General features: G+C 35.6%; 9 protein-coding genes, 2 long non-coding RNA genes and 5 other non-coding genes across 18 annotated transcripts; 5 read left to right on the top strand and 11 right to left on the bottom strand.

The window, feature by feature from the left end:
- The first annotated feature begins 4,904 nt into the window (after positions 1–4,904).
- Positions 4,905–8,562, top strand: LOC111024326 (Core-2/I-branching beta-1,6-N-acetylglucosaminyltransferase family protein). The gene is made up of 4 exons (XM_022301978.2): positions 4,905–5,855; positions 5,961–6,036; positions 6,133–6,248; positions 7,560–8,562. The coding sequence occupies exons 1-4, from the start codon at positions 5,276–5,278 to the stop codon at positions 8,072–8,074; spliced, it is 1,287 nt and encodes a 428-aa protein (XP_022157670.1). The 5' UTR covers positions 4,905–5,275; the 3' UTR covers positions 8,075–8,562.
- A 22,025-nt stretch (positions 8,563–30,587) lies between these two features.
- Positions 30,588–32,434, top strand: LOC111024320 (AAA-ATPase At3g28580). Its single transcript, XM_022301970.2, has one exon. The coding sequence runs from the start codon at positions 30,664–30,666 to the stop codon at positions 32,329–32,331; it is 1,668 nt and encodes a 555-aa protein (XP_022157662.2). The 5' UTR covers positions 30,588–30,663; the 3' UTR covers positions 32,332–32,434.
- Positions 32,435–43,669: 11,235 nt separating this feature from the next.
- LOC148209551 (uncharacterized) lies at positions 43,670–45,223 on the bottom strand. Its single transcript, XR_015792693.1, has 2 exons — positions 44,515–45,223; positions 43,670–44,443 (listed from the first exon to the last, which is right to left on the bottom strand). It is a non-coding gene; the product is annotated as an uncharacterized LOC148209551 (long non-coding RNA).
- LOC148209554 (small nucleolar RNA R64/Z200 family) lies at positions 44,508–44,616 on the bottom strand. Its single transcript, XR_015793347.1, has one exon. It is a non-coding gene; the product is annotated as a small nucleolar RNA R64/Z200 family (small nucleolar RNA).
- Positions 44,716–44,803, bottom strand: LOC148209553 (small nucleolar RNA U54). Its single transcript, XR_015793337.1, has one exon. It is a non-coding gene; the product is annotated as a small nucleolar RNA U54 (small nucleolar RNA).
- Positions 44,995–45,087, bottom strand: LOC148209552 (small nucleolar RNA Z199). Its single transcript, XR_015793340.1, has one exon. It is a non-coding gene; the product is annotated as a small nucleolar RNA Z199 (small nucleolar RNA).
- A 24,657-nt stretch (positions 45,224–69,880) lies between the features above and the next one.
- On the bottom strand, positions 69,881–71,653 carry LOC111024324 (Pathogenesis-related thaumatin superfamily protein). The gene is made up of 2 exons (XM_022301976.2): positions 71,519–71,653; positions 69,881–70,754 (listed from the first exon to the last, which is right to left on the bottom strand). The coding sequence occupies exons 1-2, from the start codon at positions 71,577–71,579 to the stop codon at positions 70,030–70,032; spliced, it is 786 nt and encodes a 261-aa protein (XP_022157668.1). The 5' UTR covers positions 71,580–71,653; the 3' UTR covers positions 69,881–70,029.
- Positions 71,654–73,609: 1,956 nt separating this feature from the next.
- LOC148209550 (small nucleolar RNA snoR114) lies at positions 73,610–73,697 on the bottom strand. The gene has a single exon (XR_015793344.1). It is a non-coding gene; the product is annotated as a small nucleolar RNA snoR114 (small nucleolar RNA).
- A 9-nt stretch (positions 73,698–73,706) lies between these two features.
- TRNAG-GCC (transfer RNA glycine (anticodon GCC)) lies at positions 73,707–73,777 on the bottom strand. Its single transcript has one exon. It is a non-coding gene; the product is annotated as a tRNA-Gly (tRNA).
- A 15,284-nt stretch (positions 73,778–89,061) lies between these two features.
- On the bottom strand, positions 89,062–89,496 carry LOC148209549 (uncharacterized). The gene has a single exon (XM_088126908.1). It carries the CDS (start codon positions 89,494–89,496, stop codon positions 89,062–89,064), a length of 435 nt encoding a protein of 144 aa, XP_087983034.1.
- LOC148209548 (uncharacterized) lies at positions 89,497–90,343 on the bottom strand. Its single transcript, XM_088126907.1, has 2 exons — positions 90,179–90,343; positions 89,497–90,069 (listed from the first exon to the last, which is right to left on the bottom strand). Exons 1-2 carry the CDS (start codon positions 90,341–90,343, stop codon positions 89,497–89,499), a joined length of 738 nt encoding a protein of 245 aa, XP_087983033.1.
- A 6,747-nt stretch (positions 90,344–97,090) lies between these two features.
- On the bottom strand, positions 97,091–98,928 carry LOC148209547 (uncharacterized). Its single transcript, XM_088126906.1, has 3 exons — positions 98,454–98,928; positions 98,140–98,364; positions 97,091–97,755 (listed from the first exon to the last, which is right to left on the bottom strand). Exons 1-3 carry the CDS (start codon positions 98,926–98,928, stop codon positions 97,091–97,093), a joined length of 1,365 nt encoding a protein of 454 aa, XP_087983032.1.
- A 13,193-nt stretch (positions 98,929–112,121) lies between these two features.
- On the top strand, positions 112,122–114,525 carry LOC111024331 (glycerol-3-phosphate acyltransferase RAM2). The gene is made up of 3 exons (XM_088128068.1): positions 112,122–112,466; positions 112,984–113,572; positions 113,764–114,525. Exons 1-3 carry the CDS (start codon positions 112,176–112,178, stop codon positions 114,417–114,419), a joined length of 1,536 nt encoding a protein of 511 aa, XP_087984194.1. The 5' UTR covers positions 112,122–112,175; the 3' UTR covers positions 114,420–114,525.
- A 134-nt stretch (positions 114,526–114,659) lies between these two features.
- On the bottom strand, positions 114,660–124,354 carry LOC111024323 (uncharacterized). Of its 2 annotated transcripts, XR_015793041.1 has the most exons (4): positions 122,966–124,354; positions 122,797–122,882; positions 119,049–119,156; positions 114,660–115,217 (listed from the first exon to the last, which is right to left on the bottom strand). It is a non-coding gene; the product is annotated as an uncharacterized LOC111024323 (long non-coding RNA). The 2 variants fall into 2 exon arrangements; XR_002603310.2 differs by lacking the exon at positions 114,660–115,217 and having other exon boundaries at positions 118,205–119,156.
- A 227-nt stretch (positions 124,355–124,581) lies between these two features.
- Positions 124,582–127,949, top strand: LOC111024321 (putative prolyl 4-hydroxylase 7). 2 transcript variants are annotated; one of them, XM_022301973.2, is made up of 9 exons: positions 124,582–124,718; positions 124,832–124,956; positions 125,041–125,130; positions 125,238–125,295; positions 125,394–125,498; positions 126,525–126,582; positions 126,672–126,847; positions 126,974–127,034; positions 127,525–127,949. In XM_022301973.2, the coding sequence occupies exons 2-9, from the start codon at positions 124,847–124,849 to the stop codon at positions 127,827–127,829; spliced, it is 963 nt and encodes a 320-aa protein (XP_022157665.1). In that variant the 5' UTR covers positions 124,582–124,718; positions 124,832–124,846; the 3' UTR covers positions 127,830–127,949. The 2 variants fall into 2 exon arrangements, with proteins under 2 accessions (XP_022157665.1, XP_022157664.1); XM_022301972.2 differs by having other exon boundaries at positions 124,590–124,746.
- Positions 127,950–128,786: 837 nt separating this feature from the next.
- TDF1 (Duplicated homeodomain-like superfamily protein) lies at positions 128,787–130,611 on the top strand. The gene is given in 4 exon segments (XM_022301975.2): positions 128,787–129,111; positions 129,283–129,412; positions 129,902–130,059; positions 130,062–130,611. Coding segments are annotated over 4 exon segments (738 nt in total). The 5' UTR covers positions 128,787–128,978; the 3' UTR covers positions 130,379–130,611.
- The last annotated feature ends 10,434 nt before the right edge of the window (positions 130,612–141,045 follow it).

Raw genomic sequence — 141,045 nt, 5'->3', positions numbered from 1 at the left:
TCGAGCTCCTCAGTGGGTGCGGCAAACTTCTTCCTCGGCAGGTCGGCCTCGAACTCGAGCGTCCCGTCCCTACCGGCGAGAGTTTCGAGGGCGCAGACCGATGAGCCTTTGAGTGCGGAGGCATAACACTCCCTCGAAGCGGTCTGTTCTCCTCGGACCGTGCCCACGCCATTGGGGGTGGGATACTTCAAAACTTGATGAAGTGTTGAGGGAATGGCCCGAAGTGAGTGGATGATGGGTCTCCCAAAGATGGCGTTATAGGCCGATCTACCGTCAATTACCACGAACTCGGCCATTTGGGTGACCTGAGTTTGATCCTGCCCCAGCGTGACCGGCAAGTCGATGCAACCCTCTGGAATGATTGATTCTCCAGAGAACCCAACCAGCGGCGTCGGGCTTTTCTTCAATTGCGACCTCGTCCATCCCAGGGCGAGGTAGGTCGGTAAGGACAGGATGTTAGCAGATGCGCCTCCGTCTACCAGCACCCTCCTGACCACCACATGATCAATCAAGGGAGCGATTACAAGTGCATCATTGTGGGGCAGGTGGACTTCCTCCAAGTCTGCACCGTCGAAGGTGATTGGGCAGGTCGGCCCCTGCTCCCTGATGATGCACACCTCGCGCCTGGCTGCACGGGCTAACTCCTTTCTTTTATGTCCGGACTGACCCCCGCTTGGCCCTCCAAAAATGGTATTGATGACCGCAGGTCGGTCAGTGCGCCGGGGTGGCGTCCTTGAACGCTTTCGCTCTTCCTTTTTCTCTGCCGAGCTGGTCCTAGGCTTTCCCACAAATTTCTTGAAGTAGCCATCTTGAATTAGATCCTCAATTTGGCGCTTCAACTCCCAGCAGTCTGACGTGTTGTGGCCGTGCTCCCGATGGAAGCGGCAATACTTGTCCTTGCTGCGCCTCTCCGGGGCTCCCCGAAGCTTCTCAGGACGCTTGAGTAGTTTTTCCATTCCAGATTCCTGGATGTTTGTTAGGATCTCGGAAATTGGAATCGTGGTCGAGGTGAAGCGTTCGTAAGGTCGGCTCCTGGTAGGTTCGCTCTCCGCCCTTCGATACTCAGCTCGGCCGCTGGAAAAGGATCCCTTGTCCTTGGACTTGGGATCTGCCCTTTCTACATCTTTTCCACTTCTGCCCCGGCCGATCTTTCGTTCCGGTCGGCCGGTTTTGGTTCGGAGGAGCTCCTGTCCATCGATAACTTTCTTCGCGTTCTGAAGCACCTCGGCGAAGGTGGCCGGGGCCTCCTCTCCAAGTTTCACCGTGAAGGCTTCGTCGGCTAGACCGGTGAGAAAATAGCACATGGCCGAGTCATCGGAGCAGTGTGCGACCTTCAACTGCTCCTCCTGGAACCTGGTGACATATTCCCGCAGCGTCTCACCCTCCTTCTGCCTGATGGTGGCGAGATGGGTCGTTGTCTTTTTGTCATAGTGCCGAGAAGAGAACTGGGCGAGGAACTCCCTTCTCAACTGAGAGTAGGTCGAGATCGACCTGGCTGGCAGTCTCCGATACCACAATCGCGCGCTGCCAGTAAGCGCGATCTGAAAGGCGCGGCATTTGATTGCGTCTGATGCCGCTTGGAAGTCCATGAGGCCTTCAAAGACCTCAACATAGTCCTTGGGTCCTTCGTCCCATCATAAGGCTTCACGGTAGGAGCCTTGAACTTCGGAGGGATTGGTGCTTCCAAAACGTCCGAGGTGAAGGGCGATTCTCCCAAGTCGCCATCGTTCAGTGAATCTTCTTTCTGCTCACATTTGGCCTTTAAGGCCTCCACCTGAGCATCGAGCTTGCCCCTCAACTGGTCGAACTCCTCCCTTGTGATCACCCCTGCGGGATTGTGAGAGGATTCAGCCTGCTGGTTGGAGCTCTTGTGTGAGCGGGATGGTGACTGCCCTTTTCGGAGAGACGAGTTTTTCTTTCTGTTGAAATGCTCACGGAGGTCTCCCCTCTGGCAAGTGTACCCCTCGCTCTCTCGGCTGGGCCGAGGTGGGAACCCCTTTGCTCGCGTACGTCCACACGAGTCACTCGATTTTCAGATCGGGACCCTGCGCCTGCAGCTAGCATCATTTCGTTATACATTTCCTCCATGGATCGCATTTGTGTGCGCATTGCCTCCATTTCTCTCTGGAGTGCGTCAAAGTTCTCACTTGTTGGAGCCGGGGCTGGGCCCCGGGTGCTCTTCTTAGAGGTCCCACCTCGGCCACGGGTGGCCTTGGATGTCCTCGGGTGCGCAGGCGGTAGAACAGGCGCGGTGATTCGTGCCGACCTGCGGAGGGGTTCTGTTGCTAGGCCGTCGTGACCTTGCCCCTCTACCGCTGCTACTCCGACCTCCCTCTGATGGGCATCGCTGGCAGCTAGGGTCCTTCGATCTGCCGTATTGGTCGAGTTTGCGGGTTGAACCATTTTCACTCGCGTATTGGTTTAAAAGGATTGGGATGACTTAGATTGTCGTTCCCACAGACGGTGCCAAATGTTTATGCAAGGATATGCACAACAGTGTATTTCTGATTGCAACTCGAACTCGGCCTCCGGACCGATCTGAATACTTGGGCGGACCTGCACAAAAAGGTGAGCACTCCGACGATCAAGTCAGTATAGGTCGGATTCCCAGTTTAGTTCGAGGTCAGAAATCATCGTACCTGATCGTGGAGTGAGTTCCTCTACTTATGGGTGGTAGTCCCGCTAATCTCGCGACGGTTACACTCGGTAATCTCGGGACCATCGGTTACACCCGGTAATCTCGGGACTGACGGTTACACCAGATAATCACGCCGCTGACAGTAGCTCACCTCGGCCCCTACCGAGCTTCCCGGTAGGTCGGACCTCGGCCAGGTTCACCTCGGCCCTCACACTTAGCATTTGTCGACGCTAGTGGTGGTGATCTGGGCAGTCCGAGCTGGGCATGACTCATGAGTCATCTTGGAGCACCAATAGGGGTCCTCCAGGTATCCAGGATATTCTCTTCCCCAAACATTAATCACTATATTTTGCATTAAAATTTGTTCTGATAATTTCCATTAATTTCTCATTAAACATCAAACAAAAATTCAAATATCTTTTGAAACACTTACTTATAATACTGATTTCAAATACTTATTCTTAGTCAAAATTTATTGGTCAAGTAAATAAACATAAAAGAAGTATGGTATTAAGTTTATACAAATAAATTAGATAATTTTTCATACGAAACTTAAGAACTAAAACAAAATTTTATAAAAATTCGTAGACCAAAGTAAATAAATGTAGAAATTTAGAAGTAGAAGATGTATAATAAATATACTTAATTATTCATGTAAGTTCATGTCTCATTAAACATCGGCATTAATTACAGAAACAAATTGATTCATATTTGAAATTTCCTTTATTAATAACAGTGGGTACGTAATAAAAGATTAGGTAAGTTTCTTTTGGAAATTACTTTGAATTTGTATTAATAAAAAGAAAATTTTTAACTTGTATTAATTAAATAGTTTTAATTTGAAGCATATGAAGAAGATTTAAGAAAGATGTGACCTGTAATTTTCATTACTTTTTTCTTCAGTTTAGTTTCCAATTATAATGTTATTTGAAACTTCCCTCTTTAAGTTATTGGTTGACTTCAAACAAAAGCTAACTCATTAATCACTCCAACTACTCACAATCTTTCATACATAGATTTTTTTTTTCTTTTAAAAGAAATAGTTTCCAAAATTAATTTTCAACCCAACAATGTGAAATTTAAATTTAGGGCCAATTCCAAGAAATAATCTAAATCAAAATTAATTGAAAAAATGAAGTAAAGATTGTTAAAATTGTATCATCTCAAAAAAAAAAAACTTTAAAAGTGATTTAGTTTCACGATTTTAATGAATTTGAAATTGTTAAATTTAGGATTGAAAGGTTAGATTTCATGTAGCATAAATAAAATTTTCGTAAAACTTAACATCTAATATAAAATGGGACTTTCATATACATTAATTTAGTTCGTAAATCGGATACACATTTACCTGTACATTAATTTTTTAAAAAATAATTTCTCATACATTAATTAATTAATAAGTATTAGACATATTTTGTTAGTTTTGTACCAACAAAAATTATATATAAAAAAAGAAAGATACATTTTTTGAATCTTTTACAAATTCCTTCCTTCTATAGAGCATTTTCTTTTCTCAACAAGAGAAAAAGGAAGGATTTTTCTTCAAGAATGAAGGCAAAAAGTAAATATATAATTTTCATATTAGGAGGGATAAAATAAATGGTTTAAATATTTTAAAAATTTTAAATTCTATTCTAAATCTCCCAACTTTTTTATTTAAAAAAAGGCACCTTTTTTTCTATGGTCGTGGTATTTAAACTTAAAAAAAAAATATATATATATATATATATATATTTATTTATTTATTTATTTATTAACACTTATGTTTTAATCCACACATATTTTACTTAATTTACTTATTATCTTTTTTCTCGAATTATTTCACAATAAAGAATTGAATGAATTTCAAAATTTATACTCAGGCAAGTGACTCCATTTTATTTTAGCTCACCGATGAGATTCCAATCTATAACTTTTTATTTTTTCTTAAATACAACAACATGTGAGAATATGAATTCAAAGAATTCACGACTTTTTCATTGAAAATAATTACTCAATTAAGATAAACTTAGATTGGCTTGAAATTTTTTAGTATGTCTTTATAGAAAAATTGAATAATAATAATTAAAATATTTGTATACAAGAAGAAATACTACTTAAAAATTTGGAGATAGAAATAAGTTAGAAAACAAAAATGTGAGATAAAAATAGATTTGAAACGTAAATTTGAAAGATGATGTAACATAAAAAGAGAGTGAGCGGTGGGTGTAAAGAAGTAATTACGTACGTGTATAAATCTAATCTATTCTCCCCTCTCCTCCCATATTTAATACATAGAAAACTGTGCAACACCAAATCTGTGCCTCCATTCCTTTGAATTTCAATTCAAGGTGAGAAACAGGAGTGAGAGAGCCATGGGAGCCTGAACAGAGAGAGAGAGAGAAAAAAAGTGTGTTTCTCGTATATTAATGGGTTCTCATAGTTCGTTTCTCAACTGAACACTCTTAAATCCCTCCATTTTTGCACCAAACCCAAACCCAAATCCATTTTTTCCCAATCCAGTTACTGAAATTCCCAACTCTTGGCATTTCAATTTGCTTGCTCTGGTCTCGACAGACCCAGAAAACCCCATGTTTACAGAAATTTCTTCCTGGGTAATTTGATTTCAGGAACGAGAGGGAGAATCGGAGTGGGAAAATGAAGAAATTGAGGACTTATTATATGCATTTGAGACACCCACCGAATATGGAGCGGCGATGGATCTTCCCCTTGGCGATTGGCTCCATGGTTTCTCTGTTCCTTCTTTTTCTTTCTATGGTGACCGCTCCTGGAGGAACCCCCCTGTTTCCGTTCTACCGCTCGGTGGGTGCTTCCAGTTCGTTCTTCGTCGAATCGAAGCTCCACCCGATTCCAATTTCTTCGCTCCCTCCGCCGCCGCGCTTCGCTTACCTAATCTCCGGCTCGATCGGAGAAGGGAATATGTTGAAACGGACGCTTGAAGCTCTGTACCATCCGATTAATCGCTACGTCTTGCATTTGGACCTCGAATCGCCGCCGGACGAGCGGCTGGATCTGCAAAAATACGTGCGGAATCACCCGATTTTCAACAAGTTTGGAAATGTCAAGGTCATCGAGAAGGCCAATCTTGTTACCTACAGAGGCCCGACTATGGTGGCCAACACATTGCACGCTGCGTCCATTTTGTTGAGGGAAGGCGGCGATTGGGATTGGTTCATCAACCTCAGTGCTTCCGATTACCCGCTTGTTACTCAAGATGGTGGGTAGTTTTTTTCCCCCTTTATTTTTCATTTCTTCAATTCAGTTGGGTTTTGCAAATGATTTCGCAAAAATGGTTGATGGGTTCTGGGTTTTATTTTACTAGATCTGCTGCACACTTTCTCTTACTTGCCTCGTGATCTCAATTTCATTGATCATACCAGTAACATTGGATGGAAAGAGTAAGCAACATGTTCTTCTTTGACTTCGTGTTTCTGTTCACTCTTTGGCCTGTTTTTTTGAGGAATTCATATGAAATTGAGTGTTGATTTTTGTAGGAGCCAAAGGGCTAAACCAGTGATTATTGATCCGGGGTTGTATATGTCAAAGAAAGCTGATGTGTTTTGGATTACACAGCGAAGAAGTGTGCCAACAGCCTTCAAACTCTTCACAGGTAAGTCTTCAAGTCTTGTCCAGGACTTGTTTTTCATATCAATTTTCTGTTTCTGTTTGAATAGATATTGTCTGTAATTTCTTGTTATCTGTTTTTTCTTATAGTCTGTTCTTATAGGTTACAAATGGAGCTGTTTTTCTTTTGATATGTGTATAGTATAACAGTTCTTGGAGACAGTCTTATGAAGATCTAATATTGCCTTCTAAATTTCTTTTGATATCGTCACATGGTCTTTGTAATTTTCCTCTTCCCTGCTTTCCTCCATTCGTCAGCTAGATAACAGAGCAGGTCGAAAAGAGAATGATTACCCCACTCGGTTTCTCTTGTATTAAAAAAAAATTGTATACTTAGTGAAAAGATTTTAAAGTTTTTCCTTCTTATTTACCCCCAGAATTTAAATTTTTGATCGTTATGAAAATTTCTTGCTTTGGAGGCTTCGACTGAGCAGTGACAGGCAGTCAAAAAGATGTTGCTTTCCGAGTTCTTAGATTATATATATAACTGGTGGTATTGAAACCAGTAGTTCAACTAACTTCGTCTGTATTTCGGGAGGAGAAGAAATTGAGAAACCTTTTAGTTGCCGAGTGATATTCGTTGATATTCTGTTTTCTTTCAGACTGTTAGGTACCAAGTGTTACTTATATAAATGTAGTTGATTCATGTTTTATTATGTTCCTTCACATTGTGTGTGTGGTTACCTGAATGTCTTGGTGGAACCATTTTCTTATGTTTTCTGGTAGTTACAAGTTAGGGTGAAAAATCTCTTTCTTAGAAGATGATTTGGTGATAGAGAAGTTCAATGTAGGTCATCTTTATGGAAAATTCATTTCTTCCTTGTTGGAAGGCTAATTTAGAAAGATAAAGTAATATTGGCCTTCGGGTGGGCGAATCCTCCCGCTATTTGTGGTGGGTCATGAGAATAATGAAAGGAGTGGGATGCCTGAATCGAATTTTTTAAGAGAGCGAAACAACTCGCAGGATGTGAACGAACCTTTTTCTTTTGGCTAGGATGATTAGATTGTTGTGTTGATTTATTATTTAAGCTTAGATACATTGTTCAAAGGTGCAAATACTGTATTGTGTTCTGCGTTAACTCGTGATTTGCGGGTTGTCAATTTTAGTGTTGGAATATCAATAAATGTTCATTTTGTGCACTTTCTTTTTGGATTGGTTTGCGTTTAGATCTTCAGCAATGATATTGGAAAATTGAAGGAGATGTTAACAAACTGGATCTTTCCTTTGAATTATGTTTTGTTAAGCATATGAACGTTTCGATGGGTGTTATTTTATCGAATTCTTGCCTTCTCGCAGGTTCTGCTTGGATGGCGCTTTCTCGGCCTTTTATTGACTATTGCATATGGGGGTGGGAAAACCTACCTCGGATCGTCCTCATGTATTATGCCAACTTCATATCTTCTCCAGAAGGGTACTTCCACACCGTTATCTGCAATGCTCAACAGTTCAAAAATACAACCGTGAACAGCGATCTCCATTTCATATCATGGGACAATCCTCCCAAACAACATCCTCACCATCTCAATCTCGATGACATGCAAAGGATGATAGATAGTAACGCTCCATTCGCACGGAAGTTCGTCGGAGAAGACCCCGTGCTCGACCAAATCGACCAGCAACTCCTACACAAAGCCCCCGACATGCTCGTTCCCGGTGGCTGGTGCATTGGAAGCCACGAAAATGGGACCGATCCATGCTCGATCACCGGCAGTCCCAACGTATTGAGACCTGGTCCGGGAGCAAAACGGCTCGAAACCCTCATAAGCTCTCTACTATCGGACGAGAATTTCCGACCTAGGCAATGCAAATAAAGGAGATACATCATCATCATCCACAACATACTAAAGTCCCAAATGGTAAAATTCACATCAATGGAGAGTTTGGGAAGGAAATGGCTGAAAGTGTACACAAATTCCTTCTTCTTAGGTAAACTAGAAATGGTTCAGCCATATCCATTTCTCTTAGTTTTCCTTACAGCTTCATGACAGGTTATAATTTTCCACAATCCCTCTGCTTCTGCTGCTGCTGCTTATTACACTGATGCCTTTGAAATATCAAATGGGTGGAAGAATTTGGCTGTGACTGATAAAATTTCTCAACACTTTTGGTACAAAATTCTGTCTGAATCTTTGTAAGGCCTAAAATATAGTTTTGGTTCTTAAAGTTTACTCTTTTTTTTTTAATTTCCTTCGTTTGAGTTTGAAAGTTTTTGTATTAGTCTTGGATGGTTGAATAGGCTTTAGAGCTTACTGTTGAAATTTGGGTCAAAAGTTAATGGAAAAGTCAAATTTATTTTTTATTAGCATTTATCTATAATTTTCGAGGAGAAAAGATAAGGTTAAAGTGTGTGAATTTCCAGAAAATAATTTGATGTAATAAGAAAACATTAAAGTGTGATAATTTTCGAGAACAATTTGAAGTGATAAGAAAACAATTTTGTATTTTTTTTAAATTTATTAAAGTTTTTGAGATTAAAATATAAATCTTTGAGGATCAAACTAAAATAGGATAAATTTGAGGAATCCAAACTAAACTTCAACCAGAAGAGGGGGAAAAAAAAGATTTAAACTTATCTAACTAATTTTAGAAAATATTTACCTAAAAGTCGGAATCAAAATATTTAAAAAAAACTAGTCTAAATTAAATTGTACAATATATCTACATTTTTTTTCTTATCCTATTATTTTTTTTTCAGTTTTGAATTTATATTAATAACGACAAAACACATATATTTTATTTTATTTAAAAATAAGCATGAACTGATTTTTTTTTTTATAGAAAATTTGAAAGAGAACATAAAACGTAGTGACTAAAAAGGATTGGATTGGTTTTTTTTTTTTTTTTTTTTTCCAATTATAACAAATCTGAACTTTTTTTCCCTGTTGATTAGCCATTTACAACCCGGAGTGTTTTTTCTAATGCTGTTTTTAAAACTTATTTGACACTTTCAAATTATTTTAAAAAATAATACTGGTAAAATAGCAGGCCACCTATGAAGTGGTACTAAGAGGTCAGTCTTTTTTTTTTTTTTTTAAATAAAAGTTGGTCGTCTCTAGTTAATTTTTTAAACGCGTGGTTCACCAAATTTTTTTTATTTTTTATTTATTATTATTAGTTTTAAGAAATACGTAGCATGTGTCTCTTAACTAGATACTACGCAGGTCTTTTCAAAAGCCCCTTCCAATTTACGTTTTTTTTAACACCTATTAGTTCGTCTCTTCAACAACAACCTGTTAGGTTTATTGATTTTTTTTCTTCTTTCTTTGGTTATTTTGCAATATTTATTTTTTAATTTATTTTAAATATATTTAAGGTTTAAGGTTTAATTTTGTTAATAACCCTACTTTAATTAGAAAATAATATTTTTAATTCATCAATACAATTAGGGAATAAATAGTTAGTTTATCAATACTAAATTAGAGAATAATATTCAACATGTAAATAAAATATCAATTAATATCTAAAATGTACAGTTAAATAATCAAAATTAGGCATTAAAGTCTATCAATCTATCTATCTAATGTGTCCCACATCGGGGAGGTTGTCGATGACGATGTGGTTGTCGACGATGAGCTCTCGGTGCCTCTGGTGTCTGTTGATCCTCGATAGGGTTGAGGTATTGTCCACATACTCTCCACGCCCACGTCCATGACCATCATAACCATATACACATGTGAACCTGGGTCGAACCAGGAGTCGATATCATAACCATAGGCGTGGATGGGCCGACATTATCCTGTGTCTGTGTAAAAGGTGGAACATCATCAACATTATGATATATAACTTCAGGTTCGGGAATTTCAGGCTCGTTTGGAGCATCCTGCTCTAATTGACGACGTCCTCTACGCATGGGGCTGTGAGTAGGTGTAGGTACTCTATACAACTTATGAAGCCTTTGAAGATGTCTCCCACTAGTGATACACAAGCTATTATATCTTTTGACGATGAGAGGATACTAATTTGTTCGAAACACAAAACTTACATAGAAAAAAATTAAAATTAATATATATTTAAATTCAAATATATAGTTTGTAAAGCCAAATTAAAAAACATATCATAGCACCAAACAATCCTCTTTCTTGAGTGATATAACATCTAGTAATTGACAAATATCAACTCATGTATCTAGGATCGAAATCACCATCATCGTCCACCGGAGGATGAATAGTAATATAATCTCTACGCAGGCGCCACCTAGCCACATAAGGTGCCAAAGGTCTATGTCATGTATCTTCGGGTCCCAACTAAGAACATCTGAACTTGATTGTTTCAAACCAAAGTGTCTTGCAACTCTATGTGGCTGATGCCACTCAACTACATGAAAACAAATGAGTGGACTTATTGTGCACCGTATCTCATGTCCATTGCTGCAGTAATCTGGTAGGGATGCAAATTCCTTATTGATGGCTCCCAAATCATCTGAAATGTTAATGTAAAAATATCATATCAAAAGTCAATCAACTTATATTTATAATTTTAGACATTTAAACACATACCGATCTTGGTGTCAGGAGATCCAACATGTATTTGTACTGAACCAATACATGTGTCGATAATTCTGTGACACAAAATTGATCTCTCCACCTACAATAATACTCTAAGTTTGTAAAGTTGTGACTATATTAGAATTAATGCTATGACACAATGAAATAGTTAGATCGACATATCGTGCAGCTAATGGTCGTCCCACTGGCTCATGTTCCACGATGTGGCAACGAGATGGAGCCATGCTTGGGAACCAATCCCAAGCCCATACTTAAAGAAGTATGATCGGATTAATGTCTTGCGAATCAGATTGACATGTCTTGCATAAATGTCGATACAACCATGCCAAGCATGCTCCTCCCCAACTGAATTGTCCAGCAATCTCAAAATCAGCCAACAATGGAAGGAACATAAAATGGATCAAGTTATTAGACTTATCGGCGAATAGGCTACCACCAATAAGTTGCAAAATGTAAGTACGAACATATCAAGCAATGGTTTCCTCGTCAAAATTGTCATTTAAGTTGCTGAACCGATAAGCTAACCATGGTAAACTAAGTCTAGATTCTCTATGTGTGAGTCATTTAGAGTCACACTAAGTAATAATTGGCTGGTGACTTTCCAATCATAATGTACGAGCCCTGTAACTGGCTCACCATCTACTAGTAATCCAAGCTGCACTGCTACGTCCTGGAGAGTTATAATGCATTCACCATCACGCATGTAAAAAGTATGAGTCTTCGGCCTCCACCGTTCCTATGAGTAAAGACATAATTTAATTTTTTACGAAATTGAATGACATTTCTTTGCACAACAAGTACTATCTTTGATTCCTAGATTTCTTATTTTTAGATACCTTTTCTAGGTATATGCTATCCACGAGTATCTGTTGATTTAAACTAGCCAATCCTAAAACAATTTACAAAGAGAAAAAAAAAGATGAGAAATATGGAAAAATAAAAAGGAAAAAAGGAAAAGTAAGATAGAGTATGATAAAATCAAATAAGAGATGTTGATTCAATTAAAACCTTGTTAAAAAAAAAAAACTTTCTCTGCCATATGTTTAATCACCCATTTGAACATAGTCTAATGTATAAGACACTTATTACTATTCAAAAAGTTGATGGTTCTATTTTCACTCTACAATTTTCGAACTAAAATATGAAAAAGAGGAATGTATGGTACCTAAAGTTATATTTAGGAGGGATATGGATTCTTTTTTTTTTTTTTATTTCGTCTCTTTCATGAATATATAGTTGGTCATAAATGCGACATTTTCCTTCTTGCTTCAATCAATTTATAACCTTCAACTTACCCCTTGAACGAATTAAACAATTAATAATTTTTTTAAAAAAAATAAATAATTAATAATAGGTTTAAAACCGTTAGTATTAACATTATGTGTATGAGTGATATTATGCTTTATACATGCTTTTTTGTGTATTTTATCAACTTTTTCTATGATACCATGAAAATATTAATTCACCCTTCATATCAATGTCGAACTCATGTATATATAAAAATGCGGAAATTAAATACCCTAGATTCAAAAGACTCAATATCTTATGTCCTAATAGATATAACATTGCAACAAGTTATCAAATTAAAAAGACATGCACCATGAATGGACCAACCCAACGTTTTACTCATTAAAGCTTGAAATCATTGCAAATCTTTTTTTGCTACAAGTGCAAAGAATCAGTTACAAGTGCAACCGCAAAGGACATTATTCTAGCAAGTGCCCTTTGAAGGATAAGATCAATTCTCTGACCATAGATGAAGAAACACGGCAATCTCTTCTCTATGCCATCAGAAGTGAAGAAGAAAACTCCTCGAGTTCCGAATCTTCTACTGACAATGATGAGATCAATCTCATAAATGAAGAAGATTCTGACGAAGAGACCTTTTTCTCTCAAAGTGATTCCTCCGAAGAAGATGGAATTGTTCCCTGCACTGGCCATTGCGCTGGAAAATGCCACGGCCATATCAATGTCATCAGTAAAGATCAAGAGGCTCTCTTTGATCTAATTGATCAACTACCCGATGAAGGCTCCAAAAGAATGTGTCTTCTTAAACTCTGGGAAAGCCTTGAAGCAGAAGCTCTTCAAAGGAAACCAGAATATAACCTAATAGAATATTCTTTTCACGATATTCTAAAAAGGGTCAAAGGAGAAGTTAAGAAGCCAATCCAAATTGAAAATCTCCACACTGAAGTGAAGAATCTCAAAAGAGAAGTTGCTAGTAATAAGCAACGACTTTCTACTCTTGAATTCACCTTCAGAAAATCCCAAGAGTCAGAAACCACGGAAGGAGAAACTTCCTCAAAATCTGAACAAGCTTTACGGATTGGTTCACCAAGCGGAATCAATTACATAAGCAAGGTTCAAAATCAAAAATGGATGTCAAAGATTGTTTTCAAGATCAGCGTCTTCCAACTGGAAACCTTCGCTCTCATCGACTCTGGAGCCTATCAGAACGTCATCCAAGAAGGATTAGTTCCTTCTAAATATTTTGAAAAAACAAAAGAAGTTCTTAGCGGAGCCGGTGGGAATCCGTTGAACATCAAATACAAATTATCAAAGGTCCACATCTGCAAGGACGACGTGTGCCTTATCAACACCTTCATCCTGGTCAAAAACCTTAATGAATGAGTCATACTAGGTACCCTCTTCTTAACTCAATTATATCCTTTTTCAATCTCTGATAAAGGAATAGTGTCAAAGAAGTTCAACAAAGAAATTATCTTCGAATTCAGTCAGCCGATAATTCCAAGATACATTTCATCAATTGAAGAAGACATCAGTCTTTATATCAATAATATCGCAAAGAAGGAAAAACAGATTGAATTCGTTCAGGACGATATAAAGACTTGCAAGGTGGCTATTCAGATCAACACGCCATCTGTCCAGCAAAGAATTCAAAACATCTTAAAAAAGCTTGAAAAAGAAGTTTGTTCAAATATCCCGAATGCCTTCTGGGATAGGAAAAAGCATATGGTGAATCTACCGTATGTAGATGGTTTCAAAGAGGCCGAAATCCCTACCAAAGCTCGGCCTATTCAAATGAGCAAAGATTTGGTCAAGACATGTACTGACGAGATATCAGATATTCTCAAAAAAGGATTAATCAATCCATCTAAAAGCCCATGGTCTTGTTCGGCGTTTTACGTAAACAATCAGGCTGAAAAAGAACGTGGAATTCCCAGGCTCGTAATAAACTACAAGGCCCTCAACAAAGTTCTCAAATGGATTAGGTATCCTATACCTAACCGACAGGACCTATTGAAGAGGATTACCTCTGCAAAGGTATTCTCAAAGTTTGATTTAAAATCTGGGTTTTGGCAAATTCAGATTCATCCAAGCGACCGTTACAAGACAACCTTCAATGTTCCATTCGGACAATATCAGTGGCACGTCATGCCATTCGGATTGAAGAATGCTCCTTCCGAATTTCAAAAGATAATGAACGATATCTTCAACAAATACCAAGAATTCACAATTGTCTACATTGACGACATTCTGGTATTCTCAAATACTGTAGATCAGCATTTCAAGCATCTCCAGTTATTCCTCAATATTATCAGAACAAATGGTCTTGTGGTTTCCCAACCAAAGATTAAGTTGTTCCAGACGAAGGTTATATTCCTCGGTTATGATATTAATCAAGGGATTATCAAACCGATCCAACGGTCTCTGGAATTCGTTGATAAATTTCCAGATGTCCTACAAGACAAAACACAACTACAACGATTTTTGGGTTGTGTGAATTATATTGGAGACTTTATTAAAGATCTCCGTACAATCTGTCGGCCACTATATGACAGATTGAAGAAGAATCCAAAGCCCTGGACTGTAGAGCATACACGCGCAGTCCAATCTATCAAATCACTGGCGAAAAGCATTCCATGCTTATCCCTAGTGGATGAACAGGCACGCCTCATAATTGATACTGACGCATCAGAAATCGGTTACGGCGGTGTTCTAAAACAGGAAGTTAACGGAAAAGTCACAGTAATCCGTTATCATTGAGGAACTTGGAATAGTGCCCAGAAAAACTATTCCACGGTGAAGAAAGAAGTATTAGCAATAGTACTTTGCATCCAGAAGTTCCAAGGAGATCTTATCAACAAAGATTTCACTATACGGATGGATTCAAAAGCAAGTAAATACATCTTTGAAAAGGATGTAAAGAATCTTGTCTCAAAGCAAATCTTTGCAAGGTGGCAGGCCATTCTGTCTTGCTTTGATTTCAAAATCGAGCCTATAAAAGGAAGTGAGAACTCCCTTGCTGATTACCTCTCAAGAGAACATCTCTTAAAAAACACAAAATCAGCTCTGACCTCCCTTCATCCAGATGGAACCTCCTCCCGGCCGGAGACGGCCAAACACTCAGCGGCCCCCGCCGCAAAACAATCAGCGACCTCCGTCGCCGAGAAATGAGTCAACCATTTCTCCTCAAACAGTAGCATCCTCCTCGAGAGCTGCTATCTCAAAGGGCAAAAGGCCCATTACTCAATCATCTGTACCATCTCCGATGAGTGTAGAAAATTATGCTATTGGATATCCAGTTTGAAACGGTATCCAGACGCCAACAAGGTTCTGCCCAAAGAACCTTGACTATTCAAACAGGCCCTCCTAGCCTTCCCACTCCCTCAAGCACGTTGTTACGCCCCTTCGGTAATACAACGAGAAACAGGCGCCCTGCTACGGCAGCCGCCACTTCAAGACCAACGGTTCCGAGGAATCCTTCCTCGTTCTCTCAAATCGTCAGGCCAAAGGTTTTCCAGCCAAGGCCTCCAATCAATGGTTATTTCACCAAAACAAACCTGGTGGATTCAATCATTGAACCAGAGTTCGATGGACCTTCGGTCCAAGAAGTCTGCAAACAAATATTTCCTCATGGCTTTAACTTCTGCCAGAGGATCTTCAAAAAACTCGGACCTTCTATGAGTTTATCCTGGTGGATTCTAAATCTGCGGAAATAACTCATATTCCAGATAGAAATGATCCCTCCAGGACCATTTACTCAAAACTCAGGATCTTCCGCATCCTTACCCCTTCTTTCTGGAAACAGGGTATGTTTGTAGGAAAGAGACTGACGGCAACCTTTCAGCCTCAAACATACAACTACCGAGATTACATGAAAGCTTGGTACGTTGTCTTCTGGTTGCAAGGCTACAACCATTCTTGGTTTGTGACATTCTGTAAGCAAGCTTACAAATCTCACTTTCCGAATTGGTTTCAAAGTTGGTGGACGTATTTCGGACTCTCTGAAGAAATTTTTCCAGTAGAAGTTCAAAGATCGTTCCATCTTTTTCAACAGAGTATCTATTCGTCTCCTCTCTCTAAGACGTTTAGATTTGCTTTGTATTTTCAAATACCAGGGATCTTTTGCTGGAATTTCCAGCTAGGACCCAATGACAACTTCAAAGCGTTGAGCAAAGCTTTACACATCAAATGGTGGAAAAAATTTGATTATTCCTACCTAGAATCCGAGAAGATGAAGGACTGATTAAAAACTAATGTTCATTTTCAAGATGTGACAAGGCAAGAAGACGAGAGTTTCCTTCTCGCCAAGAACGCTGTCATGATCTCGCTAGCTGGAGCCGGATCTCAAACCGACTTCAACTCAGTTCTCAACACAGTTGCGGTTCAGATCTCTGATCCAGACGACGCCCAGACGGATGCTGACTCCTCCGCCTCTGTCAACAATAATGTCGAAGACGACGAAGAAGACTTCGATCTCTTCGAAGGATACGACATCAACGACCCATATCTAGATTCACAGCCTAGCTGAGACTAGATATTTCAAGAGTTTATTTTAAATTTTCCTATTGTAAATTATGTAAATTAATTTGCTTAAATTTCGTTTTAAATTTTGGATAAGATCATTGTATTCCGATCTTATTATCACTATCCTAGTCTGTTTTTGTGAAGGACTTGCAGAAGAAATCTCGATGCAGTAGATGACAAGTTTCTGATGTGGAATAACCAACCACAAGGCAGCGCAGGTAGCGTATAGGATTGACTCAGTTGAGAGGATTCCATATCTCATAAGGCAACCCTGGTCGAAGATCGATGGTGTTCCTTGGGCAGTGAAAGGCGAGAAGCCGAGAGTAAGACCCTGGATGGAACGACCTAGTTGAAAGTCAGAGAAGCCTTTACGATTGATATACAGAATCCGCAATCCTCGCTAAATCAGAAGAAGCCGGGTGACTTCATCATATTTCTAAAACAAGCATCCAGTCCAAAAACAGTCATATCAGCATTTACTTTCAGTCTTTTCTTTATTTTGTCAGTTTGTAATTATTTTCCGCTTTAACTTTATTTCTTTTCTTACTTTTTTAAAGATAAGATGCCTCTTGTCGGCCACGCTTATTTTGTCAGTATAAGCGTGGCCGACAAGAGGCATCTTATCTTTACTTTTTTAAAAGTAGATTCCAAAGAGATAAGATGCCAGTCAAGGACCTGTCTTGTCGACCTTTTATCTCTTTTGTTGTATCTAAGAATGTTGAGACAAGTTAGTAAGAAAACCAATAATTATACCAAGTTGCAATTATCGGTTCTCTTCTATAAAGAGCACTTGGCCTCGACCCTCAATGGTATTGTTATAAATTTTGTATAATTATTATTTTACAATTTTTTATATTTTTTAAATAAAAATATTGTTTTCGAAATTTCCGCGGCAGAATTCTAAAATAAATTTCAAAAATAAATCTATTATATATGGATTACCTACCAAATAAGTACCGAGTTTTTTTTATTTTAAAAAGTACACAGGAGGAAAAATTGACATAATCCTTTCTTAATGGTTTTTTTTTACCTCATGAATAAATTTCTATATAAAATAGTGATAATTTAATGGGTCATGTTGAATTCAGACTTAAATTTAGTGATTACAGAAAAATTAACAATAACATAACTAAAACAGTTTTTTTTAATACAAAAATTACAATCTACATCATTCGTATTGAATACATCATATAATATTTTACTGTTTTTTTTTTCTTTAGGTCAAATGGGGCCATAAATTTAATTTGATAAATTTTAAGTGTGTGTATATATAAATATTTTTTTGAACTATATTTTTTTAAAAGTATATTTGAAAAGAGGCAATAAAGGAAAAAGGGTCAGTCTGTTCAATGCAGTGAAGAACCATGCCTCTTTTAGTCCTTTTCTTGTCATTGTCATTTTCTTTCCCTTTCATATTGAAAGCAAGTTGAACTATCATATTTAAAATAATTCAAAAATTGAAAAATGATATTTTGAAATTACGTGCTAAATCTGCTCACTTTTTAACGTTGTAAATTCATATCTCCACCTCCAAATTTGTTGTACTAAAATTTGTTGTATATTTTTTTTTCCAAAATAAGTTTGAAAATTTGTTACAATCGTTAATATCATTTTTGAGACGAAGTAAAACTCTAAAGTAATGATAAGAATTAATAAACGGAATGTGATTATCCCGAAATGATCTACGTTCAATATTTATTAGTAAAAGCAGACCTATAATGCTAAATTATCACTTGTCTCTAGAAGAGGTGGGTTATTAATTTGAATCCCTTATTGTACTAAAAAAAATTATAATCTCATTATTAAAAAGAGATTCATGTGACAAAGCAAAAGTTAAATTTAAAATCAATTTAAAATCAAGAACTTTTATTCATATATCATGTTAAAAGGCATTATATTATGAAAGTAATTGAAAGATAAAAATAAATAAAAGCCCTAAGATATTTTTTCAAATAGATTTTTAAGCTTAAAAAAACAGTAGAAAATAACAAATTTAACAGGTTCTTGTGTGTGGCCATAATGAGAAAGTATTAAGTTTAAACCCTATTTGTAAGGCTTAAACTTTTAGAATATCTATTAGTACTTAAAATTTAAGATTTATCTAATAAAAATGTTTAATTTAGTCATTAAAAAAATTATTTTAGTTTTGTTGTTATGTTATTGTCAATTAATTATTTTAATAAATGGATGACGTAGCTTCAAATATGTATATTAACGTGTTGATCTAGATACGTATTGGAATCATATAGATAGGGTCAGGGGCATTAGATAATGGATATGCCACACACTAGATGACATAATATAAACGAGTAACCTAAATATAGTTTTTTTTTTTTTTTTTTTTGAGTTAAAAGACTAGAATAGTTATTAGAAACACACAATGTAGCTACATCATAAAAGACATATAAGTTTTGGAACCAACTATATATGTTTTTTAAAACGAAATATTATACTCAATTGTTCCCTATACATATTTTAGAAATTGCTTGTAGCTTTTAAATTTCTTAAGCTTTGATCGTTGAAGAGATTGGCACATAATTCTTTTTTTTAGTTCTTTTTAATTTGGGATAGAGCCACTTACTTAGAAGTTATGCTATATGTTTAGGCAAGAATTGAGTGAGATATGACATGGTCCAGGTATGATCGTTGAGAGAGCTTGAGTGTCATTGGGGAAGGAATGACCAACTTTAAGAGTTCAAGGTAGGTTTACTGGAATGAGCTGAAATGTCAAGAATGAGCTAAAAGACCTGCACAAAGGAACAAACATTCGACACTCAAGTTAGTTTTGAGTCCAACCTTAGTATAAAGACCGAGCTAGAATACGATATCTGACTGAAGAGTGAAGTGTCCTATTTATAGGTTCGAGTATCCGATAAGGAATTCGACCAGTGGTTGAGCGAGTAGCTATATTCCAGTTCATATACGCTTGTTGTCTGGAATTTGACTAAGTATGGAAGGTCATCCCTCCTTTGAATGATCTCTAGGGAATACCTCAGGTCGGCCACTAGGGAAGGCCTTAGTAAGGTCGGTCTTTGGGTAAGACTTGGAAGTCGGCCTTAAGGCAAGACCTTATGAGGTCGGCGTTTAGGCAAGTCCTTGATGATATCTGCTTTTAGGGAAGGTCTTGATGAGGTCGGCCTTTAGGGAAGACTTTCAGGTCGACCATCAGAGAAGATCTTCAAGTCAGCCACTAGGGAAGATCTTTAGGTCGACCTTTAGAGAAAACCTTCAGGTTGGCCCTCTGGGAAGATCTTCAGGTCGGCCACTAGAGAAGATGGTTTCTCTTGTTTACAAGGGTAAAAAAGAACTAGTTGAGTGTTGTTTTCAATCGTTTTACACTTAGAAGTCGTGTTTCAGCACGATGAAATAGGTAGGCGAGGACCGACCGACCCGGGTTTGAATGAGCGTTGGCGGGTCCTGGTAGGCTCCGGCCCGACTTCTTCCTCTAGCCGAGCCACTACTTGTGCCACCAACGACTTTTCGCTTGGGAAATACACAACCACCTTTTCTGGAGCAGGAACCTGAACGAGCGCAACAACTGGCGCCTTTCATTTTCGGAATTATCTTAGGTTATACATGCATATAGGACATTTTTACATCATTTAGAGTTGATTTCTAACAAAAATTACGATTTTGTTCAAGAAAATTCTAAGGTAGGCGCCTGATACCTTGCCGAATTCCGAAAGTGCCATTAATGTGAAACGCGAGTTTTGGTGTGTTTAGAAGTCTCTCACAGCCCCTCCACGTGTCTTCCATGCAACGATGAAGACTAATTCAACAACCAACCAACTCAAAGAGGCTTTAGAATGATGGTTCGCACGAAAGTCTCAACTTCCTAACCAATTTGGAATTCCATATAAATTCATCATTCTCCCTCACTTCATTCATCATCCAAGTGATCAATTCAAGCATTTTACATTTGTTCTAATCTTCTTTTATTTCCTTAGTTCTTTAGCTTGTCATTTTATCTTTAAAATTTAGTATTTTTCAAGTCATTGTTTAGTTCAACATTGTTTTTCCAGCTTGTTACTTCTAAATTGTAAGTTTTGAATTGATTTCAAAGTAATTCCAGCGAGTTCATTGATATTCATGTCTCTCTCTTTCTACTAAATTTGTAATCAGAGAAATTTGAGGAATTGATTGAGTATTGCTCCCCGAATCTCGAAAGAGAAAGAATTAGGGTCATTCGGGTTACATACTTCTTATTTGCAACTTTTTCTTATTTTATTCTTTTTATATTATGTCTTCCATTTATAATATTGTTCAATTCTATTTTTTATTTAAAGTTATGAGTTAAATTTATTTTCCTAATCGGTTATGTCGATTCTCCGATTTGGGTTGGCTCTTTCGCTCGGTTTTGTCGATTCTCCGATATGATCAACTCGAAAATTCGAGCTGATCCAAAAAAAACTCCCTAACCCGATCCAACCCAACCTGTGAACACTCCTACATATTTCTATTTACATTCTCATAAAATTGAGGCCTCGAAATTTGCACCAACGGTCAGTATTTAAAACTTTAATTACACTCAATTCGGTGAAGCATGATCAATTTATATAGCTTTTGTTTATATAATTAATGGGATTAACAAATTTATAAGCTAAAGTAAATAAAGTTTTCCAATAGCTTTCAAATTGAACAACTTTATCTCTCGAGACGTCATGAGACATGCGTGTTTTCAACTTAATTTAAGGCAAATTTCTTGTGTTCACACTATAATGTATATAAAATTTCCACCACACTAGAGCCACTCTTTTTGAACCAAGGAATCAAAATAAACTTGGCCTACACACACGCATATATCAATTATTTGTTAAATTAAAATATTATTTTTATTTATGTACTATCAGCTGCTTAATTTTAATTATTGTTGCATCTTAGGTGTGCTTGGGTTTTAATATATATGACCAAGTTCATTGTATGCTTCGGAATAAAATTATTATATTTTGTAGGTACTCAACAAAAAAAACTTTGATTATTGTTTTTTTTTTTAATATTTATTTTGGTACTTTTACTCTCAACTTGGATTCATTTTAATCTATCTACTTTTAAAATATTTGTTTGGTCCTTATACTTTTCAAAAAGGACTATATTGTTCCCTTCATTTTATTTTTAATCTCCTTTTTTTCTATCACAATTTTAACTTTACAATATAGTTAATATTTTTCTTAAAATTTAAACATGACTTCAAATTAAATGGTTTCCATTATATATAGAATTTGTATAAAATTTTATAAATAGTGATCAAAACGGTCACTTTTTTAGAGTACAAGGACCAAAACGACAATACTTTAAAGTACAAGGACTAAAATGAACAAGAATTGAAAGCATGAACACCAAAACCAACATTTGAGTATAATGACTAAAATGAACCAAAGATAAAGCTAAATGGACTAAAATAGTATTTTAACCTATTTATTATTAAATCTTGGAGAATTCTAGGCTGGTTAGAAAATGATTTCCTTTCTAATTTTCTATATTTATAAATTATATTTATTTTCTCACAATTTTTTTTATATGTTTTTCATTTTTCTTAAATATATTTAAATTTTTAGCCAAATTTTAAAATAAAAAATATGTTTTTAAAAAGCTTTTTTTTTCTTTTTATTTTTAAAATTTGGCTTAGAATTTGAAAGCATTTATTAAAGTAGATACCAGAAAGATGAACACACTAGTAAAGATAGTATTTAACAGCACAATTCATTCCATCTCAAAATCAATTGAGAATAAGAGAAATATCACAGGTATGTTATAAACTTGGTTAGGTTCTCTTATCTTTATACGTATGATTCTTGATATACCCCTCAAAATGGTGATTATTTTCATCTCACCAATCTTGATCGAATTCAATTGTGGATCGGATGTTTGTTTGAGTTTTTTTGAGTTTTGATACCATATCAACATTCATGACATTTAATCTTAAAATCAATGGACAATAACACAAGTAATCATGTATATATATAAACCTTACATATTTAATGTGGAATCTTAACTCTTTGAATGCATAATTTAAAAAAAAAAGCTCAAATTCATAAATGCATGAGAAAAAAGAATTAATCCATAAACTTTCGTGTTTTTTTTAATCAACCATAAACTTGTTTATTTCATTTAGGACCCGTTTGATAACCATTTCACTTTTTATGTCTGGTTTTTTATTTTTAGCTTTTCAAAAATGGGATTGTTTGATAACCAATTCAATTTTCTGTTTTTTGTTTTTCAAAAAACGATTGTGAAATTATATGTAAATTTCAAAAAAAAACAAAAAGAAGTTTTCAAAACCAGGTTAACAAAACCTGATTTTTTCTTTTAATACTCAATTTTTTTTTCTTTCTCATATTTATCTCTAAAAAATTTATTTCTCACTCTAAAATTTTTTTATTTCTAAATTTCTCTTCTAAAAGTTCCATATTTTGAATATTTATTATTATTTGTCTCTCTCCAAATTTTTCTGTATTTTTGTCTTTGTAATATATTTTTTCCTCTGAAAATTATATTTATTTTCTTATTCAATATTCATTCACTATAACTTTTATTTATCTTTGTATTTATTTATTTTCCTTAAAAATTATATTTTGAATCTTGTTATTATCTGTAAATTTGTTTCCACCATAATTTTTCACTTTCTTTGTAATTTTTTTCGTTTAACGTATCTTTTCCTCTCGACTTTATTTTTTTTCTCTATAATTTTTCTCTTTTTGTCTTTAACTTTTCTTTCACTCTTTTTTTTAATATGTTTATTTATCTCTCTAAAATTTATCTTCCAAAAGTTTATTTACATCTCTCTAAACTTGTGTTTTCATGTCTCTACATTAGGAGAAGACAAAAATTTATGCAAGGTCAAGTCCAAAAAATGGGAAATGCATTTCCCGACCCCATCCCCGTCCCCAATTCCACATTTTAAATAATTAATATATTTATTACATTTTTTTATACTTAAATTCTAAAAATAATTAAAAACAAATATGAAACCGATAATTTTTCTCGAGAACATCTCTCGGACCCAAGAACGAGGTGGAGACGGAGACTCAAAATTTTAACGAGCACGAGAATGGTGGAGACCATCCTCACTCGCACAACACCATTGTAATCTCTACTCTATATAAAATTTTCTCTCTCTAATATGTATTTTTCAATTTTCTAACTTTTTAAAAACAAAAAAAACTAAAAATGGTTACCAAACATGTTTTGGTTTTCTGTTTTTCAAAAACAACAAACAAAAATTGGTTATCAAACATATATGGTTTTTGTTTTTTAAAAACAGAAAACCAAAATCCAAAACTAAAATGGTTATGAAAGAGACCCTTAACTATTAGGGGTCGTTTGGTTGGGGGTTTCTGGGTGAGAATGGACATGGGCAAGTAAAGTCATTGTTTGTTATAGAGATTTGAAATCTTTTCCTGAGACGAGTTTTGTGCATTCTGATCTCTCCTTTAAATAATTTTTATAATTTAATTATTTTCTTTATTTTATTCAAATTAATTAATTATAAATAGTTAAAATATTTAAATTGAATTTATAATTAATAAAACCACATTAAAATTACACCAATAATGTATTAAATTAATTATTCAATTCTAATAAATTAATTTATTAAAGTGTATACTTTGTTGTTTATAAAAAATGTAATTAATTGATGCAATTAATAAGATGAAAATGATTAATTTTGTTAAACACAATAATTATTAAGATTGATGGCCAAATAAAATCAACAGATTTAGATATATTTATTTATAATATATTTATTAAATAGTTAAACTTAAATTAAAACATAATTGCTTAAAATAATAGTTATTTTAACTTAATAAAGATAAATTAGTTAATGTAAATTAATTATTGGGAGTTAATTTTGATTGATTTTAAAGCTTTATACAAATATATCATTTTGATAAATATGTATATATTGATTTTTAGTTAAATAACATTTAATATTAATTATTCAATTGACTATTGTGCTAAATTGTCAATATAGCTAAACTGTTAATTTAAAATTTAGAATGCTAATATAAAATAATTTAATTTATATTTTTTATTTTTTATTTAAATTTGATTGGTTATTAATCAAGGTTTACAATGATATAAAATGCATATTTCTAGAGTTATATTTGTTTCTCAGGCATCTTATTCTCAGGTATCTTAATCCCAGGTATTTGGCATACTTGAACCAAATGGCCCCTTAAGGTCAACTAAGACATATGAAGTCAAAAAAAAAAAAAAACAAAAAACAAAAGGCACATACATTTTCCAAGGTCGAACGTTGGTCCACGCACTTCATATTTGTTGAATTAAAAAAATATTTAAATTATTAATATATATATATATATATATATATATATATATATATATTTTGGTACAACATGTTGGGGAAGTGATTCGAACTCACAACCTCATGGTTGGAGGTATATGCCAATTACCTTTGAGCTATGCTCACTTTGGTATTAAAAAATATTTTAATCCTTGAATTTTTACATAAAATATCTTCATATAAATATTTTAATAAAAGTAGGACATAAGCACACGTGCATCTGTGATTTATTTAAGAATTCTAGGTTAAAAAATTATTTTAGAGATCACGAGTTAGAATTCTTTGCTTCTATTTATTGTACTAATAAAAAAAATAAAACAGTGGATATTGAGTTTTTTTCAATGGATCCAAACTTTTTGTTAAATGATTAATGTTGATGAAGAAATTTGGTCTCTTGAAATCTCGCCAAATTTGCACTAATGTTCTAAGTATGATCGAGATCGACTTGACCTACAAAATACAATAGCACTAGGATCGATGTCTGGCTTTGGCCACACGAATGTGAGGAGAGTAGGGGGTTTAGGCGTACCTTTAGGGTGTGGCTTACTTCCTTATTTATAGAGGTCAAATCCTAATCTCTCTAGGGTTTACAAAAGTTAAACCCTAGCATCTTTAGGAGATCTGGATTTCTAGACCCATGTGTTCCATTATGGGTCTAACGTTGGATCAAGGGTCGAGTTCGAACGGGGCTACACATAAACCAAAGAGAACCAAATGAGTGTTCTCGGCCATTTGGCTGAGAACACCTCGACGTCGAGCAATGCTTGGCGCCAACCATGGGTCGGCCTATGTTGGCCAAGGCTGACGGTCATCGGTGCTTATCTGCGCATTTCTCTCCCATCCTCTATTCCCTTTCCATCGTTGCCTCCGTTTTATGTATTTCTTCCCATAACAGTAGCCCACACTCTCAAAATAGAAGCCAATAAGCATAAGTAAAATATTAAGACTTTTATATTGAGAGTACTTGTCGCTCAGTCATTTCATGGGTGATTGTTTCTATGGAACAGTCTTCATACCCTTTCGTCGTGGTCGGCTGTTGTTTCACGGATTGGCCTTCTTAGCCCCCATACCTTTTTGTCGTAGTTGCCTGTGGTAAAGTCTCTTGGGCTTTGCCATACAGGTAATTTTAACTGTTTAGGTTTTTTTTTTTGTTGGCTTTGGGATATAACTTTTAGTTGGGCCAGCGATACCACCATTGGGTTTTTAACTTATTTGGCTTTTGCCCATGGTTTTATACCTCAAAGTTTACTCTTGGGTTTCTAACCTAATCGACTTTTGTCAATGGTTTTATACCCTGAGTTAAGTCGACACCCTTGGGTTTCTAACTTATTTGACTTTTGCCCATGGTTTTATACTCTTGGTTTTATTGATTTGGTTTGGCTTGCCTGCTTTCTGTTTTTAATCTTGTTGGGCCTGTACGCATGCCTTTTTCAACACCTTTGGGATTCTCTTCCCTGGTTTCAGTGAATGGCTTCTAGCTTATCAGCCTACTTCTAGGTTTGTCCCAGTTCGAGTTCTTTGACCAGCTGATAACTCTCCAAATGAGAGTTATTTGTGCAAGAATTTCATATAAATTAGCTAAGGATAGCATCACTAACACTCATTCTACACTGATTTTGTGCAAATAATGCTTTACATTCATTAACATCTTTACCTTAGTAGACAATGCTGAGAGTTATGAAGAATGATCTAATTTTGAATGTTTTGCTACAGCATTGTTGATGTTGCAGCATCGGAGTCAAAAAGGCAGAAAAATACAGAGTTGACATTTACAGCTTTTACCCGAGAAATTACTGTAGTAAAACGAAAAAATACCTAATATTTTGAGCTGGGCCCACTTTATCATTTGTGTTGCCCTAAAATCAAGAGGGGTATAAAAGCTTGCAATTAAGGTTACCTCCAACATTCCCCATCTCATCACTTCACTCTCACTTGCTCCCAAGAAACCGTTGAAGAAGACAACAAAGAGAGAAGGACTGCTGCTATTCTTCATATTCTTCTTCTTTTGTACTCTTTAGTATACGGGTTTTGTATTTTCTTCTTCTCTTTTCTTGTATGACATTGAGTAGCTAAGTTTATTTGTAAGGGGGAGGATGTTGTGAACTTATTCTTGAGCTATAAACTTTGCTTTGGCTTTAATGATTATATATACTGAGTTGAAGTTGTTTTTAACATTTTATTTGCTAACATATTGGAATATCTTCTTATTAACTCTTGAAAACTTATAATAGGAAGTGTTTGGCTTCAACTCGTGCTAGATCTACTTGAGTTTAGAGTATGGGTACTTAAGAATAAGGCTCACCTAGCAAGACTGAGTGTATATGCTGTCAAGTTTGTTTAAAAACATGAATAACAGAAAATCTGGAAATCTGGGAAGATTTCGTGTGTATTTGATCAATATATCAACATCGTTAATGCTGCAGCATCATTAGAGTAGTCCAGAAAAAGTCACATAAACTCTTCCCCTGACTCTTTTAAATATCAGTAGTTAACCTTTTCTTTGAATATTTTTCTTTAATCGATCTGGTTTTGTTTGTTTCTGCCTTGTTTTTAATAAGCAAATCATGTATGCACTATTTTGTTTGAGTTACTTTAGTTTTTCTTATCCAAAACTATTTTGTTAATTTGCTTATTTTCTTAAGTAATTGTTGAAATGTTTAGTTATCAATCCATGTGGATACGATCTTTTTATCACTTGCTACAACGATTGTGTACACTTGCACAAAGGGTTCCAAACCGTACCAACACCAGCTGTTGATTAACTTATCCATACCCCCATTTGAGGAGTTTTTTGTTTAGAACAAATGCTCAAGTAGTAAAAGCTAATTAAACCTCAGATGCAAGAACTAATCAGAAACAAGTAATCGTTCTTGGAAACATAAAATAATACGTAATCTGAAACAAATATATACTACTTAATATGTAAGCAATAAAAATCTATTCAATCATTAAAAAAAAGACATTATCCTGTGGTTTCTCAAGATGACGTAGTAGTATCCCCGCGATACTTATTGCTTTCCCCTGACTCTTGTTCGAGCATAACTGTTGTTGGGATATATTGATTTGATTGGTCTTGAGTTTTGTCGAGATCCCATTTTGAATGGAGTAGCTCTTTTGTGCTCATATACTTTTGGGCTCAAGTCAATACTTCTGAGAAAATTGTTGGGCCCTTTTTCGTTATGGGCCTAACGTCGGATCGATGGTTGAGTTCGGGCGGGGTTTGGATCAGACTGCACATGAACCAAGGAGAACCAAATGGTGTTTTCGGCCATTTGGCCAAAGCCTGGTCGACCTGGGTTGGCCCGAGCCGACGGTCCTCGGTGCTTACCCGCGCGCTTCTCTTCTATCCTCTATTCCTTTTCTGTCGTTTCCTCCGTTCTATGTATTTCTTACCATAACAGTAACTCTCACCCTCAAAATAGAAGCTAATAAGCATAAGTAAAATGTTAAGACAAATCTTTATAGCACAAATCTTTCAAGGGACCAAAATCTTATTTGTAAAATTTTTAACACAAATCTTATACACAATGAAAACTCTTTAACGCAAATTTTTAGGTACATCTCAAGAAATTTAGTAATTGAATTATCATGAAATTATGATCCAAAGAAATAAGATAAAAATAAAAATGAAGGAACAAAAATAGTTACTTTTTAAAAACATAAAGACTAAACTATACGCTTCCAAAATAAGATGAAATGAATAATAGTTGAAACTACACTATCCAAAATGAATAAAAGTGGAAAGTAAATCCCACGAAATATTAATCCTAATGTGCCAAAAAGAAAAGTACGTGACATCATCCACATGACATACATGCATGATACATCATAATTTGTTCTATATCTTTCTGTTTAAAGTTAAAAATAATAAATTAATAATAATAACATGAGGCCATGCATTTAACTAGTATGATTTTGCCACGTGGCTGTCCTTTTTACTATTATATTAATTTTTTAACTGATAATGTCTAAAGGCAATAGAATTTAGCTATTTATTATACAGTAGATTTAAAAAAAGAATTAAAAAAAAGACCTTTACAAAAATATAAATTTTTTAAAAAGACCAAAAAGTGGTCAAGCCCTGTTCCATGCAATGACAAACATGGCTGTTTCCTCCTTCCTTCTCATGGTGACTTTTATAAAACAAAAGAAAAAACCAATTTCAAAAGTTATTGGTTGACGAAGTCAAAAAGTATCTAATAATGTATATAAAAAAAAGCTATTTTGCAATTTTGAGATTACATTTTTATAATCTTTGGATTTCATCGAATTAATCTTTAAACATTGATAAATATTACAATTTTTACCTTTCATTCTAACTTTCGAGAGTCATCCATTAATTTTAATAAAAAATCATGCAAAATCTTCCTAAAACTCATAATTTTAGGGAAAGTCGAAACTCGCACAAAATTATGTTCGATCCAAACATAAAATCGATCATTTAATAGATCTCTCAAAACCCATAAATTTCAAAGACAAGAAATCCAACTTAAAAGGATTATTTTTCCATAAATATATGTTTTATAATTTGTTAAACACGAGGATATTTGAAAGTCTGTCCTAAGGTAAAAATTGCAACGATTATTTAAATTTGAGATAAAGATGGTTAATGATCTCACATTGAAAAAGAAAGAGCTCTTACAATAGTTTATAATAGTCATAGGCTACTCCTCTCATTGTCAATTGTTTTTGAAATGGAACTCATAGTATTAATATGGTATAAGAGACATCTCCATGAAAATATTAAGAATCCCACTGTTTTCATAAAATATCGATGTTGATAGATATTCGTAGAAAATTACAAAACAAAATCATAGTTAATATTTAAAAAAAAAAATCAACCTTTCTTTCATTGATTTTAAATAAGTTAGAATTTATTAATATTAATATTATATCCATATTATAATATATTGTTGATAACTTTTCATATATTCTATGAAATACTACGAAACTATCTATTCATTTTCATGTGGAGATGGGTATGGAAATGTGGAATATGAAACAGGAAACACGTGTAGAATAGAAATTGCCCTCTGTGATTTTCCAAAATAAACTTTTGATTAAAAATAATTAAACGCCCAAAAATTTCCCCACTTATTTTGACTGCATTCTTTGTCTATGGCCTTCCAGCTTTCAATTTCAATTTCTTTAATGGAGGTTGACCATTATGAATTATTAAAAAAGAAAAAGAAAAACTCATAAGAAAGCGACCTTAAAGTTAAAAGTTAAAGAATAACATTGAATCGTTGAAAATTGACCGCCGTGTTTAAATTTAGTCTCCAAACCTTCAATTTTGTATTTAATAATTTTTGATGAGGTTCAATATATAAAAATTCAAATTTATTAAACATAAAATTGTATTTTGAATTTTACAAGACTGCACCCTTTCACTAAAATTTATGGGATACAAAATGGAAATACTTTAGAGATCTATTAGATAAAAAAATAAAATTATAATTTATTAACAATACTCAGTGCCAGCCCGTGAACACCTGTATCTTAACTACCATGACCCCTCTTTTTTTTTTTTTTTTTTGGAAAGAAGATAAAATTAAAAATAAATCTCCCGACCCTCTCTTTAGAGAAAGAAAAAAAGGTCGAATTCAGGAGCCATTGATGTTTCGAGTTCATCGCGGCACTATATTCGAGCACTAAGTCACAAGGGTTTTGAATTTTAACCCCTCTTTTTAAATTTAAAAAGTTTCTATCATTTTCATCTCTCTCTCTCCAAGAAACCTCCTCTATAAAACCCCCCTCTGTTTTCCCCCAAATCCCAATCCCCACGTCACCATTCTTCCAAAATCCCCACTCGCCGGAAACCATGTCGCCGACCATGATGGGCGAGCTGTGGACTCAAATTGGCTCAATAATGGCGACGGCGATGTTCGTTTGGGCCATAATTCGGCAATATTTCCCCTACCAAATCAGCGGCCACATCGAGCGCTACGTCCACAAAACCGTCGGCTTTCTCTACCCCTACATCACAATCACCTTCCCGGAATACACCGGCGAGCGCCTCCGCCGCAGCGACGCCTTCACCGCCATCCAAAACTACCTCGCCGCCCGGAGCTCCACCGGCGCCAAGCGCCTCAAGGCCGAGGCCGTCAAGGACAGCAAATCCCTGGTTCTAAGCATGGATGACAACGAAGAAGTCATAGACCACTACGAATCCGTCAAAATCTGGTGGACTTCCAGCAAAACCGTGCCCAAAACCCAGAGCATTTCGTACTACCCTGCTTCCGACGAGCGGCGGTTCTACAAGCTCACTTTCCACCGCCGCCACCGCGACATCGTTCTCGGGTCGTTTATCAACCACATCATGGAGGAGGGCAAGGCCGTGGAGCTCAAAAACCGGCAGCGGAAGCTTTACATGAACAATTCCGGCAAGGACTGGTGGCAGAGGAGTAACTGGAGGCATGTCCCTTTGGAGCATCCTTCGAGTTTCCAAACTCTGGCCATGGATCCCAAGAAGAAACAGGAGATTTTGAATGATTTGGTGAAGTTTAAGAAGGGGAAGGAGTATTACGAGAGAGTGGGGAAGGCATGGAAACGTGGGTATCTTCTGTATGGGCCGCCGGGGACTGGGAAGTCCACCATGATCGCCGCCATGGCCAATTTCATGGAGTACGATGTTTATGATCTGGAGCTGACCTCTGTTAAGGACAACACCGAGTTGAAGAAACTGCTGATTGAGATCTCGAGTAAGGCGATTATTGTGATCGAGGATATTGATTGCTCTCTGGATTTGACAGGACAGAGGAAGAAGAAGAAAACAGGGGAAGGGGAGGAGGAGGAGAAGGAGAAGAAGATTTTTAAAGGGGGAGAGGAAGAGAAGAAGGAGAGCAAGGTGACGCTGTCGGGATTGTTGAATTTCATCGACGGGATTTGGTCGGCGTGCGGCGGCGAGAGGCTGATTATTTTCACGACCAACCATGTGGAGAAGCTTGATCCGGCGCTGGTGAGGAGAGGGAGGATGGACAAGCATATTGAGATGTCTTATTGTGGGTTCGAGGCTTTTAAGGTTCTTGCCATGAATTATTTGGATGTGGAGTGGCATGAGTCGTATGGGGAGATCCGGCGGTTGTTGGAGGAGACGGAGATGACTCCGGCCGACGTCGCGGAGAATTTGATGCCCAAGTCGGAGGAGGAAGTGGCGGAGGATTGCTTCAAGAGATTGGTGGAAGCTCTTGAGAGCGCAAAAGAAGAGGCGAAGAAGAAGAAGGCTGAGGAAGAGGCTGAAGCTGCAAAAATGGCAGAGAAGGAGAATGAGGAGGAGGAGAAGGAGAAGGAGAAGGAGAAGAAGGATGGTGAAAAGAAAGAAGAGAACAAAAGTAATGAAGTTAGATGCAATGGTTGCAATGGAGTAGTGGCAATTAGATGCAATGGTTGCAAGGAAGTAGTGGGAATTAGATGCAATGGTTGCAATGGAGTTGTGGCAACTAAAGAAGTGAAGGAGAATGGTCATGTAGAGAAAGATCAAAAGAAATGAAAATATGTTGGGATTTAGGATTAATGGTTGGAAACTTGTGTACGAATTTGTGTGTATTTTAATTTATTATGTCAAAATAAAAGCTTTGTGTTACTAGTCTACATATGATTCATTGTTGTGTACTAATTGATGCCACATTCTGAGCAGAGAGAAAAGTGTTCTACATGCACTTCAAGCAAGTGTACTTAGAATGTTCGTTGGAAAGAAAAAGAAAATAACAGTTGACTGATTTAGACTTTTATATTAGACTCGATCAATTGAATCCAGCGAAGCAATTTCCTCGAGATAGAATGAGGCTTTCGTTAAAACATCAATTAGTGATTTAACCACAAAACTCTTATGTTCAGATATAGTTAATGAGAGCGGAGGGAAGCACTTTTCAATGAATTGAAAGAAAGATGGAAGTTTCAATAAGGAAAAAAATAATTCTATCTTTTTATTAAATAATTTTAAAACTATTAACCTAAATATGATTCAATTCGTTACGACATCACACGCTGGCCAAAAAAAAAATTGTGAGCGTGATCGAGGAAAAATCTGACTACTTTGGTGTATGGCATACGAGTTTTCCTTCCAACTTCGAACCAAAAATTACTTTTAAGAGAGGAGTATTATCTAAAATCCTTAAGCAATGCTTGTGTTGAAAATTTCTCAAACCCATGGCTAAAACAAAGCTCCTTGGCCTAACCACATGCCTAACTTTTTTCTAAAGAATGGGGGAGATTGTGAGAATTATAATAATAATAATTAGTGCTTGAAGATCAATAGTTCATTATCCACTGGTAGAAAGTCACCTTATAGATTGATCATCGACTTATCTTATTAACCATTCAAATTAAGACTAGCATTTACTCTCCAAAGAGTGTCTTTTACTCATTATTTTTCTTGAAAATTGATGATAAGTTTTCGGTTTTTTTTATTTCTCTTTTAGTAATTTTTTAAAGGGCTTAATTATATTGAATACTAAGGCAAAGCAACAAATTTTGGAAATACTTTGAATTGATGTACAAAAGTTGAGTTTGAAAAATAATTTTCAGTTTTAGGCATCTAGCCAAAATCTAGATTTTAAGTCTTTATTACCCTCTTCTACACACACACACAAAAAAAAAAAAAAGTTTACAATTATGCTTTTACTTTTTCCTTTTCACCTCCACCAATGTCATCAAAACAAAATGAACTCTGTTACACTGTGGATAAGCTTTGATTTTATCCATGACATCCGAGGCTAAAATCGATCAAAAATTTCAATTTTATCCATGAAACAATTAACTACGGATGAATCAACAAAATTAAAAAAATATATAGAAAATTTTATTATTCCCCAAAAAAAAAACTTTGTTTGGTAGCATATATGTGACTGTTGTGTACTAATTAATGTTCATTGAAAATAGAAACTATAAATTCTAGTGGGAGACCTGCTTGATTCAAAGTAATTCACTTGTTGGTAATAGCCAACAAAGCTTCAAGAGACTTTGAAAAAGTAAATCAAAATAATTACATTGAAGAATGGAAGAGAATCCTCTCTCCGTGGAAGAACAAGATCAGCTTAATCATAGTATCAAAAAAGCTAGAAGGGCTCGGATCAGGCATCGGGCTAGTGAAGACAATCAAGACTTTCCTCTAAAAGATTGCTTTGGAAGTTTACCAGACGGCGGAAAGCGAAAATTTTCGTACCATGAAATGGTTTTGGGAGACACGAATGAAGATCTTGAGATGGGTGTTGAAAATCTACTGGAAGATGATCTCAGTGATGAAGAAGTAGAATCGCATCCCTTGGATGATGTAAAATTTTTGAAAGAACAATAGAAGAATTTTAGGGCACCGTGGAGGTTAACCCTAATCATAAAAGTAATAGGCAAGACTTTTGGTTATCAATTTCTCCTCCGAAGGTTAATGGCAATTTGGAAATCTAAAGGGGAATTCAAGTTGATCAGTCTCAGCAATGATTTCTTTATTGCGCACCTGGAATTGAAAGAGGATCGAGACAGAGTCCTTATGGACGGCCCTTGGAAGATTTTAGACTACTATCTGGCGATTCGTGGCTGGTCTCCCAAATTCAGGCCATCAACAGTGACTATTGACAGGGCTGCTTTGTGGGTTTGCATCCCTGATTGCCCGATGGAACTTTATAATGAGACAGAGATGAATGAAATCAGTGATTTCATAAGCAAGTGTTGGGTTTTTGTGGGATAGGATACTAACCTCTTGTAGCGTCGCAGCGGAATTCACGAAAACCAAGTCACGGTCGAGGATCAATCACGGATGGAAAGATCTCACGATTCACTGCCTGAATTCTTCCAGTGGTGAAGAACTTTGAGACAATCCAACACTCTCTTCCTTCTCTGTGTTTTACAGAACACTCACTCTTTTGCTTTCTAGGGAAATTCTCACGAATGACACACACAGAGTGAGGAGGGAGTTGAGAGATATTAACATAACTGCTCCCTTATTTTCAAATTCAAAATGAATTTGAATTTCTCGATTTTATTAAATCCTACAGCAAGACTCTAAAAATTGATTTCAAGACCCAATCCCGGGAAATGGATCACTTTGCAAGAATCTGCGTTGAGGTGGATCTTACGAAGAAGCTCGTACAAGACTTTACAATTTTAGGAGAAATGTATGGAATATAATCCAATATGAAGGGATACATTTAGTCTATTTCAATTGTGGTTGTATGAGCACAAATTGGAGGAGTGTCCCTTGAGATGCCATACTAAGACGAAGGCCAATGATAATTCATTTGGAACACCAGACCCCATTGGAGGAGATTCGAGGGATCCAAAGGAAAGCAATATCCTGGAGTTTCCACAAAAGTCTTTAATAGCAATGCAAGTTTCTCAGCCAAAACCTTCACCCGGACATGGACCTTGGTTGCTAGTGGATCATTCCAAGAGAAAGGGAGGAGGAAAACCACCTCGTACAAGGTCAGAGAGAGGTATATTCTCATCCAAAAACTTGAATTCTAAGTGGAATGCAAATCAGGACCCAATTGAAGAGCTCACGGATGTCCTTGACACAATTGTTGATCCATCTGAGGCGCTTGATCGTGTAAAATCTCTTCAAAATAAGTAAGATGAGAGAGCGAGGATCGTAAGGGATCAAGATTCTTGGAGGTTTAAGAACATGAATCCTATTTCTGGACTTGGGGTAAATTTTTCAAGATTTCCTTTTGATTATCAGGGGCCTGTTGAAACTCAAGATTCAATTGGAAGACGAAAACCTTGTTGGATGGACAAAGATTATAACCCTAGGGACATGGACTCAAACCAAGAGGACGATCTTGATCCAGAATCACCAATCCCTTGCAAGGGGTTTTTCGATTCTGTTGGGGCTTCAACAAGTGAGACGTTGAGTAGGAAGAGCGATTACCATCAGGCCCAGATAATGAATCTGGGGGATGTCAATGTTGTTATGCATCAGAGAGATGAAGATGCACCTCAGGCAATGGAGTACGCTTCAAGCGAACAAGGAATGGAGATATCAGCAGCAGGGGTCATTCCTACAGGGAAGTAACTCTAAACTATCATAGTTTTAATGATTTTTATGTCTTGAAATTGTAGGAGGGCTGGTGGCCCCCGTTTTAAATATGTTCTTAGGGATATGATCCAAGCTTACAATACGGATGTTCTAGTAATCTTAGAACCCAAAATTAGTGGTAACGTGGCTAATAGAGTTTGTGGTAGTTTTGCTAGATTTTCTTATACTCACATTGAAGCTTTAAGATTTAAGGGTGGCATATGGGTGTTGTGGCAACATAATAGTGTTTCACTTGTTGAGTTAAATAGATACAATCAAGCCTTTCATTTTAGAATCACTAAAGGTAACTCCTCGAGTGTGTTTACTGCTATATATAGAAGCCCACAGAGGGCTTCAAGAAGAGACTTATGGAAGTTTCTTGATTCAATTGCTTCTGAAATTTCTGAGCCTTGGCTGCTTTTAGGATACTTTAATGAGATTTTAGTAAGTGAGGAAAAATCGGGCGATGCCCCTTTTAATTCGAGTTCATCTACTCTCTTTGTAAATAGGATGAATAATTGTCAGCTTATGAAACTTGGCAATATAGGGCCTAAGTTCACCTGGAGAGGGCCTTTGTTACAAGGTTATTCTAGAATCTTTGAAAGGCTTGATAGAGGTTTCGCAAATGCGGAATGACAATTAGCTTTCCTAGAGTCTATTAGAGTTTTACCTAGGATTAAGTCTGACCATCACCCAATCTTGTTAGATACTGCTGGATTTTGTGCTAGTAATCGTAATAAAAAACCTTTTAGGTTTATGGCAGCGTGGCTTACTCACAAGATGTTTCCCTCATTCCTCGAAGAGATTTGGCCCAAAACATAATCTCTAACAACACAATTAGCAATTGTCCAAGGGAAAGCCTCTCAATGGAATAAGGAAATATTCCAAAGCATTTTTTTGGAGAAAGAAGGTAATCCTGGCCCGACTTACAGGTATTCAACATAGAATCCCTCATAGTAGCAATCTGTTCCTGTTAAATTTAGAATTTGAGTTAAATACAGAGCTTGATAACATTTTCTTATAAGAGGAAATCAACTGGTTTCAAAGATTCATATGTGAATGGGTGTGGTTTGGGGACCGATAGACGAAAATTTTCCATACTAAGGCTATAATATCCCGTAAAAGGATTCGCATAGAGACACTAAAAGATAACAATGACAATTGGGTTACAGAGGATTCAGCCTTTAAGGAGCTGGTAGTTGAGCATTTTCAAAATATGTATGGAGTCTCAGATATGGGTGTTAAACTGATTACGGATTCTACCTTCCCTATCCTCCCAACAAAATCTATTGGGAGTCTGATTAAGGAGGTTTCTTTGGAAGAAGTTCGTTCAGCAATGTTTGTCATGGGTGATTTTAAGGCTCCTGGTTCGGACGGCTGTCAGGCTGTTTTTTACCAACAAAACTGGTCTATTGTTGCTTCCTCGATGGTTGCATTTGCTAAAGATATTTTGGAGAAAGGGAATTCAATAGAAAAAGGCGAATAACACTTTTATAGTTCTTATTCCCAAAGTTGAACTCCCTGAATCTATAACCCAGTTTAGACGAATTAGTTTATGTAATGTTTCTTACAAGCTCATTACTAAGATGATTGTCCTTAGACTGCGAAATTATCTAGGGATGATAATTTCCCCTAACCAAGCAAGCTTTGTCCCAGGGAGGCATATACAGGATAACATCATTATCGCACAAGAGTTAATTCACATGATGGACAAATTAAAGAAATCTAGTTTATTTAAGTTAGTCAAAGTTGACCTAAAGAACGCGTATGATAGAATTGCCTGAGATTTTTTGGAAGAAACTCTAGAGTTGGTAGGTCTCCCTAGAAATTTGATAAATATTATAATGGACTGCGTAAGCTCAGCGAAGATGCAAATTCTTTGGAATGGGGAACCCACATCTGTTTTTAGAATGAGGAGGGGTGTTCAGCAGGGCTGTCCTTTATCTCCTACCTTTTCGTTCTCTGTTTAGAAATACTTTCCCACTATATCGAGGATACGGTTAGAGAGAATAGGTGGAAGCCTATTCGTGTGGGTTCGCATGGGCTGGCTATCTCTCACTTAATGTTTGCAGATGATCTATTACTCTTTGCGGAAGCTAATTTAGACCAAATTGAGGTTATTAAGACAGTTCTAAGTAAATTTTGTGAGGCTTCAGTCCAAAAAGTAACTTCAAGACAATTATCTATTTCTCAAAGAATGTCCCTCACGAGGAGCAACAACAGATTGTTGATGTTGGTGGATTTAGAGTTACTTCCAATGTAGGGAAATGCTTAGGGATTCCAATTATACATGGTCGGCTTCCTGCCTCGGCTTTCAAAGAGATAATAAACAAAGTTAGTCTTTGTTTGAGTAACTGGTCAGCTGCTTCTTTATCATTGGCAGGGCACATGACCCTTGTCCAACCTGTGCTTCAAGCTCTTCCAACTCACTCCATGCACATTTTTCGGTTCCCAGTTTTGGTGTGTAAAAAACTTGACCAACTGTGTAGAAACTTATTGTGGGGGCATACCTCTCAGAGGTCTAGAATCCATTTAATCAGTTGGAAATCAATTACTAAGCCTAAAGTTGAGAGGAATCTTGGTCTTCATAAATTTAATGAGTTTAATACGGCTCTCTTAGGGAAGATTGCCTGGGGTTTGATTAAAAAGCCAAGCGACCTTTGGGGCCCAAGTTCTTATTAATAAATATAAAGGAAGATGGAGGGATGGAGGGAAATTGACAGTTAAACAAGGAGGTTCTTGGCTATGGAATGCTATAGTTGGAGCATGGAATGAAATTAGCTATTGGATGAGGTGGGGAATTGGTAATGGGTGTCTGGTCAAATTCTGGAGCGATCGTTGGATAAATAGGAAAAATCTTATAGAAATAATGGGGGACATTGGCATTCTGGAGTTAGAGAAGTATCGTCCAGTTAGGGATTATGTATTAGAAACAGGAGAGTGGAATTGGGAAGCGTTCACTGGAAAAGTTAACCAATCAGTGCTGCTGGCCATTGCAAGCATCAGACCACCAGATGAGTGAATTAAGTTACCAGACTTTCCCATCTGGTTTGGGTCAACATACGGAAATGATTATGTTTCAGTCACATGTAAGAATCTCCTAGCTTTAAAAATTCATACTTCAGATAATAGTTCATGGAAAGATTTGGAGGTGGGAAAGGCTTTTAGAATATGCTTCTTTTTATGGCTAGTGGGACACGAGAGAATTCTAACTAATTTTGAAAGATTCAAAAGGCATTTAAGTCAATCGGACAGATGTCCTAATTGTCCCAATTTACCTGAAACAATTGTCCATGTTCTAAGAGAGTGTGTTTTGGCCCATAGGGTGTGGTTAAGTTTAGTTCCATCTGATTTCACTAATAAGTTTTTCAATTGTGATTTGCTGCAATAACATTTATTGAACCTAAGGAATCCACCTCACATGCATTGGTCAAACATCTTTGCGGTCGACTTCTAGTTGCTTTGGTCATGGAGGAACAAAGCAATTTTTATTCCTTCTTCAAGCAGGCCAGAAGACCCTACCATAGTAGTACGAAGAACAACGGATAGTTTTGTCCAATCTTGGAAGTTAGCGACGCCCTTATTAAAGAAACATTTCCAGTGTTGGTCTAACATCCATTGGCAGCCTCCGTCGTGCAATTATTGGAAGTCGAACATCGATGGTTCAGCTCATGGAAACCCAGGTTTGACTGGGGCAGGAGGGTATAATTCAAGATTCTGATGGGAATTGGATCAAAGGATTTCAGCAAAACGTTGGGCACACAACAGCAATCGTAGCAGAACTTTGGGGGATTCTATCTAGACTCGAGATATCCTGGGATTTTGAATCCGACTAGGAAGTGGCATGTAATTTGGTTCGAAGTCACAATTAATCCATTGCCTTGCTAAGACCATTCGTAATGAAGATCGTCCAACTGATGGAGATGTCTCGATACAACATGTTTACAGATAAGCAAATTTTTGTGCTGATTGGCTAGCTAATTGAGCTTGTAACCTCCCTTTAGGAATTCATTTGTGCGACGAGCCTCCAAGAGGCCTTTTCCATATGTTGATGGTTGACATTTCAGGGGTCTCCATGCCCCACCTCATTACCTCCGTGTAGTTTCCTTTCATCTGTGCCTTTTGAAGCTTATTTTTCTTCCCAAAAAAATCAAAACTATTAAAAAAAAGGGTATGAAGATGACACATTTGACCAAGAACATTCAACCAAGTAACCACCACAAATTTTCCTTTGTCTTGTCTTAAACATGTGAAAAATGACAAAAATCTACCTTTTCTTTTTTAATGACAAATTTTCCTTTCTGTTCATCTTATAATATTCGCCACACATAATTAAGTGCCCGTTTAATAAACATTTTGTTTTCTTTTTCTGATTTCTAAGTTTTAGCTTTTTTTTTTTTGTCCGTTTCATAAACATTTGTTTCCTTTTTCTGATTTTTAATTTTTTGTTTTTAAAGCACATAATTGTTATAACCAATTCAACTTTCTATTTTTTTTCTTCAAAAACCTAAATTCAAAAAAAAAATATTCCAAAAATAGATTTCTATTTTTCTATATGATTTTTTCTACTAATACTCAATTTTTTTCCTGTCATATATATCTCTAAAAAATTACTCACTCTAAAATTTTTTTATATTTTTCTAAACTTTTTCTCTCTAAAACTTCATCTTTTATAATTCATATTTAATTTCTCTATTTCAAATTTATTCTTTTCAAAGACTTTTATCTTTAATTTTCTTTCACAATAATTTTTATTTCTCTATATTTATTTATTTTTTTAAAAAAATATATTTTCAATCTTATATTTATCTATAATTTTTTTTCACTATAATTTTTCTTTATAATTTATTTTTTTCTTTAATATAACTTTTCCTCTCAACTTACCTTTTCCTCTAGAATTTCTCTTTTTATCTTTAATTTCTCTTTTTATTTATCTCTCTAAAATGTATCTTTAAAAGTTTACTTATATCTGTTTAAACTTATTTTTTTGTCTCTATAAAAGAATTTCTAAAAAAGTCAAGTCTCACCCCAAGAATAAGAAATGCATGCCCCAACCAAATATATATTTATTATACTTTTTTATTTTTTAAATTCTAAAATAATTAAAATTAATTATTAAACCAATTAATCTATATGTATATATAAAAGGCAAGATCCGGAGAAACCTTTTTGCGGTTTTTACCCTTCATTTTTTATACTTTTGAATATGAAGTTGGAGACAAATTGGTCCTTTTACGTGCAACTATTGAATTTCTTATAATTATTATGAATAAATGTTTATTTTATGTGCCCTATTTTACCACTTCTATTTTTTGTTAATTTTCTTTCGTACCTTTTGTAAGAAGTTAATGTTTTTTTTTTAACTCCAAGTAAGATCGTGTTTAATATGCTATAATAGCTTATTGTAATTACAAATGGATGTGTGGAAGTTGTTAAATTAATTGCACATAATTACAAATTTAAACATGCGATTGTCCTTCCCCAATCCTTTTATCTTCCTCTATACTTCCCTTTAGTTCTATACTTTCTCTATATAAATATCTGTCCTCTCTTTACTAATGGCAACAAAAGAATCAAGAGGTAAAGTTGGTGTGAAAGTATGGCGATTATTTTCCTTATGAACAACTACAATGTACGTATGGATAATCGAGAGAAAATTAATAGTGAAGAGAGATGAACTAAAGAAATTAATTTTGGATCGCATCAAGGTGGGATCAGTTTTATTTTTATTTATTTATTTTTAGAAAGTAAAACTTTTGATCTATGTGCTGAATTATTTGTATAGAATTATGGCAAAAAAAAATAAATTTTTTTATGGGTAAATTGCATAAATCACCCATAAAATAGGATAGTTGTTGCAATTACACCCCTAAACTTTCAATTGCAAAAATTAGACCCTCAAACTTTTGTAAAATGATAAAATTAAACCCTTAAACTTTCCAGAGTAAAAATCAAACCCTTAATCTTGAATAAAATTGCATCCAAAATAAAAATTAAATCCTGATTTTTTTAAAAAAAATTGGATCTATGAAATTGGAAGCCATAGATGGTGTTGGAGGGAAATTGGAGGCTCTCCCACGCCGTGTAGATCGAATCCCCACCGTTGCTGTTAGAGTTGGAAGCTCTCAAACTAATTAATTTGTGTTAATCCTGATATATAGAACGTAACCCACAAAATATTAGTAAAAAATGGTGCCACTGCCAACCCACCCACTTGAGCAAAAAAAACAAATTAAGGAAACCCCACAAAAAAAAAAAATGACTAAATTTTTTCTGTGGGTTTTTCAATAAAACGGACTTTTCTCCCAGTTTCAGAATAATTGGGAAGAAACACATGAAAGAAAACAAGTTTATCTTTAGTTTTAAATGAGAGGTACAAACCAGATCGTTTAGGGAGGGCGGCGACCGAAGATGTGGAGAAGAAGAGAAGGGGGAGCAATTAGGAATTTTGGCTGCCGGAAAGAATGGTGTGCTTAATAGATTCAATTTTTTAAATTTTCAAGATTTAATTTTTACAATAAAAAATTTAGAGGATCCAATTTTACCATTCGGAAAGTTTGAGGGTTTAATTTTTTCTTTCATAGAAGTTGGAGGGTTCAATTTTTATAATTGAAACTTTAAAGGTGTAATTGTAACACGGGTCATTTTTTATCCCCATCAACTTTATCAAATTGAACTAGAGAGAGTTTTTTTTTAGATTTCCTTCTCCTTATTATTGCCTTCCTTTTTCACTAGAAAGCAAACAAATTTAAAACTTAATTAACAAACTTAAAATGTAATATAATGATAATAATTAAGGAAAACAAATAGCAACTTAAGAATTCCACCTTCACCCACACGCCAATCAAGGCTAGTGGAGTGAAGAGAGCCAAAAAATGTAAACACCCCTACACAAGCCTCGTTGTTTTAAATTTTGTTTAAAATGCACGAAAGCTCCTTCTATTTTAAATTTTTTCACTATTATTATGACAATTTTGTTCTCTAAATACCAATCTCTATTTGTTTCTATAAATGTCTAAGGTTCCTCAAACTAGTACACACCACCTATATCATTTTGTCAATTAATTTTTTTAAATTAATATTTTCATTAATTATTGAATCATTAGAAGAATGGTTAATTATTGAGTAAAAATAAAGAATTAAGATAATACTAAAAGTTAGAATATAAAAAGTTAGGATAGGTAAAAATTTGTCTCTTTGTTTCTGCATATCAATTGAAAAAAATTATAATTGTTTTTAATTATAAATTAATAATAAAATTTCACAAAGCTAAACAGAGAGAATTAAAATATGTAAGGTTTAATTTCTACAAATTAATTTAAAAAAGGTTGATGTTTAAAAAAAAACATTAAAAAAAGTTATGGCTTATTCATAATAATAATTAATAAGTTAAAAATTTTGATAATTCTTTCTCCTCTAATTATATAAATGATTATTATTGTTTTATTATTTCTCAGCCAAAACATGAATTTTCTTTTCTTTCATTCCTACAACGTATAATTATTACTTTTTATATAAATACAAGTAATAGATCAAAAAACCTAAAAATGAAATAATTACTATTTTTTCTTTTTAATTTATATTTTTCAATGATTTGAATAAAAAATCAAACACAAAGTTCTATTTTTTTAGTTGTTATTTTTAGGGAAAAAAAATGGTGAAATTTTAGGAATATATATTAAATTATTTAATCTGCTTGCTCGTGGATGACTTTTAAGTAGCAATGTTTTTCAATTTTTTTAGTCACCAAATTTGAGTGATAGGATTTACTACATCAATTTTATCAATTTTATAAGTGAATAATAACACATTGGTGAGATGGTGAGAGAAAGGAGCAAAATTGCATTAAACATTTTAACTATTTAATTAATTTGAATACATTTCAAATGCTAAAATAAAACTATGAAATTTTGGTGCTATCACTAACTAGCTAGCATAGATAGATCAATCACACTCCCACCCTCAACATTAAAATTATCTCCATCTAAAATTTTATAAAAACAAAAATCATTATCAAACCTTATTTTTCATAATTGAAAACCAGTAGAGATTGAACCTAAGCATACCCAAATTGGAGGAACACGTAAGTTTACAATGTACGTGACACAATCACCTCGAACCTGTTTTAAAATAATTTTAGCAATTAAATTATTTATACATTTTTTCAAGTGATTATTTTAAATAATATTTATATAATTAATAATAATTTAGAATGAATAATATTTCAATTTCGGAATGAAACAAACATTTAGAGTGCAAAATTTAAGATAAAAAAAAGCTTAGAAAAGATATGAAAACTAAAATTTAGATGAGCAAAACACATTCTATACACAGTATTCCGTATATCTTTAAAGGAGATTAAACAACTTGATCTAAGCTTTCAAGGCAAAAGGCATACAACAGTTTCAGAATTTTCGTTGTTTGAACTAATACTTGGTAATCAAATGTATGAAGTTCAATCAATTCAAGAGAAGGAAACTGAACCCAGCCATTAATAAATGTACAGTTCTTCCAAATGACAGAAAATGTGTTAATGAAATATGAATGCATACTAGAGCCGTTGTATTGAAGAAGCTAGATCCTGAATTGCTGCCTCAGTGCAAAAATAAAAAAAACTAATTGATCTCAGAATATGGAGATGGAGTAAAATATAACGATGTAAGCTCAGAATATGAATGTTCATTCTCATCGACTTCTCCTTCCGAGAAAAGAAAAATCTCCGAAGTCTGACATGTGAATTTTATTCATAATTCATCACCGCACAAGTAGTGAGAAATCCCCTACATAATTGCACAGAAAATGAAAAGCATCTACGAATAATACTAAACAGAAACGGAAAAAAAATAACAAACATCATGTAGCAGAAGCTCTCATTTCGTTTCAATAGATCTCTACACAAAATTCATCTTCAGAATAGCGTATATTGCCCGATAAGGCATGTAATCACAGAGCAACTGCTACAGAAAAACGCATTCTCGAAACGAAAATAGTTGCAGAGAAGGAAAAACGGAGATCAGAGCAAAATAGGAGATGAGATCAGTCACGGCTAAATCAGAAACACGGTCCAATGAAAAAACCTCATCAAATCTCCAGTACAAAATAATCTAATGCGCAAACACATAAACATATGAAGAAAGAAAAGCAAATCATCAGAGACTTAAATACCATGAATCATGGATATGGAATTGATTCCATTCATATTGTTGCCGTTTTTTTTTTTTTTCTCATCACTTGATTGGCATAAGAAATTTGATCGAGAGAGTGTATGAAGAAAAGAGAAAAAAATTTTGGTTTCAGGAAATACGAAGATGAAGGGGAGACAGATGCGACATCAAAACCTGGAGGCGAATATTTATAGGTCTAATTTCGCCGTTTGAATAAGAAACCCTAAACAGAAGCATTCTGCCCTTCCGGCGGAAAATTTTGAGCAATTCAAATGGTGGGCTGTCGGCCCAAGCTCGAGTGGCCCATTAGACCTATGGGTTAACTACACAAGTAGCCTATTTAGAAATTCTAAATCTAAAATCTAAAAGGGGCAACTAGAGAAATGACTATATTAAATAGTTTGATTTGAAAAATGGTCAAAATAATCAAATATCACGAAAATGGCTAAAAGGCCGTTAGAGTTGAACTACAAGATTGTATGTGGACAAATTTACCCTCCAATCAAAATAGGTAAATTTATCTTGACACTATCCCTATAAAATTGTGACGAAAATACCCATCATCAAAATCTTTAGTACACCTAAATTCTAGGAAACAAGATAGTAAATCAAAATTATACCGTTCAAAAATTTTAAATAACATCTAGATTTAGAAATTTAAAAAAATGTAAAGATAAAATATGTTGAATGCACACTTTGAAATAAAAAAAAAAGATTGAATCAAAGTGTAAAATAGACTAAAAAAACGTAAAATCAAATTAGAAAAGTAGAAAAATAAAGATTGAAGCTGTAAAGTACTGTTTTTTAAAATATAAATGGAGTAGTTGAAGATTAATACCATGTTAGGATCCATTATGGAAGGGAAAGCAACTCAAATGACTCCTTCCCACTTTTGCCCTTAACTCCTTCTTCCCACACTTGCCTTAACTCTTCCTTCTTAAAAATAAATAAAATTTGATTTAATCAAGTCTCAAGCCCCTCAAGCCTCGTGTGCCTCAAGCTTTCGGCATCCCTCTTCGGCGTACACAATTTTCGGCATCCCTCTTCCCACTCTTGCCAGAACCTAAAGAACCTCGTTCGGATAAGCTTTCGGTGTCCCTCTTGGGGTACACAATCTCCTAGCTTTGTGATCTCTGATTCCTCTAGTTGAAATCAAAATCCCTTGATTTCAATGGGTGGATAGCTTTAGGCAAAATCCCTTGAAATCAAAAATTGAAATTCTAGGTGATTGTGTGATTTCAATTTCAAATTGGGTACAAAGATTCTGGCATTCTTTCGGCAAAATCCCTTGAAGCTTTCGGCTACAAAATCCATTGAAATCAAAAATTGAAATCATCCATTGAAATCCTCCTTTTGAAATCCTTCAAACTTCGACGTTCCTCCTTCAAGGGTAAGTAGTCGACTGTTTTTTTTTTTTTTTTTTTTTTGTAATCGACTGTTTTGTAATACTCCAAACCTCATTGTTTTTGTTATCCAACAAGGGTATTCACTGATCGATTTTGAATGTTGTTTAAATAATTGACCGTTTGTTAGCAACCTCCGATATTCAAGGGATTTTGTTGGACACAACCTGTTTTTAGGACACCTTGTAGATATGGTCAGTTGGAGAGATTATATTGAAAATATAGTTTAGATTAAATAATAAATAATAAAAATATTGTTAAAATTAGATTGTAGTTTAGTTTGAAAAAAAAAAATTAAATAAATTTCCAAACTTGAATCTATCTTAAATTTCAAATTTCAATAAATTTAAACTCAGATCTCAATTATGATGTTTCAATAAATATCATTAGTACCTGGAACTTGTCAATTCTGATGTTTTTTAGCTCAATGTAACCATTTTATTGTTAAACATTTAAAATATATTGTAAAAAGATCAAGAACATCTAATTAGATTCCGGTAGAACTAATTGATACTCATTAGGAATATGATATGTGGTACTAATTGATACTCATTAGGAACTAATTAATTTTAACAATATTAGGAATACGCATTCTTATTTGTTGGTTCTACCGGACGAGTTTTTTTTGGGCTTGATTCAATGGTTGAATCTTGTGGAGTTTTCTTTTTTCATTAATAATCTAATTTTCTAAGAACTGGGTTTGCTGCAATAGGAAGATTCTTTCGAGTAATGTTTCAATAACTCGATGACTAATTCTCATGTATCAAGAATTAAAATGCAGCTTCTTAGAATGTAATAATCATGACATATTAGTCATGAATGTTGATGGACAAGGATAACCCAGTCAAAATGGCCATCTACTCTATAGAATCCTATATCTACCCCGTTGTATTGACGTCTCTTGCTTATTTTGTGAGATAACCTCTAGTAGCCATATATTTACACATTCATCGTATCTCCCCTTAGGTAAATATTAATATATGTTTCCTTGATTGCTAATATGCATTTTTGATTTTGTTGGTTTTAGTTACCTTTTTGCCATATTTTATGCATTGATCTTTGTTCCGATGCAGTGATAAAGAAAGATTATGTGATGCAAAATATGGCTATTTTCTGCAGATACTTTTCAATCTATTTTCGGCGTATGAACTTTCACTACCCCTGTAGATGGTGTTATATACGGGGTTAGTATCTACAACTATGCAGTAGTCGCTACACCTGACATCCGCCAACAGGGACATGACACACGCCACGTCCTTATCTACTAACAGCCTCATAATTATTGACTTGCCAGCACCATTTCTGAAAAGTGAAAGACGTGTAATTTCTTTTCCTTCTGGAAAATAAAGATCTCTAGAGATACATTCACAGAGTTGTTGTAGGGTGAAATCGAATGGAATTGAAACGTGCCAGGTAATGAACAATGATAATTGTTGTGCTCCTCCCAACTAAAATCGTGGCTAACAATGATCGCATAATATTCCCGCATTGATTGATTTAATTCTTGAAAAAATGTAAAAATAAAATGGGTGGGGATTAATGATATATTGTCTAAAGAATATTAAAGTGAATCATATATGTAGATTTGGTGGTTTAAATTTTGTGGAAATATTTTAGGAATTATATAGATTTTGTGTTTAAATTTTGTGGAAAGATTTTAGGAATTATGTAGATTTTGTAGTTAAAGGTGGTTTCAATATTAAGTCTATAATTAGGGACCGATTTTAAGGGAATGCGGGAGGCCTAAAACGCGGATGGGTGAAATGGAGAAAGATTGCAAGGGCAATATGGACATGAAATGTGTGGAGGGATAAATAAGGAATTATATACCTCCCCAAATTTTAGGAAATCAATTTTAGCCATGTCATGCAATTTAGAAAAACTTTTGCCATTTTGCTTAACGATAACCTGTGAGTAGTCATTCCTAAGGATTTCCCAATGTAAAAATTGGATAGGGATTAGTACATAGATGGTCTATTTAGGAGACCTAATTAATTGAAAGTTAAAAAATTTACATTTTTGTCTAACATAATTCACAAAATTGATGGTACCCATAATAGAAATTACTAATATATCCATCTCAATATTAAATCATTAATAAATATATGAAATTGGTAAATACTTATTAAAATATACCAAATCCCTAAAATTAAGCTAATTCAGATTTTTAGAATCCACAATTTCGTAACCCACGATTTTTAGAAAACAAATTTTCATAACCTCTTCATCTCTATCTTCACTGCTTCGACTGAAATCCAACCATCAGAAGACTTGCCCGTCATCTCCTTCATCTCCGTCATCTCCGCCGGTTGCTTCAGAAGACTTTTCATCTTCAAGGTTCTCATCAACGTTATCTTCGGCGGCTTATGTCGCATTTATAGAGCAACTCGACACCGGCTACGTCTCCGTCGCATTTATAGGGCAACATCTTCCTTTTTTTTTGTCACCGGCTACGTACCCAAGCTTCTCATCTCCGGTGGCCTCCGTCACATTTATAGGTCAACATCATTTCAATTTTGCACATAATCGAGGTATATATTTCTTATTGTATATGCTCAATTTAGGTTTCTTTTTTTGACAGAATCTGTTGCTCTCTGTTTCCCATTATCTATTCCTATCTGCTATTATCCTTTATAACATTTGAGTATATATAATATAGTGATACTGATTAGGATATATAATATATATCTAGGAACAATTTCCATGGAAAATGTATTAGGATATATAATATATCTGAATTTTACATAGGAACTTCGGTATTACATTGGTATATACGAGTATATTTTTCTTTATTCGTTTGTTCTGCGTAACGTATGTGTGGGGATATATAGTGTTTAGATAAGGATATATATTATATATCAAGATTTATGTATCTCGATATATACGGATGGTGATTTAAAGTTAAAAATCTATTGGATATATACCATTAAGGATTTACATCAATACAAACGGATAAATTTTATATCTCATGATGTGTAGTCTATGTTATGTCGGATATATTATATATTCAATATGTTTTACTTTATACCATGTCTTATAGAACTTCGTTTTGGCCTTGAAATAGAATTGTTTCTCTTGGCAGTGGCGTGCAAACAACATACTGTTTTTTTTAACAAGTTCGAATGTGAGAGGAGTGCCGAAAATTTAAATTACCATTTTGAAACATTGTAGCACCGTGGACCATAGCAGAAATCGAAGGGAAAATGTTCGTAGCACCATAGCGAAGAAGAAAGAATGGAAGAAAAAAACGAGAAACCTTGGAAGTGAACGAAGAAGAAAAACGGTGGGCGATGAACGAAGGAGAAAATCGCTGGGCGGTGAACGAAGAAGAAAATCCCTGGGCGGTGAACGAAGAAGAAAAAATGGAAGAAAAAAAACGAGAAACAAGGGAAGTGAACGAATTTTTAAAAAATGGAATAAATCTGATTTGAGGGATTTGGGGGAGAGAATTAAGGAATTTGAATTGAGATAATATGTACGGGGCCCACATTTATTAAATGATTGTGATTTTAATTTATGAAAATAACAATTTAATATTTAAAAAAATTCAAATTCATTAATAAATGAAAATGCAATAAATAGGGGTAAATACGGAATTAAATTAAAATCTTACCTGCAGAAATCTAAAAGTATAAATTTATAGAGATTTAGACATTTATATAAATAAGTTTCTAAAACAGTCCTACCAAGATATTATCTCAATTGTATAACTACTGAATTTTGGGAAATCCTTAGAAATAATTATATAGGTTACCGTTAAGAAAAACAACCAAAGTTTTTCTAAATTGTATGTCATGGCTAAATTTGATTTCCTAGAATTTAGGGAGGTGTATAATTCCATATTTGTCCCTCCACACATTTCACGCCCATAATTGTCCTTGCAGCCTTTCTTCATTTTACCCATACACGTTTTCAGCCCCCCACATTCGACAAATCACATGTTCAAACAAAATCCCTAAAATCTCTCTACAAACTAGCAAGGTGATCTCTACTTAATATTGAAACCACCATAACTATCAATTCTACATAATTCCTAAAATATTTCCACAAACCATTAATATCTCGACTTAATATTGAAACCACCAAATTTATTTATATCATTCAAACTATTTTAAAATACTATTAATTTCTTTTTAACAAACATAACTAATTGGTTAATCAATTCTACTGCATTCAGCAATCTTAAACATGACATCTCTTTAATATTCTTACACAAAATTTCATCAATCCCCACCCATTTTTGTTACATTGTTTGAGGAATTAAACCAATCAACGTGGGAACACTATGCACTCATTCCTAGCAACAGTTTTACATGATGGAAGTTGGGAGGAGCAGAACAATTATCAAGGGTTCACTACCGGCACGTTTCAATTTCATTCAATTCCACCCTACAACAACTCAGTGAATGTATCGCTAGAGATCTTCATTTTCCAAAAGGAAAAAAATTACACGACTTTCACTGTACATGTGCAACAACTACTGCATAGTTGAGGATACTGACCATGTATATAATACCATCTACGGGGACAGTGGAAGTGCAGGCGCCGCTCAGAATATAGTTTACCTTACTGACCCCGTATATAACACTATCTACGGGGGCAGTGGAAGTGCATACGCCGATCAGAATACAGTTTACCTTATGAGGAAGAAATTCATCAAGGGGGTCACCAGAATAATCGTATGCTCTCATCTAGTTTTTTGCAGGCAGGTTGATTAATAAAAATCCAGGAACTGTATGTGCCTCTACTTACTCTGTCTTTAGTTTGTCTATACGCGTATTTACTCTATGTATTTATGTAGGGACGTACACAGCCCACGAGGTTGATGGTGATGGGAGGTTTAAATTTTTCTTTAAGAAGGAGTTAGGGCAAAAGTGGGAAGAAGGAGTTAGGGCAAAAGTGAGGAGTCCTTTCAATTACCTTCCCTTCCATAATGGATCCTAACATGGTATTAATTTTCAACTTCTGCAATGCAACTACTCAATTCATATTTTTTAAAATAGTACTTTCCAGATTCAATCTTATTTTTTATTCATTTTCCACTTTTCTAAATTGATTTTACGTTTTTTTAGTCCATTTTGCATCTTGATTCAATCTTAATATTTTTTTTATTTCAAAGTATGCATTTAACATATTTTATCTTACAAATTTTGAAATTTCTAAATCTAGATGTTATTTAAAATTTTTTAACTTTATAATTTTGATTCACAATATTGTTTCTTAAAATTTAGGATTTTTTGAAGGGTATTTTCGTCATAAATTTATAGGGGTAATGGTAGGATAAATTTACCTATTTGGCTGGAGGGTAAATTTGTCCATATACAATCTTGTAGTTCAACTCTAACTGCCCTTTAGCCATTTTCGTGATATCTGATTGTTTTGGTCATTTTTCAAATCAAACTATTTAATATAGTTACTCCTCATATTTCCCTTAATTTTATTATGAGCTTCATTCTAAACCGGGCCATAAGTAGATAAAAGTGCAAAAATTCAAGCCGTCTAGTTCGAGTTGGCTATATTAAATAGTTTGATTTGAAAAATGGCCAAAAGAATCAGATATCACGAAAATGGCTAAAAGGAAGTTAGAGTTGAACTGCGAGATTTTATGTGGACAAATTTACCCTCCCATCAAAATAGGTAAATTTATCTTGACACTACCCCTATAAATTTGTGACGAACATACCCATCATCAAAATCTTTAGTACACCTAAATTCTAGGAAACAAGATAGTAAATCAAAATTGTACAGTTCAAAAATTTTAAATAACATCTAGATTTAAAAATTTAAAAAAATGTAAGATAAAATATGTTGAATGCATACTTTGAAATAAAAAAGATTGAATCAAAGTGTAAAATAGACTAAAAAAATGTAAAATCAAATTAGAAAAGTGGAAAATAAATAAAAAATAAGATTGGGGCTCTAAAGTATTGTTTTTAAAAAGATGAATGGAGTAGTCGAAGATTAATACCATGTGAGGATCCATTGTGGAAGGGAAGGCAACTCAAAGGACTCCTTCCCACTTTTGCTCTTAACTCATTCTTCCCACACTTGCCCTAACTCTTTCTTCCTAAAATCAAATAAAATTTGGTCAATCAAGTCTCAAGCCCCTCAAACCTCATGCGCCTCAAGCTTTCGGCAAAATCCTTTGAAATCCGTTGAAATCAAAAATTGAAATCCTAGGTGATTGTGTAATTTCAATTTTGAAACTTCAATTGAAATCCTGTGTGATTTCAAACTGGGTACAAAATCCCAATTTTAGATTTTGGCATTCCTTCGGCAAAATCCCTTGAAGCATTCGGGTACAAAATCCCTTGAAATAAAAAATTGAAATCCTCCGTCAGCGGTGCTTCAGCAATCCCCAAATTTCGATCTTCCTCCTTCAAGGGTCAATAGTCGACTGCTTTTTTTTTTTTTTTTTTTTTGTAATCAATCGTTTTATAATCCTCCAAAACCTCATTTTTTGTTATCCGCCAAGGGTTTTCATCGACTGATTTTGAATGTTGTTTAAATAATTGACCATTTGTTAGAAACCTCCGATATTCAAGGGATTTTGTTGGACACAACTTGTTTTGTAGGACACCTTGTAGATATGGTCGGTTGGGGGAGATTATATTGCAAAATATAGTTTAGATTACAATAATAAATAATAAAAATATTGTTAAAATTAGATTGCCATGTAGTTTAGTTTGCAAATTTCAATACCATGTACAGGGAAGTATTTTGGGCAACAGGACCGAAAGCCTCGACACTTTGGAAGATTAGATTGGGAAAAAACATTTTCGAGTTTCATAATGTGTTCAACTTGTGTTTCCATGGTCACGACGAATAAGGGATTACAAAAAAAAAAACGAGAACGACAAATATAAAACGGTGAGGAGACTCTCTGTCTTTATTTACTACCTAATTGTGTAAAGAAGTTTCGATTTGAAACATTGACATTGGTTTTTTTTAGTTTACTACCCATTCCATATCTTCATCGGTGCAAAGTGGGATTTGTACCAAATCGAAATCCTCTATTGATTGATCAATATACATCATATTTGTACCCATTCTATAGCTTCATCAATAGACATCATATATTTTTTTAAGGTTACATAAAACTTCTAGCTGCTGTATTTTTTTAAGGGTACCATTCCCGTGTATTTAATGTGTATTTTTGTACCAAGTTATTGAGTTGTATGCATTTTGGATTGGTAATATTTATTGAGCTGTACACAAGTAAAAATTAGATTACCATTTTACTTGCTTGCAGTGGTTTTAGTTGGACTCCGATTGTACTATTTAAACCCAAACCACATCTTAAATCCGATCTTTAATTTTCAATTTCAATAAATTTAAATCCAAACCTCAATTTTGATGTTTCAATAAATATCATTAGTATCTGGAACTTGTCAATTCTGATGTTTTTTAGCTCAATGTAACCATTTTATTGTTAAGAATTTAAACTTTCAAGATTCGTTGCCTGTAATTAGAATATAACATATTTTCTGAAAATATCATGAGGTTTACCTGTAATTAAAGTCATCAACGTCAAGAGAAAGAGGAATCCCTAGATGGTCATCGGTTTATCCGACTTTTATTGTTATCTAAAGTTATTAGTCATGAATGTAGATGATAATGAATCTTCATAGGAATACAAGATAATTAAACAACTCTGACAATGAGGAAGAAACAATGGCGGATTCATAAGAGATAGTTCCTCGACCCAAAAAACAAAAGAACATGAAACAGGTATGTTTCTGTAAAATTTAATTCCCAATAACGCTACAGAATCAATAAGCTATTTTTTTTTATTAGAATGATTGTCAAAAAAGACCTTACAAAGACGGTTCCAAACAAGGATAAGAATAAAGGACAGAAGGAAAACACAACAAGCGTGCTGAAGCAGCAAGACGAGGATGAAATCGAGGTATCTTCTTATTCATACGTCGAGGTATCTTCTTATTCATACGTCGTATATAATAAAACTTACGTTGTACTGAACATAGCATACTTAGTCTATAATTTGTAGTCTGCTACCATCATTTTGTTACTTGCACAAATTTTACAACAGTTACGGATGATATGTACCTAATGAAGGCTTTCAGGAGAAATCAAGCACTGAAAATAAACCATTGCTGCAAGGAGGAAATTATGGAGAGTATTCGAACAAACCTAGGCAAAAAAAACATAGTGATAGGTTTAGGTAAACCTGTTTTGGCCATCTATTAGACTTCTAAATTAGCAAAACCTCATCTCAACTTCTCTTTCACCTAATCCAGTGCCTTTGTAAACCAAGAAAGGCATCAGAATTAAACTTTTATATTGGGGGAAGATATTAAAGTTTGGAATCACGGAATTTGCCCTAGTGACTGGGTTGAACTGTTGTCCATTACCCCAAATAGACATGGATAGGGTGAAGGGGGAAGGACACATAAGGAACATTTATTTTGAAGGGGAGAAGTCCGTGATAAGGAAACACTTAAACCTTACTTTCAAGGTTAACAAAAATGCACCTGAAGATGATATGGTGAAGATGACCTTGCTTTATTATTTAGAGAGTTTTCTTTTGCCACACCAAGACTCCGTGGATGTAGAGATGGACCATATCCTGATGGTAGATGATGAAGAAATATTCAATAACTACTCATGGGGGAGGGTATCATTTGACCTTCTTATTGAATACATGAAAAAGGCGTCATATAGCCGAGGGCTAACAGGCGTAGGGATGGGTGGATTCATATCTGCACTGATAGTGTGGGCGTACGAGGTCATACCTTCACTTAGTACCCCCACCAAATTATTATGCACGGAGAATTGACTCCGTGGATGCTTAACTAGGAATCCGAACTGCAGCCAGAGTGGAAGGAATTGGCTGCAAAGATTTTTGACTCGCCAATGGTAATGTTCTAGTTACTATTTTTTAGAATAAATTGTACTGTCAACCTCATTAAATTATTAAATACCTCACTTTTTTGTGTAGCTGGAGGTGGTGCCAACGGAGCCAACTGAAGAGGAACTAACCATGCCATATATGGCACCATTCCTCGAAGATCAAGATGGAACAACAATTGGGGGGGGGGGGGGGTCCAAGCCTTAACATTTGGAAGTGCAATAGGTATAAACGAACGTTTGACTGCAATTGAAAAGAAGCAGGATGAAATTGTAAAGACCTAGAAGAAATTCGCTGGGAAGCTTGATGGCATTATGACAAGCTTAAATATGATTCTTTAACAATTGAACACAAATACTAGACTGGAGGATGATAAAGTCGATAGGTTTATGATGAGAGGGGATGTGAATGTGGGAATTGCATTCGAAATTATCTACAATGTAAATGTAATTAGCTACTCTGTATGTTTATTACAGTCTCATCCTTATATATGAAGGTTGTAATGTTGCAGGGGACTTCATCATTTACAAATGAGCTTGAGACTCTAGAAGCTCGAACAGATAAGAAAAAGAATGACCATCAAATTGATAATCACCACCAAGAAAAAACGTCAGCTATGCAGAGGAAAGATGATGAGGAGGAACCTACAGGTGGACAAAGACAACCACACCTTGCAATTGTTCAGAGTATCCGAGTGGGTGCCACCCCAACAACTAATGCAGGAAAGGTTTCTGAAAAACAACCCACTTAAGACAAAACTCAGGTAACGAAAAAGAACGTAATATGTGATGCACTTATGATATTTGGAATATGCACTCAGGATGTTTAACATATAATGCAGGCATGTGATGGACTTGATGATATTGATGAAAAAATCAATGAGGTTATAAGATGTATTGACGAGGACAAAATTATTGAAAAGATGAAGAGGACCCAAGCAGGGGGGGTAGCGGTGAGAAATGTGAACCTTTTGTTTTATTTAGATGTATAAACAATATAAAATGAAACATGAACTCATGTAATCCTACCATATGCAGGAAACATCCAAACTTAGACACCCTAAGCTTCCAAAGACACCAGCTAGTAGAGGAGTAAATAATTTGCAATGGGTGAGTAATCCTATAACTATATATACCTATTATTTCAAGTTGGTTTGATATTTTAGATATCATATGCTATGGGAATAAAAATACAGGATCAAGTACTTCCCCATGAGGTTCGACTTTTAGAAGGGAGATCAGCACTTTAAGAGGTATTGTATACATAATTGTCCTAACTGTAAATGTAGTTAGATAAAATATGTGCTGTCATGGTAACATGGTCCATTTGAATTCTTAGGTGAACACCAATATAAAAATGCAAAAAAAAAAAAGGGATTTATTGCCCCGTGATGCAACAATGAAGAAGGTGGAGGGTTCCACATAAAATATTGCTACAAGAATCTATATAGATGTACTGAGGGGAAAAATATTGCGCAAGAGAAGACACCAAGGGGATATCATCAACCATCGTTTGAACTCTTAAGCCAATCCCAGGAACCGCGAGGATGACATACTTATGCCTGAAACTTTCTAGAACATTCACTTCTGCCAGACTTTTATTATGGTTTATTTAAACTACATATGGACAAATTTTGTTGGTGGTTTTTTGGCTATTATCTTAGACTATGTATGAACAAACAAGTTATCACTTGTTGTAAATTCCTTTATGTTTTGTTTTGAAAGTGTGGTAACTACATAGTTATACTATGTATCATCAGATTAATTCTATATGTGGTTGCATTTGATAACCATAGGCAAGATCTCTCTTATGGTAATTTTTTATGCTTTCTTCTGAACTTTTGTTTATTATTTGCTTTTTATCTTGCCGTCTATTTTTAACTTGCAGGATCATGAAGTTACCACTTGTTGTAACTTCTCTATGATTTCTTTTAAAAATGGGGTAACTATGTACATATACGGTGTATGGACAGTTCAATCCTATATCTGATTGTATTTAATGACCAAATGTTGGATTATATTATGTTGATTTTATATGCTTCCTTTTGACCATTGAATAGTTACAGTGTATATAAACTGTGTAATACCAGGTTATCAAAATGCAACTTATATAAGGTGATTAATTGTAACGACTCTATTCGGCCCCCAAATTGATGGTGCAAATGTTGATTGGAAAACAAATAATAAAATAACTCTCACTGATTATTATCAAAAAGACATTGAAGAACAACAAATGTCAGAGTGCGCTTTACAGCGTCTCTGATAAGAACAAAACAAATGTCAGAGTGCGTTTTTACAACGTCTCCAATTGTGTCCTAACCGACCACATCTACCACATTTTATTGTCGATCTCTTTTCAACAAGAGCAACAAGTCTCTTTTTCCATGGTCTATTAGCAGAGCGCTTTCCATTTGAAGGGAGGATGTCTCACTCGTCTTGACCAACTGTTGACGCAATGTTGTAAGTATGACCAATTGGATGCACGTCACCCTAGTATAATAATTGCCAGAGTGCATTTTTACAACATCTCCGATAAGAACAAAACAAATGTCAGAGTGCGTTTTACAACGTCTCCAATTGTGTCCTAACCAACCACATCTACCACATTTTATTGTCGATCTTTTTTCAACAAGAGCAACAAGTCTCTTTTTCCATGGCCTATTAGCAGAGCGCTTTACATTTGGAGGGAGGATGTCTCACTCGTCTTAACCAACTGTTGACGCAATGTTGTAAGTATGACCAATTGGATGCACGTCACCCTGGTATAATAATTGCAATGTTGACAATTGTTATAAATCATGAACAAACATATTTAAATTCAACCCTCTCCGACCAATAGCAAGACATGCATGTGGGCATGGGATCAAGTCTAAGTTCTACTATCTACATGTGCATGTACGGTTAAGAATATCATGTGGTTGCTCTATACTTGGAATTCGAATTGATGGTCATTTACTAGGTATATCTATAAAATGACATATGCAATAATTAATAAAAAACACGAAAAAACAAAATAATTCGTCGATAAAATGTTGGTCAAATAAATGTTACATCCATTGTGCGACTCTCCTTCAAGGATGAACGTAGTACCTTCGCAGCCCATTGAGTGAAATCTACTCGTTGAAAATTAGAAAACGACATTCGCTGATAAAACCACTTCTGCAAAAGATCTCTTATACTTTCTAAAAGAGATATAACTGGCAACTCGTAAGCTTCTTTAAGAGTGAAGTTAAAACTCTCAGAAATATTTGTTGTCATCAAGGCATACCGGTTCTTCACTGAGAATGCACTATCCCACTTATGATAACCTATTTCTTGAAGGGCCCACCTAATAGATGGTACTATCTGTTCCAATTGTCTCATATAAAATTCAAAATCATCAGATGTATATGAGTTTGCACACTTATGAAATAATTGGTCAATAGGTTTACATCTATGTCGTTATTTAAGGTTTTTAACAAATGAAATACACAGATGTCATAATGTGCAGAAACATATACATTGTTTACTCCCTTCTCTATGCTTTTGTGACGATCAGACACTATAACTAAATCTTCCGGTACTCCAAATGCTGCTTTCATATTCTGAAAAAATCATTCCCAAGATGCATCATTCTCCGAGTCAACAATAGCGGAACCGAATGGGTAAATTTGGGAGTTCTCATCAAAAGTACAGATTGTTATTAGAGTGCCTTAGAATATATTTTTTAGGGATGTGCCGTCGACTGAAAGCACTGGAAAACAGTGTTTCCATCTATCTATTGATGCTGCCAGGCCCATAAAGAAAAATTTAAAACTCCCATCACCATCAATCTCGTGACTTGTGTATGTCTTTGCAGAAATACATAGAGTGAATACGTGTGTAGACTGAATAAAGACAAAGTAGGTATAGGCAGATACGATACCTAGATTTTTATCGATCAACCTGCCTACAAAGAACGGGATGAGAGCATACGATTGTTCTGGTGACCCTCTTAATGAGTTTACGACCTTCTCTCTTCCTCTCTAGGCCTTGTCATAACTAATATTGAATCTGTGCTTCTTCCTAACATAATCAATTATGTCGCATGGAATATACTGCGTCCCGTTGTTCATACTTAACATTGTCTTGACACATTCACTTATCATTGTTGATGTTGCTTGCTTATGGTGACTACGGACAACGTCAATCGAACATATATGATCCAGTACAAGTTTTCTAATCATCCATAATTTATCGTCGCCATATCGAGAGGAGCGGAAATACCACTTGCATGTTTCTTCGATGCACCTCACAACCAGCTGTTTTTTGTTGGATTTGACGGTTTTAAACTGAAAACTCCCTTTTAATGCAATAGCATAAAGCGTCTTCTTCAACTCTTCTTTATTTTGAAAGACAGAGAATTCTTTCAACGTGAAATCAGAGGGAGTACAATCAAGAACAATAGGGTCCATAAAAGTAAATTTATTCCCCTAAGGTAAATTGTATTTTGAGCGGCATCTGAACTTTCACTAACCCCATAGATGGCTATATACGGGGTTAGAGTCTACTACAACTATGCAGTAGTCGCTGCACCTGACATCCGACAACAGGGATATGGCCCACGCCACGTCCCTATCTACTAACAGCCTCATACTTATCGACTTGCTAGCACCATTTATGAAAAGTGAAAGACGTGTAATTTTTTTTCCTTCTGGAAAATGAAGATCTCTAGAGATACATTCACAGACTTGTTGTAGGGTGGAATCGAATGGAATTGAAACGTGCCCGGTACTGAACCCTTGATAATTGTTGTGCTCCTCCCAACTTCCATCATGTAAAATCGTGGCTAAGAATGATAGCATAATGTTGTCGTGTTGATTGATTTAATTCTTGAAAAAATGTAAAAAGAAAATGGGTGGGGTACACCTTGTGTAAAAACATTAAAGAGACACAGTATTTAAGGTTGATGATTGTAGTGGAATGTTCAAACCAATTAGTTACGTTTGTTAAAAAGAAATTAAATATGTTTTAAACTAGTTTGAATGATATAGGTAGATTTGATGGTTTAAATTTTGTTGAAAGATTTTAGGAATTATATAGATTTTGTAGTTAAGGTGGTTTCAATATTAAGTATGATATAGGTAGATTTGGTGGTTTAAATTTTGTGGAACGATTTTAGGAATTATGTAGATTTTATAGTTAAGGGGGTTTCAATATTAAGTCGATAACATACTAGTTTAGGGAGAGATTTAAGGGAATGTGGGAGGCCTAAAATGTGGATGTGTAAAATAGAGAAAGACTGTAAGGGCAATATGGGAATGAAATGTGTGAAGGGATAAATAAGGAATTATATACCTCCCCAAATTTGAGGAAACCAATTTTGGCCATGCCATGCAATTTAGAAAAACTTTGGTCATTTTTCTTAACGATAACCTGTGCGTAGCCATTCCTAAGGATTTTCCTAAAATTATCAAGTTGCCAAGTGTATATTAATAAATAACTGAAAAAATTTTGAAATCTCATAATTCTAGCAACCCAATATCGTAGATTTGGAAAATAAAAAATAAAAAGATAATCAATTTTAGGCGATTTCTTTTTGAAATCACATGATTTTAGGAACCCAAAACTTTTTTTATTGGAGAAAGACTTTATTAAAACTAAAGAAGATCCTCGTTGGCCAATTGGAATAGCCAACTAGGGATACACATAAGCCAGATCTCAGTTTCCTTTCTCTGGTACGTTCTCTTGCCAAATTGTGAGCACAATAGTTGGCTTCCCTTTTCACTTTAACAAAGGAAATAACACCATAACTCTCTTTTTTTCCCATACCATCAACAGACAGTGCATATTTCGAATAAGAGGTATTCTTTTCCATTTTTCGGTGTGATTTAGTGATTAGTGCATAGTCTGAGGTTTTGTCTATTGCTGGTGAAATTGAAACATGCGAACCAATCTCAAACTCAGCCACCAATACACAATTTTTTTGTCTATCATTGGTAGAATCGAAACTCTCAGATGAGGTTTCTTGCTTTTGGTCGGAAGTTTCAAGAATCTCGCCGTAGAAAAATAACATCCACCAAATTCGGCAGAAATTTCAGTAGGTATAGATTTTGGGTGTGGGGGGGGGGGGGTTTCGGTTGCTTTTTGGCATTGTTTCCCACATACGACCCACGACCTGCAACGGTTTCCCCTCCCCTGCAACGGCATCGTCCTGGCGACAGCAACAACCCTTAAGTGAACGACGACACAAACTCAGATTTAAGCCAAGACTTTTGATCCAGTAGTGTGAGTGACAATGATGTTTCTCTCGGCATACAGTTGAGGGAGAGGAGTGGTGTGAAGAAAAAGACAGAGAAAGGGGAGACCAATGATGTATATACTAGTATATATTATTATTGGAATATCTCTCATTAATTTAGTTTTAAATGCAAATTTGTAACTTTAGAAGGGAAATATCTTAGAATTTATCATCTTTTCTTTTCTTCTTTTTTATTTTTTTTTCCCTTTTTCATCTCATGTATGATCTGTAATATATAATAATTTTCTGTACATTTAAAAATGTGAGAGAAAGACAATTCTTTATTCTCTAATTTTGTTATGGTATCAGAGCAATAAAAAAAAAGGTATTATCTCCTCCACACCCTCGCTAATGTTTTTCGCAATTTCTTGCCTTCTTTTTTTTGGGCAGCCATGACCAACCCTATCATCCAACCACCCACGACCACAACTCCATCAGCCACGGCTCCATCAACCATGACCAGTTTTGTCATCCAACCACCCACAACCACAATTCCATTCGAAATGCTTCAAGTCCATATTACCTTCACCATAACAACAATGTAGTCTAGTTCTTGTCTCCCATCAACTCACCAGTGAAAATTATACGTCTTGGAGCCGCTCAATGCTTATTGCACTTTCTGTGAAAAATAAGTTAGGATTTGTCGACGAAACAATCAAACATCTTACTGATGAAACTCTTGCTTCACGGAAACGCAATAATTACGTCGTTATTGCATGGATCCTCAATTCCGTCCCCAAGGAAATCTCAACTAGCATCATTTTTTAGAATATGCTTGTGATATTTGGTTGGATCTCAGTGAACGTTTCCAACGGAAGAATGGGCCTCGCATTTTTCAAATCAAGCGCGACCTCGACTCTTCTTCAGGATCAACAATCTACTAGTATGTATTTTACCAAACTCAAAACTTTGTAGGATGAACTCGGTACCTATCGTCCAACGTGTACATGTGGAAAATGCTCGTGTGGTGGTGTAAAATCTATCATTGAATTCCAGCAATTCGAGTATATCATGTCCTTCTTGATGGGTCTTAATGAGTCATTTGCTCAAGTAAGAGCTCAAATCTTTCTCATGGATCCCCTTCCAACCATCAACAAGGTCATTTCTTTTATTACCCAAGAAGAACAACAATGTTCAATTAGTTGCATCAGCCCCACCGCGTCGATGGCTTTTTCTGTCTAACAACCTTTAACCAAACAGTACACTAAACAAAGGGGCAATCGACCCATATGTACACACTACGGTCTTCAAGGTCACACCATTGACAAATACTAAAAGCTCCATGGTTTTCCCCCAGGTTACAAATCGAGAGGTCAGTCATAATCAGCTTCAACCCCTCATATTTCAGGAGGTTCCAACTCTATTTTGGGAAAACATTCGAACAACTCTCAAACGATGGCTGATGTTTCTCATAGAAGTAATAGTTTTATTCAAAGTCTAAATTCAACCCAATGCCAACATTTCATGAATATGTTGCAATCACAGCTTTCTTACTCTCATATGAATTCAGAAAATGAAACATCGACTTCTCATATGGCAGGTATTTGTCTACCTAAACAATTCAATGTTCCTTCATGGATTTCTTGGATAGTGGATTTCGGGGCTTCTGCACATATATGCTTTTCTCGGTATTCATTTACTTCATTACTACAGGTTTCATAATCTTCTGTCACTTTGACAAATAATTCACATATTTAAGTGAATTTTACTGGTTCAATTGAGTTAACCGATTCTATCTCTCTTCAAGGCGTTATTTATACCCCCACATTTCAGTATAATCTACTATCTGTCAGTGCATTAACAAGGGATAATTCTATTTCAGTTCAATTTTTTACTGATCATTGCATCCTCCAGGACAAGTTCACTTTGAAGACGATTGACAAAGGTAGATTACACAAAGGACTTTATTTGCTTGATTCATCATATTTGGATTACATCTCCCCCGTGGATTCAAAATTGGTTTGTGCTTCTACATCAAGCATCTCTTCCATCTCTCTATGACATCAATGGCTTGGGCACCCATCTTTTAACAGAATAATTGCTCTCAAGAATATTTTGCATTTTAATCCTGTTGATTTGAAAGATGTACCTTCTAATACTTTTGTTATTTGTCCTTTGGCGAAACAAAGGAGACTATCTTTTATTTCCAATAATCGAATATCATCTAATGCATTTGACCTTATTCATGCTGATGTTTGGGGACCGTTCAAAGTACCTACCCCCAATGGTTATCGATTTTTCCTGACATTAGTTGATGATTGTACTCGGCATACCTCGATATTCTTCATTAGAAAGCAATTTGATGTTCTTGAAATTATTCCACAATTTTTTTGCCTATGTGGAAACACAATTCAACAAAACGGTGAAGCAATTTCGATCAGACAATGCACCAGAGTTATCATTTGACTCTTTTTGTCGATCCAAGGGCATTTTTCACCAATATTCCTGTGTTGGTTGTCCTCAACAAAATTTGGTAGTTGAGCACAAACATCAACATATCCTCAATGTTGCTTAGGCATTATTTTTCCAATCTCGAGTACCCATTACCTTTTGGGGGAGAATGTGTTCTGACGGTAGTTTATTTAATCAATCGAGCTCCATTTCCTCTTCTCAATTGGCAAACTCCGTTGAATTACTTCATGGCACCACTCCTGATTATAACTTAATACAGATTTTGGATGCCAATGCTTTTGCATCAATTCTTCCAGAAAATAGATCCAAGTTTCAACCTTGACCTATATCAGTTGTATTTATTGGCTATCCTCCCAGAATGAAATGCTACAAATTATATGATATACATAACAGGAAAATATTTATTTCTCGTGATGTTATTTTTCATGAACATAATTTTCCTTTTCAATCATTAACTTCCACAGTTGAATTATTGTATCCATTTTCTGACCTTGTTCTACTAAAGAATCTTGACATCAACATGGAACCTCATACTCCACCTATAATTCCATTGAACGATAATTGTGTTGACAAACTAATGGAACTTGATGAGCAACCTACTGTTGATGTCCAAAATTTTGAAGACAGGACTGCTATTATTCCGCCTTCAACACCAATTGACACCATTGTCGAGACCACCACCCCAATTGATGCAATTGAGGATACGATGTCTGCATCCACTATGTATGATTCTTTGTGTGAGAAAAGTGATGTCATTGTCCCTCATCGCTCCTCACGCACTGCACAACCGCCTTCTTACTTGTGGGATTTCCATTGTAGCCTTATCAGTAGGTCGGATATTCCTACAGCATCATCTCGGCACCCTCTACAAAGATATGTTTCTTATCTATCTTTTTCAGATTCTCATCGTGCTTTTACCTTAAATATTTCAACTCAGTATGAACCAAAGTTCTATCACCAAGCTATCTCTTATCCACATTGGCGTGAAGCTATGTCACATGAACTTAAAGCAATGGAAGCAAACAATATATGGACAATGGTTTCTCTTCCCCCTGAACACCACGTCATTGGTTGCAAATTGATATACAAAATTAAGCATAAATTTGATGGTTCTATTGAGCGATATAAAGCTTGATTAGTGGTGAAAGACTACACACAACAAGAGGGACTTGATTTCATTGAAACATTTTCTCCTGTTGCAAAATTAGTCACCGTCAAAGCACTTTCTCACTATTGTTGTCTCTAAAACTTGGCCGTTAGTACAACTTGACGTCAACAATGCTTTCTTACACCGTGATTTATTTTAGGAGGTCTATATGGATTTCCTATTGGGTTATCAACCAACCAATATATCTTTACCTCCTAAAGGTGGACATTTGGTTTGTCGTTTACACAAATCCATATACAGGTTGAAACAAGCTTCAAGACTTCTCACACCTTGTTATCTCTTGGTTTTCACCAATCAAAATCTGATTATTAACTTTTTACAAAAGGGTCAGAGACATCCTTTAATGCCTTATTTGTTTATGTCAATGACATAATCATAACCAGCGCCTCTTCAACATAAATCAGAAATTGAAAGGTCTCCTAAATGAGAAATTCAAACTTAAGGATCTCAAGTTTAAAATATTTTCTTGGGCTGGAACTTTCTCAATCGTCTAAGGGAATTTGTCTTTCCCAACGGCAATATACTCTCCAAATTTTGTAAGACACTGGCCTACTTGGATGGAAGCCGACATCTTTACCTATGGATCTTCAACTATGTCTTCAAGCTTCTGGTGATGACATCTTACCTGATCCAAGGATATACAGACGTCTTATTGGTCGACTTCTTTATCTTACAATTTCCCAACCTGATATCACATTTACGGTCAATAAGCTAAGTCAATATGTTGCTCGACCTTGTAAATCTCATTTATCTGCTGCGTATCATCTCATACGTTACTTGAAAAATTCATTAAGCCAAATGATTTTTCTTGCAAAATCTTTTTCCCTTCAACTTCGAGCTTTTTCAGACACTGATTAGGGTTCTTGCTTAGACACCAGAAAATCCACCACCGGATTTTGCATATTCTTGGATGATTCCTTAATTTTATGGAAAACCAAGAAACAAACCATTGTATCTCGTTATTCGGCAGAGGCCGAATATTTTGCCCTTGCTATGACAACTTGTGAGCTTATTTGGTGATAATCAAGCTGCTATACAAATCGAATCCAATCTGACGTTCCATGAACGTACTAAGCATATTAAGTTATATTGTCATTTTATTCGAGACAAGCTTGTTAATGGATTTATTAAGTTAATGCCGATAAGATCCAAACTTCAACTTGCTGATACCTTCACGAAGCTGCTTCCTACAACTTCTTTCTTCCCACTACTATCCAAGATGGGAATCTTCATATCCATCTTTATATCCATCGTCCATCTGGAGGGGAATATGGAAGTATCTCTCATTAGTTCAGTTTTAAATGCTGATTTATTTGTAACTTTAGAAGGGAAATATCTTAGAATTTACTATCTTTCCTGTTCTTCTTTTATGATCTGTAATATATAATCGTTTACTTTACATTTTTCAATATGAGAGAAAGACAATTCTTTATCCTCTAATTTTGTTAATTATAAAATTATGTATATATTATATAACATATTGTGGGTATATATTATCATATTGTAAGTTCGATAAAAAAATATATTATATAATCTTCTAGTTTAGTATATAACAATGAAAAATGGAGGATTATATGTTTATTATACTGTATATTAGAAGATTAAAGTGAAACATGTATTATATAATGGTCGTGTCCATATTATATAGCCTTTTAGAGGAGTATATGTTTATCATACTATTAGAAAAAAAAAGACGCCATAAAAATATGTTGTAAGAAAAAGTAAAATGTTATGGCAGTTTTCGGTAAGGAGAAAAATAAAAGAATTGGAGAATTTTTATTATAAATGGAAGGATTTAAAAATTATTATTAATTGGTAGTTATTTTGGAAAAGTTTGAAAATATCTTGATATTTAAAATTGGTGTCCACCAAATATGGTAAGATTTGAATCACGTTAAATATAATTAACAAATACAAAATAGATCACACTAAATTAGTTGATATTAATTTATGACAATTTGGAAACAAAACATTATAAGTTAAATCCGAAAATCTAGATTTGTAAATATTTAATATAATAGTAATTTATGAAATATTGAGTATAATTTGAATCACTATGGACAAAAACTCTATTTTTTTTGTCACCCATGTTTTTTTTTATTTCTCTTTCGTATATTCGGTGGTATAATTTATTTGTCGTACTTTGTCAACTACATTGTTTTATTTCTTTAATTTCTAGATTTTGATATTGAATGCTCCAAACAAATATTTGCACACAAAATAAGGTTTGGACTATGGCGTGGTGCGAAACCCAATACATGCCTAAGCATACAATGAATTCAGTTGAGTGCAAATAAGGTTGTAAAAAAATGTACCAAACACAGCAAATGGTCACTTCTTCCATGTGTAGAGGGAGTTCCCTCACGCTCGCTTGGGTGGACTGTTTCTACTTGGTCGGCTCAAGCGGTCCAACCTGATCAATTTGACTCACTTGCTTCTTTGATTCACTTCAAGTAAACTTAACACAGCGGTATTTATAGCTTTCATTAGTCATACTTTGACAAGAAAATCATTAATTATGTTTTTCTTTAATTTAATAATGTGGGATATGAACTCGAACATCTCGTCATAAAAATAGATATCTAATACCTAACCAGTTAAGTTAGGTACAAGTTAACGTTATTAATTACATTCGTAATAGAATGGAAATTTAACTTTATTAGGTTAAAACATAATTTTGGTACTTAAAAGTTTACCTCAATTTTTATTTAGTCCCTGCAATTTTAGAAAGTTAGAAAGTTAAATTTTAGACATTCACATTTTGATAAATTTCAATTCTACTAAAAGTTGAGTTAGTAATTAACATGATCTGTTTTATTTTCTACTGGCATAAGTATATTAAGTAATAGCGTTTTATTTTGAGAATATTATAACATAAATACGAGGAAAATGGAATCTACAACTACAACTAAATTAGTCATTTGTTGAACTCGGAGGGACAGTGGCGTCGTGGGTTTATTCATGACAAAATCCCCCACTCGGTGCCTTCTTCATCTTCGAACAATCTCTCTAGTTGGTGGCAAGGTTTATGGAAATTAAACATTCAGAGTTTTCTTCTGGAAACTTCCAACGGGGTCGATCTCATTCAAAGAGGTGCGAATGTGGTGAATTGTTGCGGCCATTGTGGCTGTGGCTGGAAGGGGGAGGATGCTTTCCATATTTTCTGGGGCCGCAACTTTCTAAGCAGCGTTTGGAGTGTATCTAAATTCTCCAGTTTGCTACAATTTGTCAACTATCGGGATTCCTTAAATGTGCTTCGCGACTGGAAAGAAAGGATTGATTTACCTGCTTCCTACTTAGATGGATACAGATCCTCTTCTGCAAAACCATTATTCAACTATCAGAATAATAATCCAGTTCAATGGCAGGCTCCTGTGGAGGATTTTTATAAAATTAACATTCTAATGCAGGCCTAAGTATTGTTATCCTACCTGGAATTCGTGACGTCTGTCGATGAGGTCGAAGCTCAAACTGCATGTGAAGATCTGAGATAAGCGATGGAGGCAGGTATCTACCCGATTCAATTGGAATTAGATTCTTGGCGCATCTTCAACCTGTTCCGACAGCAAACGGAGGATGTTTCAGAGGTGGGAGAAATTGTGGTGATGGTGAGAGGGCTTCTACCTGTTAAAGCGTTGGGCTCGTTCCTGTTCACCAGAAGAGAGGGGAACGAAGCCACACACGGTATGGTGAGGAGAGCTCTTCTTCGAGAAAGCCATATCTGGTTGGAGGGATGGCCGACGGAATTCCATTCTGTTTTTGCTTTGGAATGTTTGGATACTCTTTCTTAATTGTTCCTGCTTTTAGTCTTAAAAAAAAAAAATTAAATGTCTGAAAAGTTCATCTTTTGTGAAACTGAGATTTAAAGTTGAAATTTACCTATTGAGCTACGTGGGAAGAATGTTAATTTTTTTTCTTCAATAAAAACGGATAATTCTCATTTTTGTGGTGCATGTCAATGAGGGAAAGAAAAAGGACAAAATAGCAACTTTTATTTTTAATCAAAATGCTTCAAAGTTTTATTTTTCACGGTATAATTCTAGTTAGATAACGTTTTTTTAATACAACATGAGGAATGAGTGATTAGATAACGTTTTTTTAGTACAACATGAGGAATGAGTGATTAAGCTCACAATCTTTTAGTTCGAGATATATATCAATCATCGTTGAGCTATATTCGTTTTGACTAGTTAGATAACGTTTTTATTTGAATCAGAAAGAAAAAAAAATAACGGTTTTATTTATTTATTTTAATATTTTTAAGGTTAAAAAGAACAAAGTGAAATTAAAATTATGAAATACCAAATTCGCAATTTAACCTATTTTTAAAATCATATTTATTTACTAGCATTTTCTTTATTTCCTAATCTACTCTAAAAAAAATTTCTGAATTTCTAATCAAGTTTTGAGAATAAAAAGAAAGTAGTTCCTATGACCCATTTGTTAAGATTTTTGTTTTTTTTTTCCTCGCCAACATTTGTTATTCATCTTATATTTAATTTTTTTTCTTTAAATAAATGTCAATGACAATAGTTATTTAAAAAAAAACTATAAAACTAAATTCATTAAAAATATTTAAAATCTAATAAATAAACATTTTATATTTTCTAAATCAATTAAAATGTCTTAGTGTTGATATTCATGTTCATATTAATAATATTTTATTAATAATTTTCATATTTGGTCAGAAATTTCAATTAACTCTTCGTATCCCTATTGAATTTTTAGATACATACATATATGTAAAAAGAAATTAAAAATAAAAGATATTTTTGAAATTAAAATACGATTTTCTTTTTTCATATAAATATCACAAAACAAAATAACTAAATAAAGCAAGCCGATTCACAACCACGCTCGTGGTTCGAACCATCATAAACTCAAACCCAGTTCCTTCACCGCCTAAATCGCCGCAGCATCGCCGCCGCCCCAACCCGCCGGGCAAAACGTGACAACGAATTCCTTCGCGGAGCAACTGGCCAAAGGCGGCGGCGAATCGAACGCAAAGCTGTAGTACGACGGGCAAGCGTCCTTAAACATCCTCGAATACAAACTCGGCTTGCAATTCTCCGGCGACCCGTACTCATTTCTGCAGCAGAACGAGTCCAATCCGAACGCCAAACAAGCGCTTCTACAAGCCACGATTTCACGGTTCCCGTTCAGCACCTTCAATTCATCGGGGCAGATCTCGTTCAGATTCTTGGCGCAGCCTCCGATCGCGCATTTGGGGGAAATCGGCTGCTTCGAATTGACTGAAATCGGGAGGTTGAATCCGTCGACGAGGCTGATGTCGTAGAAGCTGGGCTTCGATTTGTCGTCTTGGAGGGCGATTTCGACCAGGGTCGCCGGCGGGGTTCCGATCAGCCCCTTGCAGGCGAGTTTGCCGCCGCAGTCGCCGGTTTCGCAAGCGGGCCGTTGCTGGTTCGGGCCGAAATTGCAGCCAGTTCTGCCCCAGAACCGGCCGGTCCACGAGGATGGTGCTACGACGCGCTGGGTTTGGCCGGAGGGGAGAGAGAAGCCGCCGTCGGCGATTACTGGTTGGCCGGCGTTTGGGGCGGTCCCCGGCCATACGGTGAATGGGCATTTGTTACGGAAGTAAAACGCCACGGTGTGTGCTGTGCCCTGCCCTGCATTTTACATTTAAAAAATTTTAGAAAAAGAAAACTCCTAAATTGTACCAATCTAACTAAAAACTTCAAAAGCTTTCGACTCCAATATTAATTATCACATAAACTAAAAAATAAAATAAAATTTTATGGTAGGATTTCATACTAAATTTATATTGGTTGGTTTTCTTTAATCCATTAAATTAATTTTAAAATCACGAAATCATGAACACCTGACAAATGTAGTTGAGTGCTTACCCATCAACATTCTTATATCCATGTTAAAATCAATAATAAAAGAAAAGAATTTTCTCCTTCACTGCAAATCGAGAGAGCTGGAATCCCAATATACCTCCTATCTCATGTTAAATATAATAATATTTATGTGCTTACCGATGGAAAAAAGTCCAGTACTACTACGAGAGTAACAGACTCCCTTTGTTTACACAATAAATTAAATCAAATGAATGGACCACACATCATTTTTAATATACTGTTGAGCAGTAAACGGAAGGGATTATGGTACTCTCATAGTACCAGAACTTTTTTTTCCATATCAATCAACACCCCTCTACTAGCTATCATTAACATTAATTTTTTGACAGTACAAGATAGGAATACTTAAAAATATAAAGTTGTCAAAATTTGAGTAGCGGTTAGTTAAATCTATATACTTGTGACGATTTAACTTCAAAAGACAAATAGACACCTCAAATTAGCACTCTTGCTCTAGTACTATAAAAGATATTGACTGAACGGATAAGTAGAGGAGAGCGCGAGATTACCCCATAAAAGGAGAAGAGAAGAGAAGAAGAAGAGAAGAGCAAAACGATTTGGAAACTCCATCGAAAGGGGGAGTAGATGAAAGATAAGAGATTGAAGAAGAGAGTAGTTATAGGATTACAATAGAGGGGTGGGGCAGGTGCCATTGAAGCTGCTTGAATTCTACTTCAAGATTTTTGATGTGGAAGAAAAAGGGATATGATTGTGTTGGCAGATCTTTAAGCATTATTATATTATTAGCTATAAATTGAAACCCAAATACAAATGCATGCGCCTGCCCACTTCATGGAATTGTTTTACAACTCTTTGGTTGCTTCAAGCAATGGAAACCACCTTCAATATTAGGATTGTTTAATTGCTACTTTTTAATTTACTATAGCTTTTAATTCAATATTAGGGGTTATGGCACCGGTGGCACATAGACAAATCCTTTCAGTACGATACAATTTAAATCTCATTTTGATTATTGAATTGGTTGGATTTATGAATATAATTATTTTTATTAATAATAAAGAACTACAACTTTCTGTGAGAGAACATGTCTTTTTTCTTTTTCAAGACTCAAAACCTTATAAGAAAAGATATGTTTTTTTTTTTTTATTAAGAGACCTAACTTTACCGGTAAAGATTTGACTATTTGAATGACCACAAATAGTCTATAAATATGTGACTCTTTTTAGTTTTGGATACACAAAAATCTTCCTTCAAAATTATCCTTCTCTTTTCTATTGTACGATTACTAAGACTAGCATTCACAATTAGTAATGTTTCAATATTATGGGAGACAATTGTTTGTGATACTTTGAGCATCACAGAGGGAACAAAATTATCTTAAAGAAACAATGTTTGAGTTTGGATCCATTAATTTCGTGTTTTCTTAATTTCTCTCCATTTTTTCCTAACAGAAATTTTAGAATTGCTCATTTTTTATTCTTAAAACTTTCAAAATGTCTATTTTAATGCATCAACCTTAAAGTTTATTCTATTTTGATAAACTTTCAAAACAATCTCTTAACTTCCTTTTAAATAAAAATAGAACTTTTTGGCTATTGTTGTTAATTATAATCAATCTATATTAGTGGGCTAACATGAGTATGTCTCAGCCCTGTATAAGTTAGTTGAGGTAGGTATTGGGTGCAAATACATTTTTTAGATAATAAAATAATATAAAAATCAAAATAGTTACTTTTTTTTTAGTTTATAGACTAAAAGAAGATTACATTTTTCTTAAAAAAAAAATATCTTATGTTTTTGTGCAAGTAACATTCACACATATTCCAATTCATTATAGTAGAGAAGCTTGCTAAGAAATAACTCATATTAACAATCAACTAACAATGAAGTAACGGTCAAATGACTATTTTAGAATTATTTCTCGAACCTTAAGGATAAAAAATGTCAATTTTAAAACTTCAGAGATCAAATAGACATATACTCCAAATTTTAGAGATCAAAACTGTTCATTTTGCAATTTGGATCAAATAGACATCTACTCCAACTTTCATGGACTGAAACTATATTTTTACCTACATTTTATGATTTAAATTTAATTAATATAATTTAATAGCTAATGATAATTAATTGTGAGTGACATGTTTTTAAATTTAAAATTTTATAGAGAAATAAAATTGTCCAACAATATTTTCCAAAAAAGATTATAGATTTTCTTAATTTATTTTTGATAGTTATAAATTTTACAATTATTTTTTAAAAATAAATTGAAACTTTTTTATATTCTTTATGAATGTATCTATTTATTTATTTTAATATATTTGTATACTTAAAGTTTTTAAACATTATTTAACTATTAAAACACTTGAAATTATACTATTAGTTATGTAATTAAAGATGAAGTTATTAATTTAATAATTAATTTTTAGGAATAAATTGATAGCAAATTTGTATTCGAACTTTTCACTTGATTTTCCTTGTTTTTCGGTACTTCATTTTAACTCAAATTAATGTATTAAAGATTTAAAAAAAAAAGAGAGAAAAATCACGACGAGTGGCATAGAGAGAGGAGAGAGAATTGGTGGAACTTGAGAGATTTGGAAAGAAAGGAGTAAAAAAAAAAAGTAAATAAATAAAAATGCAAGCTCAGCAACGCTAATTGACATCCTGTAGATCGGACGGATGCGATGGACCCAACCATCACTTTGAGCGTAAATCTCATCATTACTTGCTTAAAATTGCACCAGCCGGGAATCGAACCCGGGTCTGTACCGTGGCAGGGTACTATTCTACCACTAGACCACTGGTGCTGTTGTGTCAAACTTTTGTCTTATTTTATACATTTCTTAAAATTTGCGATTAAATGCTTATATTGTAAAGTTTTCACTTAAAATTTTCTTCTTAAAGCAAGTTCGTATAAAATATTATCGACCCTCCTATTAAAATAAAGTTCAAATAGTCATTAATAATTTTTTAAAAAAAAATAATATAACACTATCGCCTTCAAATTATAAAATGTAACTCATGTATAATTGAGTCGTGCTCGAAATTAGCTTTATCTTAATCTAAAGAGTTCAACTATACCTATTTGTTTAAAATTAACCTGATCTCATGTATACATCTTCTTGAATTAAAAGATTACAAATATTGAAGTATTAGAAAGAAAGACTATTATATTTATACATAAAGTGTTAAAATATTATTTTAAAGTAAAAAAAATAATTTTAAAAAGATTAAAAAGATTATTTCGAAACTATAAACTTAAATATCGTCTACAACTAACGAAAAATCACATAGAATCAATGTGATTTCTTATGAAAAAATACCTTAACACTATTTTGCCCAACTAAACGCCGATAGGATTTTGAATTTGAGAGAGAAGGGTGACACGTGTCAATTGATGATTCTGTTCGAGGGGAAATGAAACCGGTTTGGAGCCCAATAGACCAAACTCAGACATAATATCAAGAGCATATTTCTGTTACCTAAATTATTTCTAGCCACCTCAATACCATTTAAGTACGGCCAGATCATTCATATGAAAACACTCCCTCAAATATGCTTTAAACTACATTACCACAACAGAATCACTGCCACATATTATCAAATTATCAACATACACTAAAACATTAAGCTGAACGAACTCTTTATTGTAAGTAAATAAAGAATAATCTGATTAAGATTGAAGAAAACCATACCCCTTTAAAGTTGTTGCAAGCTTGGCAAACTGACATCAATGAGCTTGATGTAAACTATACAACAACTTTTGTAGATGACAAAGCAAAGCGGAGTTGCTATATGTAAAGCCCGAAGGAAGTTTCACATAGATCTCTTCATCCAAATCACCATGAAGAAATGTATTGTGTACATTGTTGGTTCGATTTGGGTTACCAATTCTTATACGTGCAAGTGTACACCATCGTCGCAGCAAGTAATAAAAAGTTCGAATCCATAGAGACTAAGTACCAAACACATAATAATTACCCTAGAAATCAATGCACTAAACCAAACAATTGTTAACGACAAACAAGGAAAGAAAAGTAAGTGCAAGAATGCAAAAGAGGCGTATAAGCAAACTTAATAATCACCACAATACCAAACAGGAACAGATAAACAAATAACTTCTTTTGAACATAGGGTGCAAGGGGGAGAAGAATCGTAACTCTTTCTGGGCTACTCTAACGATGTTGTAGCATTAATGAAGTGAAATAGTGGTCAAACAGACAAGGCGTCTTTCCAGACATCCCAGATTTTCTGCTATTAGGGTTCTTAGTCAAACAATAACAGCATATGCAAACAGTTTATAACCAAGCTGGGTGGTTCTTATCCTTAAGTTCCCACTCTCTAACTCAAGTAGAATCTAGCTCGAAATGAAGCTTTTCGCTCCCTATTACATTTTTCCAAAAGTTAACAAGGAGGTATTTCAACATAGTAATCAAGCACATTGAAAATTAATTAATAAAATAACTTCAACTCAAAACACACTATCATTAATACAGAACAGCAAAGTTAGAGTAGCATAAACCCTTTCTTTTAGTCTGGCAAGGATGAACATTTTATGCTGTAGCAGTTTTTGGCTTTTTTGTTCTTTGGTCATTTCCGGTAACCAGACCTAACTACGAATAAGATCGAGATGAGTCCAAACCAAACCAAGAACGAAAACAGATTCGATTCACTCCTCATTCTCTCTTAAATAAAGCTCGCCCTTGAGCTTTAATAGTTAGTGGCGGGTCGGTCGGGTCTTTCCCTGTTGTTCTATTCCCGCCACGAGAAAGACGTCGACGACCAAGAAGTGAGTTATTTATCAGCCAAACATTCTTCCTACAGCTAGATCCAATCTCCTGGTCCCTGTGGAAGAAAGGAAAAATAATTTCATGTTCTTCCTTTCGATAGTCCTTGAAATGAGTTCACTACATCTCCCCCTTACATAAGGTGATTAGCTACACAAATCCATAAGGGGAGTCAAGAAATATGGGAATGAAAATAATACAAAGAGTTTAAAAGATGAAGAGAGGGAGCTGAAGGTTAGCACCCAACAAGTGCTCTTGGTCTTTGTTCAACAACGGTTGTCTGAGTCTTCTTCTCCTCTTGACTTCTTCGAACGGTTGGAGAGATTTTCTTGAAGTGAGGGTTTGGTAATTGCAAGAATGAATGGTGTTGTGTGTGGAGGTTTCTCTTTCTTGTTTGCATTTACACCTCTTTACATTTTTAGGGTAACAAAACAAACCCTGTGGGACCCAGCTCTTACTTCCAGGTGAAACATCCAATTACTGTGGTAATTTCTGTTGAGAAATCTTTTCAGTGCCAACTTTCCGCTTTATGTCTCTTTTTGGACCTGATGCTGTAGCATCATCAAAGCTGCAGCAAAATGCTCAAAATTAGATCATTTATATATGATAGCATTATAAAGGAGAAACTGATTTCTATGATGTTTTAGGCACAACTCAGCAGGTCTGGGGAGTAGATGAGGCTATCCTTAGCTATCTTATATCAATTTTAGACACAAATAACTCTCTTTTGGAGAGTTATCATACATCCATTTTATGCAACTCCCAATTTTTCGATGCTTCAACAACAAGGAAAAAGTTCGAACTGTCACCATTTTTGCCACTAGAACAAAAATCTCATTATAGTCAATTCGTTCAACTTGATGATTGTAAAGGACGACCAGTTAGACTTTCAAGCGCTCAATATTGCCATCAGAATCGTATTTAATTTTGTACAATCATTTACTACCAAAAGCTTTCTTCCCAATAAGGCAATTTTTCCATAGTCCAAAAGTGTCATTTTCTTCCAAAGCGCTAATTTCGTTTTGCATAGCAGTACCCCATCCAACATCTGTTACAGCTTCTTTAAAGAATTGTGGTTCAACACCTGTAGTTATAGCTGCAAAAATGTCTCGGTGTGGTTTAGTAAAGCTATCACAACCAACATAAAATGTGTTATAGGAAAATAAGTACATGGGGAAGGAAGATGGCGTTAATCAGATGAGAGAAGAGATGGACTTTCTTAGTAACCGTATGTATCATATAATTTTGTAACTTAACTGATGGTGCTTTCTTTCGACATCCACAACCTAATTGCTCCTCACCAACCCCCTCACCGACATGGTCTTCATAAACCCCCTGGCCAAGTAGTGAAGAAGTGTATGTGGTAGGTAACTGAGGCTTGGACGATAAGGGTGATGACTAAGAGATGAAGACGGGGCTGAGATCGTTAGAGAATCAATGCCCTCTTCTTACAATATCTCATTAATTCCCATATACTTAAAAAATACTTGAGAAGAAGAATCATCACTTTCCATGGGAGTTTTAAAACTATGATTCTGAGTAGTCAAGAAAGGAAATATATGTTCATAGAACTTGGTATCCTGTGACACAAAGAACTCATTTTTCTCAAGATCAAATATAACTTCATCCCTTCTTTCAAAACGGATAGCCAACAAAAAAACATTGTTTGCTACGATTAGTGTTCTGATTATGGGCAAAAGCTTAAAAACGTCCAACATATGTAATTTAACAAAAGAAGGGGCACAACCAAATAGAATCTCATACGAAGTTTGGTTGAAGGGAACACTATACGAAGTCTGATTAATGAGATGAGTAGCAACCAAAATACATTCTCCCAAAAAATATATTGGCAATCTTGCATGAAAATGCAAGGCACAAGCAACATTAAAAATGTGTTTGTGTTTTTGTTCGACTCGTCCAGTATGTTGAGGTGTACATACAAAGGAGGTTTGAAACATAATTTCATTGCTTGCAAAGTAATTCTTCAAACAATTAAACTCTATTCCATTATCACTACGAACAATTTTCACCTTTTGATAAAATCGACGATCAATCATGGCAACAAAAGACAAACATATGAAAAAACTTCTCTTTTATCAATTAAGAGATAAACTCATACAACCCGAGAGTAGTCATCCACCAAAGTTAAGAAATAACGTGTACCACAAAAGGATGGTTCATTGTACGGATCCTACAAATCACATTGAATTAACTCAAATATCCGAGTAGACTTATTTTTACTTTTGAAGGAAAACTATTGCGAGATCGTTTAGACCAATGCCATATTTCACATTCCTTATCCAAATAACCCTTAGAGTATGAAAGAAAAGGAATCGACCTTACTACATACTCGGAAGGATGACCCAATCGATGATGTTGTCGCAACATCATCGCGACGCGGAGCGGCTGACGCCATCCTCTGAAGGGTCTCTTTCGAGATAAGGATTTGGAATCACCACCAATCATCTACGAGGTGTAATTGGTCACCTAAAAATAAAGACAAGGTATGTGAAAACAGATTGTTAGTTCGGGAGTCGACTGAGTATAGGGAAGGTGTTAGCACCCTATGACACCCGTTCGAAAACGGTACCACATTTTGTCAAAAATTATCCTATTTTTTATTTTGTAAAAAAAAAAAGTTTTTATTTTATTTTAAATGTCCCATATTATATTAATTCACATTTTGTAATAAGATATGAATTAATAGGTATGAGTGGCACAAAGACAGTTAGAAAAATTACACTCAAACATCTCGCCCATGTGCCGCCACCTTGGGATATAAGTTATGTTCCTTTTTAAAATACAAATTTTGTATTTTTGAATTTTGTTTTAAAAAAAAAACTGAACGAAATATTTTATTTAAAATGCGGCACCGTATTTGGTTCGAGGCATGCAAAAACTCAAACTTGGGTCATGTATGTTAAAAACCAATTAACATTGTAAACATGGTATTCTTACAAAAATAAAAGTTTTAAAATGTAAACATTATATGCTTTTACAAAAATAAAAGTTTTGATTTATTTTTTTAAACTAAAAAAAAACCTACAAATTTTGTTAACATACAAAAATAACTTTTTTTATTTATTTTGAAATTAACGAGATTATTTAAAAGAAAAACTTTTATTTAAAAATAAAGTCAAATTTACTTTAAACAAAATTTATTTGCTAAAAAACTTATTGTCCAAACCATAACCACCAAACTTGTTTAAAAGAAATTAAAAAAATATATATTTTTAAATAAAAAATAAATAAAGCAAAGCTAACACAAAAAAAAAGAGTAAACCTTGTTAAAAAGTTTTCCTTTTAAAGAAAAACTAACTATTAAATTTTGAATTAAAATAATCCAATTTATTTTTTAAACAAGATTTATTTTATAAAAACTTTTTTTTCAACTTATTTTAACCAAAATTTTAAAGTAAAATATTTTTATTTAAACAAAATTAACTTTATGTTTATTTCATTAAAAAAAACTCTACTTTATTTGAAAAAGAAAAACCTTTCTATTTTTAAACAAATTTTAAAATATCAAAATCTTTATTTTCTTATTTAAAATTTCTTTATCTTAAGAAAAAATTGGTTTCTTATTAAAAAAGGTTCTTTCCAACGTATTTACTCACTTAAAGTGTACTATCGAGAGGGAGGTCACCGGAGTGCGTGCGTCGCCGGATGTCGCTGGAGTTCGTGGTTAGAGATCCTGCCATTCGCTTGGATCGTTGGAGGTTGTGGGTATGAAGGAGAAAATGTGGTGGTGGTGGGATAAGAAAGAAGAAGAGATTTGAGTGGTGGTTATGGAGGAAAAAGACGAGTTTTAGAGAGGGAGTGAAGAAGAAAAGGTGAGGGTTTATAGTGGGTATTTAATTAACGAGGATTCACTATTTTCTTTCTAAGTCTCTCCATTGTATGCACTGTCTTCCCCTCTGTGTGTTGCATATGTAAAAAAAATAACGGTAAAAGAAGAAGAGTAAAAAAGAAGAGAGAAAAAAGGAGGGAGAAGAGGAAGGGAAGGAGGACACGCGGTTTGACGAAGGAAAAACGGAAGGAGAAACCAAATGTTTATTTTTAACCAAAACAGAATCAAACTTTTTTTTAATTAAAAAAAACCTTTATTTAAAACAAAAGTCTTTATTTAAAATCAAACCTTTTTATTTCTTTTATTTTAATAATAAATCAAATTCTTTAAACAAAATCTATTTTTTTAATTTAATTTAAACTTTAGCTTATAACCAATAATAAAGTAATCTTATAGTATTTTAAACCAAAATAATCAAAATTAAATTAAATAAAATTAAAATTAAAATTAAAATTAAAATGAAGCCGGACCAAATACGGTGTCTACAGATGCTATAACTCCAACGACTTTGAACTAGAGACTAAAACGGCTTGCATTGTAAACAATTTTACTGTAGATAATAAAGTCCATTCCTTCGCTTACTCGTGCTAACCACCTTCCAATGACTGTTTGTTATGTATAGCACACATGTTATAATCAAATTGGATAAAACAATGAGCTCATCATTCAATTGTGAAACTGAGATTTAATTGCACTTTAATTGAAGTACAAAAAGAACATTATAGAGTATCATAGCATCTATCAGTTTCACCATGTCATCATCCTTAGTAGCAACCACAGTTTGTCCATCTGGAAGACCCATAGGACATGATGAAACTGCTTTAATATTCGAGAAACACAATTTATTACCGACATCATAATGAGAACAACCAGTATCAATAATCCAATTGATATTACCATGCAACCTGTTTATGCAAAGAATTTCACAACGGTGTTCACAAACCTAGCTCGAACCCGATCTTTGGCTCGACTTGAACCGTGGAGTGAACCTGCACAAGAGGGCAAACTCTCCGACGATCAAGTCAGTATATGTCAGATTCAATATTAAGTTCGAGGTGAGATTCGATACCTGAGCGTGGAATGAGGCCTTCTATTTATAGGTGGTCGGTCCGACAGTACTCACGATCGGCGGTTACCTTTGTCATTTTTCATGTCGAACCTGTCGGGTTTGAACCGATCGAACCGTTCAAGTCGAACCCTGACCTTTACACAGCCTTGCATATGGATAAATTGGGTCTCTCCTCGGCTGTTGGGTGTGTTGCCCTAAACTCGTAGTTTGTATTTTGTAAAAACAAATGTCTATTTAATAAAATTTTATTCAATAAATTTGTTGTTGAATCATAGCTTTGCATTGTCCAAAATCCAATAAACTAAACATCCAAGGTTATTTTTGATGTAATCGGGACAGTATATATACTGGGTATATAGTTGATATACGGGGTATATATTTGATATACCCCTGATATATGAATGAATAATGTCCCGTAAATAACCTAAAGGGTCTATAGTATATGGATAAGGCTGGATACCTTATCCTGACAACACTATGGATATGGCCCACTCTATAAAGGTTACAGACGACTCGATCCAGGTCGTTCGTGTGGAGACATGCGAGTGGGGGTATCCTATACAATGAGTTTGTATAAGACCGGACCACGAAATAGGCAATCTTTAGATGTAACACCGTTAACTAATAGGTTGTCATTTCTTAGGATGACCAGGCAACTCATTCTCAATCCTGAGTGAGTTATGGACTCCTGCCCGTGAGGGCTCGTTATTTGATCTGTATGGGTGAGAGTGGCCCGAGTCGCCGACTCAACATTCCTATCATTTTGGGGACGAGACCGAGTGGGGAGCTGGGAACATAACTTCACAAGATGGAATTCACTCCTCCCCGACTTTAGGGGAGTAGATGAGTGTTCCCTTAAATGCTGACTCCGGGACTTGAACAAAGGGCCCCACCCTCTCATTGGCCGAGAGGGACTTCCGGTTATTGGTTGGACCATAACCGGGTTGTTCATTAGAGGAGCAGTGGTGTTTAAGTAGTAAGATGTAACTCAGGGGTAAAACGGTAATTTGACCCAACTTGAGTTACGAACACTCGTGAAGGATTGACTCGTCATTAATGGTTGTATATCCATGGACACGAAAACATTCTGTAGTGAGAAGAGTGCAACTGTGGGTCTTTAGTGAAATGACCCGTAGTTAACGAATCTAGATTAATTCGGTCAATGAGTTTGACCGATTAATCTTGCATCGTTGGAGCTTCGGATCTGTAGGTCCATTAGGTCCCCTTGCTAGCTCATAACAGGTAAAACGAGGATCAAATTTTTGGAAGAATTTGAACTGTTCAAATTTCTTAAGGGATTATATGTATATTGATACATTATAATATATAGTTAATTCTAAATTAAAACTATATATTATGAGAGAAATTATTTGAATGAGATTCAAATAAAATTAATGTGAATATGATTCATATTAAAACTATAGGTTAAAAATAATGTGCATTAGATGTACATTACAACTATAGGTTATGCGAGAGAAATGTTTTAGAATATGATTCTAATTTTATAATAAATAATTAAGTGTTAATTATTTATTTGATTTATATATATATATTTATTAATTAATTATTAATTAGATTAATAATTAATTCTATTTATTAATTAATATGATTAATAAATTAATATATATAATATTAATTATTATATATTAATTAATATATAATTAACTCCCTGCAAAATTGCAGGGGAGTGGGCAGTTAAGTAACTCCCCACGTCACTGCTTCTTCCTTTGCAGTTCTGCAAAACAAAAACGAGAACAGAACAGAAAAGAGGTGACTGCCAATTTCTCTCTCAAGCACACTCTCTCAAACTCTCTCTCTCATTCCAAACAAGGTGCTCCCACAAGAACGGTTCTCGAAACCCAAGAGGATAGCAAGGAAGATATTCTGGTGGTTTTCGTTGGGAAAAGTTGAAGAAACGTTCTTCAAAGGTAATGGTTTCCCCTGTATTTTTCCTTCTTTCTATTTCGGTTTTGTGTCCCAAAAATCAGCAATGAAAATCCGCTTCCGCTCCGGGATTCACATCCCTTCATCGACAGGTTCGAGGTGGACTTGGAATATCCTTTTATTTCTAAACACCACTGAGCGTCCTCCATGTGTACACGATATTTTTATCCCCAAACATTGGCCCCCTCTGTCAGGTTCGATCTCGATCTGGTAGAGAATTTACCTGGTTCAAGATAGGACACGTGGCGACTTCTGATTCGTAGAGTAAATATAACCGTTGTGGAGGTGGAAGATGTTTCGATCTACCATGCTGTCAGAGCACTCGAGTATTTCGTCGTTATGAATTTGGAGATGATCCCAACCGCTCGTCCATTACACGTGTACGACATAGAGTTTTTTCCGGTTAGCTATAAATAGTTCCGAGACTTCAGGTCAAACCTTACGCTTCCTGAATTTTTGGAGTTCGATCTGAAATCAGCTCGAACCCTCCGTAGGTCAGTCATTCTCCTTGTTTTAATCTTTATTTCAGATATGGTAGTTTCATGTCTTCCCCCTCCAGTAGTGATAGTCTAGGTAGTGCAGGTCGGACTGTAAGCAGTTCGCCCCCTAAGCCAAGTGACTCTGGGGAAGACTTAGCTCTTAGGTTAGAGTCCGAGCTTGAAGAAATAGAAAATTTTAGGTTTTCTGATGACGGGGAGGATAGTGACACTTCCACCTCGGACCAGGGTTTGGAATACCTTTCGAAAATGCCTGAGCACTATCTCGGACCCCTCCGTAGGGGGTTTAGTATTCCGGATGATATCATCCTTAGGATTCCGGAGGAAGGGGAAAGAGCTGACAACCCCCTAGAGGGGTGGGTCACTCTTTACTTAAAAATGTTTGAGTACGGCCTCAGACTTCCCCTTCACCCTCTTGTCCAAGAGTTTCTAAATCGAACTAGCCTGGCCCTACTCAAGTCGCCCCCAATGGATAGGGTGTCATTTTTGCTTTGGTCATCCTTTTTTGGTTACGAGCTCGAGAAGAGGACGGGGCCGAGCTGATTGATGTAGACCAGCTTTTAGCGTTCTTCGAAGCCAAAAGAATAGCTAAGAAGCCAGGTCGGTACTACATGTGTGCAAGGAAGGGCGCATGTGGTATATTCAAAGGGCCGACCTCCATCAAAGGATGGGTGAAGAAGTGGTTCTTTGCCTCGGAGGATGGCTGGCAAAGAACGAGTCTGGTCGTCCATTCTTTGACGTTCCCGTTAGGTTTGGGAATTTAGGTACGAGGTCGTTTTGATTATTTTTGCAACTTTAGATCTTACAACTCTTTGGCTTTTCATATCTGACTTCAATTCTTCTCTGACTTGTGTAGTGTCAATCAAACCAATTTCCGAGCTAACTCAAGCATCTTGGGATACTCTCAAGTATTACAAGGATTGCTTCCCAAGTGGCAGGAAGGTCGGAACCTCGGTGACTGACCGACTGTTACTGGAATCCGGGTTGTTAGACTACAACCCCTTAGTGCATCCAATAGAAGCTTCAAGGCCAAACTCTGAGCTTGGTAAGCCGAGTTCGACCTCGATTTCAATTTTATACTTTTAATTTCAATCTCTGACCTTTTGCTTATTTATTTTGTAGGAATGGTGTGCGGATTCACAGACAGTGTGATACATAAGTCCAAGGGCCGTGCTCACGCCCTTAAGACTGTTCAGAGCACCGAGCCAACAACTCCTGCTGTTGCTCAACCTGCAGCTCAAGACAAAGCTGGGCCGTCTGCTGAAGTCCCAACTCCGGTGATCGAGTTGAACTCTGCTGGGGAACACTCTAAAGAAAAGCGTCCAAGGAATGAGTCCGAGGAGCTGGACATGTCACCTCTGTGTGAGGTGAGAGAAGACTCTCCTCTGAAGAGGAGAAGGAAGAAGAAGAAAACCACCACCTCCTCAGAGGTTGGACCTCGTGGGCCTCTGGCCATGAGCCATGCTGAATTGGTGGATGACCCCGAAGTTAGGATATGGGGGACGTCTGAAAGTGAAGATGTGGTTCAGAATGGAACCGTCAAGCTCCAGGGTAAAGGACCGGGTGCCCCGCATCTCGGCTTCATGCTTGGACTGCTGCCTTAAAAGAGCGTCCAAGTTCGTAAGTGACCCTGGGTCCGTGCTGCAAAGGACCATTGACCACGCCGCCGAGGTAAGACCTGCTTCTGTAATTGCTTTCCTTTTTACAACTTGTAGCTCGGTCTAATTTGTGTGTGTCTTTCCAGGCGTTCATTGCTTCTATTCACTTGGCAGTTATGATGAAGGCCGAGTTGGACGGAAGAGAAGTCTTGGCAGCAAGGGAGAAGGAGAACTATTCTACTGCCTTGGAAGCTGCCACCACAATATTGGGTGTGTTGCCCTAAACTCGTAGTTTGTATTTATGTAAAAACAAATGTATATTCAATAAAGTTTTATTTAATAAATTTGTTGTTGAATTCATAGCATTGCATTGTCCAAAATCCAATAAACTAAACATCCGAGGTTATTTTAGTGTAACCGGGACAGTATATGTACTGGGTATATATTTGATATACCCCTGATATACGAGGTATATATTTGATATACCCTGATATACAAGTGGATAATGTCCCGTAAATAACCTAAAGGGTCTATAGTATATGGATAAGGCTGGGTACCTTATCCTGGCAACACTATGGATACAGCCCACTCTGTAAAGGTTACAGACGACTCGATCCAGGTCGTTCGTGTGAAGACATGCAAGTGGGGGTATCCTATACAATGAGTTTGTATAAGACCGGACCGCGAAATCAACAATCTTTAGATGTAACACCGTTAACTAATAGATTGCTATTTCTTAGGATGACCAGACAACTCATTCTCAATCCTGAGTGAGTTATGGACTCCTGCCCGTGAGGACTCATTCTTTGATCTGTATGGGTGAGAGTGGCCCAAGTTGCCGACTCAACATTCCTACCATTTTGGGAAGGAAACCGAGTGGGGAACTGGGAACATAACTTCACAAGATGAAATTCCCTCATTCCAGACTTTAGGGGAGTAAATGAGTGTTCCTTTAAATGCTGACTCCGGGACTTGAACAAGGGGCCCCACCCTGTCATTGACCCGAGAGGGACTTCCGGTTATTGGTCGGACCGTAACCGGGTTGTTCATTAGAGGAGTAGTGGTATTTAAGGAGTAAGATGTAACTCAGGAGTAAAACGGTAATTTGACCCCACTTGAGTTACGAGCACTCGTGAAGGATTGACTCGTCATTAATGGTCGTATATCCATGGACATGAAAACATTCTGCAGTGAGAAGAGTGCAACTGCGGGTCTTTAGTGGAATGACCCGTAGTTAACGAATCTTGATTAACTCGATCAATGAGTTTGACCGATTAATCTTGCATCGTTGGAGCTTCTGATCTGTAGGTCCATTAGGTCCCCTTGCTAGCTCATAACGGGTAAAACGAGGATCAAGTTTTTGGAAGAATTTGAATTGTTCAAATTACTTAAGGAATTATATGTATATTGATACATTATAATATATAGTTAATTATAAATTAAAACTATATATTATGAGAGAAATTATTTGAATGAGATTCAAATAAAATTAATATGAATAAGATTGATATTAAAACTATGGGTTAAAAATAATGTGCATAAGATGTACAATTAGAACTATAGGTTATACGAGAGAAGTGTTATAGAATATGATTCTATTCACGTGATAAATAATTAAGGATTGTGGGGGAGTTATGTGACGTGGGGTAACTCCCCACGTCACTGGTTTTCTGCAAAAGCCAAGAACTGTTACAGAACAAGAAAAAGGTGCAGAACTCCCAGCGATCTCTCTCGGTCAAGGATATCTCTCTCAAACTCTCCCTCTCGTTCCAACGAAACGCTCCCACAAGCATGTTCTCGAAACTCAAGAGGATAGCAAGGAAGACTCGGTCGTGGTGTTCGGGTGGAAACCGTTGAAGAAAAGTTCTTCAAAGGTATAATTTTCCCCTGTATTTTCTTCCTGCACATTTTGACTTTGTTTCCCAAATATCACGAACAACGGTCCGCTTCCGCTCTGGGATTCACATCCCTTCACACAATGAAGGGCGAGCTACTGAAGGCTCGTTCCGAAGTGGACATTTTGAAGGCCAAGGTGGAGGCCAAGGCCCAACTGCTGAAAAGATAAGAAGAGAAGCATAAGGCCTATCTCCGAGCTGCCCATGCCATAACAAAGGGGTTGGAGAAGGAGAAGTTCCAGCTCATGATGGAGAAGGACGACAGGCTTCAAGTCCTTGAAGAGAAGGACGCCTCAATCAATCGCCTCACTGCTGAGCTCAAGGTGGAGAAGGAACGTCTGAACAACAGAGTTCTCCTGGAAGCAGCGTTCAGGCAACATCCAGACTTCGATGGGTTTGCCAAGGACTTCAGTGATGCGAGCTTCAAATTTTTGATGAAGGGCATTGCTGCCGACATGCCTCATCTTCAGATCGACCTCAACAACCTAACGAAGAAGTATGCTGAGAAATGGGCTTCTGGGCCTAATTACACTCCAGGCCCCCAATCCTTGGTGGAGAAGTACGTCAGAGAGCTGGACTCTGACTACTCTGATAATGAGGAGGAAGACGCTTCTAGTCAGGAGCGGGTTGAGGTCGGCACCACCCAAGAAGAAGCTCCTTCACAGCAAGGCGGGTCCCAAGAGGTCAACCTTCTGGGCTCCCAAGGTGAATTGTCCTCTCACCTCGGGAGTGGCTAACGTTTCTGAGCTTCTTCTTGTTTGTTTTTTATTTTTTTTATTTTTGTACAAGTCTTTGGGCAAAGCTACAAGGTACACAAGCCTTGGCTCTGTCCTTTAATGAAATTTTCACTTCTCCAGCTCTGTACATTGTGTTATGCTCTTTTCTTACTTTTTTCTTAATCTTCTAAACTTACTTTGCTAAAATTGATCATTTACAAATATCTCGCACCTCTAAGTTTGAAGGATTTGAGTTTGAGAGTTTCCTTTATCGACTTCAACATTTCTCCTCGAACTCGGAAGTCCAAAGGATAATCATTGAACTGTTCGAACTTTTCACATCGCACCTTTGACTTTAACGTTCAAAGGATTGAATTTTAAGTTCTGGTTATATAATTCTGACATTTCTCCTCGAACTCGGAAGTTCAAAGGATAATATTGAACAATTGAACTTTCCACATCGCACCCTTAACTTTGACGTTCGAAGGATTGAATTTTAAGTTCATAAGTAATTTTAACATCGCACCTCGAACCCATAGGTTTAGAGGATTGAATTTTATAAAATTTACCTTGGCAGTAATTACTTTCAAAGGTTTAAATCCTATGGGAGTCCTTGGCCCCCATTTAATTTCTCATCGAATTCGGAGTCATGAAATTAAATAGCTCCTCTGTTTATTAAAATTCCATTCCCTTGAAAATTTTTACAAGTCCATCTTAGGACTATTTTGACATTTCAAGGGTAATAACGCTTTAAGTGTTCTGCGTTCCATGGATGCGCAAGCACGTTTCCTTCCAGATCGGCCAGTATGTACGTTTCTGGTCGGACTATGCCTTTAACTTCGAACGGTCCTTCCCAACTTGGGTCAAAGGTGTCCATGTGTCTCTGAATCTTCCTTAAAACCAGATGTCCGACTTGAAAACTTCGAGGTCGAACTCGGGCGTTGTAATGTCTAAAAATTTCTGTTTTGATGCTCTGCCAAGCGTAGCTAAGCTATTTCCCTCTTTTCTTCTAATAAGTCAAGGTTGAGGAGCAACTCTTCCTCGTTCCTTACTGGTTCGTACTGTTCTATCCTATCTGTTGGCATGCTGATCTCGACTGGAACAACAGCTTCAAAGCCGAAGGCCAGTGAGAACGGAGTTTCACCGGTTGACTCTCTTGAGGTAGTCCGGTACGACCACAGTACTTTGGGTAGCTCCTCGGCCCATCTACCTTTCCTTCAATCCAATCTCAGCTTAAGTCCACGCTTAATGATCTTGTTTATTGCTTCAACTTGCCCATTAGCTTTTGGATGAGCAGGGGACGAACTGAGATGGCTTATATTCAACTTCCTGTAAAAGTCCTTGAACTTTACATTATCAAACTGCTTCCCGTTGTCTGTCACGATGGCGTCTGGTACTCAAAGCGGCATACGACGTTCTTCCATATGAACGATGTGACCTTGGACTCTGTGATGTGGGTGAGCGCCTCGGCCTCGGCCCACTTTGTGAAATAATCCACAGTGACAACGGCAAATTTGGTTTGTCCTTTGCCCAGGGGAAAATGACCTATAATGTCCACTCCCCACTGTGAAAACGGCCATGGGGTCGAGATGGAGGTGAGCAGTTCGGGAGGCTGGTGAATAATGTTCACGAAGCGCTGACAGTTGTCGCAAGTCTTCATAAACTGCTTGGCATCCTGATCAACGGTAGGCCAATAATACCCTTGCCGAACCACCTTGACCGATAATGACCTGGCTCACGAATGGTTACCGCACACTCCTTCATGAATTTCTCTAAGAATGTAATTCCCTTCTTCAGGAGTTACACACTTGAGGAGAGGCAGGGAAAAGCCTCGTCGGTACAATGCTCCATCTCGGAGTAGAAACCGAGCTGCTCTTCGCGCCATCTTCTTATGTTCTTTCGAGTCTTGCGGTGGGTTTCCTTTAATGAATTCCACAATTGGATCCATCCATGTGGGTGCTAGTGTGTCAACGTCCATCATGTCAGGCTCCAGAATTGACGGGTTATCCAAGATTTCGATAGGGACCGATCTCGCTAGATCAGTCTCGTATGCTGATGCCAATTTGGCTAAGGCATCTGCGTTTGAATTCTCTGATCTTGGAACTTGATGCACCTCGTAAGTTTTGAACTGGGCGAGGTGTGATCTGACCTTGCTTAAGTACTTCTCCATCTAGGAGTCTTTTGTTTGGTACTCCTCCTTGATTTGATTTACCACCAACTGGGAGTTACTGAAGACTTTGATGTGGGTGGCCCCCAGTCCTTTGATGCCATCTGGTGTAAGTAAGAGGATTCCTGCTCCACACCCTTTCTCGTTGGAAGATCCATCTACGTAGATCGTCCACGGGAGGTCGAACTCGACGGGCAGAGATGGTGGAGTAAGCTCTGCGATGAAGTCTGCAACTGCTTGCCCCTTTAACGCAGTTCTGGGCTCGAACTGGATATCGTACTCCCTCAACTCCATTGCCCACTTCATCAAACGTCCTGATGTTTCGAGCTTGTGGAAGACGTTCTTCAAGGGCAGATTAGTGAGCACCACAATGGGGTGTGCTTGGAAATACGACCTAAGTCTTCGGGCCGAGGTGACCAAAACGAGGGCCAGCTTTTCCATTTGAGGATACCTGGTCTCGGCCTCAGTTATGGCCTTACTTGTGTAGTAATCTGGACTTTGGCGTACTCCCTCCTGCTTAATTAGGGCTGAGCTGACGCCACTATCGGAAACCGCCAGATTAGTGGAGCTTGTTTCCTGGCAGGGGCTTGGCAAGCAGTGGTGCCGAGCAGAGATAGGTTTTTAATTGATCCAGAGCTTGCTCGCACTCAGTCGTCCATTAAAGTGGTCCCTTTTTTCTCAAGACTTTGAAGAAAGGAAGGCACTTATCAGTTGATCTCGAGACGAATCTATTTAGGGCTGCAATCCTTCCATTGAGGCATTGAAGCTGCTTAAGAGTTTTTGGTGCTTCCATCTCAAGCACGACCTTTATCTTCTCTGGATTAGCTTCGATCCCACGGTTGTTTACCATGAAGCCGAGGAACTTACCCGAGGAGACTCCAAAGGCACACTTGGCTGGATTAAGCTTCATTTGATACTTTCGTAGAACTTCGAAGGCTTCAGTCAGATCAGAAAGATGCGACTTTCACTGCTTGCTCTTGACAAACATGTCGTCCACATACACTTCCATGTTCCGACCGATCTGCCTGGCGAACATCTTATTCACCATTCTTTGGTAGGTCGCACCTGAGTTCTTTAGGCCGAAGGGCATAACCTTATAACAGTACAGGCTTTGGTTTATTATGAACGCAGTATGATCTTGATCTGGCACATGCATTTTAATTTGGTTGTATCCGGAGTAGGCATCCATGAAGGTGAGCAGCTCGTGCCCGGTCGTTGCGTCTATGAGCTGGTCAATCCTCGGTAGTGGGAAGCAGTCCTTTGGACATACTTTGTTTATATTTGTAAAGTCTACACACATTCTCCACTTCCCGTTATATTTTTTAACTAATACAACATTTGAGAGCCACTTGGGATATATAATTTCTCTTATATATTCAGCTTTTAAAAGTTTGTTTACTTCCTCAACAATTACATCACTCATCTCCTTATTTTCAGGTCTATGCTAGGCATGTCCTCGTGGGACCATGCAAAAACATCTGAGTTGGATCTGAGGAATTTGATCAGTTCTTCCTTATCAGTGGCTTCCAGCTTGGTTCCTATGCTTACTTGTTTCTCAAGACTAAGTAAAGGAACAAGCTCGAGCTCCTTTGTTGGTGCAGAGAACTCCCTTTTGCCTTCCTTGGGTAGGTCGGCCTCTAAGTCTTGCTCTTCAGCACATTTGGCTTGTTTTTCAAGAACGCATACCGATGACCCTTTGAGTGCAGAGGCATAGCACTCCCTCGACATCTTCTGCTCTCCTCGGACTGTGCCTACTCCATTGGAAGTTGAGTACTTCAAAACTTGGTGAAGCGTTGAGGGAACAGCCTGGAATGAGTGGATGACATGTCTCCAAAAGATAACATTGTAGGCCAACCTCCCGTCAATCACGACGAACTCGACCATCTGCGTGACTTGTGTATTGTCCTGCCCAATTGTAACCGGCAAGTCAATACATCTTCTAGGGAGACTGATTCCCCCGAAAATCCAACCAATGGTGTTGGACTCTTCTTCAATTGTGCCCTAGTCCATCCCAAAGCAAGATACGTTGTAAGAGACAGAATATTGGCAGATGCACCCCCATCTACCAATACTCTTCGAACTAGGACGTGATCGATGAGAGCTGCGATCACAAGTGCATCATTATGGGGCAAGTGGACCCCCTCTAGGTCGGAGTCATTGAAGGTGATGGAACAGGTCGGCTTTTGCTCCCTAATGACGTACACTTCGTGCATGGCTTCTCGAGCCAATTGCTTTCTTTTGTTTCTAGACTGGCCCCCACTTGGGCCTCCAAATAAGGTATTAATTACCGCAGGTCGGTCATCTCGGCGAGGCGGCGTCCTTGAACGCTTCCTCTTATCTTTTTTCTCTTCCGAGTTGGACCTCGATTTGCCAACAAATTTTTTGAAATAGCCATCTTGAATGAGGTCTTCAATCTGGCGTTTGAGTTCCCAGCAACTAGATGTATTATGGCAGTGGTCACGATGAAAACGACAGTATTTGTCTTTGTTTTGCTTTTCTGGGTCTCCTCGGAGCTTCTTAGGTCGCTTGAGGAGCTTCTCCATCTCATTCTCTTCAATGTTTGTAAGTATTTCTGAAATGGGGATCGTGGTTGGAGTATATCGTTCGTAAGGTCGGCCTTGGCTGGATCCGCCGTCCGACCTGCCAGAATCAGTCCGATTGTTGAAAGAAGATGATCCATTGTCCTTAGACTTGGAATCAACCTTACCTTTGTCTTGGTCGGACTTCCTTTGGTCGATCTTCTTCTCTGGTCAGCCAGTTTTGGTCCGGAGGAGCTCTTGCCCATCAATAACTTTCTTAGCCTTTTGTATGACCTCAGCGAAGGTAGCTGGAGCCTCCTCTCCAAGTTTGACAGTAAGGGTCTCATCAGCCAAGCCGGTGAGAAAGTAGCACATGGCTGAGTCATCGGAGCAGTGTGCGACCTTCAACTGCTCCTCCTGAAACCGAGTGACGTATTCTCTTACTATCTCACCCTCCTTCTGTCTGATGGTGGCGAGGTGAGTCGCCGTTTTTCTGTCATAGTGCCGAGAAGAGAATTGACTGATAAACCCTTTCCTCAGCTGAGAGTAGGTCGAGATCGACCTAGCCGGCAATCTTCTGTACTACAAGCGTGCGCTACCGGTAAGCGCGATCTGGAAGGCGCGGCACTTTATGGCGTCAGTGGCTGCTTGAAAATCCATGAGGCCTTCAAAGACCTCAACATAATCTTTTGGGTCCTTAGACCCATCGTATGGCTTCATAGAGGGAGTTTTGAACTTCGGAGGGATTAGAGCCTCCAAGATATCCGAGGTGAATGGCGATTCCCCGAGGTCGCCATCATTAAATGCGCTCCCTTTTACCTCGCACCTTGCCTTTAAGGGTTCAACCTGAGCATCAAATTTGCTCTTGAGCTGGTCAAACTCCTCCCTCGTAATCATTCCCTCAGGAACTATTGGGTTGTAAGAAGATTCGGCCTACTGGTTGGAGTTCTTGTGCGAGTATGCTGGAGTTTGTCCTCTTCGGAGGGGCGAGCTTCTCTTTCTTTTAAGATGATCGTGGAGATCACTCTTCTGGCGGCTATACTCCGCATTTTCATCGCCTCTAGGGTACTCCTCGTCGACCGGGTCGAGGTGAAGATCCCCCTATTCGTGCACTCCTTCATGCACCACTTGGTCCTCAAACCGAGACCTGGCACCAGAAGCTTGCACCATTTCGTTATACATCTCTTCCATGGTGCGCATCTGGGTGCGCATTGCCTCCATCTCTTTTTGAAGGGCATCAAAATTCTCCTTAGTAGGAGTTGGGGCCAGAGCTCGGTGGCTCTCCTAGAGGCACCACCTCGGCCACGATTGGCCTTAGTTGGTTTAGGATGTGCTGGTGGCAGAACAGGTGTGGTGATGCGTGCCGACCTACAGAGCTGTTCGGTCCCTAGGCCTTGGTGAATCTGACCCTCTGCCACTTCTGCCCCGACCTCTCTCTGATGGCCATCGTTAGCAGCCAGAGCTCTTCGATTTGCCGTGTTGGTTGAGTTTGCTGGTTGAACCATCTTTGTTTATTCTCTTAGATTGGGATGACTTAAATTGTCCTCCCACAGACGGCGCCAAATGTTTATGCAAAGAATTGCACAACCGGCGCCAAATGTTTATGCAAAGAATTGCACAACGGTGTTCACGAACCTAGCTCGAACCCGGTCTTTGGCTCGATTTGAAGCGTGGAGTGAACCTGCACAAGAGGGCAAACTCTTCGACGATCAAGTCAGTATAGGTCGGACTCAATATTAAGTTCGAGGTGAGATTCGATACCTGAGCGTGGAATGAGGCCCTCTATTTATAGGTGGTGGGTCCGACAGTACTCACGACCGGCGGTTACCTTTGTCATTTTTCATGTCGAACCTGTCGGGTTTGAGCAGATCGAACCCGTTTAGGTCGAACCCTGGCCTTTACACAGCCTTGCATATGGATAAATTGGGTCTCCTCGGCAAGTTCGAGGTGGACCTGGAATATCCTTTTATTTCTAAACACCACTGAGTGTCCTCCACGTGTACACGATATTTTTATCCCGAAACACAACCGATTGAGTGGAGTACTAAATGCGACTATTGTCCATGGAGATTTTTCTTTGTTTGTCATGATGAAACTGAACTAAAGCGAAGCAAATTGATTCAAACCAAACTCGAATATGAATTGAGTCAAATTGAACCCCAGATAAGAAAGGAATTAGATGGCCCAAACAAACTGGAAAACTGAACCAATGCAGAACCAAATTGATGAAACCAAACTGAACCACATAATCGAGCTGGCAAACTAAACCGAACCGGAACTAGGCAGCGGCAGTACAACTTATGTCGTTGTATTACTAATAAATTTAATAGCCTAACTATATATGAGTAACTTACCTATATATGTATATTACACATATTTAAAAACAATTGGAAAAAATTATATTGTTTTATATTTCATATGGACGCTTTGTTTTAATTAGTCTATATGAAATACAATTTAAGAAGTTCAATATGGTATCGCCATGTACTATTTTCCACTTCTTAAATCTTTCTAATTTTTCAATATTAGAGGGTTTCAACTTTTTCACTTTAAAAAATGATAAACGACATCGTGTTAGCCACCAGTTCTTGTTCAGCTGCACATATGACCTAGGTCACCACGAAAGCTTGTCCATTTAGCGACCTAAACAAAGTTGTCCATTTCCTCGGATTTCTTTTCCTCGTTTTCTTTTTTCTTTTTAAACTTAATGGTCGTTGACAAATCTAAGGAATTCAATTATAAGTTTAATCTCATACACGATTTGGATTACGATTACAATATAAAAAATTTTGAATGATAGCTGCACACAAAATAAACTCTTCATATTAAGTCCTACTAAGTTCAAGTCACTCCAATACCTAAATCATACTATATATTAAATTGAGCATATCAAGGAAATATATTTTTGTAACCTACTGAGGCATAAAGTCTACCCTTTTATTATTTATAGAGATAGTTTCCTTAGGTCTTAGGCTATTTGGACGGTCTATCCTTTGATTTCCAATGATGATCTTATTGATTCTCTAATATTTATAGAGGACTGAGACTGAGAACGTGCGAGACCCTCAACAAACTGTCACTGATTTATAGCAGTGTTAGAGTACTAAGGCCTCTTAGTCATGGGGTCGCCTCAATCTCGTGCATTGGTGGTTGGCTTAACTCGGGCTTCGGAGTTTGGTGATTGGCTCGACTAGCTCGATGGGCACCTTAGCCTCTTGGCCATGATGGTCGACTTGGTAGCTTGGTTGGGTCAGCCCAATGAGTTGGCCGAATCAGTGGGTTAAAAAGAAAAAATTTATTTGAAAATTAAACTTTCAAATTAAATATTCAGTTTGTTTTTTTCTTTTTATATTTATTATCCATTTTAAATGGATAATAAATTGATAAATAAGACTTTTATGTATGGTTCCCAAAAAATAGGATACATAAATAAGAAACAGAAAGTTTTATTTTGTTGTTTTCAAATTTTCACTAAATATTTCTTCAAAATGGGAAATGAGAAATAAGAATCGTTATTAAAGGTTTATGTTCCTCAAAAATTTGAAATGAGAAATAGGAAACAAGAAACGAGAACTATACTGATCGAGCCTTAATGTTCCTATTTCCTTATTCTTTTTTCTCATTTCTAATTTTTGAGAAACATAAAAATGTTAGATAGTTGTTCCTGTTTCTCTTTTCCCATTTTTTAAAAACATTTCTAAAATTAAACATATAGAAATTTTGAAAACAACAAAGTCAAGTTTTCTTACCACTTGTTTTATGGTTTTTAGTTTTTTTTGAAAGATAAATAAAAATATTATTTTATCATTATTGAATTATAAAATTAATGCATCATAAATATTAAAAATTAAATTTAACATAAAATTTGAATATTTAAAATAAAACATTAATTTTAGTATAGAAATATTACTTTTTTTCTCATTTACAATTTTGGAGAACATGAAATAAGAAAGGATGGTTAAACATGGGCAAGGCCGAGCTGCTGAAGAGGGAGGATGAGAGGCATAAGGCCCACCTCCGAGCTACCCATGCCATCACTAAAGGGCTGCAGAAGGAGAAGTTCCAACTCCTAAAGGAGAAGGATGACATGCTGCAGGCCCTTGAGGCGAAGGACGCTGCAACTGGGCGTCTCACTGCTAAGCTCAAGGTGGAGAAGGAACGCCTTGCCAACGGAGCTCTCCTAGAAGGAGCCTTCAAGCAACACCCAGACTTCGATGGGTTTGCCAAGGATTTCAGCGATGCAGGCTTCAAATTTCTGATGAAAGGCATTGCTGCTGACACGCCCCACCTCCAGCTCGACCTCGACAATCTGAAGAAGAGGTATGCTGAGAAATGGGCTTCTGGGCCTAACGGCACTCCAGGTTCTGCCTCCCTGGTAGAAAAGTACGTCAGAGATCTAGACTCTGACTACTCCGACCTGGAAGAAGACAATGCCCCTAGTCCGAAGCCTAACGAGGTCGGCACTACCCAAGAGGAAGTTTTTTCACAGCAGGGCGGATCTCAGGAGGTCAACTTTTTGGGTTCTCAGGGCGAGCTATCCTCTTACCTTGGGAGCAGCTGAGATTCCTCATTGATTTCGTTGTATTTTTATTTCTTTTTTGTTATTTTTTGTAAGTCACAGGGCAGAGCTGCAAGGTATATAAGCCTTGGCTCTGTCCTTTAATCAATGAAGTCTTCATTCCTTTACTTCTGTGCATCTAGCTCTGTCTATTTCTTTCATTACTTTTTCCTTAAGCTTTGAACTTGTTTTTGCAACTCTGAACTACTATATGAATAATTTTACCTCGTACCTCTAACTCGTGTGTTTAAAGGATTGAGTGTAGGATGAACTCTTTTCACATCGCACCTTTCACTTGAGGTTTGAATTTGAGAGTTTCTCTCTCTGGTCTTTTATATTTCTCCTCGAACTCGGAAGTCTAAAAGATTATTAAACAATTTTGAATTTTTCACATCGCACCTTTAACTTAGACGTTCAAAGGATTGAATTTTGATTCGCAATTGATTTTGACATCGCACCTCGAGCCCGTGGGTTTTGAGGATTGAATTTAATCAATTTTTACACTTACAAACCGTAAGTCTTATGGGAGTCCGTGGCCCCGATTTAGTTTCTGATAGCGCTTTAGGTGCTCCGCGTTCCATGGATGTGCAAGCACATTTCCTTCCAGATCGGCCAGCATGTACGTTCCAGGTCGGACTATGCTTTTAACCTTGAACGGTCCCTCCCAACTTGGGTCAAGGGTGCCCACATGACCCTGAATCTTCCTTAAGACCAAATGTCCAACTTGAAAGCTTCGATGTCGAACTCTGGTGTTGTAATGTCTTGTCATTCTGTTCTGATACTCTGCTAAACGTAGTTGAGCCATTTCCCTCTTTTCTTCTAATAAATAAAGGTTAAGGAGTAGCTCTTCCTCGGTCTTTGTTGGCTCGTACTGCTCTACCCTGTCTGTTGGCATGCCGATCTCAACTGGTACAACAGCTTCAGAGCCAAAGGCTAGTGAGAACGGAGTTTCACCAGTTGACTCTCTCGAGGTGGTCCGATATGACCATAATACTTCCGGTAGCTCCTCGGCCCATCTTCCCTTTCTGGAGTCCAGTCTCAGTTTGAGTCCTCGTTTTATAATTTTGTTTATTGCCTCAACCTGCCCATTTGCTTTCGGATGTGCAGGGGACGAACTGAGATGATTTATGCCCAAATTCCTGCAGAAGTCCTTGGACTTTGTATTGTCGAACTGTTTTCCGTTGTCTGTCACAATAGTGCTTGGTATGCCGAAACGGCATACAATGTTTGTACATATGAAAGATGTGACTCTGGACTCCGTGATGTGGGATAGCGCCTCGGCCTCGGCCCACTTGGTGAAGTAGTCCACGGCGACAACGGAGAACTTGGTTTGCCCTTTGCCTAGGGGAAAAGGACCTATGATATCTACTCCCCACTACGCGAATGGCCATGGGGCCGAGAAGGGGGTGAGCAGTTCTGGAGGTTGATGGATGATATTTGCGAAGCGCTGGCGGTTATCACAGGTTTTTACAAACTGCTTTGCTTCCCGCTCAACAGTGGGCCAATAGTACCCTTGTTGAACCACCTTGGTCGACAACGACCTGGCGCCAGAGTGGTTTCCACACACACCTTCATGGATTTCCCTAAGGATGTAAAGGCCTTTTTCAGGAGTTACACACTTAAGGAGAGGCAGGGAGAAGCCACGTTGGTACAACGCTCCATCTCGGAGTATGAACCGAGCTGCTTTCCGTGCCATCTTCTTTTGCTCCTTCGAATCTAGCGGCGGAGTTCCTTTGATGAATTCCACGATTGGGTCCATCCACGAGGGTGCTAGAGTGTCAACCTCTATCACATCTGGCTCCAAGATTGAAGGGTTGTCCAAGATCTCAACCAGGACCGATCTGGCCAGGTCGGTTTCGTATGCTGACGTCAATTTGGCTAACGCGTTTGCATGGAATTTTTTGATCTTGGCACTTGATTCACCTCGTAAGTCTTGAACTGGGCGAGGTGCGATCTGACTTTGATTAAATATTTTTCCATCCGGGAGTCTTTTGCTTGATACTCCTCCCTAATCTGGTTTACAACCAACTGTGAGTCACTAAAGACCCTGATGTGGACAACCCCCAGTCCTTTGGCAATGTGCAAGCCTGCTAAAAGGGCTTCATACTCGGCCTCATTGTTTGAAGTCCGAAAATTGAACCGCAGAGCGTACTCAAATCGCTCGCCACCTGGTGCGAGCAAAAGGATTCCTGCTCCGCACCCTTTCTCATTGGAAGATCCGTCAACGTAGATTGTCCACGGGAGATCGGCCTCGGCCGAGTGAGGCGTTGGGGTGAGCTCCGTGATGAAATCTGCCACTGTTTGCCCTTTCAGTGCAGTTCGGGGTTCGAACTGGATGTCGTATTCACTCAACTCCATTGCCCACTTCATCAGACGCCCTGATGTTTCTGGCTTATGGAAGATGCTCTTCATGGGCAAGTTGGTAAGTACCACGACGGTGTGCGCTTGGAAGTACGGCCTGAGCCTTCGGGCCGAGGTGACTAAGGCGAAGGCCAGTTTCTCCATTTGGGGATATCTGGTCTCGGCCTCTGTCATGGCCTTACTGGTGTAGTAAATGGGACTTTGGCGCACTCCCTCCTGTTTGATTAGGGCCGAGCTGACAGCGCTGTTAGACACCGCTAGGTACAAGTGGAGCTTGTCTCCTGGCAATGGCTTGGCGAGCAGAGGTGCCGAGCAAAGATAGTTCTTCAACTGTTCCAGTGCTTGTTCGCACTCTGCCGTCCATTCGAACGGTCCCTTCTTTCTTAGGACTTTGAAGAAAGGAAGGCATTTATCTGTTGACCTCGAGACAAATCTGTTCAGAGCTGCAACCCTTCCATTGAGGCACTGAAGCTGTTTCAAAGTTTTGGGCGCTTCCATCTTGAGCAAGACCTTTATCTTCTCTGGGTTGGCTTCGATCCCTCGGTTGTTTACCATAAAACCGAGGAACTTCCCCGAGGAGACTCCAAAGGCACAGTTGGCTGGGTTGAGTTTCATTTGATACTTCCAAAGAACTCCAAAGGCTTCGGCCAGATCGGAAAGATGCGACTTTGACTGCTTGCTCTTGACAAGCATATCGTCCACATACACTTCCATATTCCGGCCGATCTGCTTGGCGAACATTTTGTTCACCATTCTTTGGTAGGTCGCCGCCGCATTCTTTAGTCCGAAGGGCATAACCTTGTAGCAATACAGACCTTGGTCTATTATGAATGCGGTATGATCTTGATTTGGGACATGCATCTTGATTTGGTTGTATCCAGAGTAAGCATCCATGAAGGTGAGCAGCTTGTGCCCGACCGTTGCGTCCACGAGCTGGTCGATCCTTGGCAATGGGAAGCAATCTTTTAGGCATGCCTTATTTAAGTTTGTAAAATCTACACACATTCTCCACTTCCCGTTGGATTTTTTAACCAATACAACATTAGAGAGCCACTTAGGATACAGAATTTCTCTTATATATTCAGCTTTTAATAGTTTGTTTACTTCCTCAACAATTACATTACTCCTCTCCTTATTTACAGGTCTTCTTTTCTGTTTTACAGGTCGGAATGATGGGTCTATGTTGAGACGATGCACCATGATCTTTGGGTCGATGCCCGACATGTCCTCGTGAGACCATGCAAAGACGTCCAAGTTGGACCTGAGGAAGTTGATCAGCTTCTTCCTAGCAGTGGCCCCCAACTTGGTTCCTATGCTTACTTGTCTTTCAGGGCTAAGCAAAGGAACAAGCTCGAGCTCCTCTGTTGGTGCTGAGAATTCCCTTTTGCCTGATTTTGGTAGGTCTGCCTCGGGTTTCGACAACTCGTTCCAGCTAGTTTGTTCATCAAGGGCGCATACCGATGACACTTTGAGCGCGGAGGCGTAGCACTCCCTTGAAGTTCTTTGTTCTCCTCGAACCGTGCCCACTCCATTAGGAGTTGAGTACTTCAAAACTTGATGAAGTGTTTAGGGAACGGCCCGGAACGAATGGATGATCGGTCTTCCGAAGATGGCGTTGTAGGCCGACCTTCCATCGATTACAATAAACTCGGCCATCTGGGTTACTTGTGTATCATCTTGCCCAATCGTAACCGGCAAGTCGATACACCCTTCTAGAGAGACCGATTCTCCAGAGAATCTAACCAAAGGTGTTGGACTCTTCTTCAGCTGAAACCTGGTCCATCCCAAGGCCAGATATGTCGGAAGGGACAAGATGTTGGCAGACGCGCCTCCATCTACCAGCACTTTTCTGACCAGAACATGATCGATAAGGGGATCACGAGTGCATCATTGTGGGGCAAGTGTACCCCCTCCAGATCGGCATCGCCGAAGGTAATGGAGCAATTTGGTTTCTGCTCCCTGATGATGCATACCTCGCGCTTGGCCTCGCGAGCTAGCTCTTTCCTTTTATTTCCTGACTGGCCCCCACTAGGGCCCCCAAAAATAGTGTTGATAACCGCAGGTCGATCATCTCGACGAGGTGGCGTCCTTGAACGCTTCCTCTCTTCTTTCTTCTCCACTGAGTTGGACCTCGGTTTTCCAACAAATTTTTTGAAGTAGCCATCTTGAATGAGGTCTTCAATTTGGCGCTTCAATTCCTAGCAATTTGATGTATTATGGCCGTGATCGCGATGAAAACGACAATATTTATCCTTATTGCGCTTTTTTGGGTCTCCTTGGAGCTTCTCAGGTCGCTTGAGGAGGTTTTCCATCCCACTTTCCTCGATGATTGTAAGTATCTCAGAGATGGGGATGGTGGTTGGGGTATAACGCTTGTAAGGTCGGCTTCGACTTGGGCCGATCTCTGACCTACGATACTCAGTTCGTCCGCCGGAAGAGGATGATCCCTTGTCCTTTGATTTGGAATCAACCTTCCTCTTCTCTTGGTTTGACTTCTTCTGGTCGATCTGCTTCTCAGTCGACCAATCTTGGTTCGGAGGAGCTCCTGGTCATCAATGACTTTCTTCGCCTTTTGTAAGACTTCAGCGAAGGTTGCCGGTGCCTCCTCCTCGAGCTTCACGGTGAGGGTCTCATCGCCAGGCCGATAAGGATACACATGGCCGAGTCATCGGAGCAGTGCGCGACCTTCAACTGCTCCTCCTGGAACCTTGTGACATACTCTCTCAGCGTCTCACCTTCCTTCTGTCGGATGGTGGCGAGATGAGTCGCTGTCTTTCTGTCATAATGTCGAAAAGAGAATTGACTGATAAACTCTTTCCTCAACTGTGAGTAGGTCGAGATCGACCTGGCCGGCAGTCTTCGATACCATAAGCGCGCGCTGCCGGTGAGTGCGATCTGGAAGGCGCGGCACTTGATTGCGTCTGTTGTCGCCTGAAAATCCATGAGGCCTTCGAAGACCTCAACATAGTCTTTTAGGTCCTTAGACTCGTCATAAGGCTTCATGGTGGGAGTCTTGAATTTTGGAGGGATCGGAGCCTCTAGGATGTCCAAGGTAAATGGCGATTCTCCCAGGTCGCCATCATCAAACAGATCTTCTTTTTTCTCGCACTTAGCCTTCAAGGCCTTAACCTGAGCATCAAACTTGCTCTTTAGCTGGTCGAACTCCTCCCTTGTTATCACTCCCTCTGGAGTCACAGGGTTATAGGAGGACTCGGCCTACTGATTGGAGTTCCTGTGTGAGCAGGACGGAGATTGTCCCTTTCGGAGGGACGAGCTTATCTTTCTGTTGAGATGCTCGCGGAGATCACCCCTCTGGTGAGTGTACTCTTCGTCCTCACCTCCTTCAGGGTGCTCTTCCTCGACTGGACCGAGGTGATGACCCCTTTGCTCGCGCATGTCATCGCGTGCCACCCGGTTTCAGACCGAGATCCAGCACTCGCAGCTTGCACCATCTCGTTGTACATCTCTTCCATGGTGCGCATCTGAGTGCGCATTGCCTCCATTTCTTTCTGGAGTGCATCAAAATTCTCCCTTGTTGGAGCTGGGGCTGGTCCTCGAGTGGTTCTCTTCGAAGCCCCACCTCGGCCGCGATTGGCCTTGGATGGCTTTGGATGTGCTGGTGGCAGAACGGACGTGGTGATGCTTGCCGACCTGTGGAGAGGCTCTGTCCCCAGGCCTTCATGAACCTGTCCCTCTACCACCTCTGCCCCGACCTCCCTCTGGTGGCCGTCATTGGCCGCTAGAGCTCTTCAGTCGGCTGTGTTGGTTGAGCTTGCTGGCTGAACCATTTTTGTTCACGCTTTTAAATCGGGATGACTTAGATCGTCCTTCCCCACAGACGGCGCCAAATGTTTATGCAAAGGTCTGCACAACAATACTTCACGAACCAAGCTCGAACCCCGTCTCCGGTTCAACCTGAACACAAGAGTAGACCTGCACAAGAGAGTAAACACTCCGACGCTCAAGTCAGTATAGGTCGGACTCCATATTTAGTTCAAGGTGAGATTCGATACCTGAGCGTGAAATGAGGCCCTCTATTTAGAGGTGGGGGATCCGACAGTACTCACGACCGGCAGTTAGATGTTTTTTCCCATATCGAACTTGTCGGGTTCCGAGTAGGTCGGACCTCCATCAAATCGAACTTCGGCATGTACACAGCCTTTTCCCCATGGGCGAACCCAACCTCTTCGGCAGGTTCGAGGTGGAGCTTGGAAACTTTAATTCTTAAACAACAATAAGCGTCCTCCACGTGTCCAAGGTATTTTTACCCCAAACAGAGTCAACATTAGCTTAGCTTGTAATTGACATATATCTTTGACTAATGCTCCATTTGGCATATGGAATCGGAAGAAAATGATTTCAAATTTCAAGATTTTAAATTATGGAAATGATTTCGAATTCCAGATTGCGTTTGGAACCAAAATGATTTCAAATGCTTGAAATTAAAATTTATTGATGGGTTGTTCACGACAAATGAAAAGAATGTACAACATTTTACTGTAATGTCCTTAATAATTTATAAGATATTATATTATTAATAATATAATATTTTAGAATCAGTTATTCAATCACATAAAAATAAATAATTTAATCAAATCAACTTCACAAAATTAAAACTTACAATGTCATCTTTATTCTAAAATTTAAACTAAAAAAATTGCAAATGTTCTGATTCAGAAAAAACTTAAAATCAATATGTTCTAAGCCTAAATCAAATAAACAAGATTCACATGTATAGAACAAAAGAGAAAACCAACCTGGAATTTAAAAAAATGTTTGCCTGTAAATATTTAAATTACAGATATTAAAGTGAAGATAACTATTAGAATAAAACAAAAACTAAGAAGATAGAAGAAAAATTTGAAACTAACCTTTTTGTCTTATTATCTACCTAGTAGAAAAAATTCTGCTTAGAAGAGATGTGCGTAGGGTGTAGGTAGGTAAAGTTAAAAAACAAAATCAAATTGTTATTTTTTCTCCTAAAAATGAGGGCAAAACACATTTGTTACGTTTAAAACTGAAATCCTCACAAATCGAAAGAGGATTGGATTTGTAATCGTTTGGGATTTTTTTTTTTTTTTTTTAATATTCAAACATCGGAAATGATTTCAAGATTTTGAAATCCCTCTAAATCAGAGGTTCCAAAGAGGGATAAGAGTCCTGAGTTCTATTTTTGTATGGTCTCGTACATGTCCATGTCAATATATGAAATCACGTTATACATATGTTAAATAATTAACAAAATAAATCATTCATTTTAAAAGTTTGGAGTTTAAAATTAAACAAACTTGTAAATTTTTAGGAGCTTTACATTTAAAAAGTTTGAGATGAAAATAATATAAACTTAAAAAGTTATATACAAAAATAAATCTTTTAAACGTTTAGAGATCACGGTCAAAAGATTAACGGCCCATTTGATAATGATTTCAATTTTTCAATTTTTCCGTTTTTTGTTCTTAGAAAACAAAAACTATATATGTTTGATATCTATGTTTTATTTAAAAAGGTATAAAACCAAACATATTTAATAACAATTTTTAATTTTATGTTTTTAAAAGGTTAGAAAGATTAAAATATATGTTAGAGGGAGAAAAAATCTATATAGAGTATAGATGACAACCGTGTGGTACGGAAGTCGAAGATGCCCCCTCCAATCTTCGTCCTCGCAAAAATTTTTAGTGTTGGTCTCCACCCTATTATTTGATTTGGGGAATCAAAGTCCAAGTTGAGGAATCCTTATTTGAGGCAGAGATCTTCCCAAAAAAATTACTCGTTTAATAATTAATTTTAATTATTTTTAGAATTTAAAATATGAAAGAAGTAATAAATATATATATTATTTACATCTATTTTATTGATAAACTATTACTTAATATTATAAATAATTACTTTTAAAAATATTTAATATTTTATTAATAATTTAGTAAAACAGTTATATATATTCATTATTTAAAAATATGGAATCAATGACGAGGTTGGGATAGGTGGAAAATGCATTTCGTGCTCTTAGATCCCGACTCTACCAGAATTTTTGTCATCTTAGAGACATGAAAATAAAAATTTACCCCATGTTTGGAAGCCCGGATTTGTGAGAATTCCGAAATCATAATGATTTTTAAATCATTTATGATATTTAGTTGGAATTAAAGAAATAGAATTTGAAATTCAATATGATTTTAAATTCCGTTGAGATGGAGGTGGTGCTCCAATAGTGTATCAAATAATGAGATGAGATAAAAAGAGGGAAAGAAAATGGAGAATAAGATGAAATAAAAAGAAGAGAAGAAAGGAAATGGATAAGGAGATGAGATAGAAAGAGAATAAGGAAAATAGTGAAGAATGAAAATGGAGAAGGGAGATAAAAGAAAGAGAAGGGAGACGATTATTTTCTTCCAATATAAAGGAAAGTCGTTAGGATTTTGTTTTTTAAAATTATATCTAATTACGAGGATATAATGGTAAAATAAATACTTTCTTTTCAATGCAATCATCCAAAAAAAAATTTATTTTTTATTGATTTAAAATCTAATAAAATTTGCTGCAGGAATTTGAAATATTTCCATAATTTAAAATTATTAAATCATCTCATTTGAATTTTTAACGGACATTAGAGAGATAAAACTAAACTTTTGAAAGGAAAATTTTAGAAAAATAAAGAAAAATTAGAAAAAAAATTTTGGAGGTAAATTTAAGCAGGAAAAAATTTTTAGGTGAGAAGAAATATTTTAGGAAGAATTATGTCGAAAAAGAATCAAATATATTGTAAAAAAAAAAAGGAATCAAATATCAGAAGAAAAACCAGATTCTAAAAAACAAAGATAGAGAATTGAATTGATAACTCTTTGTTGTTTATTTATTTATTTATTTTTTTTTTGAAAAACATGTCTGTTTGATGACTAATTTTCTATTTTTTTTAAAACCGTTTTAGAAATATTTAGTAAATTTCAAAAAAGAAACAGTTTAAAAACAGACTTTTTTCTCAATTTTTTTTTACATTTTTCTCTAATGATTTTTTACTCACGCTAAATTATTTTATTACATGAAGTTCTCCCTCTAAAAAATTTATTTTTTCCGTCTAAAATTATTATCTCGAAAATATTTTCTATTATTTCTCTCATCCCTCAAAAGGTTCATTTCTATTTATTTCTAATTTTCTTTTTTTCCTAACATATCACTCTTATTTTTTTCTTTTTATTTTCCTAGACATCTTTCATTCTTAAATTTAGATTTTCATTACTTGTCTTTGTCTTTCTAATTTATTTTTTCTCTCAGAAATACATCTTCAACATTTTCTTTATCTAAATTTTTTTTCATTCAATTTCTTTTACTTATAACTTAGAATTTTTTATTTTTACCCTTAATTTTTCTCTCGCAAAAATTTTTTCTAACTTATCTTTTATCTCTCTAACATTTTCATTCAAAATTCCCCTCCCCCCCACCCTTGACTCCTTTTTTTTAATACTTAATATGTAATATATAAATTGTGTTTACTAAATTATGTATTAAATATTAAATATTTTTAACTAATTATTTATACCAGTAAATAATATTTTTTAGTAAAATAGATATAAGTTATATATATATATATTATTTTTATTTTTTAAATTCTAAAAACAATTAAAATTAATTATTAAACCAAATTTCTCGGGAAGATTGTTGTACCCAAATGAGGATTCATGAAACTTGACTTTGACTCGTAGAATAATCAGAGAACGGATTGTATATGAGAATTAAAAATTTTCGCAATGACAAAGATGGAAGAGTGCATCCCGAATCCCGCCTCACACCTTTATCATCTCTTTTTTACATAGATTTTTCTTTCTATAACATATACTTTTAATTTTCTAACTTTCTAAAAAACAGAAAATAAAAATGGTTATTAAACAAGTCCAATGACCAAAGAATTTAATGAGGGAATTGTGCTAGATTACTTTAGTTTTAGGTTGTCAACGATATGACTGTACTTTGGAAAACTTGTTATTATGACCTCGTGTTTGTGTCATCATATGTGAAATTACATTTTGCCCCTTCCCGCTAAAGTATTTCTTTATTATTATTATTATTTTTTGTTTTCTATTGAGTTAATTTTTTTAGTCTGGTTATAATTTTCAAAATTTTATTCTCCAAATTTCATGGCTACTTTTGCTCGGTGAATTTTATTTCATTTTTATTTATTTATTGTTTATTCATTATTTCCTATTGAGTTCAATTTTTTCCAACTCCAATCTCTCAACTCCAAGTAATAACGTAATTTTACGCTGTTAATTTTATTTCATTTTTTATTTATTCACTTTAATTTTTTTTTCTTTGGTCTTAAAATCAAAATCTTGAGTTAATTTTTTTTCCAACTCGAAATATCCAATTTTCGCTTCTCTTTCACGTTTTCTTAATTTTTTTATATTTTTTTTCTCGTATCTCTATCTCTATATCGACATGTATCTTTACCTCCTACCTCGAGTTGGAAAAAATATCGAAAAAGAAAAATAAGATATAGACATAGATACAAGTATAGATATAGGTAGCGGTAAAGGTAAATATAAAGATAGAGATAGAATTAAAAGAATTAGAGTTGAAAATTTGTAGGTGATAAATAACGAATCATAGTTGGTGAAAATTTAGGGGCCGTTTGATAACTATTTCTGTTTTTTGTTTTTAAAAAATAGAAAAACAAACATGTTTGATAATCCTTTTTAGTTTTCTGTTTTTAAAAAGTTAGAAAATTGAAAATATATATTAGAGAGAAAATTCTATATAGAGTGGAGATGAAAATAATATGAGTGTGAGTGAGGATGCTCTCCCCCATTCTTGTGCTCGTGAAAATTTTTAATTCCCCTCCCCACTTCGTTGTTCCGTCCGAGAGATGTTCTAGAGAAAAATTATCAGTTTTATAATTTTTTTTAATTATTTTTAGAATTTAAGTATAAAAAAAGTGTAATAAATATATATTAATTATTTAAAACTGGAATCGGAGACAAGGTCGGGGTATGCATTTCTTATTTTTTGGGCCCGATCCTGCGGAAATTTGTGTCATCCCCTAATGTAGAGACATGAAAATACAAGTTTAGAGAGATGTAAATAAACTTTTGGAAGATAAATTTTAGAGAGATAAATAAAAAGATTTAGAAAAAAAATAGTAAAATAAAAGTTAAAGGCAAAAAGAGAAAAATTTTAGAGAAAAAAAGTAAAGTCGAGAGAAAAAGATATGTTAAAGAAAAAAAAAGAAATTAGAAAGAAAGAGAAAAATTATAGTGAAACAAATTTAGACAAGATTCAAAATATAATTTCTAGAGAAAATAAATAAATACACAGATAAATAAAAATTTCAGCAAGAAAATATATATAATTTTCAAAGTAAAAAATAGATTATGAAGAGAAATAAATGTTAGAAATGAGGAAAAAAGTTAGAAAAAATATTAAATTTTTAGAGGGAGAAAACTGATGTGTTAGTAAAAAGTAAAAGATAAAAATAGAGAAAAAATTGGAGAGATAGACAAATAATAATAAATATTCAAAATATCAAAATTTTAGGGAGAGAAATAAATTTTGTAGAGAAAAATTTAGGAAGAAAATAATTTTTAGAGTGAGAATTAAATTTTTTAGAGATAAATACGAGAAAGAAAAAAAAGTTGAGTATTAGAAGAAAAAATCAGATTTTAAAAAATAGAAATCTGTTATTAAAACTATTTTTGTTTTTAAATTTACATAGAATTTCATATGGTTTTTAAAAAACAAAAAACAAAAATTTGAATCGGTTATCAAACAACTCATTTTTAAAAAACTAAAAACCAAAAATCAAAAACAAAAAACGAAATGGTTATCCAACGGGACCTAAATGATATATAAACGGTTGCTATCGCACTACCATTATTATCACTACGTTGTCGTTATTATCTCTATCTCTATCGTTATCGTTATCGTTATGAGATGAAATTGGAACTATTTTGCTAATATAAAATATCGCTATAACTACCTTTATCGTTATTCTCTATCACTATAGCTATCTTTACCGTTATCGCTATAACTAAAAGAAATAAGTGAAGGGTATAGCTATCTTTATAGAATCGTATCATATCTCATTTTTCAAAATATTAAGAATTGGAATGAGTTTTGCTTGTATTATCTTGAATAGGCTCATTAATAGAATTAGAAATTAGGTCCATATGTTACTAACAATAGAACTTAAACCCAAATTTTAGTGGTTGGTCTTAACTTTATTGACGCCTCTAAATTTATATCATTCTCGCGATTATCCCGAATTTAATCTTAGCATATTTAACCTAAGAAAATTTCGTAAATTAATTATTTTTACAATCATAATATAAAAAATCTATCTTCATCAGTAGTTTCTCACTTTTTTTTCTTTTTTTGAATACAACAAATTAGCGATATTGGGGTTTGAACCTCTAACCTTAAGAGAACAAATAAATGTCAATTACTATTGAATTATATTTAAGTTGGACGTAGTTTCTAACTCACTTAGTTATATTGATGTAGTTAGGGGTGATCAAAGCAAATCGAAAATCGATCCGACCGACTAAAACTGATGTCGGTCGGTCGATTTATAGGATGAGTCAGTGAATGTACGTTTTTCTCTATAAAAAGCGACTAGTTGATCGGTCGGCTCTTCCAATATCAAAAAAATCGATCGACCGACTGACTTATTTAAAAAAAAAAATCTAAAATTTCTTCCATGAGAGAGAACTGCACAGAGAGAAACGAGAGGATAAATTACAATTGAGAGTGAGAAGAAGAAAGATGTTTGAGTAAAGAGAAGAAACACGAGAGAAAGATAAAGTAGAAGAACAAAAAGAGAGGAAAAAAGGGAAAAAAGATTTAAAAGATAGAGAACAAAAGGAGTGGCTAATAGGAAAAATATAAAAGAAAAAAAAAGTCAGTTTGTGATTCACGTGAATTATATATATAATATTTATTTTAGGTACTTTTATTCAGAGTAATTACAATGGGTAGCAAAAATATTTTATATATTTCAAAAAATGTCATCAGCTTTTCAAAATTTCAAATATAGCAAAATATTTGAATTTTTATTTTCGAATTTTTTATTATTCCAATTTTACCCTTATGATATCTAATATATATCTGATGTGATATACATCCAATATATCATACATCAAATCTATATCTGATATACATCTTATGTAAATTTGTATATGAAATACATCAAATTTATATCTAATGTACATCCGATATAACTCTGATATACTTCCGATATACATTCGATGTACCCCTAATATACAGTATCAGATATACCATGATAGATATACATTATCAAATATACCACTAATATACATCAAATGTACATATTATACATATAATATATATATCTGATGTACTTCTAATTTATGCTATACTGAATATATTTCCAACTGATATACTAAATATACTTGCAACTAATATACTAAATATAAACTGTATCAAATGTTTAATTTTGAGTAGTGTATCAGCTGTTTAAATTATAGTTTATCATTTCAATTTGTTGTTTAATATACTAATATTATCAATAATGTTGATTACTATATCACTACTATTTATTCAATATTAATATTAATTAGATACTAAATATAAAAAATATCAACTGTTTAAATTTATAAAGTACATCAAAATGTTAACTTGTCTTTTTGGACTGCATGGTCCACATAAACCTTTTATATAATAACTTTATATTTAAAAAATAAAAAATAAAAAATTTTGCTCCATTGTTTTCATCTGAAAAAGATATTGGATATAATAGTATGATATCAACACACATATGATATCAAAAAATATATATATATCAACACACATATATAATGGTTATATTAGTAGATATAATGGTTATATCGGAGGTATATGTATATAAGTGGTAAATTAGAAGCATATTAAGTATATATCAGTATTATATTAGTGGTAAATCATATAATCATATAATAAGTTATATAAGTTGATAGCATAGTTATATCAGTGGTATATCATTTGTTTATCAATGGTAAATTAGAGACATATCAAATATATATGTGTTGTATTAGCATGGTAAATCAATGATTATCATACGTATATCAATGGTAAGACATGATAGAAGTTCAGTAGATATCATGGTTATATCATAAGTAAATCAATTGTATATCATTATTATATCAGTAGTATATCAGAGATATATATCAGATATATTAAAAAGGTGAATTTGGAATTTTACAACTGGACCTCCGTTTTTTCTAAAAAAAAAATTGTTATATTTGAAAAAACTAAGTGTGGTTGCTATTTTGCTTATTTTACTAAAATTTTTTGTCATATTTGCAAGTGCCTCTTTTATTTATTATTATATTATACTTTTTTTCCACCTTTTCTATTCCACCCAGGTGGCTCTTTAGTAGCCTTCTTTCTTATTCTATTTTTCAATTTTTCTCTCTTTCTTTTCTCCTTCCTTCTTCTCTTTTTCGTTTCTCTCTCCACCTTTCTTTTCTTCATCCTCCTTCATTCTTCCGCTCTACCATTTCTTCTCTTTCTCCCTTCCATTATCCTAACATTTAACCAGTACAGTTATATACTCTTAAAAATCGACCAAACCGATCGATCGAACAGATAGTTAAACGGTCGGTTTGTATAGAGATATAAAAAAGATGTTAAACGGTCGGCCAAAAATCGTCCCCGATCGTTCGAGGCTCACCCCTAGATATACCGAACTATGCTACAATTAAGTGGATGAGATCAGTAAAACATATTATATTCATTTTTTTTTAATAAATATTTGATACCTTTATTTTGGTTGAAAAATCAAACCACGTTAATTAAAACATATTTGTATTTCTTTTGACATCATATCATACTGTCTTTTCTTAGTACCTTAAAATTGCACCTTTCTAAATTAATTTACTAACAAAGGAAAATCGATAAATGTTTCATAATCAAATCCATACTTTGAGTCGGAAAAAAATCCAAAATAGGTGAACTCCTCGAGAGAGAGAGAGAGAAAAAAAACACTAATCCAAATCACTCGAGAATTTTCTATTTCCGAAAGTTAATTTTCCAAAGCTTAGTTATTTACGACATAGAAAGGTCGGTGAATCCTATGACGATTTGTCGTCTTATGAGATCTCGGCGCCACCTTGGCCCTTTGGGTCTCTTGAGCCAAACGACTTGTCGTTTTCCTAACTTCCACCCTCCTTTCCTCGTATATATTCATAAATCCCTACTTCTTAAAACAAACTCAAGCCAAGCCACTGCTTAGAGTTTAAACATCCCCTCCTCCAATGGCGGAAGCAAGAGATCAGCAGCACCTGGCCTCGAAGACGATCCCGACGATCGACCGATGTTCCTCCATTGACCGAGAGAACCACACCGTCGTGGCCGACATGGATGGGACTTTGCTTTGTGGTCGTAGCTCGTTCCCTTACTTCGCCCTCATCGCATTCGAAGCCGGTGGAGTCTTGAGGCTTCTTCTTTTGTTGTTGGCCTCTCCTATCGCTGGAGTTTTGTATTACTTCATCTCTGAGTCTGCTGGAATTCGTGTGCTCATATTTACAACTTTCGTTGGAATGAAGGTAGTTACATTACTAAATTAAAAAACTTAAATTCACAAGTTAGAACAACAATATTTACCTATACACAAATTAGTAAAAGTGTTTATTGATTTTTGGATCTAACATCATATATATTTGTAAGTTTAAATACTCTTTTGGTGAGTGATTTATTTTGATTTATGTACCTGTATTTCAAATTTGATTTGTTGTAATTTTATAAATACGTCTATTTTGGTCCATATATTTTTAAAAGTGACAAATTTATTACCTATTTACAAAATTTTAACACAATATGGCTTTGTTTCAAGAAATTTAGTCCGTAAATTATCGTGCTATAATTATTATGGAAAGAGATGAGATGAAAAATAAAAAAAAGGACCAAAATTGGCGCTAGTAGATAAATGTATCCGTGACTTGTATTTAGGCCGTGTGATTATATTCTAAAACATTGCAAAAGATTACTGTAGAAAAAAAGGCTAAATTTTAAATTAATGATTACGGCAAAATTTAACATCTTATGTTAAAATTCTTGAAAAAGGTTTCCGACATTGAGTCGGTGGCGCGGGCGGTCCTTCCAAAATTCTACGCACATGATTTGCACGTGGAGACGTGGCGGGTATTCTCATCGTGTGGGAAACGCTGCGTTTTAACCGCGAACCCGAGAATCATGGTGGAGCCGTTTCTGAAGGAGTTTCTGGGAGCTGACGTGGTCATCGGGACCGAAATCCACGCAATCGGCCGGCGAGCCACCGGTCTGGTCCGGAGCCCCGGAATCATAGTGGGGAAGAACAAGGCGGCGGCGGTGGGCAATTATATTCCGGCGCCGGATATTGGTATCGGTGACCGGAAAACAGATTACCCGTTCATGAATTTGTGCAGAGAGAGGTACGTGGTGCCGGCGAAGCAGGAGGTGAAGGCGGTGACGGTGGATAAATTGCCGAAGCCAATTGTGTTCCACGACGGGCGGCTGGTTCAGAAACCGACGCCACTTACGGCGGCGCTGATTATTCTGTGGATTCCGGTGGGGTTTGTTCTGGCTTGCTTGCGGATCGCCGCCGGGTCTCTGCTTCCGATGCCGATTGTGTACTATGCGTTTTGGGCTCTTGGCGTCCGTGTTGAAATCAGAGGTATTGTTAAATCGCACCATCAAATCACATATTTAAGATTTAAATATCAATCAATACTAATTTTTTTTTACTTCATCAATCAATAGTAATACTTAAATTATACTTAATTTGGTGTGGGTGAGAGAGAAAATTTTCAACCAATAGTAATTCAAACCCAGATTTAATTATTTATTTATAAATACTGTTAACAGGAACACCGCCGCCTCCGGCGAAGAAATCCAGCGGCGAAAGCGGCGTGCTCTTCATCTGCTCCCACCGGACCCTCCTGGATCCGATCTTCCTCTCGGCTGCTCTCGGCCGTCCGATCCCGGCCGTGACGTACTCCATCTCCCGCCTCTCGGAGATAATTTCCCCGATCAAAACTGTCCGCCTCAGCCGGGACCGCGCCGCCGACGCCGCCATGATCAAGACCCTCCTCCAAGAAGGCGACCTGGCGATCTGCCCCGAAGGGACGACATGTCGGGAGCCGTTCCTCCTCCGCTTCTCGGCGCTGTTCGCGGAGCTGACCGACGAGATCGTCCCGGTGGCTATGGCCAACAGAATGAGCATGTTCCACGGTACCACGGCGCGGGGCTGGAAGGGGATGGACCCGTTTTACTTCTTCATGAACCCGAGCCCGGTCTACGAGGTCACGTTTCTGAAGAAGCTGCCGCACGATCTCACGTGCGGCGGCGGCGGCAAGCCGAGCCATGAGGTGGCCAACTATATTCAGAGAACGATCGCCGCTACGCTGTCGTTTGAATGCACCAATTTTACTAGAAAGGATAAGTACAGAGCACTCGCCGGAAACGATGGCGTCGTGGTGGAGAAGCCCAAGGTGGAGTCTACAAAGATAATGGGCTGCTGAAAGTGAAGCAATTGGGCCCAATAATGTTATAAAATTACCACCTCATAATATATACAAAACTTGAAAAGTGTTTTCCTTTTTTCTTGAAGAGAATGGGTTTTAGATACTTGGTTCGTTTTTGTTGATTGTTTTTTTGGTGCTTAATTCGGCTTCGATTTTGAGTTTGGTAGCTTGAGTCGTGAGTTTAAATGGGTTTCGATGTGGTAGAGAGGGTATGTTGGGTAGCGTGAAGTGACCTTACTACGTGTGGTAGAAGAAAAAAGGTTACTGAGAGTTCGAGGAATAATACCTTTGACTTTGAGTATGAGGAACCATGGATGAAACCTCACTAACCACCAATATTCTTTTTGAAATATAAATTGTAACGAATTCAAAGAGAACAAGAGTGGAAGCAAGAGAGAAACTATACGAAGAAATAACTTCTGTTCATTGAATTGAGAATTGTTACAAATTTTTATACGAAAAGTAAATAACCGACCACTAACCCACTAAACATACCACTACCCTTAAATTTCCTTCAAACCATAACTCCACACTAAGCTACAAACTCTTTAAAGTTCCATCCATTCTTCCTGCTACTTAATTAACTCACAACAACTACAAATTAGCCATCAAGCATATAACTCTTGAAAAGTGGAAACACTAATCTAAACTAACACATGTTTGCGCTAATTCTTAACATAAATGTGGTATTTAAATTTATATTGCCAAAGCGAGCATAACTCAACGGTAATTGACATAATTCAACGGTAATTGGTATAATCTTCAACCAAGAGGTTGTGAGTTCGATCTCCACCCCTACATGTTGTATTAAAAAACAATCAGATTAAAAAAAATAGATACAAATAAATTTGGAAAAAAGTATAGTAAATTTGAGTAAAGAAAGATAGAGTAAATTTAAATAAAAAATACAGTAAATTAAAAAAAATGAAAAGGCAAATGAAAAAGAGAGGAATTTGTAATTTTGTGAAATAGAAACAAAAAAAAAATTGTAAAAAAAAAAGAGAGATAACAAAGAGAGGTGAGACCTTTCACAAGAGAGAAAAAACGGCACGAGTCGAAGAACTTATAACAAAATTAGTATTATAAAACTAATATTGTAGATGCCCGTTCAAAGGCCACATGTTTGTTGAATATGATTTCCATGTGTCATCCTCCCATCCATGCTTAGTGTCCAAATAGTACACATCATGGTTATTTACATTGCCTATAAATGTAGGCAATTCATGATTCTCAAGTAGATAGAAAAATTGAAGACATTTCCTATGCAATTTTGATATTTGTAAATTTACATTTTATTTATAATTTCAATTTTATAATTCACATCATGGTTGGACGTTGGAGTCATCTACCCAATATCTGGTAGCAGCTAAGTGAGCTCAGTACAATGTGTACCAAAGAAAGGTAGGATGATGGTGGTGGTAAACGAGGAGAATGAACTTATATTAACCCAGACTATGAGTGGGTGGAGAGTTTGCATCAACTATCACAAACTAAACAAGGTAACGAAAAAAGATCCTTTTTCACTCTCGTTTGTTGACCAAATGTTGGACTGTCTTACAGGTAAGAAGTTCTACTGCTTCCTAGACAGATATTCAGGGTACAACCATATTACCATTGCTCTGGAGGATTAAGAGAAGACGACGTTCACATGTCCGTATGAAACATTTGCCTTTAGGCGTATGCCCTTTGGTCTATGCAATGCACCAACGACATTTCAAAGGTTCTTCAAAGGTAATCAAACTTTCTCCCAATACTTTTTCTCTATTATGTGTTTTTCAATTTCAAAGGAGAAATCGAACACAATTTGCAGAGGATTCGATCCGTTCGTTATCTCCATCAGAACTTACTCAAGCGGAACCGTTGTGGGGTATATTTTTCGAACCTATTTGGAAGGTCCTGTTATCCTGGTTGATCCCTCGTACTGTCAGTTTTTTCGTACTTTGATCCAGATTGTTCTTCTCTAGACCTATATCTCTTCACGCTGTGCTCTGCTTAACTGCGCTCTCTAACGTAATCCCGCTTTGAATAGAGTAGTTCCCCTACACTCATATTATTTTGGGCGCGACTTAATGCTTAAGAGAAGGTAGCTAGGGTCTTATTTTCCAAAGGAGAATGACAAATTTTCATCTTTCACACCGAACATGAAGGTGATAAAGGACATTCCGTCAGTAACACCCTCGACTTGCAACTTCTCCTCGTTGAACCGAGCTACGTATTCTTTGAGGCATTCTATCAACTTCTGGTGAGAAGATATGCCATGGGTAGACTTCTGTTCTGTCCTCCGATAAATTGTGTGACGAATGTCCTTGCAAGTTCTTTGAAGGAGGAGATTGACTTCCTCTTCAATTGTTGGAACCATATGCGGGCTGAACCAGTCAACGTGAAGGAGAACACCTTACATCTGATGACTTCTGTCACCTCGTAAATGTCCATTCATTCCCTATATGCGTTGAGGTGGTCGATAGGATCCATAGAGCCATCGTATTATTTGATGGCTGGAAACTTAAACTTTGGTGGGACCTTCTCTTTCATAATTTCTTCCGCCTGATCTATGATTTCTTCTAGGCCACACCCTTTGTCTTTCTGTTTTTCTTCGGGTTTCTGCTACTTCTCAGCTCGTTCATGCTTGCTACATTGCAATCTCTTGTCAACAAGGGTGTGCTTGAGATCTGGTCAGCTAACCTGGTTGCTCTTGCTCCTACCGCACGCCACAAACTTCTGTTGTTGCGTGGTCTTTGGACTTAGTCGATCGAAAACTTCATCTAGTGACTTGCTGTTTCCTCCCATCTTCAATTTGCTTCGATTAAGTGGATTGTTTGTCGACTCCTCAACATCTTCGATTTCTAGAGCTTTACCTTTTCGTGGATCTTAGACTAGCGTATTTGTCGCACATCCTGTTGTTGTCTCAAATCCTGTTGTTCGAGCTTGCTTAGAAGGAGAGATATATTTTGGTGCATTCCTTTGACTTTCTTCTCCAAGGCGGCTAATTTGTTCATTTGTTATTATTGACCCTCATCTGTTGCTCTTTTTGTTTGAGAACTTGTCGACTTGTTTTACCTAGGACTTCTTCAGGCCCAAGCAATTCTCACTTCACTTTTCTCCTCGAATGTAATTCGTCGTCGGACCACTACTGATCCTTTCAAGAATTCATGTTGATCTTTTTGGCTTTTAGATCTTAGTCTTCCCCACAGACGGTGCCAATTGTTAATGCAGAATTTAGGCTCCTTAGGAATCCGCCAAATTCGCACCAATTATTAATAATGAAATTGGAAACGAACGTCAACTTGCAAAACAAATAGCATTGAACATCGGTGTGGTGCTAGCCACATAGGCTAAAATGCCTAGTTAGAATCAGAAGTTTGCGAGTAATGTGAATAAGGTTCTCAGCGTACCTGAATTATGAGATTTATCTCTTTACTTATAGATGTCAAAGTTGATAGGATATCTTCTCTTCTCAAATAGCTTGGATTTTGGAGATAACACCATCGTTGGCCAGACGGTACAAGAAAATGGGAGCTGACCCATCAATTGGCTTGTTGGAGAAGCACAAAAACCTGGTCTGTCGGGACCTGGCTAGGCTCTAAGTTTGGTCACGCTTTAGATTTGGTCATGTCTTGGATTGAATTTAGTCATACCCTGGATCTGGTCATACTTTGGGCCATTGACTTGTGATGTAGTTCGCTTCTTGTCGGGTCTAATTTTGTCTTCCCATAACAGGATTGGTTGCTGGATAATGCAAATGAATAAGATTTTTAAAAGTCTTTAGGATCACTTCATGGGTGTTGTGGAACTCTAGGAACAACATAATTTTTACATCAGAAAGACTCATCAATCAAATAACCAAATTCAACAAGGACAAAAGACATTTAGCATTGAGGTGTAACATTTCAACCTCAAATTTTGTTTGACAATGAAATCTTACTGGCGGGATTCAAGATGTTGAGGCATGGAATCCACCTTTACCAAATGTCTGGAAGCTGAACACTGATGCATCGTGGTTAGAAACTCTTTAGAGAGGGGGACTTGGATGGCTGCTTCGAAATTGGAAAGGTGAAGTAATATTGGTTGGAAATAAACCTTTTGAAACGAAATGTAGTGTTAAAATGTTGGAATATATGGCGATTTTGGAAGGTCTAAGTGTAATACTTACCGTGGTTGAATACAACAGAAACCATGGGTAAAACAGAGTACTTCTGTAAATAGTTAGTTATTAGGCTAAAGTCCTTTTAAATAGCTTAGTCTGTAGTTCTGGAAGTTGTAGAAGAAATTCCCTTGGTAATCCTCTCTAAAAGAAAGTGAAAGATTAGCCTTACAGTGGTCGTAGGCCAACATTAGGCTGAACCACTTAAAACCCTTGTGTCTTCTTCTTCACTTTACTCTTCTCTTACACTCAAGCTTCTAAATTGACAAAAGTTCCTGAAATTTTTTCTAACAAAATTGGTATTAGAGCCACGGTTCACAGGAGTTTTGGTTAATTCATGAAGCAAGAACCAGCGATGGCTGTAGCGAGGTATGAGATTGAAAAGTTCGATGGAAAAGGCGACTTCGAGCTGTTGAAAATCAAGATTAAAGCAATTCTTGGACAGTAGAAAGCTTCCAAAGTAACTCTTGATCCAGCAAAGTTACCTGAGTCGATGTCAACTGAAGAAAAGGAGACAATGGAAGAGATCGCTTATGGGACAATCATTCTGAATCTTAGTGATAGTGTCCTACGACAAGTCATTGATCTCGAAACTGCATACAAGGTATGGAAAAAATTAGATGAAATATATCTTGCTAAAGATTTACCAAATAAGGCATATATCATAGAGAAAATTTTCAATTATAGAATGGATAATTCAAGATCCATGAGTGAGAATTTAGATGATTTCAAGAAACTATCTTCAGAGTTTAAAAATCTCGGTGAAAAAATAGGAGATGAAAATGAAGCTTTTATCTTGTTGAACTCCCTTCTAGAAGCCTATAAAGAAGTAAAAGTGGCTTTGAAATATGGAAGAGAAGATGCAATAATTTCAGTAGTAAGAACCAGAACCAAAGAATTAGAGCTATTAGCATCTAAAAGAGAGAGGGTTAATGGTGAAGGTCATTTTGCAAAGGACAAAAATAAAACCGCCTGGAAAGATCAGAAAAATCAACAAGATGATAAAGGAAAATCTAAAATCAAATGTAGCTATTGTCACAAGGAGGGACATTTAAAGAAAGATTGTTTTTTCCATAAAAGAAAACAGAACTGGAAAAATAAGAAAAACAAATCTGGTGAAGCCTCAGTTGATGAAAATGCCCTCACATATTCAGATGTTCTAGCTGCAATTGATCACAGTGCTGAACAAAGTGGATCTCAAGAAAATCAGGATTGGGTTCTTGATTTGGGGTGCTCCTACCATATGACACCTTCGAAAGCTTGGTTCAGAACTTACAAGGAATGGGATGGTGGTTTTGTATATATGGGAAATAATCATGTTTGCAAAGTAGTGGATATTGGTACTGTATCTCTAAAAATGAAAGATGGGTCTATGAAATTGTTCCAAAATGTGAGACATGTTCAAAGTCTTAAGAGAAACTTAATTTCTCTTGGCATGCTTGATGCCATTGGCTGTGAATAAAGTGGATCTGGAGGTACTTTTGAAGTAAAAAAGGATTCAAAAGTTGTGTTGGTTGGTGAGAAAGTCGTCTATATGTAATCCAAAATGTAGAGTTAGCAGGAGCAACACTTGTATAATCAGAAGATAGTCTTTCAAGAGGAGATCTCTGGCACAAACGCTTATCTCATATAAGTGGTAAAGGCTTGCAAGAGTTAGGTAAGCAAGGTATTCTACCGACAGGCCTAAATGAAAAATTTAATTTTTGCGAACACTGCATCATTAGAAAGGCTAAGGCAGAGCTTTAAGAAATCAGATCATGTGACAAAAGGAATTTTGGACTACATCCATTCAAATCTATGGAGACCCGTCAGAACGCCATCATTAAGTGGTTCGAGGTATTTTTTCACTATTATTGATGATTTTTCAAGAAATAATGGATATATTTTATGAAGACTAAGGATTAAGCAACTGAAAGGTTTATAGACTGGAAGAAATTAGTTGAAAATCAAACTAGAAGAACTGTTAGATACTTAAAAACAGACAACGGTTTGGAATTCTGTGGGGAAGAATTTAGCTCGTTCTGCAGAGAAAATGGCATTACTCATCACAAGACCGTTAGACACACACCTCAACAAAATGGTGTGGCTGAACGCCTAAACAGAACAATAACTGAGAGAATAAGGTGTCTTTTATCAGATGCTAGCCTACCAGAAAGATTCTGGACAGAAGCTGCTTCATATGTAGTTTTTACCATCAATAGATGCCCACGTACATCCGTTGACTTTCTAACTCCTAAAGAAAAATGGACAAAGCATCCACCAAAGCTTGACAATTTAAAAATCTTTGGTTGGGTTGGCTTTGTACATATAAACCAAGGTAAAGTAAAACCAAGAGCAATAAGATGTATGTTTGTAGGATTCACTGAGGGAGTTAAAGGTTAAAGAATGTGGCATCCCACTAATCAGAGATGCATAAATAGCAGAGATGTAATTTTTAGAGAAGAAGAAATGTTCATGTACCAGGAAGTTCATAAATCAACTACTAAAGCAGTTGAAAAATCCAAAATTGAGGTGGAGTTACCAACTGAAATAAAGGATAGCAGACATCAAGTTGGTCTTGGTCATGATGAAACTGAAGTAGTGGAAGGGGAAGAAACTCTACATATAGGTGAAACTTCTATGCAACAATCAGATTTGGCTTACTACTCACTTGCTAGATACAGACAGAGAAAGAAAATTCATCCACCAAAGAGGTATAGTGACTCCAATATAATTGCAGCTGCCTTGAGTGTTGCACACACCCTAAATGATGTTGAACCACAAAGTTTTGAAGAAGTTGTAAATGGGCCAAATGCTTATAAGTGAATTGAGGCCATGAATGATGAGATGAACTCATTAGAAGTTAATAACACATGGACCCTAGTACCACTACCTATGAGATACAAACCAATAGCATCCAAATGGATCTATAAATTCAAAGAGGGAATTCCAAGATTCCAACAACCCAGATACAAAGCAAGACTAGTTGCTAAGGGGTTCACACAAAGAGAAGGCATTGATTACTCAGAAATTTTTTCTCCAGTTGTGAAACAAACGTCTATCAGAACGCTTCTAGCTCTAGTAACACAAATGGAGTTAGAACTAGATCAACTAGATGTAAAAATAGCCTTCTTACATGGTCATTTGACAGAAACAATATTTTTAAAGCAACAAGAGAGATACCAACAAAAGGGAAAGGAAAACCAGGTTTGTCTCTTAAACAAATCCTTATATGGATTAAAACAGTCACCAAGATGTTGGTACCATAGATTTGATGAATTTATCACAAAAATGGGTTTTATTAAAAGTGCATATGACAATTGTTTTTATGTGGAGACTACTTCACAAAGAAATAATGTTTTTCTACTACTATACATAGATGACATGTTATTAGCCAGCAAGAGAATGGAAGATTTACAACAGGTGAAGAAATGCTTGAAAGCTGAATTCGACATGAAAGACCTAGAGAAGCAAAAAAGATCCTAGACATGGAAATCTATAGAAATAGAAAACTAGCTGAGATGAGAGTTACTCAAACTTCATATAGCAAAGAATACTTATGAAATTCAAGATGAATGAACCCGAACCAGTGAAAATTCCTTTGGCTCAACACTTTAAGCTTTCATCTACAAATTCACCTGATGAAAATGATACTGAACACAAAAGGTACATGAACTCAATACCTTATTCAAGTGTTGTAGGCAGCTTGATGTACTTAATGATATGTACAATACTAGATTTGGCTTACTCAACCAGTGTAATTAGTAGGTTTATGTCAAACCCGAGAAAAAGACATTGGGAAGCTACAAAATGGGTATTGAGATACCTAAGAGGAACTGAAAACGTAGGCATTACATACAAGCAAGTGAAAAAAACAAGAGTTGGAACTCTATGGCTATGTTGACTTTGATTATGCGGGGGACTTAGACAAGAGAAGGTCCTTATTAGGATACTTATTCCTAATTGGAGAGAACATAATTAGTTGGAAAGCTACACTCATAGTAGCACTCTCCACCACAGAAGCAGAGTTTATAGTCCTTTCAGAGGCAGTCAAAGAGGCCTTGTGGTTGAAGGGTCTCTTGAAAGATTTTGGTTTTGATCCATCCAAAGTAAAAATCTTGTGTGACAATCATAGTACAATCTTCTTGTCAAAAAAGCAACAATTCCACAGCAGGACCAAGTACATTGACGTAAAATTTCATTTTGTCAAAGAACAAATTGAAAAGGTACGATAAAAGTGATAAAAGTCCATACCTCTTATAATGCTGCAGATATGTTAACTAAAACAGTCACTCAAGTAAAGTTTGAACATTGTATGAGATTGGCTCGAATCTACATACCTGAGAAAGGATAAAAAACAGATTAAAATGGCTGATCTTTCATTTTCTGTATGTCTTCAAAGGTGGAGATTTGTAATACTTACCGTAGTTGAATACAACAGAAACCATGGGTAAAACAGAGTACTTCGGTAAAGAGTTAGTTATTAGGCTAAAGTCCTTTTAAATAGCTTAGTCTGTACTTCTGGAAGTTGTAGAAGAAATTCCCTTTGTAATCCTCTCTAAAAGAAAGTGAAAGATTAGCCTTACAGTGGACGTAAGCCAACATTAGGCTGAACCACTTAAAACCCTTGTGTCTTCTTCTTCGCTTTACTCTTCTCTTACACTCAAGCTTCTAAATTAACAAAAGCTCCTGAAATTTTTTCTAACACTGAGAAATTTGACAAAACCTGATGGGATACCGAGTGCATGTGGAAACTGATTCGGCAAAGGTTGTGAACCTTCTACGATGGTAAGACGACAACATCACCAAAATTAGATGGATCTTTAGAGGAAATTAACAATCTGGGTGCTCATTTTGGTGTGGTTTCGTTCGATAAAATCGCGAGAGAAAGGAAACAATTTTGCCCACCAACTTGCGTGGAGAGCTTCTAAATCAAGAGAACAAGATATGCGGAGTTTGTATATTCCTGATTGATTATCTTTGATGGCTAAACATAATTTTTCTAGTTTGGTTCTTTGACGAAGTGTTTATTTCTCAAAATATATACACACACATACATACTAATTAACGTCAAACTAGAAGAGTTTAAACGGTTATATATGTATTTTTTAAATATAGAAAAAATTAGATTGTTTCAAAGTTTATGGATTAAAATGTAACGAATCTAAAAATTTAGAGATTAAAATAGATACCGTGAGTATTTAGAGACTAAAATAGAATAATCCTAAATGTAAATGTAAATTTAATTTGTTATATGAAATAAATTTATGACATAGATAAATTTAACTTAAAAAGGAAAAAAGTTCAGGTAAGAATGTAGTATAAAAAGAAAAGGATATGATATATTTTTTACATATATTGATGGTAGAAAAAAAAGAATGATTTAGCAGTGAAGAAAATTGCCAAATTAATTTAGAAAATACTGGTTGGCCACTGCATGTTAGAGAGAGAATGAAAATAAGAGGAAAAAAATGTCATAGAAGGTAAGGTAGGGAGTGGATCTTGCATGTAAGAGAGAGAATCAGAGAATTGATAATTCTTGTATTGCAATGGTTTTGCGTGTTAGAAAGAGATGGTGAATGAAAAATAAGAAAAAAATAAATTTGTTCTAACAAAAAGTAATGTAAAAACTCAAAAAAAAAAAAAAAATTCAAATTAAATTTTGCACAAATAAAGTTCAATTTATATATATATTTAAGACCTTACCAAAACTCACAAAATTTCAAACAAAGAAAAAAAGAAAAAATCTAATGTTGTTTTTCTCTTCAATTTTTTAATTTTGCACCTACAAATGTTTTGAGAATACTTTTTTCTTTTCAAGAGTTTTCAAAGGAAAAGCTTATCAAAAGGTAAGATTTATAAATTTTATTCAAATTTAAAGTGAAAGTTGCGATAATTATCAAAGTTGAAAGTAGAATGGAACAATTGAAAGTTTATAGGTTATTTGAGGTTAAAAACTTGATTTCTCCGAAAAAATTATGGAAAAAATGAACATTAAAATGATCAATGGGAATATCAAAAATAGCCATTCAATATAATTTTCCCTCAAAGAGGACCCGAGACTCTGAAAGATTCAGAGAGAGAAAGAGTCAACGGAGAGCAATTTCCCGGTGGAAGAAACTTCCATTTCCATTCCATGGTCGTAAACAGCGGTTTTGCAGCAAATCCTCTTCTGGGTGGTCTATTAAATTTGGTCTTAAATGAGTAATTTGCTCACTCTTCTCCATTTTTTCTTCGTTTTTCTCCATTTTATATATCTCGCTTTGTGTCTTCAATTTCTGGGTTTCAGAGCTCCAGTTTCCATATGGATTCTCGACGTTTTCTCGCGTTTTCTCTCTGTTTCCTTTGCTTATTCCCTCTCTTTTGTCGCTCCACCAATCCTATGCCGAGATTGCTCATGGACCGCAACAACATGTACTTCACTTTAATTTCTCTGTTTTTTCTCCCCCATTCACACGGCATTTGAAGTTTTTGGGTTAATTTGTATGAGTTTCACAGGGGACGAGGATCTCTTATTAGGATGAAAACGGGCGGTTCCTCCATTTCAATCGATCCCAGTCGTGTCACTCAGCTCTCATCGCAACCCAGGTTCTTAATCTTCTTAATTCTTCTCTCAATTTCTCGATTAGGTCGAGAATGTGCACATTCCGGACAATCCAATTCGATTTTTCGCTCAATCAACCAAAAATTTTCAGGGCTTTCGTATATAAGGGATTTCTGTCTGCAGAGGAGTGTGAGCATCTTATCAATTTGGTGTGATAAACTTCACGTTCTTCATTTTCTTTTTCTGTTTGGAGCCTGAGAAAATTGATAACAGACTCCAGAGTCCATAATTGTTTTATATTTTGTAGGCGAAGGATAAGCTTGAGGAATCGTTGGTGGCTGACGACGTGACGGGTGAGAGTGTTACAAGTCGAGAACGGACGAGTACTGGCATGTTTCTTGTCAAGGGTCAGGTATTTTACTTCAATATTGACAAAATTTGATGTATCTGCAACATTGCTTGCTGTTTTTCTGCTTAAAATATATGTCAATTTCTAGTAGTTTAAATTACTTTTTCAAATTTGAATGTCAAATGGGTTTAGTAAAATTCATATAAGGCAGAACATGGAAGAGACAGTTGGGCAGAATTTTATCTCAAGGGTGCTGTAATAATCATTTAGTTTGTTCTTGTCTATCTACCTTTGGCTGTTGCGAGTCTGATCTTGACTGATTTGTTATTATCATTGGTTGTGAGAAGGCTATCTTCCAATTGAGTTTCCATGTCATTTTTGAGGTTATTAGAATGCAGATCAATCCAAGTGCTATGTAGTATGTTTGAGTTCTGCCCCTTGCTTAAATTTAGCGACGGTGCTGTTAGTAATGAGCAACTACTGGAGAATGAAGGTTAAATTATACCTTTCATCCTTGTAATTTCATTTTGGTGTCGATTTCGTCCCTTTGTACATCAACATAATAATCCCTCTAGTCCCCACTGTTAATAAGATGTGGCATATGGGGTAGATTCAGTCAAAAAAATTTCAATATTTATTAGTAGTAGGGATCATTGAAATTAACAAATTTAAAAGGTACATGGATGAAATTGATGCAAACATAAACTTACAAGACTAGAGGTAAACTTTAACTAAAGAAAAATAAAGGGAAGGTAAAAGAGGTGTTAAGATAGAACTTCCCATTATTTTTTTCCTTTCAACTGTAGTAATTGTTTCATGTTTGAACTTGAGACCTTTTGGATAACAAGAATGAGGACTTTCAGACTTGGGATGCCATCTCTCTCTCTCTCTCTCCCTCCCTCCCTCCGTTTTATTTTATTATTTGATTATTTTTCTGGCATTTTAATGTCAAAGAACTTTTTAGTTGTGAGCTTTTTGTTGGTAGCTGTTGAGTTGTGCCAAAGTGTAACAACCTTGTACTTTTTTTTGTATCTTTCATAAATATAAAACAACTGCAACTTAGTTCTTTGGTCCCCTTCCCATCTCCAGGACAAAATAGTTGCTGGCATCGAGTCCAGGATTGCTGCATGGACCTTTCTTCCCGTCGGTAAACTACTTACTGATCTTTTGACGTTTGATCTTTCATATATTTATGGAGTGAGGCTCCTAAAATCTCAAAACTGTTGTTCTGTTCAGATAATGGGGAGCCTATGCAAGTACTGAGATACGAGAACGGTCAGAAATATGATCCACATTTTGATTTTTTTCAAGACCCAGTTAATATGGCCCAAGGTGGTCACCGGATTGCCACAGTCTTGATGTATTTGTCCAATGTTGAAGAGGGTGGAGAAACAGTCTTTCCCAATTCTCATGTATTACTTTCTCCAGACACTAACTGCCCTCGTTCAGGACTTGTTATAATTTGCTTTCAAGCTGTTGATTATTGAACTTTGAAACTCTTTTACGAATCGTTCCAACTTCAAATCTCTCTTTGACAGGTTAAATTATCCGCACGGGAGAAGAAGGAACTGTCTGATTGTGCTAAGCTTGGGTATGCAGGTATTGAATTCTCTCCTAAAAAATATGTTCTTTAAATGATGTCAATACGAGAGTCTTTTATTCTGTAAATGTCCTCTGTTTTATGGAATTCAATTCTAGTTTATTTCAAAGTATTTTTCTCTTGAATTTTGGACAAAACTGACTTCGAAGTCTATTTATTGTAAAATTTACTAAGAACAAAAATCCTGCTGAGAACCTTGTTTATTCAAAGGACTGGCTCTCTTCTTTGTGACAACTCGTTATTATGCTTGATTCTTCTACTAGTCGTTCAATTCTCGCACTAGAATACAATATTTTTTACCATTTTTCATTTTTGTCATTAAACACTAATCACAAAAACACTGACTTAATCATGGCATGTAATATATCATGGTATAAAGTGGTCAAATATCAACTCTCGGATTCGTGATTTTTCCCATTGTATAGCATTTTTTTCTTCATCTGATATAATTCGTAGGATTCAAAAGAGCGTGTTTGTGTGTGGGTGCAGTAAAACCAAAGATGGGCGATGCTTTGCTGTTCTTCAGTCTCCACGCAAATGGGACAACGGACTCAAGCAGCTACCACGGGAGCTGCCCAGTGATAAAGGGCGAGAAATGGTCCGCGACGAAATGGATTCACATGCTTTCAGCCGACGAGATTTGGAGGAGTCCAGATTGTGTGGATATAAGTGTGAGCTGCGCTGCATGGGCAAGTACAGGTGAGTGTGTGAAGAATCCTGGTTATATGATAGGTTCTAAGCATGAACTTGGATATTGTAGGAAGAGTTGTAATGCTTGCTCTTCCATGGCATAGGCCTCTTTTACTTTGTACACACAGCAGAGGTTAAAATTCCCTCTTTTTCTCACACATGTAAATGCCTTTGATAGATATATAGATATTCAAGATATATATCACAAAGCAACTCTCTCTCTCTCATGCTTTTGATTGTAAATGAGAAGGCTGGGAGTTCTGATCGCATTTTTGGAAAAAGTGTTTTTTCAGCAAACACTTTTTTAGGCAGTTTTGTGTTTCTTCTAAAATAAAATTTCAAACTATTTGTGATTGTCAAAAATTTCAAAAAGTGCTTTTAATTGATTAGAAGTACTTTTTCCCGCTCTTTAAAATTTTAACCAAATTCTACAAATTAGAAATAAAATAAATTTAAAAGGTATGTCAAACCCTCTAAAAAGAAGTTTAAGATCAATTACACAGATGAACTGTCCTAAAATAAAATATTTGTAAAAATTATTTAAAATGCTTTCTAAATGAATCTTAAAGAGATTACTTTAATAGCTTATGAAAGAATTAAAATTTTAGCTGATATGAGAGTAATTGGTTGTTTAGATTTGAACTTCACATCTACATTTGTATTTGTAGTGTTATATTCTTATATATATAAATAAATAAAAAAGAATTTTTCTAACAAAATTAAATAAAATATTTAATATTTTAATTCAATTGTTCCACATATACTAACAAGTGTCTAATAGGTATTAGATGTTTTTTAAACTATCCAACCGGTCTCAAATAGTACCTATATGTTCCACAAATTTTGACTCTCTTATTTTTTATTTTGATCGAAAATATCCAAAGTAGATACGTTCACCTCAACTAATCTCTTCGTACTGATCGGCAACAAAACATGATTTGTATTTGCCTTCCACATAAGTTAAGAAAAATCCATTTACCATTTTTGAGTTGCAATTAACTTCATAATCAAAGAATCACCCACTTTGAGCCTCCATAGAATGCACTTGGGCCAACCTTCATGAGAGAGATGAAAACAAATCATGCAGTAATGGTTAATTGGGAGCCAAGTTTGCATGCTTTTCTTGCCCTAAAATCACTTCTTAAACACTCACTTCCCCCCCTTGAAAAAAATGTACTAAAACCCTCATCTTCCGATTGCATCACTATTACATAATAACTTTTACTCTCTCTCTCTCTCTCTCTCTCTAAAAGATGGGAAAACCTCCTTGCTGTGATAAATCCAATGTCAAAAGAGGCCTTTGGACTGCAGAAGAAGATGCCAAAATCCTTGCCTATGTTTCCAACCATGGAGTTGGAAATTGGACTCTGGTTCCTAAAAAAGCAGGTCTCTTTCTCTCCTTTTTTTTCCTTCGGGTAGGAGATCAAACCATCGACTATTGAGATAGTAATAGATGTCTTATCCATTTAAGCTACGTTCTGGTTGGTTTCTTTTCTTTCTTCTTTTGTAATTCAGTAAGAAAGTGCAACCATTTTGGCCTTTTTTTTTTCTCTCCAGGGCTGAATAGATGTGGGAAGAGTTGCAGGCTGAGATGGACTAATTACCTTAGGCCTGATCTCAGGCATGACAGCTTCACTCCTCAAGAAGAAGACCTCATTATCAAACTCCATCAAGCCATTGGAAGCAGGTCCTACTCCCTCCCCCATTGCCCTTCATCCTTTACTCTCGTGTTTCGTTAAAGGTGTTTAGCTTACGAGTCGATTTGTACGAAGTATAGGCTTGTAGAGTCAAGTTTACATTGCCTAGTTAGAAACTTTTTTCTGATTTGCTCTAACATAGGCTATACAGTTCCTTTCACAAATCATAAATCCAATGCGTCATCTCATCTTTCTATGTGTTGGTACGATATTTTAAAACTCTCGTACTAATGGAGATGATCTTACTTTTATATTACGAAACTTTTCCATTTCTGACCAATAAGAGACTATGTTCTGCCATTCCCACAGATTATACAAATCCTAGCTTCTCTATACAATCCAAACAGGAGCTATACAAATCTTTCCAATCCCAAGCCACACAAACGTTTGATAAAATCATGAGCTAAACATCATCTTCTAATATTTGGTAATATGAAACATAACTAGTTATTGAGTACCTGAAGATGAATGTCTCTCAGGTGGTCTCTGATAGCAAAGCAACTCCCAGGAAGAACAGACAATGATGTGAAGAATTACTGGAACACAAAGCTGAGGAAGAAGCTCTCGAAATTGGGGATTGACCCAATAACCCACAAGCCATTCTCTCAGATCCTGTTCGACTATGGAACCATAGCAGCAGCAGCACACCGAAACCCCCAATTCCGGCCTTCAACACAACAATGGCGAAACCCCATCAGCCATTTTCAGGGATCTTTCAAACGCCAATAAGACCACAGTTCTTCAATGAACCACCCACCTCCTCTTCCTCTTCCTCATCCACTTCATCTTCTTCCTTGTCGCAGAGCTCAGATGGGTTCGTTTTGGGGCAGCGATCTGAAGGGTCGTCTTCTAATTCTTCGTCGTCTTTCAATTCGTTTGTGGATGCTCTGTTGGAGCAGGATTTCCAGATTAAGGGCTCGTTTCCAGAGATTTTGGAGGCCTGTTTTGATTACTGAGGAGGAGTTGGGGCTTTTGTTTGTTTTGGGCTTTGTTTTTTCTGATGGGTTTTTGAATAATTTGCAGGCGCAAACGCAAGATCTGAAATTAATAAGTGCTTCAATTTGGGCTGTTTCGTTTTCATTTCTAGTTTTGTTTGGAATTGGAGGAATGTTATTTCGTTTCTTTTGTTGAAAATTCGAACTTTTCTTCTAGGTTGAGAGTATAGATATGTTGGTTAAAAGTTTAAATGTTCTTTTTTAAAGATTATTTTTACTACCTATGTATTTTTGAGGTTGAGTCTGCATCGATAACGACTAATCGCATCAGACAATTATTTGATATTACTATATGTGGTTGTCAAGAAAATTTGTACCATATTAAATCATAGGTATAGTTAGGTTTGAACACTTTATTGTGAGCGTTTTTTATTTACTTGATTTTATGGTAATTTCAATATTTCTATGATATGGTTTTCCGTGAAGTTAGAGTCTTACACTTTTCAAAGTTTAACGATTTATTAGTAATTTAACCTAATAGATATCCTTTTAAAAACTAAAACTAAAATGGAATGGTTATTAAACGATGTTTAAATGAGTCGATTTCTTCAGTTTAAACTATACTTCGAATAGATGGCAAAATTTTAAAGCCTATACTTAACTAAGTGATTAATTCGTTTAATTTCTATTGTTTCAAGATTTGTGGTCAGTTATAGACGTTATTATGGTGGTATGAGACCAGTTTTACGAGTGCTGGTTCCTTTTAAGTATGTTATATATTTCTATTAGTTAGATGGAAATTTTATTGTTGAGTTTAAGTGTTTTTATCTATTTGATTTTATGCTACAGGTTCAAATATTCTTATAATTTGATTTTTTTTAATTTAATTTTGACATTTATAAGGATTCTTTTTAGCTTAAAGTTGAGCGAATAGCGTATGGAATAAAAACTATTAACTTTTCCCTCCTAATGTAATATCATTAAAATATATATATATATTAATGACACTTTTTTCTAATTTAACTTATTTGGTCATTCTCCAAATTTTAAAAGTTGATGTCGGTAGAAATATCATGGTCTAAATTTTTAAAAAATATCAATAAACATGTCAATAAAATGTCAACCGTCGATAAATACTTTTTAGAAATTAAAAAATTTAACTAACTGACAAATATTTAAATTAATAAATAAGAAGTTAATAATTATTAATATTAACATTATTTCCATGATATTAGTTAATATTTTTTTCTATTTTCTCGATTTTTTGTGATACTATATAAATGTCGATATCCTTCGTGTCGATGTCAAACCCATAGAAATATCTGTTGGAAAAAATTAAAAAAAAAATAATTTATGATTATTCTAAAATAAAAACTATAAAATTCGACAAAAATTAAAGCCAACGATCTAAAACAGAAGAAAACCAAAATCTATATAGAGTTTAGAATTACATAGAATCTAAATTGTGGTTTGTGTCCTCAACTAAACAACCCAGGCCAAATAAGTAGCATAATATATTGGAGGACCATAATCATATATTTATATATTAATCTTAGGGGCCGTTTGTTTCGTGGGAATCCAAGATTCCCGTGAGACGGGCATCTGGATTCCCACGTTTGTTTTATGGTAATGTAAGATATCCGGGTATCTTGAGATGTCCGAGTATCCTAAGATGTACATTTGGAAGACATCCGAGTCGATTTAGATGCCCTTTTGAAACATGGGTTTCCATGATTCCCATGTCGAGGACATCGTATGTTGACATTTTTACCCCTTCGTTATTTTTTCATATATGTTCTTTTATCAAATTCATTTGGTTTTATTTGTAATTTTATAGCTTAAATAAATTAATATATTCATTGACTAATAAACAATTAAGTATATTTATGTATTACATGTACAAATAAAATAAACTTCAATTAAATTATATAATATCCTCATTTACTTTTAATATTTGGAATGAATTATTATGAATATTTTTTATTATCTTAAATACATAATTTTAAAACAACCTTTTTTTAACGATTTGCTTACGTTTGATATTTTTCTTCTTAAAAGAATAAGATTTGATAATATAATAAATGAATTTCACCCCATATAACATTAATTATATAATTATATTTTTTCAAAAAATATTAAAGTTGAAAATGAAATTTATTTTCAACATTAATTACTTTAAAAAAAGTCTTATATTAATATTAATTCTACCTAATAACATACAAAAATTAATACATATACGTCAATTAATATAAAAAACCTAAAATATTAAATTAATTTAAGAAAATATATTATATAAATGCAAATTATATTAGATTAATGTATAAATTTTAACATTATATAAATTTAGAACATTCACATGAATAAATCGTTCAAAACAAATGTGATTATCCAGATATTCCTAGACATCCTTATATTTTTCCTACTAAACAAACGTGGTCATCTGAAAATGTCGACATCTAAAATTCCAAACATTTGAAATTCCAGCCATGGGCATCTACATTCCCAAATTTCCCATAATCCCCTAAAGAGTCGTTTGGTTGGTGGGTTTTCTAGGTGGGAATGGGCATGGGCAAGTAAAGCCCTTGTTTGTTACACTGCTTTGAAATCTTTAAGTTATTCCCAGGCATCCCTTATTCCTATGGACACGGGCTTTCTTTTCCCTCCCATAGTCATGGGTTTGTCCATTGGTTTTGTGCTAGACTCTCCCCCTCCTCTTTAAATAATTTTTTAATGTAATTATTTACTTTATTTTATTCAAATTAATTAATTAAAATTAGTTAAAATATTTATATTTAATTTATACAACAACATTAAAATTTACCAATAATGTACTAAATTAATTATTCTATTGTAATAAATTAATTTATTAAAGTGTATACTTCATTTTTTTAATAAAAAATGTAATTAATTGATGCTATTAATAAGATGAAAATGATTAATTTTGTTAAACACATAAAAGAATAATTATTAAGATTGATTGCTAAATAAAATAAACAACATAAATTTAGATATATTATTTATAATATATTTATTAAAGAGTGAAACTTAAATTAAAACATAATTTCTTAAAATAATTATTATTTTGACTTAACAAAGATAAATTAATTAATGTAAATTAATTATTGGGAGTTAATTTTTATTGATTTTAAATCTTTATACAAATATATCATTTTGCTAAATATTTATATATTGAATTTTAGTTAAATACCATATAATATTAATTATTCAATTGATTATTGTACTAAATTGTCAGTATAGCTAAATTGTTAATTTAAAATTTAATATGCTAATATAAAATAATTTAATTTATATTATTTGTTTTTTATTTAAATTTGATTTGTCGGTTTACAATGACATAAGATGCATATTTATAGAGTAATCACACAAAATAAACGTATCTATAATTCATTTTTAGACATCTTAATCCCAGACATTATAATTCCGGACATATATACAACCAAACACAGTTATCTTTGTTTTCGAGTCATCTTATTCCCAGATATCATAATCCCAGACATCTTATTCTCAAATATATTCTTGGATCAATGTTTCTAACTATTCTACATCCAAAACTTTTGAATACTAATTTTCAAATCAAATTGAAAAAGTTGTTTTTTTTAGTGCTAGAAAAATTGATTTATGTTGGTTGGTTAGTCATAGTCCATTAGTTGTTTAGATGGGTCATGGAGGGTCAATTCAAAAGAGAGGACACATTGAACTTAGATTCACATTTCATTTTCAATCCAATTAATTTTCTGATTGGAATGCGTCCAAGAAAATTTAATGGAAAATTCGTACCTGGCCCCATAAATTATCTCTAATTCAAATATTCCTTATTATTATTATTACAATCAATCTAAGGCCAATTTTTCCTTGTGACCTTTTAGAATTTTTTATACTCTATGATCTTTTTTTAATCATTCGTTATGTTTATTTTCTATTTATTGTGAGTCTAGAGTGTTAGTTCTGCTGGACTAAAATTTAGAATGGGACATTTCCCTCGAGTCATAGCAATTAAATTTATAAATAAAAAATTTGTAGGAAAAAAAGATCTCGTATGCATTACTAGCAAACCACAAACTTCTTCTGTTGTCCTCATTAAAACTCTCATATGTTATTTAGATGGATTTAAGGGTCGTTCTTAGGGATCTTAGATGTATCAAATTTCATATATTTAGGAATACATATGTTCGACATATTTAGATAATCATATTTGTTTTGTAGGATTTATTATGATGTTTGAGATATTTGAACGGCATTAACATTTGTTTTTTAAGATTTGTACGGAAAAATCTTAAATTATTATATACTTATCCCCAAAAAGTTTTTACAAATATTCAGGTATTGACTTTTATGTCTTTATTAGTGGAATAGTTTGTTTGTTTTTTTAATAAATTTAGTTTATATTAAATCTAAATATTATTTCGTAGAACACACATTAATTTATATTTATTGTAAGGCAAAATACGACCTACCACGTGGAGTTTAGAAGAAATATCATCTCATGGGATATTTTTCAAAGTGAAGTGGCCAAGCTATAAAGCTCGATTAGAGTAATTCTTAGATAGCTCGGACAACCACTGAATGACCTCTAGAAGGCTACCAAGGCATTATTTTGGGTAACCATCCGTAACCGTGCAACTGATTTTTCATTGGACCCACTAGAGAGATATAGGTCGAACTATCACTGACTTTAGCGTCAGATTGTTTGTTTTCTTTGTACAGGTATTTCCTTGCATAGTTCAATTAATCCACAAGCACGTGCTTTTGAGGGGATCAAATTTAGGTAGAAACAATATTAATTGGATATTTTTATAAAATATTTAATATTAACTATTAATTCCAATTTGAACTTCAACTTTTTTTCTCAAAAGGAAACTAAAAAAAATTATAAGATCGATTATATTTTTACATTATTAAACAATTTTAAAAAAATTAAGGGTAATAATATTTGTTTCTTGAATTTTTTTTACATGTATTATTAATATAAATTTTGAAAGAATCTACTAAACATACTAAACAAATAAACAGAGATGAAGTTTATGTTATATAAAAATATAATTGCGTATACTTGTTTATTAGTGAAGAAGTATATTAATTTATTTAAATTATAAAACAAAAAATAAAATAAAGAAATTTGATGGAAGTAATAAAGAGAAAAAGATGTAAATAGATGATACCTTAACATGAGAATCTTGGAAACATATATTTCAAAAAGATATCCAAAACACCATGTCTCGACGTTTAGATGTTTTACATTCTCACACAATACATATATGATAATGCAGATGCCCGTCCCATGAAACAGGCAACCTCTAAATAAAATTTTTAAATTACTATTTATAATATATCACTCAATTCAATTTCAAGAGAGATGGATTTAGAATTTCAAAAAAAAGTAAATAATACAATAAAATAAATAACATATATAAATAATAAAAGTTAAACACTAACATATTTATCTTTTCAAGGGAAATTTTAAGTATTCTAAGTTAGATTAAGGTTTAAAATTGCCTTAAAAAAAGATTAAGGTTTAAAATTCTATTTTAGTTTATTAATTTTTTTTAATTTTAGTTTATAGTAAAATCTATTTTATTCTCTAACATTTAGATCTTCAACTTTAAATTATTATTTTTTAAGTACTTAAACTTTGTATCGAAAAAATTAGGTTAAATTGTAAGTTTAGTCTTAAAATTGGATGGTTGTATCTATTTAATCTTCAAACTTTGAAAATTTTCAATTAGTCATGTCTCTAAACATTCAATTGTAATTCTAATTAAATTCCTACCATTAACAAAAGTGCTAAAATATTGACGCAACATATTAATTAGATAAATAATGAATGATATGACAAGTCATGAGTCAAACGAGAAAGCAAAGTGGATGAATTAATAAAGTCGAGTGGATAAAAAAGTCAATGGATTGGAGTCTTAGGTTGATAAAAAAAATTCGGAGGGTTTGCGGATAGAATAGAATCTATCTTAACTTTTCAATCAATGTGCCCACTAACATATAAGTAATAGTATTAAAGGTTAGGGAATTTATTAAAATAATCAAAATTAAAAGTCTAATAATGTAAAGCTCAAGAAATTAAATACAAACAACAATTAAAAAAAGGACTATATTAGTCATTTTCATTAATTTTTAAACATCACTTAATAAAATTCAAACTTTTTTTTAGTACAACATGCGGGGTAGAAATTTGAACACACGACCTTTTGATCGGAGATACATGTCTTAATCAATTGAACTATACTCAAGTTTGACGACAAAATTCAAACTTACTTTGAAACCCAAGTATAATCAAAATACCCTAGTCTTCTAACACAAGCTACCCGATAAGATATAATTAGGTTTTTCTCCTTCCACATAAATTGAGCAAGTCCAGTTTAATTTGACAATAAAAGAAATACAAGTAAAACAGAAACGAACACCAGAGGATTATACTAGTTCACCTAAGCTCGAGGTCAATATGCAGGTTCCACTATATTGGGAATAATACAATATGCCTCACAACACTCTACAATCACTCTTTAGATGCCTCAGCTATGGTCACCTAGCTTCTAAGCACTACAACAATAAATACTTAGATATATAGAATGAAAACCCTTATAATAGACATAAGCACGGATTGCCGACGACACACTACAACCCAAGAGTCTCATTCTTCTCACTACTGCCAATTTTTGCCGTCACCCTCAAAATAATTTTGCCACACACTTAAACCGAAACAAAAAGAAAGGATATTTAAATACTCGCGGTAGCGTCTCAACACTGTTGTAGCTCTTAATGCTACGACCATTCCAGCGTCAATTGAACATACATGCACTTCCTTTTTTTTCTTCGATTTGTGAAAGTGTTGAGACGCTATCTATAATGTCTCAACGCTGTGCTCTCGACCAAATGGCCTACAATAGCTCTATTTCATTCTTCTTTTTCTTCTTCCTCTTATTTTGGCTCAATCATTCCCAATAATCTCCCACTTGGGAACAAAACAACTATCTCGCCTCCCACTGTAACAATAGTGTCGATCTTCTTGGTAAAATCAAGGTTCTGCTCTCACTGCAACAACAACTTCTATTCATATATGCTTGCCCCAAGACTCGGCAACCTACGTGGACTTATCTTCCAGACGTAAAAGACATAACCACGTACTCCCACTCAAACTAAGTGGTAGTCCCGATACATCATTCTTCGATCGCGACTAACAACTCTCAAAGAAAGAAATTGACTTGACATCCTCATTCAAGTCTATTGCCAAGTTAAGAGGATCCAATCTCGACCACAACACCAACCGTAATATGTTAGGATTTATGTCCTAAAGCCTCGTAGTTTGTAATTAACTTAATTTTACTTTGTTATGTGTAAATATTATCCAATTTTGTGAAAATCTGAGGTTATAAATGTAATCTTGAATAATATGTAGTTGAGATACAAGAGAATTGTGTTCAAGTTATAACCTAAAGAATCTATAGTATATGGATAAGGTTGGGTGCCTTTCTTGGTAACACTATTGATACGACCCACATTATAAATGTTACAGATTATTTGATCCAAATTTTTCAGGTGGAGATATGTGAGTAGAGGTATCATATACAATGAGTTTATATAAGACTGGACCGTGAAATATTTAATATTTATTTGTAAATCTATTAAAAGATGAGTGATTTACTTAAGTGCTGATTTCGAGAGAGACTTAATTTATGGTTTGATCGTAAGCGAATTGTTCATTAGAGGATCAATGATACTTAAGGTATAAGATGCAATTACAGGGGTAAAAGAGACTTTTGACCCAATTGTAATTTCGAACAACTCGTGAATGATCGATTTGCACGTAGTGATTATATTCATGGACATAACCTATTCTACAGTATATAAGAGTACAACTCTGGGTTTAGAGTGGAGTAACCTTGAGTTAATAAATGAAAGTTAATTAATTAATGAGTTTAATTAATTAATTTTGTATCATTGGAGTTTATTAACTCTAGGTCCATAAAGTCTCCTTACTAGCCCATAACAACATTAATGGATCAATTATGTTGAAAGAAAAATTGAACTTATAATATAAAATTTTAATATGAGATATTAAAAGATTTTATTTGGCATAAGATTCAAGTCTAATTAATGTATTTGATACTTTAAAAGGAAAAGATAATATTTTATCTTAATAAAATATCATGAGAATCATATAATACAATACTTTTTAATATGTGAGATATTAAAAATATTCTATCTTAAACTCCTATAAATAGGATCCTTGGGACAAGCCAAAAACACATTCATCCTCTACAAATTCTCTCTCGTTTCTTTTAAGGAGGTTCCCACCAACTTTGGTCCATTGTTCGAGTCATAGTGAGGAAGGTCTTGTGGAGAGATTATACAAAAGTATTTTACTTTCTCAATTAATTTAGTATTCTAAATATAAATTCAACATCGATCCAATAATTTCGTTGCATAATGAATAATTCGTTCCATTATAATCTTCCTATTCAATGTATCCTTTCGCCTATGCGACTTCATCAATTCGTCGAACCATCTGACAACTGGGGCTAAATCTTACAACCTTCTGAACTCTTTTTATAAGCTCCCAATTGTTGAACTTGAACTGATGGACCTATCCTGGTTGTCAATGCTGCTGGTTCTATCCTGTCTCCAGCCAAACCATCTGTACCTCTGATTTGCATCACCTGTTATAATAGGAAAGCCTTATATCTTGAAATTAATTCATCAAGTTGATGATAAAATACACGGACGTTCCAGTGGACATTATGCACTTGTTACACAACAACCCTTAGAGGAAGGGCCAAGCAAGGTGAACAACGGGTGGGAGAAATGAAGATCCTTTTGCAACACCAAATCTCGAAGTGTATATTGTAGATGGTAAGTGGCCAACAACGACCAACTTTGATTCCCCACTGAATTTCCACATGTTTCCAGCAAACCCATTTCCATAATCATTATCATCCAACTTTCCTATAGATATCAGATTCAATTTAATGTTGGGTACGTATCTGCCATCTCGTAGAACCAAAGATAACCATGTTGATATATTTTTAATGAATAAATAAACAAATTACAAATATAGACAAACAAAAAAATTAAGACATCAACCATATATCATTTTTACACCCCAAAATCCTAATATTTTCTTTTCTCTCATTTCAGCCGCCTCCATAACCCCCACCTCTTTCTTTTCTCTTCTTCAACCCCCTCCATCCCTTCAAGTTGTAGCACCGAGGCAAACTGAATTGAACACTGCTAGAACACTGTTGTGAAACGTCGAATCAGGTAGATCGTCTTGTCGCTGCTACTTGGTCGTCGTTGGGGAAGAGTTGAGAAAAAAAGTTTGTGTCATCGGTGGAATCAAAATCTCGCCTGGAATTTGAAGTTTCTGACTGGAAGTTTCTAGACGTTCGCCGTTTTTTTTAGTTGCTTTTTGTGGTTTTTTACGGTGGCCGTAAGTTTCTTGCTGCAATCACCACATTCAGTGGATGTCGTATATATTACAAATATATTTTTTTATTGTTATATTGTTCGAAGTATGATTGTGGGTTTTAATTTGGGATGTATTATTTTAAAATTTGTTGGATTTGAATTTGAGTGTTCTGTTTGGTGTTTTTATATTGTATATTTGAAGAGGTATATTGTACATTATACAAAGTTGTTTACCATTTGATGGTTTTGATTTTTTTGTTTAGTTTTTCGGAATTCTATATTATATATATGATGATCAATGAGTTAAAAAAATTTATATGTAACATATTCCATTGTAGCAAATCTTTTAAATTTGGATGATGTCACTTTTTGGAGTATTGTAAATTAGAAGATTATCTAACATATTGGGAGCATATTATTATGAGATATTGACTAATTTAACCCAAAAAAAAGTTTTAGTTTGCTCAAATAACCTATACCTTCAAAATTGTTTTTTCTAACCTATTTGATTATTTTAATTAATTAAAAAATAACGAAAATTACATTTGTGCCTCTGATGTCAAAAAATGCAACTGTTGGTCTCCTTTCTCCCTCTTTCTCTTCCCCTTTTCCGTTTTTCTTTCTTTCTCCTCTATTGTTTTGAACACTGAAAGCTCTTGACACCGAAAGCTTGCTTCTTCTTCTCTGGGAAAGCATTTTTGACATTCGATTACAGAGGTAAGTCGATTTCTTTAAGTTTGTACTTTTTGTTAGGACTTTGATTTTTTGGCGATATATATACTTGGACAATGGTTTCTTTTTTTTGATTTCATTTTTTCTGGCTTATAAATGGAAAAATCAGGTTTTAGGATTTCTTTGCCGTTGATTGCATTTTAAGATTAGGGGTTTGATAAAGGAACTACCTCAATTATGCATGAGAACTCTTGATAAAGGAATTACCTCAATTATGCATGAGAACTCCTTTATTGAAGGTGAACCCCTAGAACAATAATAAGAATAACCCCAATAACAAGATGATAAACCAATCCCAAGAAATGCTTGGAAAGATGATCAATGATCAAGAATAAAGGAGAACTTGTTCCTATATTCAAGATTTCGAACTCTCCACTACCTAATTGATCTAACAAGATTGAAAGTTCTAAAAAATGCATTCTAAACACAAGAATACAAAGAATACTTAAAGCTTGCAAGATATCAAACCTAATCTGAAATTTCATTCATCAAATGTTGTTTTTCATGGCTAAGTATACATC

The sequence above is a fragment of the Momordica charantia genome (genome assembly GCF_013281855.1).
Source record: "Momordica charantia cultivar OHB3-1 chromosome 8 unlocalized genomic scaffold, Mcharantia_2.0 BLBB01000008.1, whole genome shotgun sequence".
NCBI classification, from domain to species: domain Eukaryota; kingdom Viridiplantae; phylum Streptophyta; class Magnoliopsida; order Cucurbitales; family Cucurbitaceae; genus Momordica; species Momordica charantia.
Note: the sequence above shows the minus strand (reverse complement) of the source record. Positions and strands in the feature narration are given on the sequence as shown.

Coding starts and splice junctions, on each gene's coding strand:
- LOC111024326 (XM_022301978.2), top strand. CDS start 5,276: ATGAAGAAATTGAGGACTTATTATATGCATTTGAGACACCCACCGAAT. Junction 5,856..5,960: donor CCCGCTTGTTACTCAAGATG/GTGGGTAGTTTT, acceptor TTATTTTACTAG/ATCTGCTGCACACTTTCTCT. Junction 6,249..7,559: donor AGCCTTCAAACTCTTCACAG/GTAAGTCTTCAA, acceptor GCCTTCTCGCAG/GTTCTGCTTGGATGGCGCTT.
- LOC111024320 (XM_022301970.2), top strand. CDS start 30,664: ATGTCGCCGACCATGATGGGCGAGCTGTGGACTCAAATTGGCTCAATA.
- LOC111024324 (XM_022301976.2), bottom strand. CDS start 71,579: ATGGAGTTTCCAAATCGTTTTGCTCTTCTCTTCTTCTTCTCTTCTCTT. Junction 70,755..71,518: donor TTCTCTTCTCCTTTTATGGG/GTAATCTCGCGC, acceptor TGTAAAATGCAG/GGCAGGGCACAGCACACACC.
- LOC148209549 (XM_088126908.1), bottom strand. CDS start 89,496: ATGGAGAAGTACTTAAGCAAGGTCAGATCACACCTCGCCCAGTTCAAA.
- LOC148209548 (XM_088126907.1), bottom strand. CDS start 90,343: ATGGTAAACAACCGTGGGATCGAAGCTAATCCAGAGAAGATAAAGGTC. Junction 90,070..90,178: donor AGTGCCTTCCTTTCTTCAAA/GTCTTGAGAAAA, acceptor AGCCCCTGCCAG/GAAACAAGCTCCACTAATCT.
- LOC148209547 (XM_088126906.1), bottom strand. CDS start 98,928: ATGGAGTTGAGTGAATACGACATCCAGTTCGAACCCCGAACTGCACTG. Junction 98,365..98,453: donor AAAAAATTCCATGCAAACGC/GTTAGCCAAATT, acceptor TCTTGGAGCCAG/ATGTGATAGAGGTTGACACT. Junction 97,756..98,139: donor CCTTAGGGAAATCCATGAAG/GTGTGTGTGGAA, acceptor CTATTGTGACAG/ACAACGGAAAACAGTTCGAC.
- LOC111024331 (XM_088128068.1), top strand. CDS start 112,176: ATGGCGGAAGCAAGAGATCAGCAGCACCTGGCCTCGAAGACGATCCCG. Junction 112,467..112,983: donor CAACTTTCGTTGGAATGAAG/GTAGTTACATTA, acceptor TTCTTGAAAAAG/GTTTCCGACATTGAGTCGGT. Junction 113,573..113,763: donor CGTCCGTGTTGAAATCAGAG/GTATTGTTAAAT, acceptor TACTGTTAACAG/GAACACCGCCGCCTCCGGCG.
- LOC111024321 (XM_022301973.2), top strand. CDS start 124,847: ATGGATTCTCGACGTTTTCTCGCGTTTTCTCTCTGTTTCCTTTGCTTA. Junction 125,131..125,237: donor CAGCTCTCATCGCAACCCAG/GTTCTTAATCTT, acceptor AAAAATTTTCAG/GGCTTTCGTATATAAGGGAT. Junction 125,296..125,393: donor GTGAGCATCTTATCAATTTG/GTGTGATAAACT, acceptor TATATTTTGTAG/GCGAAGGATAAGCTTGAGGA.